Genomic DNA, 115,879 nt, shown 5'->3' with positions numbered 1-115,879 from the left:
AAGATAAATAATAACACATTACTAGATAAATAATTTGATATGGCCATGCACTAAAAGCATCTGTAACTCTCTTAAGCTTCTGAACTGTCAGGGGTTAGCATTCCTTTTTTTTTTTTTTTTTTTTTTTTTTTTAAATCTTAATTGCATTATAAAACCCTGAAAGACACCACAGCAGTGTCAGTTAATATTGAAATGGAAGCCACATATAAAGAAAAAAAAACATAAAGAATCATAAGACAGAAATGCTTAAGACAAGACACCATTAACAAATGTCTTGTCATACACAAAAATGTATGTGTCTGATGAGAAAGGGCACAAGAGAATGAATTATGTAAGTTGTGCACGTACTTACAGGAAAACAGGTGCTTACAAACTTTAAGACAGAAAATCAAGTATAAAATCCTTCAGGTACTATAGTTACTTTGGTGCAGTTTGGATGGACTTCAAGTTAGTAGTTTTGAACGTGTTAGAGTGATAAATAAAATCTTTGGCAGAATGTAAAACTGTGATAGCTTAAAAGAGGAATTCCTTGAGGAAAAATGTGAGATGCAGAACAGATGTTCCACTTTCCAGATGTCTTCAGCAAACCCATGTAGTTTAATTGAAAAGTTGTCCATCCTACATTTTCACAAGGTGAAGGAGACACTTGTTTACTGATGGAAGGAAGTTAACAGTCACTTCTTCTTTTTCAATAAATATTTCATTATATAACTACAAAGACAGACAAATGAAACCTCCAAACACTAGCTAATAGGTCCAAAGCTTAATGGTTCTTTACAAGGCAAAAGACACATGACAGTTCTTTCCCGCATTTTTGTAAAATGATTAAGCATCACCATTCTGAGAAAAGAAAAAAAAATTATTCTGGTAAATTACTTTTGTGACATCGGGAAAAAATAAACTTCTTTGCAGGCATATAATAGTCTCTAATGGCAAGATATTTATTTACAAGTAAATATAAACAGTCAGTTTGGGGTTTAATCCATTCATACTTCATTTCAAAAAAAGCCAGAGAAGAAAGAAAAAAAATGTCATTGTCAGATGACAGTATATCATGTCTAACCTTGATTTGTGACTTTGGAAATTTAAGAAGCAGGTTTTGAGAGGGGCTCTGTTTTCACCCAGTGGGCTGCATCTCTGTAGTCACAAGTGAATTTCTTCAGCCCACATTTTATTTGGGAATGAAGGACTGTAACTCACACCCACAGCAGCGAGCAGGAGGAACTGTGGCTCTGCTTTTGGCAGTTCTGATCCACGTTTTTAAACTTTTTTTGTTTCACATCGGAAGGGAAAATTAGTTTGTTTAGTTTCACTTATTCAATATCATTTAGCTTAATACTGAACCAAATAACTTTTGAGTTGACCAAACATCATTTTGGCTAAAGAAACAGGTATGGTTCTGAGTTTGGTTTGAAGACATGCCGGAACATAAACTGGTCTTGTCATCACAGCTTGTCCCAAAGATCCTAGCAAAATCTTGAAGGAAATCTGACACGACTTAAAAGTTATCCAGGCAATAGAGAGAAACATGATGGAATTCACTCCTTACTGCCTGAAGAACTCCTCATTTGACATTAGTTTCAGCAGTTCTTCATGCAGAGACATGGAGGGGTGACAATGTCAGAGTAGCACACAGACAGCTTAAAGAAGGCAAATGTCAAGTCTTCAGGTGTGCACAGAACTTAGGCTGCCCAGTCCTTGCAACTGCTGCTCTGGCACTTGGCATGCTACTGGAACATGACCTGTTTCAGACTAAATATGCTTGTAAAGATATTTTATCAGCGTGACATTTTTCAACTTTACATATCTTGTGACACTTAGAAAGAACTTTTGAACAAGTGACTCTCATGTTTTTCATAGCTGGATCGATTAATTGATAACCCTGCACTGAGAAGAACCAGGTTTCTCTTTATGGAAATTAACTCTGCATTGCAAAACACAGATAAAAAAGAGTGCACTAGTCATGGCACTCGTGCCAAAGGATTGTGTCAAACTGGTTAGTTGCAAAAGACTTACCAACACCTCATATCTACCAGATTTTTGTGCCTTAGGTGCAACTAGTTGAGAAAGATGGAGAGGAGGACAAGCTTTAATATTCAGATAGTCATAGCTCTGAGGCACTGCCAGCCCTGCCTGTCCCTCTCCACCACTCCAAGGTTCCCCCTACGCTGCCCACAGCCCAGAACTTCATGTCAGCTTGCCATGGCCATCAGCCTCCTGCCCCAAAACCACAGCAGGGGCATTTCGAGCTCCCAGCTGCCCTGCTTTAACCCACATGTTCACATCTTGGCCTGTCTCCAGCCCAGGGAGGTGTTCTATGCTCCTGGCTGTAGTGTGGGTTGAGCTCCAGGTGCCAGAACCTGCAGGGAACTCTCATGGTCCCCAGGGAGTCCCCAGGGAGCCCCTGGCCCTGGCAGCGCCCTGATGGAATGGGAGATAATTTTTTTACAGCTCCAGTCAGATGAGCTGGATTTTCTAACATGCAAAAATCCCACTGGATTTTCCAATAATTTTCCCCGAAGAAAGCTGCAATCCAACTCTAGGTATATGCTTTTGAGGCATCCCTGTGCTGCCTTTTCAACAGTGTGCCCCAGCAGCAGCACAACATCTGCTGCAGCTGGAGCCCCTCCAAGCCCAGTCCTGCTTCTTGCACCCATTCAGATCCTCCTGAACAAGATCATTTTGAGTTTTCTCTGGACTTTTTTTGCAAGTCTTCTTGAACAATCTTGTGTTTAATCGTGTTTGATTAAAACACACAGGGATCTGGAGTCTGCATCAGGATTGAGAACCAGCAATGGAGTTCAGGGGGTTTCTCTGGTCCCCACAGGTGCTTCTGCAAGGGCTGAAGTGTGTCCTAGCTGGAAAACCCTTCACAGCGCTGGTGGCACCAGGGCAGTGTCAGTGTGTTGGTGTGAGGTGACTGCAGAGCCTTATTTCCAGCTTTATTGAAAAGAATGGAACACCTCTCCTATGAGGAAAGTCTGAGAGAATTAGAATTGTTCTGCTTGGAGAAGAGAAGGCTCTGGAGAGACCTTACTGTAGCATTTCAGTAGGGACTGCCAGAGAGCTGGGGAAGGATTATTTACAAGGCGTGATAGAACACGTAGTGATAGAACAAAGAGAAATGGCTTTCAACTGAAAAGGAGGTATGTTTAGATTTAGATATTAGGAAGAAATTCTTTACTGTGACAGTGGTGAGGCACTGGAACAAGTTGCTCAGAGAAAATGGGGATGCTCCATCTCTGGAAGTGTTCAAGGCCAGGTTGGATGGGGCTTAGAGCAACCTGGGATAGTGGAAGACAGCCCTGGGCACAGCAGGGGTATGGAACTAGATGATTTTCAAAGCCCCTTCCAAACCAAAGTATTCTGTGATTTGCAGGAGGAGTGTGGGGCAAGCTGTGAACTGCTGTTCAGTGAAACAAGAGTCCTGTTGACCAGCTGGAAGAAGGTCAAAAAGAAATAATTTTGGTTTTCAGCAAAGATTAACTATGTAAGATATGTGGTGGATTTTCTCATTGTAAAGACAATGAGTCCCAGGAGCATTGTAGGTAAGGGGTAGAGAAATTCTGAGTAACCTCCTTCGTTCAAGACATTCATGAATTATTAGACAAACATCTTTGCCAGTGGCCTAGATACACTTTAGGCCTTTCAGCAAAAAGAAATAGATTAGAATATTTTTTGAATTCCTTAACACAGTAGATTTCTATGATTCCTATTTCTACTACTGCTAGGAGCAAGGTGGTTTTGCACTATAGAGTTAAGAACAATATCTTATCCATATTTCTTGCAAAGCATCCAACCACATGTCTTTTGCAGCATGAGCCTCTGGTAGTTGAAAAAATAGAAGAAAAAAGAACAAAACCGTGTTTTGCTCCTGCCACTGCTAAAAAAAAATGTCTTTGATACCTTTGCATTAAAACAAAACTGTGGAAAGCAAGAGGTTTTGCCACTGGTTACCTGCAGAAAAATAAACAAAACAAAATAAAATCCAGAATGAGAATTTGACTTATTTTTCCATTTAAAAAGAAAGCTAAAAGGAAGAAGGAATCATCTCTTCTAAAAGTGCTAATCCCAGAAGCATTGTAATAGCTGAAAAATATCTTCTTCACATTCTCTATGCAAATAATCCTTATCCACTTTTAGATAATGACATTGGGGTAGAGAAGAATAGATTTCCTTTGGGAACACTTTTATGTCATGTGGCATTCAGTTCCTGAAAACAGCAATTGATCTGTGGGGGTCAAATATACTTAAGATATGATTAATATTACCAGAAATTAGTCCCTCAATAGTCTCTTTTTCAGACACAATACCAATAATCAGCTGGCTTCTTTTCCATGCACACATTGCACATACCATATTGCTGTTACTTTGCAGAGTTTTTTATTTAGCATTTATCCCATTTTTGGATTCACTCTTTTCTTGGTATTATTAGACATAAGCCCATAAAACTAATTTGCACTAGAATCAGTACAATCTACATGGCCCAAGGCCTACAGTTTTAGCAGTATTTTGCTATATTAGTAATGGGTCTCTTGTGAGAGAACTGCTGTGTAGAAATTTTACTGTGCTCATGTGGCAGCTGTTCACCATGTGTTTGAAAGGAACTATCAGGTGTGTTTCTAATTAAAGTGTTTAAAGAATCATCAACAGAAAATGGCAGCCGACAAAATCTAGGTTTTTCCCTACTCTAAGCCAAAGTTTTAGTGAGAGGAATTTATTGCAGAAACAATAGCTGACATTAATAGCAGATTGCTGAAATGTAAGTTTGAGACCCTAATCTGATTTTCTACGAGGACTCTGGCACTTGCTTGTACAGACACAGGAGGAAATGCATAAGACCTTAGAGATGCTGTAACTTCCTGTGGGTTTTTGGTTTTTTCTTCTATGAAAACTGTTCTGCTTAGAATACTTGTATGAAAAAGCATACAGCCTCACATTTGAGGTGTCTTTTTGCAATGACTCAAATGGAAGTCTCTGGGACTGCAGGACCTAGGACTTGTAGTGGGCAGAGTTGGAGATGTAAAAGCATAAAAACTGTTGTATTGTCTGAGACCAGAGGTCCATGAAAACTGCTTGCCTACCTCCAAAAGCAGCTGTTAACAGAAGCTTAGGAAAGATGACAAGAACACCACATGCCTACACTGACGCTTTTCCTCCAAGCACTTACAGGTTCTAGCTGTTTGTAACTTAAGGAATTATTGAGGCATAAAGTGTATCCTCATTCTGATGTACTGTCCTTGTTTGAGTTCTCCCTATGAATGTGTCTAATTGTATTTTAAACTGTTTTATACCTTTGACTTGCATCAGCTACCTGAAACGAGTTTCACAGCTAATTAGGAGTTGTGCTAAATCAAGTGTCTATTCTGGGTTGGACTTAAAAGTTTCTGTCCCCACTGCTGAAATCTTACTTCGAATGTGACTAAAATTTCAAAGTTCAACACTTAAAAAATGAGAACTTCTGTCCATTTCTTCCTTCTGCTGTGACACTCTGGTAATACTGGGCAATTTGAAATTGCACTGTGTGGATGACAGCTATGTGCTTCATCTACATATTAACATTAATGACTTGTCCCTCAAGCATAACCAGAGGCCACGATGAAGTTTGGAGACTGGGTACTGCAAAAGGGTACCTGCAGAAGCCTGAAGACAAACATGCTCAGAACTTATTATTAAGCAGGTTTAACTTAGACTAGACCTTTGCAAGTGAGGCAGATGTGAAATACCAGCATGGTGTGTCCAAGCATTCCACATTGATCGAGGCTACACTCACCATATCAGGCAGGAGGAGGAGATAAGCTAATTGTTTGATCAGGCTTAGCATTGTCAGATACTACTGTGTCAGCAATGCCTGCTTATAAGCAAAAATCATTCCGTATTGTAGATTATAATGTTAGTTCTGGACTAGCCAGCTATGCAAATGGCAAAGAACTGCATCTCAGTTTTTACATCAGAGCAATACATGGTGCCTGCTCTGTGCTGACTAGTCTGACACCCTGGAGGAGATACAGGAATCTCTGAGACACAGGAATTCTTCACCTGCAGTTTATAAAGAGTCATTGGAAAGCCCAGAGTTGATGCGGATCTACTCACTGTTGTGCAGGTAGGGATGAGGGTTGAATAAGGTTTTTCAGATGTATTAGACCATACATTTCAATGTCAGTGCTGGCTAGAAAGAAAATCTTGGCCAAGAGGCACATGGAATGAAACTAAAGAAAAGCCCTCAGGCCATATCTCATCCTCTCCTGGAGACCCTAGCACAAGGAACATTTCAGAAGACACAGATTTTGGTTTGTACAGGTCTTCTTCTTATGCCAACCATTCCCAGATATTTCAGCAGCTAAGAAAAGAAAAGGTAGCAGAGATTTAAAATTACTAAAGAGCCCACTACAGGTTAGGATTTGAGTGGCTGGGGAGCAGCCTTGCTGAAGGGTTCTGGTGCACAACCAAAGCTGAACATGAGTCAGCAGAGCATGGCTGCAGCAACAAAGTCGAACTGGATCCTGGGCTGCAGCCACAGGGGCATTGCTGGCAGTGATGGACTTGTGATCATTCTACTCAGGGTTGGTCAGGTTGTGTCTGAACTGCTGTGTCCAATTCTGGTTACTACACTTCAAGAAAGACAGAAGCAGACTGGAGAGGGTTCAAATGAAGGCTGCAAAGATGATCAAAGGACTGGAGGACCTGCCCCATGAGGAAAGGCTGAAGGAGTTAGATCTTTCATCCACAGAGAAGAGAAGGCTTAGGGAGATCTCATCACAGTATTCTAGTACTTAGAAGACCAATACAAGGAGGATACAGATACAAGAGGCTCCTTCTTCACCAGGAGACAGATGGAGACAAGAGGCAATGGGTACAGGTTGTATTAGGAGACATTTCACCTTGATATAAGAAAGAAATTTTTTACTGGGAGAATAATATCTCAGTGGAACAACCTTACCAGGAAAATGGTTCCCATTACAGAAGGTTTTCAATTTGAGACTAGTCAGGTTGCTAGACAATCTCATTGAGGCTCCCTTTCCCAAGAAAACTTGGGTAACGTGAACTTTTGAGGTCACTTCCAACCTGAGCTGTTCCGTGGTTCTGTGATTCTATGATTTAAATTAGGACAGGCGTACAGTGCAGAAAGGGCCACTGCAAGCTCCAAGATTAGAAGGATCAGACAGTTATGCCATTTTCCCCAGTCTTGCTCCAAGAGGACATCTTGCCCAAGATGCACTGGCCTCCACATTTGTAGCTGGCATTTGGTTGCAGAAGTGCTGCTCTATTTTGAGACAGTGTGTGCAGAGCTGTTACAACTGGGGCAAGCATTAATTGTACAAAAATTTCAAGGAAGGGAACAAAATTTATATCTGAAAGACAAGTGAACTAGTTAATTGAGCTTGTTGGGAAAACAATGTCAGAACAGAGAATTCACTTTCCTTATCATTGACACATTTGCAAAATAGCATCATTTTCTCAGTAATGTCATTCAACAAAGAGGAAAGGAAAGGGAGAGGAGTTGTGAATTTTTTGCAAAATGTTCTTTTGTCACTTGTAGAAACATTCTGAAGTGGTTTTTTCTCTTTCTTTTATTTTTCTTCCCCAAAAGGACTGTTCATTTAATTTTATATTTTATAGTAAAAATATTAAATTTCCACATCTCAAAATGAAGTATCCAGGTCAACCTGACACTAATCCTTTATGAATACCATTCTGCATAGAACTTGTGGCGTAACTGGTGCCATAGCTAATGAGGATGAGTGGGCAGTCTCTTCCCAGATAGAATTCCTGTCTTCTGCAAGTCTCTTCTAATAAACTGTGACTCCATGGGGTCTGGAAGATCATGTTCTTTTTCATTGCACACTTACAAGAATCATTTCCTCAGTGTGGATAACAGCAGCTTGGGGACAAATGATTGCTATACAGTCTCAAGTTATACAGTCTCAAGCTATACAAGATTGCTTGGCCTGACACAACTTCTGAATGATTTCTGAGTTAGTTTCTAGGAGATACTTTTTGCTGCTACTGTTGTCCCCAGCCCGTGTAGCATAGGTACTCATTATTTCTCCGCTCTCTCACAAGGTTTTTAATAGCACAATATGGTTTGGTGGTAAGTTTAGAACTGTACCCATCCTTTTATTACTGGTAGGTATCATGTCTTCTATCACCCTTTCACAATCCACTTATTTTTCTCCTTTGTCTGCTCTAGCTTGTCTCATAGCCGATGCCCTCTTAGAGGCATGTACTGTCATTTTCCAAATGTATGGGCATGGCACCAGCCACAGTGAAAGTCCAGGCTAGCAGAGAAATGCTGTTACATAATTGCCCAATAATTGTAATTATCATCAGAGACAGATGCCTGTTACTAATCATAAAAACATCTAGCCTTCTTTTTCTGCTTTCCTGTTGTGTTCTTATTTTCCTTCTTGCTTTTCTTTAAACGTGTTTTTAATCCGTGGGGTTTTTTTGTTGTGGTTGCTGTTGGGTTTTGTTGTTTGTTTGTTTGTTTGTTTGTTGGGGTTTTTTTCCCCCTTAACAGATACCTTCAAATAACAGGTTCCCTCAATGGAACTCTCCATCTGCATTGGTCCATTAAGAATGCTGACAGCATCTTAATTCCACAGACTGTCATAAGTGAGGTTTAGGCTGCTGGCTGAATGATGTCCATTTCCACAGCATCACAGAAATATTACTGTGTCGAAGTTAAATACAAATGTCCGCTCGTTTGTTCTGCTTTTCCTCATTTCCCGTGCTCTGTGGCAAACTGCATCAGTGTTCCTTCCTGGAGAGAGGCGGCTGCAAGCAAGGAGACGCACTGCTAGCAAGGCCTCAGCTGAGAAACCTCTGCCTGAGCCATCTGCAGCGGGTGTCAGAGGTCACTCACACACAAGGCTGACCATGTCCCCCACGTCACCTCCACAGCCTCAAATCTTCCTTCTGTCCCAGCTCAGCCAGGCTGCCCTAGTTCAAAAGGCCCCTGCAGACAGATGGATGACTCCTACTTCCCTTATTCCCGGTCAGTGAAAGGAAAACTAAGCACTTGGGAGACAGTGGGAGTCTGTCGCTACTCAGCCCTCGCAGACTTCGCTCTGCATGCTCTGTGGTTTTGCTTCATGACCACAAGATGTCTCCTGTAATCCATGGAAATAGCAAAAGGCTGGCAGACAGGCTAAGGAGGTGGACACGTACCAAAAAAAGGGAGCAGCTTCCAGGAAACGCCTGAGAGGAGTTTCCCGATGCATGTCCCATCTCCCACCCGAGAGAAGAGCACCCCGGAGAAAAATTATCAGTTTTGAAAAGAGGAGGAAAATCTGATTAACCTTCTCCTTGAAGCAACATACTAACTGGAACAACTGTAAACATTCACAGTTTATAAGCACCCTATGTGCAAGGAGAGACCAAAAGACTGACAAAGTGCTGAGAAACGGCTGTGAAATACAACGTGCACAGAAAAAAGAGCTTCCTTGAACTGCATTATTTCCAGGGTAGAAGCCTCAAGAACCACCATGAATTTGTTTGGGCAAACATAGCAAGTCTCAGGCTTTACTTTTCGCAGGTTTAGTTTTCAGGCTTGTCCAGTGTTTGTTATTGCCTCAGTCCACAGTGGAGCAGCACTGTGCACAGCCTGCCTTCATTTCCAGGCAGGCCCTCAGCAAGTGGCACGTTTTGGTTAATGCATTTCTTCATCCGTACTCTAATGTCACACTAAAGAGCAGACTTGCCCTTGCACTACCCTGCTTCTAGTTTTGGTTCCCCTTTTAGGAATGTAATTGCCTGTAACATGTAGTGTAACTGGATTTTCCACTTGGAAGTTAGAGCTAGTCAGGATGCTTGAGAATGTATATTTCTAAAACTTTACATTAAAAAATAAGGGAGAAAAACTGTCATGCATTTAGAAATTCAGCACACCGTTAAAAAAACAAAACAAAACAAAACAAAAACAAACAAACAAACAAACAAAAAAAAAAAAAGAAAACCCAAACCACATGACATTTTCTCTATCAATATTTTTTCATCTTGAAGTTTGGGGAATTTTTAAAAAAAATCTTCAGAAACAAATCTTCAGAAATTTCCTGACAAATATCTTTGCCCTCATCAATTATCATTTGCTGGAAGAAACTCATAATGAAATGAGTGCTTATAATTAAAAGTATGTCATATTAAATGATACACTCTTGTAAATATGTCATTTAATTTATCATTTCTAATTGAAATTTGTAAGGCACAAAGGCGGGCAAAACAAAATTAAGTCAAATTAATTGCTTTATTCAGACTGACAGGAGAGCTCCCATGACTTAAGCAAATCACAGAAAAGGAGGAAACCCTGCTCTTGGGATTACCAGCGATGTAGAAGACCAATAGACCTGCACAGACTTCTGAATTAGATTTCCCACCTGAAATCAGTGTCAGGGTGGTTGTCATGGTACTCCCTCAAGCATCAAGCTCTACAGGAAAGGAGCCTTAAGGAATAAACAGATGTTGGGAATGGTGACCTGCAGTCTAACTCCCAAAGGCTGTGTTTAAAAATAGAGCCACTACAGACAGGCAGGAGGCTAACTTGTTACCCCTCCTTCTAGGCCCTGGAACCCAGTATTAGAGCACCCATCCCAGCAACTGGCTTTTTTTTAACTCCACATTTAAAGATGCCGAAGGCTCCCTCTCTTTCATGCACTTGTCTGCTATTTAGCTCTTTCAGAAGAAGCACGTGATAGTTGTAATGATGTATTTGAAGGCAAAAGTGCCTGTTGCAATGAGAAGGGTGTAACTTAACTTCAGTACTTTTTCCATGTTCATTTTTATTAAAGGGTATTCTCTTCCCAACAACATTTTCTCTCATGAGCAACTCCACTAAGGTAGGAGTATAGGATTTACGTCTTGATGAATATAACAAAAAAAAGACTAGTGGAAAATCCTCCTGGGTTTTGAGTAAGGTTTTATAAGAGACCTCAATGATACCAGAGGCTGTTCTGAGGTATAATACATAAACTGACTTGTGGTATTCATGTGAAATTTAATAAATACCTCTAAGGTATATTCTTAAATATTCTAGTATGAAAGATCACTCTGATCACTTTTGTGAATTTCTGTTCTTGAAATATTGATTCAACAATTTTGAAGAGCCACTATGGTTTTCTATAAATACCAAACCAAACTACCCACAAAATTTGTTGTATGAGTGCACAGGTTACTGCATTCCTCTATGCAATATGCATTATGCAATTTATTATTGATGTATGTTACTCCTTATCCATCATGAATAACCTGAGATGAGCTCAGTTGCTTAGACCATGGTGCTGATAACACCAAGGTCGCATATTTGATCCCCATATGGGCCATTCACTCGTTAGACTAGATGATCCTTGTGGGTCCCTTCCAACTCAGAATATTCTGTTATTTTGTCATTGTTTAAAAAGAGATGTAACTAAGAATACGTAGAAAAATGGGTGAATGGTTTGCTTTCAAATTAACTGTGGAAAAGGTATAAATAAATTGGAATTACTACCTTCTGAGTTCTATGATGGTAACTACTGGACTTAATGAGAATTTAAGTGATAGACACCGTCTTTGGTAAAATCAATAACTAGGTCTTGAGCTGAAGTATTCTCACAGTGATACCTCAGTTCCTCAGTTTTCTTAGAGCCAACACATTTAACCACGTATATATGTGTGTGTGTGTGTGTGTATGTGCATTTCCTGTATGGGACACTGAGAACACCAGTTAATGTTTGATTTGTACATACACTTTTTATCTAGGTGTGTTTGTTTTCCTGCTGGTCTTAGCCAGTATACCTGACACCTGAGTAAAACCTTTGAACTCTCAAGTGTCATTTATTGGTGGAGTCAAATGATGTTTACTCAGCACTAGCTCTAACTTTAAACTTATCAAAATTGGCTTTGTCCAACGTAATCTATCCTGTTCTTCCCCAAAAATACAATAGCTGAACTTTCATTAGGAGGCCCCTGCCTCCTTTGACAGAGTCAATATAGCCAGAAGCAAGCACTAACCAAAACAATCTTGAACTAGTCTAATACTTCTCCCCATCTTAGCATCTACACTTACCAGGTTTCTCAAGAAACTAAAGCTCATCATAATCCTACAGGTCTTAGGAGTTCCTGCATTTTCCTGAATTCTTCAGATTCTTTTGAACCAAACTCTTACATTAACCCAACCACAGAGTTGACACATATCGTACCAATCCCCTCCATCACCAGCCCAACCAGTGAGCTAATTTCCCCTACCAGGGTCAGGCAGCCTGACTCAACACATCTCTTCAATCCAGGAGTCATTTGACTTTTCAGCCCTTTTAAACCCTGGATTAGGGTCAAACTTTAACCCTATTTTTAATCAGAACTCAGAGTTTAATCTGCAGTTGTGACTAGCATCATTTTCCCCTGCTACCTCTCTGGATCAGCCCTTCCTATTTGAACCTCTAGCTGCAACTCCAGCCTTCACTGAAAAGACCCACATCCTGTCCTGCCCAGTTACCCTGAAAACTGTCCCCTACCACCCCTAGTCCCCATTCTAACTTTAATGTTCCTGTAGGAATACACAGTAAACATAGATTTTTCAAGCTTTCTTTTGCAAAACACAAATCTTTACCCCAATCCTAACACGAGGCTCAGAACTGAATTTTTTCAGTTCTTCCCTGCCAGCTTCAGCCATGTCTCATTTCTGTGACAGCAAGGAATGAAGAAATTCAACAATATCCTGCAGCTTCTCTGTGGAGAAGGGCTGAGCTTACTGTAGGAAAGAAGCTTGTTTAGGTGTAAGGAGTCGGTGATTTTGGCCCATGATACAAGGCATGATTACCATTAGAACTGAAATTCACCAGCAATGCTGAGGCTAAAGAAGAACGTACATTCCTAGTCCCTGCAAAGTGCATGTTAGGTAAGAGCTTCTGCTGCAAGGAATGAGTGATACCTGTAAGATTTGATAGGCTGCATCTAGCAGAGAATGTTCAATATTCAAGTTAGAATTTCAGAAGAAATGAGCTGAGGGGGATTTTGCTGATTGTTGGGATTTGCAACTAAGTTCCACACAGCTGCTAGCTCACTTCCTCCCAGTGGGCTGGGGGGAGAGAATTGGAGGAGTAAAAGTGAGAAAACTCATAGGTTGAGAAAAAAGACAGTTTCATAGGTAAAGCAAAAGTCTTGCACACAAGCAAAGCAAATCATTCACCATTCCTCATGGGTAGGGAGGTATCTAGCCAACTCCAAGGAAGCCAGGCTATCACACTTAACAGTGACTTAGGAACACGAACTCCATCACTCTGAATGTTCCCCTGCTTCCTTCTTCTTCCCTCAGCTCTATATGCTGAGCATGATGCCGTATGACATAGAATATCCATCTGTACCAGCTGTGTCCCCTCCCAGCTCCTTGTGCACCCCTAGCCTGCTCACTGGTAGGGTGTGAGGAGCAGAAAGTGCCTTGACTCTGATTTAAGCACTGCTCAGTAACAGTTAAGACATCTCTGTGTTATCAACACTGCTTTCAGTACACTTGAAGTGTGGGATAAGGGGCCAGTGCTGGGGATGTGGGGTTGTATCTGCTACAGATTCTCACGATTATAAACTGGGGGATCAGTACTAGGAGCTGGAAATGGCTTTATATTATTCACTAGCCATGCAGGAACTGTTTTACATAGTACTTTGTAATGTAAGTTGTAGATCCTTGGCTTTCAGCAGTTTCTTTTTAAATGAGGCTGAATATACTTCTTTCCCCAACGGAGACTGGGAAATCAGCTGAAGTCATGTAGAGACATGAGGCATGGCTACAGCAGTGAATTCTGGGTATTTGAGCTTAAAAGAAACTTGGATTACAGAGCACTAGGTGATGTGCCAGGATTTCAGCAGGGAGGCAACCTCTGTGGCAGGCACCCAGGGAAACAGGCAGGCTGGTTCAAGAGCAAGGCACTGCAGTGTGGGATTGTAGCCGAAGCGCTCAGAGTGATATAATTAACTTGAAAGGGGGATACAGCTGCGTAAACTTCACATCCATACTTGCTCTAGAGAAGGAGCAAGTTCCTGTGGTTGAAGTGTGCTAAGAGGATTCTTTCTGAGTTTGGTGGCACAAAGTGTGCACACAGAGGTCCAAAAAGCAGCTTTTTCACATGTGAGGATGCTTGTTAATTCTTTTTCCCACCAACCTGTGTGTACTTCCACGGCCTGTGGAAAGACACAACAAAACTATAATGTCAACAATCATGAGGGTACTTGGCCAGTGTCTTTCCCTTTGTGATAGCCCATGGAGATCTAAGTCAGCCAGGCTGTGTGAGCCACCCCCTCTGGAGACCAGCATCCACAGCCGCTCCTCCTGGGTCAGCTGGCACGGTGCTAGGCTTACTACTGCCAGGAATACACAAAGGTCAGCAGACACCCAACAGAGAGAGTAAAATGGGGCTTTACCCTCCTCTGGAGTAAAGTACCGTGTTACTGACTGCAGAAACATGTACCATCCCGGGACACTGAAGGGTTCTTTAAAGCACAGAGCAGAAGTGCAGTGGAGAACCAAGCGGGAATACAAAATTTAAACACTGTGGAACTTCAAAAAGTGCAGAAGTTCTGTCACAGGTAAGACAATGTTAGCATCAGACCAGGACTTCTGAAACTCAGCTTCAGACCATCACCTTGAATTGGGTTACCCTGCCCAAAGGTGTCTATTTCACCGCTCATTGAGACATGGCAGTGCAAGAACATGTTCAGACATAAAAATGCAAATCAACTCACCTCATTAAATTCTACGTAGGGGATAAATACGTACATGCATTTTTTTTTTTTTTTTTTTTTAAAAACTAGCCATTTGCAGAGAGCAAGACAAATTCTTCTATCTTTCTAATTAACACCAAAGCAGACTAGGTTAAGTTCTTTCAGAAAGAGTAGCTGTGCTGTGGCCCATAAAAACCAGTGCTACTTACATTGGGCTTTAATTGATTGGAATACCTTGTGTATTAGAAACAATAATAAAAAAAAAAAAAGGTCAGTATCATTTCTATAAAAATTACTCATGGAAAGTGAGTATAATTTCACAAATACCTTGTTACTTTTGGGGCATTTTTACTCTTTTGTCAGTGAGTGTCTCTGCTTATGAAGGATTCTATGAAGGATACTATGAAGGATATTTTTTAAACCATTTTTCCTTCATTTTATTTTAGTCAGAAAGTCCTTGCATCCACACCAACAGTGAAAAGCAAAAAAAAAGTTTGAGGCTTTTTTTTTCAGGAAAATTATTTCCTGTAAACTTTTTTTTTTTTTTTTTTTTTTTTTTTTTTTTTTTTTTTAACCCTATTACTAAGGTAAATAAAGTATGGTACTCTGTGCCCATATAATGCAGAGTAGGAGGTGAATATGCCAACCTATTTGCTTCAGCAGTTAAAGGAGTTCTGGCTTCCCCTGCCCCTACTCCTCATAGACCAGAGTACAAATGCATTCATGAACTTAAAGGCACTTCTTTTATCCAAAGTGTCCATAGCAGTTGCATGAAAAAAATGACAAGCTGAGATTCACAAGAGTTCGAACTTAAACCTTCTTTGTGCAACCAAACCTACCCCCTCCACAAGAGTACTTGTCTTCAAAAACATGCACCATTTCCATTAGCACATAAAGAGAGATTGACATCTGTATTCATGGATTTGTACAAATAGAGAAAGAATATGAACTGTTTTTCAGGTCTGTGCTGGATGCTTATATTTAATTATTGTCCTTAGACTTATTTGTAAATGTTAAATTTCTATGCACATAGCCATACCAACTGTTTTTCTTGAAAAATTTATTATGACAGCGATTCGCACAAAAGCCACGGGCAGGAAGGTCTCCCAGGGTGCCTTTGAAGGTCTTCCCCACAGAAGTTTGTCTTCAAAGGTTCTCCGAGTTCAGACATTCCAAAGTTGCAGCTTATTCTTTTGAAGTTCTCCAGGAAGCTTTGTTGCTGTGTGGCCTTAGGACACTTTTGCTATTTGTTTTCTTTTGACTGGTTCAGAAAGAAATTAACCAGGTGGTACCATGAAACCAAAATCATCTATTTGGCAGCTTCCACAAGAGGGTGCAGTTGCATTTGCTAAATCCAGAGCCAAACAGTTAATAAACGGATTGCAGCAACAGCTGCCAGGCTGCCTACAGAAATGACTAACGAAACAATTATAGAAAAAAAACCATCAAATGTGGTGAAAGATGAGAAAAATTATATTGAAACACACTGACTGTATTAATAAACAGTACTGTCAGGTGACGTTGAATAAAAAACCTGGCCTTTCAAAACTCCGTGGGATACATTTGTAATTTGTTTTCCTCGAGCCAGTGAAGAGCCACAAGCATCCCCAGGGGAAGCCCCCAGCTATTAAATCCAGTCTTCCATTTGAATTTGACTTCCCAGACATTCCCAGAAACATCATGAAGCAAATAGAGAATTTACTGATTTTACCAGGATAAATCCACAGTGATCCTGGGCCCTTCAGTAGCTCACCCTGAAGTCACTGCATTGAGGTGAAGCTCAGAGTTGTCAGTGGCCATTTTGCATATTGGACTAGCAAAGGTTGATTATTTTACTATAGTTTTTTATTACGAAAGCCCCTAACAGACCTGCTGTAGGGACCAGCATCTCGTTGTGAAAACTGCACACAAAAAAAGAACATTAAAAAATTACACACTCCTGCAAGAACCAGGTGAAAGTTCACATAACTTCACTGACTAAATGATCCATGTGGCAACAGGCATGATGCCAACAATCACCTTCAAATGCCCATCAGGCTTCGTTTGTTGCTCAGCTCTCCTTGCATGTTGGTCCCTTAAACCTGTTCTGCCCAAAGCTCTGCAATGCCCAGCTCTAAGAGCCTTTTATCCCTATGGGACACTTCAGCCTGGCACGAGAGATAAGGTCCAAGTGTGAGTGAAATTTGAGAAGTCATGATAGATATTTAGAGTGTTTGACATGGGCTGGTCTGTTGGTCACTTCTGCTCTTAAACTTGGTGAATCACCTGTTTATACTCAGAAAAGCATGTGATTAACTTGGGTAATAGGGAATAACAGGCTCTGTCTCCTACCCACTCTTGACAAGATGAAGCTTGCCCTGATGTAGAAGAAGCCAGCACAGTTTGTCACATTTAAAGCACAGGTTCCCTTGACAAATAGGCATTGAGACAGCCATCAGTTCTAGCAAGACAGCGAGTCATGGCAACTTTTACAAGGATATAAAATGTCCTGACAGGTTATCCCAACTACCTGTATCCTAAAAATTCAGTAAGAGTATGGCAACCCTTATCTTTCCTGAAAATACTTTGCTGTCATTAAAAAGAGGTTTGTGCCCATTTTTTAAAAACAAATTCAAGAGCATGCCTCTAAACATTCCATAGTGATGAATTTAGCTACATGTTTTTAAAGCTAAAAGTATGTTTTTAAACATACAAATTTTTGCTTGGTGGACTGAGACTTTTTCTAAAAAAAGCAGTGTTCATTTTTTAAAAATGCCCAGTCCTAGCAAAACAGTTGTGAAATCTCAGATGTGATTTTTCATGTCAAAGGCCCAAGCTTTCCACCAGAGTTCTCTCACATTTTTACAGTTCTCAAAGCGACTCTCTAAACATCATATTTCAAATGTGTTGAAACACACCAAGTTATGCTATATGGATTTCATCAGGTTATGTTTGTTGTCCAGGAAATACACTTACCTTCAAATGAAATTCTTATTGCTAGGTTGGTGCAGTCATAAGATTCTCCTGAGAGAACATTTTTAAATGCACTTGGTTTTGGCTTGACTGCTTCCCTCTATTGCTGCTCCAGAATTTTCTGTTCACAGTTTTTAATAGAAAAGTGGTTTCTGTAATACTTTTTCCACAGGAAAAAGTTGGTTGTGTCAAAACAATGTAATGTCCCTTTGGGAAAATAAAAAAAAAGAGTTCAAAATGTTTTGAACTGTCCAAGCAAATCTAAATGTTTGGCTTCAAGATGGTTTGTCATTACTCATCATGAGTTTGTCATAATTTAGGTCCCTCATTTCCCCCCATCATCTGGGGTTCCTGAATGGATTACATTTTCCATCAAGAACAATAATGTCCCTTCTAGCTCTTATGCTGATGCATCAAAGATGTCCAAGCCCATATTTTAAAACCAAAATACTTTGGAACTTTCTGAGTTTGGTTTTTCTTTCCAATTAGAAAACAAAAGGAAAAACGGGGGACAATTTTGAACACACAGTCTGATTTTCAACAGGCTCAATTTGAAGGAAAGAGGACTGGGAAATTCTTGTGCTTTGGAAAATCCCACTTTAACCAAAAGTGAAAGGAAAAATAAGCCAAAGGAAGAAGCATGTGAGTCATACAAATGTAATCCTTAATGTCATATATTTTTCTTTATCTGGTATTTTTATTTTTTCATTTAGTTACACTTTTCTGCATATTATTAACTATTATCTTTTTATTCCATCATTTACAACTTATTCCATGAGAAATTAAATACCAACACACAATGGTAACTGGTTTCAACAAACTGTTTAATGAAATGTATGCAACAAAAGAAACTAGTGGAATATGATGCTACTTAAAAAAAATAAAAGTGCAAATGTTTTAACATTCCCTCCAACATTTTACCGTTATCTGAAACAACAGGATCAATTACTTGCATATTCAAAGTAGTGGGGGGTGGGGACAAGAGGACTGTTTGCCAGCTGCCTTCCTTAGAATAACTCAAAATTTGTACAAATATATGTTGGTAAGACCTCTCCATTCTAAATAAATTTGTCAATTTTATAGCCTGCAGTTCTGAATTCAAGTCATATACTTAGTTCTTCTGAACCTTTATAGCAGTCTTTTTTCTTTTGAAGCATATGAACAGAAAGGTTCTGGGCGGCTGTGACATACCATCACCAGCTCCAGCACTCATGAAGGCAGGCTCAGGTTTGGTTCTGTTCTGCTCCTTTTTTTCTCCTGAAAGCCAGATGCCCGAGAAGCGCGGTAATAAAACATCAGGACAAATCAGGAGCCTGCAGAACAAAAAGAAGAGTAACTCAAAAGTAGTTTTCCTTCTTTATTAATTCCTGTATATTTTTTTCTTTTTGAGCTATGGGTGGAGAAGGCTAGAGCTGCTAACATTTTCCCACAATAGTTACTGCATGGTAGGAGGTCCGTTCCAGCTCTGTATTCCCACCTAATTGCAAAGAAATGCTGGCTTAGCCTTTGAAGCCTCGGAACAGAGTATCTCCAACCTCCTCATCTTGTGAGAAGAAATGCAGATAGAGTTTTTGGAGAACTCACCTTAGATCTACCAAGCCTCTACATGAGAAATGAGACTGTACAGAGGCTTACTTGCCTTTGGGCCAGGTATCGACATACTATTAACACCTACTGCAAAATGCATATCTGCATGGGAGACTTGAGACATTTCAAATGGCTGTGTCCAGTTTGGAAGCAGAGGTGCTGCTCTACAACTTAGTTGGCAAAGTTGCTTCCTTCCAACATGAGAAAGCAGCAGATTCTCATTTTACAAATGTCAGAGCAGTGAGGCAGGCAAATGCCAAGAACAATCTTTACCTAGAAAAAGTGGAAGCTGGGTGGTTACAGGCAATTGAAATCTCTCACACTCAATAACAGCAATTAATAACGAGGAAACGATACAAGCTCTGCTTTTAATAAACTCAGGCTTCTTCCATCTCTTCATGTCTTTTTCAGATGTCAAGAATCAAGCTTTATACAAATGCTGCCCCTGGAGTAGTTGTCACCTCAGCTGGCTCCATGACTCAGTCATTCAGCCCCAAGACAGATTCTCAGAGAAGAATGGAAGAGACTGCCTGCTTCACGGGAACAAAGCAGATAGTGATAAGCAAACCAAAGGAGTGAGGTGAGAGCCACAAAACTCCATGCAGAATCCTGTAACAGTTAAACATCAAGAAAACAGAGCCATCTACTCTTCCCTATTCCCCACTACCACTGCTCTCTCCTCATCTATTAATACAATCACATTGGACTTTCCTAAATCCTGAAATTTCAGCAAATTCAGGTGGTTCTGGCTGTAGGTGGGATAAGAAATCACTGGTGTCCCTATGTTACTACCTTTTTCCTCATGCCAGTGAGCACAACAATGTATGTGTATCATTCCCTAACAAAATTGCATCAACATGTTTTTGGTTTATAGGAAACTATTAGAAGACATAAACTAAGATCATGTTGGCAGAGCTGAAAAACTATAGGAAAAAACTACAGTTGTAGTTACACCAGCAGACCTGAGGGGACTGTAACCTCCACCAGAAGGAATGGTGATGAGAAAATTAAAGTCATGAAAAAAATAGAAATAGAGGGCACAGCAGTTATGCCCACCTCTAATGTGAACAGTCCCATCCTGATCCAAGCTCCATTCCAAGGATCTGTTTGACATCACAGATTGAGGGGATGATTTTGCTCCTGGAACTATTCCCAAAGTAATAAATTTCATCACATTCATCTCTAAATTAAGAAGGAAGCCTTTCTGATCCTCAGGGTTGTGACCAATTATCCTCAAAACATTAGGACAGGAAAACCAACCTGTCACGGAAAATTCAAAAATATCTGTTAAGCATCAAAGTATAAAAAAGGGCACCAACATAGTCCATAGCCTGAGGAATTTGTTCATCTTTTGGGAAAGAGGTAGCTGAGAGGAAAAGATCATACAGAGTCCCAAGTAATGTTTTACTGCTAATGATAGGTGAATAAGATGATTTTTTTTTTTTTTTTTTTTTTTTTTTTTTTTTTTGTAATTCTATTTCACTTCACTTTTTTTATTAAGTCATGTAAAAAAGCACCACAACAGCATGTGTGTCCAACAGTAAAAATTCAAGATGCCCTGGAAAAGGCATTTTGATGCAGAATCCCCTTCCAGTGCTGCACAAATACCATATTAACTTGGATTCTGCAGCTACTAACATTATTAAGCATTACTCCCACAATAATATCTTAGGTAGTCAGTACAAGAAAGACAAAATAAATATAACCATTATGTATATGTGCAAGTCTCTCAAAGTCAGCAGAAATGGCTTCTTTATACTGGCTATCAAATTAGATCAGAAGTCTCTTAAAGACTATGAATGACTCTGGCAGTGATGTCAAAACCAACTCCAGTTCAGGTCAGCTTTATTGCACAAACTTCTTTTCCTCCTACTCGTTTTCCCTTTCCACTCTCCTAAGAGTACATGACCTGCTTTGTGAGGAGGAAGGCATACATTCCAAATCTCGCAGAAGAGCACAGTGGCACAAGTAAACATATCTTTTTTTTTTTTTCTTTTTTTTTTTTAACATGTATGTCTTCACAGGTTTCAGATTTTTCAAATATGAAATTTAAATGAAAAATAAAAAAAGAATGTGTAAAGCCTCCCAATTAAATCCTGCAAGAACCAAAGACACAGGATGTGAAGTTGCTGCTAAAGCAGGTTTGAGTGTTAAGTGTTCATCATATATAGTACTGCCCTTAAAACAAAAGCAGTAGTTATTTTAAGTAACCATAAGCAATACTCATGTGCAATTCAAAGGAGATCGGATATAAAGAGATAAAGATTAGAGTACAGCAATACAGCTTTCATTATACAATGTGATCCAGCGTGTCTGATGTAATTGGATGTGACACAAATGTAAATAGCAACAGGTTTGGGAATACAGGTTTTTCAAAGTCTATCATGCTTTTAAGTATAACTTTTAGTAAGTTCAAAAACAATCTTTGAAACTATGTTTTTCAAAGAGAACCCTCTATATACTTGCTAGAAGTATAATATGCATAAATAATTAGACATGTTATGCAAGACCAAACAGAAGCGCTATTTGAGAAAGAACGGAATATTTAACCACAGAAATGGATGTGGGCACCAAACACAAAGATCTTGGCCATTTGGAGATGCAGATGCATTTTAAGGCAAAATGGTACATCTTAAAATTTTTAAGTTTAACATGAGGCATAAATAGGATATGTGCTTCAGAATAGGAAATAATTACAGATCTACCACAGTGACTTAGCATTCCATTTCCTTACCGAACTACTATACTGGTATGTAATTTGCATTATATCCAAGGAAGATGTTTCACTTTTAAACATCAATGATTTTATTAATAGCTTCTGGAATATTAAATACAAATTAACATGACAAAAACTACCCACTTATTCGACTAATGCTTAGAATATTCAGATTCAAAAGAAAGATATTTGGGATTAAAAAGAAATACTATGTTTTGCTAAACACCATGTTTTAAAAATATTGATCCAAGAGCTTCAAAGTAAGCACGTGACTAATACTAATTCCAAGATTAACTGCTTTTTTGTAATACGATCATACAGTACAATGAGCAAAGGGAACTTTGCACCTGAATTTTCAGAGGTGCTGCTATAAAATACCACTGTTTTCTACACTTTCAAAGAGCAATAGCTAGGATGAGGCCTTGACTACCTCAGTTATTTCTCAAAAGGAGGGCATTAATTTAGGTCCAGAATAATTTTTTATTTCTTTTAAAAGAAATAAAAAAATGTCCATGAACAACTATAATGTTTTTCTATTTATTCTGAATCATTAGAAAGCAATCCCACCAAGTGTTTTCAAGAATGTCTCAATGTTTCCAGGTTAATACCACGTGTCCCAAAGATTAACTTTTGGCATGTATTGTTAAAGCTCTTCAGAGAATCAATTTGTCCATCTCCTTCAATATATCAGGATGCAAGTCCCGTATTACAACTACAAACCACTGAACCCATAACAGTGTTTGAAATATCTTAATCTGCCTTTTTCCATCTCTATTCCTCTGTTGCTCCTTCTTTCTTTCTGCTCTTATACCTGTATACCCCCATATCACCCTAAAAATACTTTACTTGGCATAATGTGTACCTGATCCTATCATACATTTTTGGTTTGTTACATTAAGGATTGTATAACTATAAATGATTACTTACTTTAGAAAGTAATTCAAATATATGAGAAATTTCAAAGATAGTACATGGAGAATGCCTTCCTAAACGTAGGCTATTTGCACAAATCTTCAAGATTAAGTTAACACCCACTAACCACGCAACACAGAGGAGGAGTTAGTGAATGCTGAGTCTGTCTGAAGGGCTGTTTGGGAAACTGTCCAGCAAATGGCTGCAATGAACCCCTACATCAGTAGCTTCTTACAGTATATTCCAGCCATGCTAAAGCATTCGAAGGCAGCTTCTCCCTCCTCCTTCCCAAGCAAGGTCAAAAATATTAATTTAAAGCAAAAGAATAAAAGAGAGGGAGGAAATTCCTAGAAGTGGGCACTGCCCTTGCCTAACTAGCAGCTGAGACTTGTGGTAGTTTCAGCTGATTCAGCCTCCTGAGTGAATACCAAACGGTGTCAGTCCACCTGCACTGCAACACATTTGAGAGCCGACTCAGGCACGGTGGCGGTAAGGGAGCTTTACCCAGGTATCATGTGGCAGACAGGTTGAAGGCTGCTTGGCTGGTAGGCAAAAGGTGGCAATGACACCCCGAGTCCCATCCTGTGCAGGATTAACCAGGCTGAACCACTAACAGTTAATTTGCTTTAAGTCACCTGCTCAACATTTCCTTATAAAAGGCACACTGTGAGGCACACTCAAACTATCAGTGACAAGTGCATGACAATTTAAGAAGCAGCCAATTTTTCCACTGCAATGAAAGCATGTCTAGCCTCCAAGACTCCCAACTCAAACCCTCATCTATTCTGTCACACCCACATGGTGTGAGTCTGAGCTTACTCTCAGCTATGGGACTGGTCAGCTCGTCTTCTCCCCAACTGCTCTGCTATTTTAATCACACTGTGCTTGAAATTAAGCGTGACAGTCTCTGCACTACCGACCGAGTCAATCACTGGTACAGCCCCAGTACTGTCTGTGGCAGCCAATAGCACATATACACGTAAAACAGCAAGTAGAGGAATAGCTCAGCCAGTTAATAGCTCAGCCTTTCAGAAACCTACCAAATCATTCCTTACGTTGGTCTTTAGGAGAGAAAGCAACAGGAGAGGTGTGATGAACTGACAATCCCAACAAACATTTCAGTATCACACAGGCATCGCCAGGTGCCATGAGAAAGGACTACTCTATAATCCCATCCATCAACACCGAACCTGAAACCCAGAAATCAAATTACAGCGACAGCTGGCAAGAGCCAGTATGTCTCTAACTACGAAGCTTTAGCCCAATGCCTAAAAATTTCTTTAGTGAGTCATTTTGAAATGTAACGAAGATGATAACACAACTAGGTCTTGTGTTTTTCAGACATGCATTTTACCATTGTGCCATAAAATTAACCAATCAGCAACACTTGTCTGTGTATACAAAACCCCACAAATGATACTGGAGCTCAAACCTTGTTCTCACTCAAGACTACCATGAGCCCAGTTGGAGCTGTGAAGCTGTGGCACAGCTAGAGCTTCAACGAGTCTGCAAACTGTTAAGTAATCTACTGCCAAGGTCAATTTGTAAAACTCACCATTGTTTTTTAAATTAAAAATCAATTCTGTAAAATGCGAGTTAGATTTCTGACTGAACAGGAAAATATAAACTCCATCACTCTAAGAGGGTTACATGAGAACAATTTAAGGTATTGAGTTCTCCAAATCTAGAACACTTCTGGGTTTTTTTTATTTTGATCACTGTTTAAGTGTATCTACGGTCCTCTAAAAGCAAATACATTCAACTTTATCTGAAATTCAAAAATACAAACGGCTTTACTCTGCAGCCTTTTCTGCAAAATAAACTGGACATCCTGACTCAATTATTTTTCTTAAGAATAAATTATTATTAGGTTATCCTTAGTGATCAATACAATTACTGCCTTATGATCACGCTTTACAGAAAATAAAGCAGGGAGATATGTAAATTTGGCTACTAGAGAGCTGGACACAATAAAAGATAATGCTGAATGAGAACCGCCGATTTGCCCACGTAAATGCCATTAATTTTGGCTCTTTAGGTTCATTTTTTTTCTGTTCTTTCGCTCCTCCCTGCAGTCTGCAGTTCTGAAGGCTAGATGCACCTGAGCCACCTTTTTCCATGAAGCCCTCCTTGACACAAAACCGATTTTTTTATTTCTTAAAATACGAAGCACTGACTTATGGAACCGCGATTAGTGGGAACCCCGTAACGTAAGATTCCCCGGAGTTACGGATGCTTAATTTACGGGCTCGTTGTTTGCTCGGTGTTCGGCACAGGTCTGTTCCGTGCCGTCGCTCTGGGCGCCCCCGAGCTGCCGGCGCGGCTCCCCGCCGGCCGCTGCAGCACCCGCACTGCCGGCGGGCCATCTTGCTTCTGTCTGACCCACAGGCAATCATATGTACCGAGCCTAAGCCGTGGCCCACCTGAAGATGCCTAGGCGAGGAGTTTTAAAAGTTATTTTTGTTCGCTTTTCACGCACCACGCCGAAGGGCTCCGCTGCCGGAATCTTTCGCGTTCAGCTTCTCTGGCAAGAGAGGCTCACCGAGCTGACCCAGCCCGGCACGGCACGGCACGGCACGGCACGGCGGGAGAAGCAGCTCCGCCGGATCTACCCCGACCGGGCTCCCCGCCACCCAAGGCCGGGAGTAGGCGGCCGCGGGGCAGGGCAAGCCCCGGCTCCCTCCCCGCCGCCCCCGCGCCGCCCCGCACGCCTCCACCATGTTGTTTCGGTGCGCAGCGGCGCGGAGGAGGGACCGCCGCCGCCAGCCCGGCTCCGCGGGGGCCGCCCAGCTCCTCCCCGCGGCCTCTGGTTCGGGCGCGGGGGTGCTGCCCCGGCCGGGAGGCGCGGCGATCCCGGCCCGGAGCGCATGGAGGGAAACACGGTGCGGAGGAGGAGCCGCGGTGCCCACCGGAGATCCCGGCCATAGGGGCGGGGAGTCTCCTCCTCCTCCTCCTCCTCCTCCTCCTCCCGCAGCGAGGCTCCAGCTCCCCGCACGCACCGGAGCGCTCGGCTCCCTCCTCCTCGTCCCTCCTCCCTTCCCCTCCTCCCCGCTTCCCTCCCCGGGTCGCCGCGGCTCCGGGAGGAGCGGGGGGGGCCCCCGCTTCCTTCCCTCCCCCCCTCCTTCTCCCACCCGCCACGCCGAGGAGAGGCAGGTGAGGCCCCGGCCGCGTCCCCGCTCCGCCGCCCCACGGGAGCGGCGGCCGCGATGGCGGCGGAGATGGAGGCGCTAGGCCCCGGCCGCCCGCCCCCGGCCTCGCCCCGCCGCCGCGCCCCGGGGGCGGGGGGCGTCCCGCACCCCCGGTCCCTTCTCCTCCGCAGAAACTTTCTCGGCAACTTTCTCCCGGGCCCGAGCCCCTGGCCGCGGGGCCGAGGGGTCGGACGGGCGGGCGGGAGCCGGGCTGGGCTGGGCTGGGCGGGCTGCGTGGAGCGGGCTGCGGGGAGTAAGTTTGTGGGGGAGGGCCCCGTGACCCCCGCTTGGCCCGGTTCCCCCCCGGCCCCTGCCCGCCCGGCTGCCGCGGGCGCTGCGGGGCGGCTGCTCGTCCCCCGCGGTGGCGGCGTTCACCGCCCGGGCTGGTGCTCGGCGTGAGCCGCTCCCGGCGCGGGGCCGGAGGATGTAAAAGGGCAAAATTCAGGAGTCGCCTGTAGGTTGGTCCGCGCGGTTTAATCTTCTATTAATTTTTCTTTTCCCCCGCCCTATTAGTTCTGGTTTTTATCCCATTATAGAGTCTGGGACACGACCGCTTTACATTTCTGAGTCATTAATTTAAATGTTCAATCATCACACTTCATCAAGGCTCCTTGTCTTCCTTACAGTTTAAAAAAAAAAAAAAATATGCTGGACGTACAGGCCTCTGTTCCTGCGGAGTCTGCACATAACTTTCTGCTCTGTGTGGACACACACAGGCTTGATGTGCTTAAAGTTGTGTGCTCAGGCCAGGGGCTAGCGAGACTCCTTCAATATTCAGTATTACAAATATGTGAAGTTTATGATATGGTTATTTATTATATTGATATATGGGGTTCTAGGTGTGTTGTGTGTGCCTTTGGGTATTGTCCACTTGGCAGCGGGAAAACTAGGACAGAAATATTTCTGAAGCTCGTGTTAAGGTGTGTTAGGTGTATGTGCTGGATTTAACCCTAGGCAGAGACTGGTCATTAATTAAAAATTAGATGTTTGTGTTTACGTAAAGTAACAGAACGTTCCAAAAGCAGTTTTGAAACTTGGACCATGTTGACAAAGAAAGTGTATTGGTTTTCACTTAATAATTCATAGACAGCTGAATGATATTTCAGGCAAATTTTGCAAGAGAAATTGATCTTTATTTAGGGGAGCCAGATACAAAAGTTTATTTCAGAGTCTTTTTCTTTCCTGTTTGGAAAGTAAGACCTTGAAGAGGGATAAAATTGCCTTGTCAGTTACCTTTGCAGTACCTCTGTTGGTAGTTAGTACAGTTCAGCCATAATCATGTTTTTGTAGGCTTCACGGAAGAGCGTTTCCTTTCCAAACAACAAGACCTTGCACTTCCACTCTTATTTCTGACGTGTATCTGTACATTGAGTTGTAGGAGGTTCCTACTGAGCACATGCATAGAATGGAGACTATGTGTGTGTTTTGCACAGCCAGGGTGTTGCAATTAATTTCGGGACAAGGTAGCATCTGTAATGGCAACAGAGACAGCAGCAGCATGGGCACTCTGCTTCTGCTGCATTTCAAAGAAAAAGATCCAGTGGTACTAGGTGTGACAGTAGTTAGTAGCAGCAATTGCCAGTAATTAATTATTCCAAGTGCTTTGTTAGCTTGCTTTCTTTAACAGGTGCAGCTCAAATAGAACTATAATCTCTGTGTGCCTTTAGTCTCTCTAATAAGTCTTCTGGCTCTTAGAACATTTCAAATAAATTTGGCAGCAGAGGCTTCCCAGGTGAGCGGTTTCAAAAAAATTTCTCTAAGTAAGGAAGCTAGGTAGAATGGAACTTTTAACCTGCACACCAGAGTTCACAGCAACGCTTACCTCAGGCTGGAAGTTGATGCAGGAAATGGAGCCTTCCTGGTTTTGCCGCTTGCAGAGCTACTGGTCTAGTTTTCAGGAATTATTTAATGTCTGGACCCCAGTACCATACTATCTGGAATGAAACTGGTGAGCCCAAGGTAGCTTTAATCTCTATTTTGTATTATAAAGAGAGATTTTCATGGAAATGTTTGTTACTCAACAACACTTCTTTGGCTGCAAAACGAATGAATGAAATTGAAAATATACTTAAAATGCTGCATTATTTTGAAATAGCTGGAAAAATACTCAATACGTTTTTGTTGTGCTGCATACTGTGTAATGAAATTATTGAAAAACTTCACAATTTGGGGGTTTCTATCAATATTCATTTGACAGAGCAAAGAACTATTCTTCTGCACCAAAGAGATGCTCTTTATTTTGAGCTTCGTGCACTTCTGCAGCTCCTGAAGAATGAAATTGTCACTCTGTTCGTTCTGATAAATCACGGCCATCATGTGACAGCGATGTGAAGGTCTGCGGTGTGGCACATGTGAGATTATGTGGTCAAAGTTTACTTTATGAACAAACTGGCTGCATAGTTTTACTTTTCCATAGAGCTACCTGTGGACAAAAGCTGTGTATTTTCAATAGTTCCTTGTGTTCAGAACATGAAATGCGTTAATGTTAAAAGAAATGCGTTCTTTCATCCATATTCCCTACTCACATCCAACTGTTTTGCTGCATAGTTTGATCGCAGTTTGAGTAAGATACCTTGATGTTAGTTTAAAAATTGGTGTCAGTACTAACGCAAAAATGACTTTAGGAACACATCATTATTCTACTGTATGGCATCAAGCAGCCTTTTTCAGGTAGGACACCTTCCGTGCATGCATACACAGTTTGTGGTTTCTGTGAAGTCCTCCTGAAAGGTTTCAGGCTTCTAGTTCTGAAAGTCCTGTGCCTGTTGATGGAACAGATTGATCCATGAGGGAGAACTGCAGTGTCTCCAGCTACTGTAACAGAATGGGTTAGTTTTTTGGGTCTTGGAGGAACCACCTCCAAATGCAAATAAATAACTCAGTCTCAGGATTTATGCTCTCCGTGAGAGTGCCAATAGGAGGCAGTTTTATAGTGATAGATTTTATGATGTGGTAACCACTATTTTTTATCATTTTCCAGAATACAAACTGCTTTACAGTTGCCATATGGGAACTTCTTTCAATCACTACAGTCCTTGGCTGCATGGATTTGTACCAATGATTAGAGCTGTAGGGTTCCAGATTGTATGACCAGTTGCCAGGTTTTGAAGGTAAACCTGGACGACTTCCCATGTGTATGTTGAGTTTAGTAGGGGAAAAGTAATATTGAAAAGATGGCTGTCAACTAATTGTAGAACAAGTTTAATTTTAGGTTATAAGAGGTCATTCTTACTGCCTTTTGCACTTACGGGGTTTTTTCCTTGATGGTGCCAGTGCATCAAAACAGAGACTGGCACCAAAATAAGTCATTGGAATGAGTAGGACTGCACCCTTAGGTAAAATTAACACGCACGGCTGATTGCAGGATCAGAGATCAAGATGATAATAACTTTAATGCTATAAATTGAGTAAGTAAACACTCTTACTTATGCATGAGTTTTGTTCCCTTTAGATTTAAACACATATTCTTTGAAAATGTAAAGGGTAGCTGGAAATAGGATAGGAAACATTCTCTGTTGTCATTTTGGATAGGCACTGCACAGAGCACTGAGTTTCATGCTGTGTCCTGTAAGTCAGTGGGCCAAAGCCATGCACAGCTGAAATCAAGCCCTCGAGCTGGACTTCTGGCTAGCCCTGGCTTGTATCCGAGCCCCACAGCTCAGTGGGATACTGCTGTAGAGATCATCACTAACTGCATTTAGGGCTGTGTTGACCGAGACTGGGGTTTTGTTTCAATTTTTCTTGACTGTAGTATTAGGTCATGTTATAGGGCATGGTTGAGGAAGTAAAACCTCAGACTGGAATAGGAATAATTTGTATTTTAGCTTCTTAAACACTGTTAGTTGTTGAGTAGGGAATTTGATATCTTTTTTTGCTAACCTGGCTGTATTTTATATTTGTATTTTTGGAAGGCAAGTGCTTTTGTAGTAGTGTTACATGAGACTTTAATAAGTATTAATATTGACTGCACCTGTATCTTAAATGTTTCTGTAAATTTTGAATTCTGATGGTGCTACTGAACATTAAATAATTTGTCTTTTGACTTGTCACTTCAGGGAGATGAAAAACTTCTATGGCTTAAGATGTTTCTGTGGCTTTTTTCACACCAGAAGTCTAGAGAAATCTGAGATAAATAAATGTTCTTCAGAAGTGATGAACCCTTTTAGTTGAAATTTTAGGATTATCTAGACCAGCTTACAAGAGTGAATAACTTTATTTAATTCAGTGAAGTGAGTAAACACGCTTCACTGTGTGAAGTAAATCTTTGTAGATCAGGGCTTTTTAACTTTGTTTTGGAGAAACTTGCTGGAGAATTTTGTGGCATCAATCACACATTTAAACTCAGCCTTCATATTGGAGGAGTTTGATTTGGCAGGGTTAAATTCCTTTGCACATGCCCAAAGCACTCTCTAGTGTTGCAAAACTGAGGCAGTAGTAGTGTTTTATTCATGATGTGAATTATGGAGTATAAATGCAGTCAGGCCTCAGGTGTGCTTCCCAGGACTGACAGCCCCATAGAAAAGAAGGGTCAGAGTGGAGGATGGTGTTGGTGTTCCAAATGTTTGCCCGGAGTTCAGCCAAACATTTTGATGGTGCATGCAAACTTCAGAAATAAAGTGTCTGGGCTAAAGGTTTTGAAATTTTCAACCCTACCTAATGGCCTCACAATTTTAAGAAAAGGCAGGGCTCGTGCGGGTATTTAAAGAGTAATTAGAGGGTGCTATGGATCTCTTGTGTATTGCAATTGTGTAGCATTATAACTGTTTTGGCAGTCAGCCAGCAAAGGGAGACTTAAAACAAATTAATAGTGAGCAATCCAGTTTTAATAAGTTATTTTAAATATGGTTAGATAACAACATTAATATTTATGCCAAAAGTGTGACAAGGGAAAAAACAGATCTCAGTTGTTATGTGTATCTTCTTGCTTTTCAGGAGTATTTTATTGGAAACTAAAATCATGACTGACACTTGTAACCACAGAAGAGTAGAAGAACCTTCCAAAGTCCTTCTCTTTCTTTACATACCCTTCCTGTTTCTGGTTGATTTTTACCAGCTCAGCCTGTTCAACATAAATACTTTATTTTGCCAGTAATATTACCCCAAAGTCCAGAAGCTGCACCAGTAACAGGATGGCCACAAGCTTTCCTAATTCTTAGGCTGCCTTCCTGAGCATCCAGTATTGCCCAGCATTTCAGATGGTGGGGGTCTGTGGTGAACCTCTGGTCTGATTCAGAGGTGTTGGGGTTTGATGGACTTCTGGTCTAATTCATAAAAGCTGGCCTCTCAATAGGCTTAGCTTAACATGTGCCTCACAGAGGAACAACACTTTTAAGGTTTTGGTCTAAGTATGCTCCACTGAAAAATGAATAGCAAATTACTGTCTAGAAAATATTCTTGGTTTTGAAGTGCATATTTATCTGAAACTAGCATTTGTTTGCCAGACTTAGGAAAGAAAACATTATCAAAGCTGAGGTTGAGGGAGGAAATTTAAAAGTAAATACAAAAGTTCTGTATTTCATTGTAAAGTGTTTAAAACAAATCGCTATGATTAGTTATACATCTTTTTAGTGCGCTTGTATCTCCTTTCTTTACCTTGATTTTGATCTGTTTTTCCGGCGGTCTGCAGTTTGAGATAAAAACCTTACATTACTGATTCCCAAACTGAGGTCTTCAGAAGAATATTAACAGAAAAAATATGTAGTGCTTCAGTTAGAAGTTGATCAGACTTCGTCTGTGAGAAACACAGTTAAGTATGACGTTTAGGTCTGAAATCTGTATTAAACAGGGGTCTCCAGACACCTTGAAAATTACAGATCTGCACCAAACCTAGTAGCAAAGTTTGTGTTTTAAAAATCTGTAAAGACGCGGCATTTATATTCATGTGAAGACTAAGCAAGGGTGAGGTGAAATGGGAGGAAAGCTTGTGGTGATAAAAGCAAGTGGTTTGTGTCTTTCTTCCTATACTTCTTGAGCTGAAAACAGAACATACCAGCAGAACATTTTGCATCTCATAGTGTTTTGTTGATGCCTAGTATTTATCATTTGTGACCAGCTCCAGTTGCAGTAGTTCAGTTGAAATACTCCACGTTTCCTTAGAGATGTGAACTTGTAGCGATGCTCTGATGAACCTGGGAACATACTTAGTAATGCATCTTATGACCTCATAGGTGACCTCTCCTAATAGCAAATCCTGCAATATTTCAGTGACAGGTGAATGTGAAAATACAGATTTTTGTCTTCTTTTTCCTAATACAAATTTATGCAAGGCTTAAATAAGTTCTGCAGGGCAAAGACCATTCTCTGCTCTGTGTGATGACCAGCCCAGGTGAGTTGTGTATCATTCTTAAAAGAAGGCTGTCCCTTACTGAATGGGGACAAAAGACTTGTCCTTTTCTGGATGGTTTGGGGTTTTTCATCCTAAATCTGAATAGAGCCTCTCTTTGATGCGCATATTCTTTAACTGAAGCTTACTGAAAGAGCAGTTGTTATAAATCAGACTGCAAGTCTATCTAGGCAAGTATCTGTTGTCTTGATTTTTAAAAATTTTTTTTTTCAATCCATTCCAGATAAATTTTTAATGTCTCAAGTAAAAGTTCTTGGAAGTTTAGTTAGAGGCTAATTTTCAGCGTGGGTTCTTTAAGCAACAGATGACACTTCTCATTCTGCCTGTTCTAAATAAAAAGTATTCGGGTTTTTTTCCAGCAGCAATGTCTTAAAATTTAGGTGTGCTCTCTGGCTTCTGAGACATGTGATACTTCAGCATTTTTGCTGAAGTATGTTCTTAGTTTTTTTCTTTTTGGAATTCTCCCGCCATATATTTTAGAATAGAAGTTGCGTTATAGAATGACAAAGCCCTTAAAGCAAAGAGGGGATGGGTTTGTTTAGCTGATACTGGTGTTAAATATTTGTTTAATGGATGATTAAATGCTATAATAGCATTGGCCACATTAGCTCATCCCTATCTAACTGAAAAGATTCACTGGGGAGAGAAAAAGTATATTAGTCTCACTGTAGACAGCCAAGTTGAATTCTGTTTTCATAGTAAAGTTAAATATTGTATTCAGGAACACTTGGAGCATAGAGCAAAATACTCTTCCTTTTGAAAACAATTACTGATGAAGAAAAGAGAAGGGAAAACAAGGATAATCCCTGACATGTTACTACTAGTCATTTGGGGAAATTTTCTTGACTAACATTTGTTTTCTCAAGCTTGAGAAGAAGGCATTGTATTAAAATTTTGTAGTTGGTGGGGGAAAAAAGGGTTATGTTTTTGTTCGGTGAGTTTTAAGGTTTTTTGTTTGTTTGTTGCTTTTTGTTGTTGTTTTTCTGTGGTTCTAAGTGAGAGAGCAAACTTTTCAGCTTCAGAACACACAAAAATTAAATACTAACTGTGTATGGCTTTAGAGGCTAGGATGCAGTAGTAATATGAGTACCTTTTTTTAACTTTCAAGTACAATTCTGTACTGTATTTTAAGTACAGCTACACACTTAAAGCACAATTCATAAATCATAGTGATTGAGGCTATTTACAGTGATAAGCTTTCAAAATATCTTGCTGAATAATTGCACATTATGTAATTTGCTAAAAATATCAATCTTTTTCATTTTAGGAATTATTTCTTAGCTTGTACACTGTAGAAACCATAGAACTGATTGATTCAGGCTATCCTGATATACGTAAAATGAGACAAGTGTTAGTTTATAGATGAAAAATTATTTCCCTGGAAACGTTTGACTTGTTCTTGCGTAGTAGGTGTATTTAAATATTCCGGAATTCATTTGCATTGGTTATTAAATCTGGGGCTCTTTGATTACCTCCCCTTCCCTTTTGCTTAGGTCTGACATATCATCAGAATACTGTTTAAATCTGGTGCATACGTGGTGATATCATAGCCAAGTTAATACATGACTTACATTAACAAGCATGATACTTTTATTTCGTATGGTTATTTTAAATTACTGTTTTACCTCAGATTTACATTTGGACTTCTTCGTCCTTTTCCCAAAGAAAGAGGTTGATCCTTCCTAGTTGGTAAAATATATTGACTCTACATATTAGGTTTACACTAATCCTGTTAGCTTTTTGCCAGGGGCATGGATTTTCTATGTATATATTTAATGTAACAATAAAGTGTCTTAATAAATCTCTTAAGCTATACACATAATTATTGAAACACTGAAAGTGCAATTTCTATGCAAGACATTTTTATTTCTTCCCTAATTTGTGTTCAATGGCATTTGAATGAAAATTCTAATTGAATTTCATATAAATAACCAGTGTTACATTTTAAAGTACAAGTGAATATGTTGCTTCCTAGATAAGGATATAGAGGGCAATAATTCTGGTGCACACCACATTTTGCTTTAAATCTGATCGATTTATTTACAAAAGAAAATATTAGCTTTAGTTTGTGGATCATTTTTGGTCACCACAACCTCTAAGGTGTTAGAATGGATAGATCTCATACTTCCAAGTTTTTATTTTCTTTGAAAATAGAAACAAAAAAAATCTCTCCTGTCATTTAACCTTGTCTTCCCTGAACGTTTCTAAAATTGTAGTCGATTGGTATCTAAATAACATTGAGGGGTGGAATATTCTTTACACTTGCAACAGCTTATGTTACTTTAGGTATTCGGGTATTCAAATTCTGATTTCAGGTGGTTATGAATTAGCTCTGCCAGTTTGGTTATTTAAATTTGTTTAAAGTTTTGGTGACTAACAGCATAGTTTGAATACTTTTTAAAATTCAGTATAGGTTATCCTAAAAGTAAATCTGTGTAAATTTATAGAAACTTTGGTTAAAAAAATTATTTCTCCACTTTAAATATTAAAGAAATGTCAGCAGAAGGGTAACTTAATATTGTAACTATATATGATGTGTGGTCAGTCAGCATATGACTTAATTTGGCTTCATAGGTCTGTTGTACTCTATTTTTGCTGTTATACCAATAGTTAGAAGTAAACATTGTTTACTGCATTATGTAGAGTACAGTGTAGCCAGGTAACCAGGTAATTTATGTAATGGAATCAGATCATATTTAGGCCAACAGAGTAACCTGCAAAACTTCTGATGCTGTTGATATATCACAGCCTAAGAAGTTCTTGAGGAAACCCTGATTGCTCTAATGGAAAATTGAAAAGTTTGCAAGTGTTAGTGCTGCAGGATTTCTACGTCTTGGAAACCATACCAGTAAACTGTTGCTTCCCTTAAAATATTTCCTAGATTTGCTGGATTTTTACTTTTCCCTTGAGTTTCCCTGAAACCAAAAGCCAAAGCAGATGCAGATGGTACAGTTTTACAGTCAGAATATCTGAATAGGATCATTCTCTTTAAAAATATTGCCATGTAAAATAACTTCTCACATCCTTTAAACTGAAATGGAAATTAGACTTTTTTTTTCCTTTTTAAAAGGTTTGTTTCAAGGTAGCTTGTTTGTCTGGGGCATTTTTTGGCTAATTAGGAACTGGAAAATCTGAACCTGTTTTTATTTGGATATTTTAGTGCTGCTATTCTAGGATGTGATCCTTTTTCACACTGAAGTCAAGTGCAAAATTCCCCTTGACTTCAGGGAGAGCTGGATTAGCTTTGCACAAAAGGACTTAATCGTCCTCTGGGATAAGTGGAGGCAATTCTATTGAAGTAGACTTCATTAGAGTATAAAATGAAGACAAAAAAAGTGTTGCCTGCCTTAACAGGCAGTGAAATTGGATCTATTAGCTCAAACAGCTAGGTTAATTTAGCAGTTGAATCAAAGATTTTTGCCCTTTTTCAATTAGATTGTGGTTATGTTAGTTCATTGCATTGAGCAGTGAATAACGTATCACTTAACCTTGACTGCAAATATTTTACAGAAACTAGAATCCCTTTATGAAGCTCTTTGTGTGGCATAAGAATTATCATGAGAAAACCACTTGGTAAATGTTAAGCAAACTTTTGAGGAGTTTATCCTTAGTTTATCCTTAAACAGATGAAAGAAATTTGTTTAAATTGCTGATTAAGTCTAGGCTTTATCTGACAAGTTGTGTGAGGTTTGGGGAGCCTTGTTTATATTTTCAGCCTCAGGCTAGCATCCAGAGTGGCTTTTGGATAATTCGCTTAGACTGAAAACTGAACTGGATGTTATCCTATGTGTTTGCTGGTGGTGTCTGGAGTAATCCTATTGAGTTCCACGGTAGACAGTAGTGCCTGGGGCATTTTCCGCTAATGCTTTACACAACGGTATCTGTTTTGTGTACGCAAATGATGACAAAATAATATTTTACAAATGAGCTCAAATGTAGTGATTACCTATGTTAATAACTCTGCTATACTTCTTGTAAAATGTATGATTTGCAGTCTTTCGTATCAAGTTTTTCTTCCAGTGCTTCTGGTATCTGTTGGAATCATGAATTAATTCAACTGTCTGTGATTACTATGACCTAAGCACTTTCTGTATGGGTTTCTTGTACTTCCTCTTTTAAATTTCACAAGGGGAACGGGGCTGGGAGTATTATAATCTCCTTAGAATAAGTTAAGAATGAGCCCTTAAATGCTGCCACACGTTTCTTTATTAACGTTCAGAGGTGGTATAAAATCCACTCCCTAGGAAGCTTCGCAGAGCTCTTAGCTGTTGAGCACACATAGCTCTGGGAAAAAACCCCTCCACAAATAACTGTTGATGCAATATTTAGCTGGTGTTAAGGGGTTAAGTAGTAAACTGAAATTCTCTGAAACGCTTGAGATGCTAAATTTACAAAACAAGACGCGAGAACTGTTTTAAGATTAGTCATAGTTAGGAAGCTTATTGAAGCACCGGCATCTTCCTGGATACATCCTGTACTTTTGTGTCTTCAGTCTGCTTCATCTATTCACCGTCCTAACTGCTTTTTGGTTTTTAGAAACTCTTGCTGCAACTTCTTTGTGACTAAGATGCACTGTCAATCAGTCCAGTCCTCCCCATGCCAGCCAACTGCCCCCTTAATGCAGCAATTCACTTGGATGAATAGTGCTCATACTTTAAGGAGACAATTGTCTACCAGAGAGAGTGCCAACTTGATTTAACTTTGTACGGGTGTGAAAGAGTTTTTAAATGGGTTCTGTCAACTAGCATTGGCCCAGAGCATCAGCTGCTTGAAAATTGTTATAATCTGATTGGGATTACATCAAAATTTGTTCAAAATATTTTAGTCAGTCACAGGGCTGCAGAGAGCATTAGTACCCCAGAAGTGGTTGTCAGACAATTGTCTGTGGTCTGTTGGAACTGTAGCGGACGTGTCCTGGCTGAATGTACAACACTGCTTTTAAAATGGGCTCCTTTTTGGCAGTACATTGCTAAATTGGTGAAAGAATACAGGATTTATGTTGTAATCTGCTCTTCCACTTCCATTTATTGCCACAGCGTGTGTTTGAAACACTTAGTTGAATGTATAATACAGTGTAAAACCACAACTGTAGCCTGTCATTACTGTAGTGCCTGCAGAGCTGAGCTGCCATTTAGCCAAGCCAGCTACTTGGATTATCCGTTACCTGGAATTGTTGAAAAGTGGACAGAATTTATGAAAATTGCACCACTTCTTTGCTGACCAAAATTTTTGATGCATTTTTAGTTTTAGTGGAGGTTGAAAGGATGCTTACCTTCTAGGTACACCATCACTTGAGTGCAGGGTTTAGTGCTGTGCTCTCTTTCTCTCTTGATAGTGTAAGGATGGACCTTTCCTAAGCAAAATTTTTGCCCTGGTATTTCTTCACTGCGCTTCTGAAGGGAAGGGAGAGGATGAAAAAAAGTGAGGACAAAAACATGCAGAGAAGATGCTCCCTGAAATTTCTCATGTTTCTTTTTCAGGGAGGCTGGGAAATCTGAGAAAATAAGTTATTCCTGTCAAGAGCCTGACAAAGTGTGGTTATTATTTTAAATGTGTAGAAAGGAAGCTGTTAACAGAATACTCATATTAAAGGAGAGAAAAATTCTTACAGGCATGGTAGTAAGTAGTGAGTATATTTGGGGGCAGGGAGGAGGGTGTTTTCCTTGCTTCTCTGAGGTCATTAGGCCATTACAGCTGCAACAACATTGCTACTAGCTTACATACATTTGTGGAGGAAAAAAAGAAGCATTGTTATTGCAGTGCCTGGCTGGAATAAGTAGTTTGTTAAGCAGTGCTGTGAGATTGTTAGTTGTTTTAGGGACGTCTCCATTAGAAGATGTGCAGCTATTAGTAAGTGTATTGTAGACATCGGAAGAAAAAACAAAAGCTTAGATTGGAGGAGATTGAAAAGAAGAGCTAGAATAACTTTCAAATATGAAAGACAAGATGTTGATTTGGATCTGTCAGTATAGTGAGGAGAAGAAATCATGTTTAACCACTTTGTGTGATGAGATTGGTTGGGTAGATGAGAGAAGAGCAGTGATTGTTGTTTGTCTTGAGTTCAGTGAGGCTTTCGGAATGGTCTCCCATAGCATCCTTGCAAACAAACGGATGAAGTGTATGCCAGGTAGGTGAACAGTGAAAATGGCTGGAAACTGTCTGACTGATGGGCTCAAGGGGTTGGCATCAGTGGCACAACATCACAAGTGGCTCAAAAGCTGATGGCCAGTCACTAGCAGTGCACCCCAGGACTCAGTACCAGAGAAAATCCTGTTTAACACCTTTGTTGTTACTGGCCTGGGGGTCAGAGGTGCACGCTCAGCAAGCTTGCAGGAGGAGCTGATAGACCAAAGAGGGTGGTGCTGATATCCAGAAGGACATTGACAGAGGAATTGTCTGATGGGAACCTCCAGCAGTTCAGTAAAGTAAATTCAGTGATCCTGAGGAGGAACAACTCCAGGCTCCAGTATGTGGTAGGGTCCAATCAGCTGAAAAGAAAGTGCAGAAAAGGACCCAGGGTGGGTGGGGGGTTCTGGTAGGAAAGATGTGAGCCCTCAATGTGCACTTGCAACAAAGAAGGCCAGAAGTGTTCTGGATGCATTAGGAAGAGTTACCAGCAGATCAAGGTGGTGATCCTTTTCCCCTCCTCACCACTGGTAAGGCTACACTTGGAGCGCTGTGTGCTTCTGGGTTCCCTAGTACAAGAGAGACATGGACATCCTGGAGCAAGTCTGACCAAGGGCCATTAAGGGTCTGGAGAATTTCTCTTATGAGGAGAAGCTGAGAAAGCTAGGATTGCTCAGCCTGGAGAAAAGAGTGCTTGGGGGCACCCTATGTGTGTAAATAACCTAATGGGGTGGAATAAAGAGGGGTAGAGTCAGGCTGCTCTCAGTAGTTTCCATTGATAGCATGAAGTAATGGGCGCAAATTGTAATACAGGAAATTCCATTTAAACATCAGAAAAAAGAGAGGTTTTTATGTTAAGGGGAATAGATCGCTGGAACAGGTGGTCCAAAAAATGTTATGGATTCTCCATCCTTGGCAATAACTCAAAAACCAGCTGGACACAGCCCTGAGCAACTTGCTGTCATTGACATGCTTTGAGCAGGGGGGTTGGGGTAGGCATCCTCCAGATGTCCCGTCCAGTTTCAGCTGTTCTGTGATTTTCATTAAATGGTTTAAGAGGGCCAAACCAGTAAGTGTGGCAGTTGAAATGAAACAAAATACAGGTGCTGAAAGGCAGAATATTTTTGTTTGTATTCACAGACAAATTTGTTTGTTTGTTCCTCCCAGCTTTCTTACGACAGCTTGGGAAGAGGGGAGAGAACTCTTTGCAACTGCATTGTTCTCTTGGGTGTCTTAGCTTTCTGCTATTAATATCAAGGCTGTGTATGGCTTTATTGTCAGCTGTGTCCTCTCACTCCTGCAGCAACAGCAGTGAGGCTACTGTTAACTTTCCTGCTGCCCAGAAGACTGAGCAGCACCAGAGGCCTTAAGACAAGGAAAAGTTTTCATCTCATATCTGGAAGAGTGTTTTTTCAACATCTGTAATTAGGATATTTTTTGTTCTCTTCTTAATGCTGTAAATGTAGAATGTGAACACTATGCTTGCTCCAATGGTCTTTTTACCAATCTTGATAGTGTTGGTTTTTTTTATTATTTTCTCTGTACATTTGGCTTAAACTTACTGAATTGATGAATCCATGCTGTTCTTCTGCTGTTATTAGAACTACAAGCTTCTATTAGACTGATACAAAATATGGAGGTGAAAAAGGAGCTGAAACAGTTGCTTTTGGATTTAAACACGCTGTTATGTGTAACTGTAACATCCTGCCAGTAGAAATAATGGTCACAGCATTTGAGTTTGCACCACAGAAAAGCGCTTGTTCAGTTTGTAAGACTAATTTTCAACTCTGTCTTTGGATATGTGAATTAAAAGAGATGAAAGTTGGCACTAGAAGAAAAATGGTGTGAATTTAAACCTGAAACTTAGATGGTGCTTGAAAACTTTGTGTTGTAAAACTTCAACTTTACACGAAGTTGGTGAACCTAAAAATATTTGTGTACATTCTTTTAGTCCTTATCTCAAGTTGCCTGCTTGTTGGTTGTAATTTCCACAGAAGTTCTCAATTCCAGAAAGATGTTAAGTGTTTCACTTCTCTTTGAATGCTGTCTCATTTGCAAATGAATAACTGTGTCTTCACAAGCTCATTTGTGTTTTCTGGTAATTAGGACAGCTATTACATAGTTGAATGGCTACTGCTACACAGGAGCATATATTTATGGAACTATTATTTACAGACTGGAAAGATAAGAGAGACCTTTCGATGCAAATAAATGTTTGTAGTATTACTGTTACAGTATATTTTTATTATGTACTGATCTTCCTACAGACAATGCTTAAACCTTCTGTGGAAATAATGAAAACCGTTTCCTTGTCTTTAGAGAGGCCTGCTTTGCACTAAGGAAGTACAGCTTTCCAAACAGCAAGCAAGCAAGGATCATTGTACTGTAGTCAGTAAGCAACAAATACAACACCTAGTTAAGACGGAAATTAGTGTGCATGTGATCTGTAGTGTCCTAATCTGTATGTGACACTGTTTTTAAAAAAGGCTTCGGGGCAGATCTGGGGAACTACAGATTACTAAGCCTGACATCTGTTCCAAGTAAATCAGTCAAAATAATAGTAATGAAAATAACATGGGTAAACATGATGTATTGAGGAAGCCTGCTGTGAAGGGATGTCATGTTTTGCAAACTCACTGGAGGTTTATTGAAGGCACGTACATGAATAAGCAAGATCTGACAGAAGTAGTTTCCTTGGATGTCCAACCAGCATTTGACAAGGACCCACCAGCAAAGAATTTTGAAGAAACCAAGCAGTCATAAGATAGGAGGAAAGGATTTTATATGGTTAAATTAATGACTAAAATATAAGTGGAAGAGTTGGAATAAATAGAGAGGGACTCCAGGTAACAATTCTCCAGGGTTATGTAAACAGAGTATGTTTGAGTTAATAAGGTGTATACAAGAAAAGTGAGCTCACAGACTTCACTGATGGGTAGCAGATGCAAAGGCAGACCCTAGCATTACACAGGGACCTGACATTGCTCAGCAACCAGACAATGTTAAAAAGGCAGATGAAATTTCCCATAAATTGCTTCATGTATTGTATTTGGAGATGGGGAAGAACAAGCTTGCTTTATCACCTAAAAAGATGAGCTAAAAGCTGACTATTGCCACTAGAAATTATTAGGAAAGAAAGGGAGAATAATGATTATAACTTTTGAGAAATTTAATCATCTTACACAGTTTTGCCCTGCTTACACCTATCCCTGTCATTGCTGTAAAAAGAACATAGTTGAATTTTCAAGGAAGAGAAAATCTGAAACATGGAACAATTTCTGTAAGAGGAGCAGCATGAATTGTTAAGGTAAAAAAGGTGACCAAAAACTGGTGTGACGGCATCCTGTTAAATGTTCGGCAACTAATGGGACAAAAATAGGGAGTGTTTATTCACTGTCTTTTTTTAGTGCATGCACACTAAGAGGTGTCTAATGAAAATAGCAGCTGATGAATTGAAAACAGACAAAAGGAGGTGGTTCCCAACAGAATGTGTAATTAAGCTATAGAATTTCTTGCCTCAGGAATTTAAGGAGTCTAAACATTACATCACTCTAGAGGGAAACTGCTGTTTCGTGGAAGAATCATCAAATACCTACCTATTCTTGTTCAGGAAATCCTGCTTCTGCAAACTGTTGGGGGATCAAGGAATATTCTTGGGAAACACTGCTGTGTATTGATTGTATTGCATGCTCCACTTATGGCTGCTATTAGTTAGAGGTATTTGAATGGATATGGACCTCTGGATCTTGCTTAGTACAGCCGTTACTTTATTTCAAAGCCTGGCCCTTTTATATTTTTATATCTCTGTTGCTAGTTTTCCAGAATGCTTTTAACAGTAGCACTCAAACTTCGGCCCACACTGAGGTGTTAAGATATTTAAGGGGGGGGTTAGGGCCACTGGTTACATATTCTTTGTGAGACCTAGTGTGTGCCACCAAAATATTAAATCTCCAAATATAAAATCTGATCGTGTTCAGACCAAGGGATAGGACTGCAGGTATGTGTCAGTCAATGGCTTAATTTCGTAAGACTTTATCCTCTTACTGGTGCATAGAGCATTTTGGTCATGTAATGGATGTTCTAAGGAAGAGGTGTTTTTGAGTGTGTATGGGTCGAACAAATGCGTGGCCAGGGGTGGCTGTAGGCAGATTATTTCTGCTCTCCCTTCTGACTCCTTGCAGTGATTTTGTGTTGCACTTCCTCCTCCAGACATGCTTATTGTTAAAAATATACTTCTCTGTGTCTCTAATGGCTATTGAAATAATCAAGAGATCTCGCTACTTGTAAATTAAGAGGTATTCTGTGTTGGATGGCAATATTCTGTTTGAGAATCTTCACATTATTTGAAACAAGAGACTGCTATTTAGTATATCTGCCTTGTTCCTTTTATGAAAGGTGGCAGCTCTGCAAATAACAGGTTTTAACTGTTTGGTTCAATCATAATAGATTATATTCATATAGTGGTATATTTTACTGTGTAACTGATTATTAAATCTTTAGTTCCTGCTTTCTGCAGAAACATTTTTGAAGTTTAGGCTGAGGTTAAAGGAATTAGTAGACTTCATAAAATAGTTTCATCCAGTTACACATCATTTTCTGAAGATATAGACTTCCTGTTAGCTTTCCTTATATGGTTGCCTTATTTTAAAATAATTATTTCATATTCAACAGACATCAAGATTTTTTACAAATATCTCAGAAGCATGTGTAATTTTATTTGAAAGGTGTGTTTATTTTTCCATGAACAAACATCTGTCTGTTGTGCAAGGGGGAAATAGTAGGTGCTAATATTTACATACAACTTAAGCTAATTCCAGTTGCTAATTTGTGGCAGTGCTGCTTCTCACCCTGCTGAAGGACAACTTTTCTAGCCTGATTTTTTTGAGTCAGTGGAAGGAGACGATTGTTAGGCATGCCATGCCACTTAAAACTTGTGCATTAGCCGTTAGGAGACAGGTTGGTTAACGCCAGCTTTGGCTGCCTATACATGAGCTGGTTCTGTAAGCTCCTGTTATAGTCAGTGGAGAGAAATAAGCACTTTCACTGCATGATTCATCTCACCCCCAGATGGATGTCTAAATTTGGAAGATGAATTCCACCTGAAGTCCATTACCAAATATAAATGTCATTAGTTTAAACTAGGGAATTATTTTTAAAGGACACTGGCTTGAGTGGCACAGCAATTGAGTAGAAGTCTTTTGCTTTCTTCCATGAATTATGTTTCAGAGGTTTAAAATCAGCACTCTGTAGCCTACTTCATACTTTGTATTCTTTGGAGCTGTTCTGCCTTTACAACAGGTTTGAAAGTTACAAGTCAGATATACAGATATATTCACATTGATTAATTTCTAACTCTGCCAGGCTGTCTGACTCTTCCTGGCAACTGGTTTGATTGCTGGAGTAAGGGGGTGACAACAGAGTTATGTGCCCTGCGCTTCTCATTTTGCTCATCCTTGTTGTCAGAAAAATGTCTTTCCCCTCAGAACTTTCTGCTATATGCTAGGAATACTTAAAAAAAAAAAAAAAAATCAGTGTCCTAAAAATCTCACTGCTCCTCTAAAGGACCCTGTGTCTCTACAGTTGTTATACACAAAGTCTATGTGAGGTGATCCAGCCTTCAAATCTTCAGATACAAAGGGTAGGCACTGGAAATACCGTTTTTGTTTCTGTTTGTCTGGAACAGACACCTGGAATGACTGGTATCCTTTTAAAGTACTTTTCATGCTGTGCCATGCTCACGCACACACACAGCCCCTTCCCCTCCCCCCACCCTTTTTCATTTTTCCTGTTTATCGGTCTTGATTCCTGTCATGGGCAAACGTGCTTCCCCCCCTTCCCCCCCTCCCTTTTGGAAACTCTGCTTTTTATGTCATGATTTGTGGCAACTTTTTCCTCATGATCATGCTGATCAAGTCCTGCCATCGGAGTCTGTCCTACTGCTTGAATCAAAAATAAGAAATTATTACTATTGTGCCACTTTTATTTTTGTATACCATTTATTATACTTATGTTCAGTTATATATCAAGGAGGGTAGAGTTCTATCAGGTCTGTTGGGTTTTAGGGATTTTTTTTTTTGTTTTGCATTGAAATAAGCATTTTTTAGTTCCTACATCAGCCTGAACATTCTAGAAATGTTTGGGGTTAAAAAATAAATCACAAGAGCATTTGAGGTTATGTAAATAATAGAAAACTGTATCCTTTGAACATTTTACTCCACCAGATACAATGGTGGGGAGAGGAGTTCCTCACTAGGACCTATGGGGAAATCAGTGGCTGGAAACTTGGACCCAAAAGGTTATTGGGGTTCCTAACTGGGACAACTGGATGTTGTACAGATATTGTGTGGGCTCCTTACTTGTAGTGACAGGGCTGTAAAGCAATTCTCAACTCTCTTAACAAAAATAGCAAAAGTCAGAAGTTATAGCTGTGTCAAGCTATGGAAAGATATGAGGGCAGGTGAAACATCACTAGCCCTTAGCACTGGCAGAGAGTTTACCAAATAGAACTTACCAGGCACTTTTAGAAAAAAAAAAATCTTCCCTCAAAGAGGGGGCATAAAAAAAACCCATTAGTCTCTACCAGTTAGGAGTGGCTGGGTAATTCTCCCCATTCCTAGCGTGGCAGTTTAATGCTGGGTGTCGCGTGAGCAGAAAATGCATACCTGTCAGTTTGTGTGATAAGGAGCAATTGCTGAGCTCTCCATTTGATGTTGAATAGGACTTTGCTTCAGGACGATATATCCCTTCTTCCTGTTGAGTTACAGCCAGTACTGGGTCGAAATTTGAAGTACTGCTTCCCTGTAGACAGTTCCAAAGGGGTGACTCCCTTCTGTGTATTTCTCCTTTCTTCTTACTATGTATTTGGGGTTTAGTGTTGTGTTGTGCAGATCTTACCTTAGGCCAGTCACCAATGAACTGTGCCATTCCTTTGGTGGCTGCAGGTACAGATATTTAATTCTAATTCTGCTCAGGCTCAGGGTTATCTAACTTAGTACGAGTCTTTATGAATAGCAGTAGATTCTGGTGAGCAGTCCACAGATTGCTCTAAACAGCTGAACCCATTTTTCAGCAGATTCATTTAGGTTTTACTCCAAAAGACAGTGTTCAATGATAGTAATGCATGGCACAATTTTCCTGCTGGAAAGATGACATTTAGAAGTATTAAGTTTATAAAGCTGGTAAGGACTTAAGGAATTTTGGAAGTTTAGGAGCTTAGCAAAGAAATCCCATTTCTGTTGGACAGGGATGACATATAACTTTCGCTCAGGTGTATCTTCCTATTTCAACTTATGAGAAGTAAGAAATAGAAGTTTTTATATATCTGTAAACCATCAGTATAAGAACCAAAACACTGACATGAGTAAGAAAACAATGTAAAAGGACTTAAAATACGTCTCCCTCGCCTTCCAGGAGTGACACAGAACAATGACAAGATTTTTTTCCTTTTTCTTGTTTTATGGTGACATGATAAAATAGCATTATTTTAAATGCTTGTATTTTTATTTTGTTTTCAATAAATGCTTCGGTTTATTGAAATTTTCAGTCAGAGGCTGTCAAATATGCAACAAGGTGTTTTTCATTTAATGTATTTTAATCATGCTGCTTATTTTTGAAGATCAGCTGTTCTATCATTGAAATATCTCTATCAGGCAACATTAATTCTTTTTGAATAATGTAAATTTATTGTTTCCTTGTTGCTTATGACTGAAATCTCTCTGACCTTTGACCAAAATTTTAAAAACTCGTGCGGGTTTCTGAGGAGTAAGTTGTTTGATGTGCATGCTTCTGCTAAATCCCAACATCTGCCCTCCACCCTTCAATTTAACATTTAATTGAAATGGAAACTGTCCTTCCTTCTGGCTGGACTTCTGGAGTCAAAAGAATATTGCTAAAAGCCCTGCTTACTGGTTAGGAACAAGAAAATTTGTTACTAAACAGCAGTTACTTAGCCTTAAAACATACAGTTCTTAAACATACACTGTGTACTCCTGAAAACAAGATACCAGAGTGATTGAGAATGCAAAACGACCAAGGCTTTTACTTACCTGTTTAGCAGAGCATTGCCTGAACTGGTCAATAAAAACTGAAGGGTGTCTTTGTGCTGTGGTGTACCCTTTTGGAAGTTAGCAGTATTTACTTACATGAAATGTGTCAAAATTATTTCCTATTGCTCTTTGATTATTAGTGCTTTGTTTCTCTTCTAAAGGTAACTTTTAGACCTCTAGTTGTTGTTCCAGCATCTCTTCTCTCCTTTACTTGCCCTTCTCTCATCTATTGCTGTTTTATTTGGTATCATGTACCATGGCTAAAACTTAGCAAAATTATCTGTTGTGTTCCCTTTGCCAGTGTTCAGGGAGTCGTGACTGATGATGTGTGTTACATGTTGTTGGCCAGTTCACGCTTGGAACATGCTAAGAGAGAAGGCTCATTGAAGGGGTTGAATATTTTGATCCCTTAAGCAAATGAAACAACATGAATGTAAGGGAAGATAGTATGCTAGCTTTAGAAAGCAAAGAATGATTTTTTTTTTTTTTTTTAATATTAGTAGCAAGTTAATGAAATCACTAGTGCAATGCCCACATTTGGAACAAAACTTTTCTTTTGGAGGCTGAGGATACACCTATTTTGCAGGAACCAGCCCTTGTTTAGGACAAGTGGCTGTAACCTACAAATAAGCTAGTCCTGCTTACAAATACAGGAAGAATGTGAGTGCTTTCCTGTGGTGGTGTGCTTGCTGAGGTGCAGCAGAAATGTCTTTGTCCTGCAGAAGCAGATGAACTTGGAAGGTAGAAGTGCTCTATATGTATTTCATGCATGAAATCCATGCATGTTGCAAAACACAGTGCCGGGTGCGTGCAGAGCAGAGGATGAACAAGGCAATGGAGTGCTGGAGATAATTGTAAAAAAGGCTGGGTAGAGTAATGGTGAGACTCTTACTGTGTCCTGGTGTCTCCACTTTCAGATGAGTGATAGACTTTTGAATTTTTTTTTTCCAGATTTGTCTCACAGCTCCAGGATTGGAGTTATCTGAATTGACAGAGACTCATGCCTGTTTAATACCAAAAAAATCTTATGGTACGTTTAGCAAGAAGAATATGCACCATGCTTTCAGGATGTGGAAATTTCTGTTCAAGAGCAGTGCTGAAAAAGACCTAAGAATCGTAAGGCTGCTGTCAAAATAAATACTAAAGATCTCAACTTGTCCCAGGGAACCACTGTGACTTTCCACAAGGGGAAATGCGAGGGGAAATACTCTTGGATCAGGGAAATCCCCTGTAGCAGTACAGACTGGAAAAGGAATTAATTGAGAGCATCCTTGCAAAGAAGTATGTAGATATTGGTGAATAAAAAATTGGACATGAGATGACCATATCCTGGGCAGCATCAGAAGAAATATGGCCAGTAGGTCAGGGGAGGTGCTTCTGCCCCTCTGCTCTTGTGAAGCCCCACCTGGAGTGCTGCATCCAGCTCTGGGGCCCCTAACAAAAGAACAGTGTTAGAAGTGTTGGACCAGGTCCAGAGGAGGCCACAAAGATATCCAAGGGCTGGGGCACCTCTCCTATGAGGACAGGCTTAGAGAGTTCAGATTGTTCAGTTTGGAGAGGAAGAGTTACTATGGACTTTCAGTATATAAATGGAACATATTAGAAGCACAGAGAGAGACTTTTACCAGAGCCCGTAGTGACAGATCGAGGGGTAGCAGTTTTAAGGTGAAAGACCATAGCTTGGTATCAGACACAAGCAAGAAATATTTCAGGATGATGGCGGTGAGACACTGTAACAAATCACTCGGAGTTGTGGATGTTCGCAGCCAGGTTGCATGGAGCCTGCGCAAGCTGAAAGATATCCCTGCTCAAGGTTTGGGTGGGCTGGAGCTAGATGGTCTTTGAAGATCTTTCCCAATCCAAAACATTCTGTCATTATATGAAAGAAGAATTAAGGAATATCCCCTACCTTGAATGCCATGTGTTCCTAGTGATCACTGTTAATGGGAGTTTCTGAAAAAAACTGAGGGATCTTGGAGAAAATGAGGTGATTGAGTGACTTAAGAGCCACTTGATAGGAGTCTAGTGGGACTGCATGAGTCTTATCAAAGGGGAGGTTTAAGCAAGCTGTGATCTTTCTTACACAGGAAACAGAAACAGGGTAGTGGTAGGGCTTTGAGGCAAAGGTGTTTTCTTGATGTTGGCATTAAATTCAGATGGCATGTGAGGCGTGTACTTTTAGTGGTTGCTGCGTTCAAAATGTAGGGCTTGTCCAGACTGTGGGTGAGCTTTCTCTAACAGCCATTTTGAATGGGTTTGAGCATGTGTGTACATTCAAGACCATAAAAGAAATAACTAATTTAGGGCAGCCCTATGGCCTCTATTGTGCAAGATGCCTGATAAGCTAATTAAGATAATTTCTCCCGGTCTTCTTGCCTATGAACACTATTATATCTGTCAGTAGAGAAACAATAGAACAGCACTAATAATAGCTATTAGGGTAATAATGTTTGTTTAGTTAAAATATCATCCAGCTCTTTCCTTTTCATAAGGGTGTTGTTTAGCAGGTGTCATCTTGTTTGTTTGTCTCATTTTGAATTTCTTTACGGTTTAATTTTACTTTTCACTTTTTTTATGGACCAAGGAAAAACACAAGCTATTGATTAATGAAGAACAATGTACATGTGTTTGTAATTGTTTATACATACTTTCACTTTTTGCTTTAGTCCAAAGGTTGATATTTTCCAGCTGTCTTCTTGAATTCCTGTTGTTCAGCAAGGGCTAATTGTTGGAAGAGGTCTGGGTTATATGGTCCCTGAATAATGGAGCTGCAACATTTTATCAGTAATTGGACTTAAATGCTTCAATTACTCATTTTTCTTAACATGGTAATCATGTCAAGTGTAGTAGGATAAAACAGCATTGAGAAAAAAGGAGAATTTGCTTTCAGCTTAGGGTGATGTTTGGCAAAGAATAGATGTCTGCAAAGAATAGATGTCTGCAAAGCAGGAATGGCCGATGTAAAGTACAGTGTATCGAACACACAGCAAATAAATAATGTCTTAAGTTCCATGAGATATCTTATCAATGACTCTGCGCTATAATTTGAGTGGATATAACATTACAGGGTCTTTCCTTGATTTATCTCTTTAAGTTGCTGCAACTGTTCCTTTCCTTTATATTTCTAAGTTGACTAATGAAGTTGCAAGAGGATTCTTGCTGATATTAAATTCTTCTGTCATCTTAAAGTATGGCCAGCTGACAAGATGAAAATTATTCATAAGAATTTCAATATCTCTGAGTTTCTGGGAGCTTGCAAATGTTGTAGTCCATTTTTCATATGTAGTTCATAGTTGAACGCTGAAAGAAATTGCTTTTTAAATTATCTTTTCAGAACAAAAGTGCAATTTGTTCTTCTACCATGTAAGTTTTATGTTCCTTTTTCTGTATGGCAGATGTCCCTTGGGAAGGTGTTTTGCATGCCTCGTGCTATGATCCCAGCAAGCAATGTTAGTTTCCTTTAGTAGACAAAATTTAAAAGTGGTTGTTTAAATATCTTTTGGATACCTTTTTAAATTATTTTTAATATACTTAAATAGAATGTCTGAAAATTGATTGTATGAAAACAGTCTGTGATACCAGGCATAGGTTAATTGTTTTCCAAATAAAATTCAATGAAAACAAAATATTTCTATTTATAAATTGATTCCTAGCTTCTATCTAAAATATCCTGGATATCTTTGACAAGGTATGACATGCCTTAGATTCTGAAACAATCTATAGGCCAGACTTCTTAAACATACCAAACTTTTTGCTTTTAAGATACTTGTAATTGTGTGCAAGTTAATAGAAATAACCATTACACTCTTAAAAAAACCCTGCAGAATTGTCCTTTTCTGCATTTATTTATTGACCATATACTTAAATGCTCAAGACAATAGAGCAGCAGTAATATTGTCTAGACAATATATTGGTTGTTTTGTCTGTGGTATCATCTGTTGTCAGGGAAAATGTCTGTGTGGTAAGGGCTTGAAATTGTATGGCTAGACAATGTAACTCTAAATTTTAAAAATGGTCTCATGTATATGTATTATATATTTCATCACATAAAACTGCTTTTGCAATTCTGTTATTTTAGTTAATCTCTCCCTTGTGATCTTGACTGCTGGAATAAAGAAAATTAATCCACCAGTGTTATGTATTTTGCATAATCTGCCTTTTCACCCTTTCTGAAAGTGAAAAATATGTTAACTTCACTCATAATCCAGTATACATCCTGAAAACAAACTTTCTTTGTGTAGAAGCTCTATTTGGCTGTTGGTAGAGGTTTTAAAAATTACTTTTGACTATTTAAGTTTGCCGTATTTTCTCTGCTCTGGAAGTTAGAAACAGCTCCCTCTGGATGTTGGTCAGGTACCCCCAGCTAGGCTCTGTGCCTGTTGCGGATGGGTTTGGGGTGTTAGGTATTTTTTGTTTGCTTGGGGTTTTTTCCCACCCAGCAACTCCTTTTGTGCTTTCCATTGTCTTGCACACAAGGTAGGCAGCTTCCAACTGAAGTGGAGATTGCTCCTGTGAGCAGCTGGAAGATGAGGTTGATGGTGGGAATATGCTTTTTCCTATGCTTGAGCAATTTAGATGAGGAAGCCGTGCGCTGGTGTATTAGACTAAGAGTCAGGCTGCTGCATTTGCACTTGCATGATCTTAGTCCTGGCCTTGGTTGTGATACTCACCCCTGTGGGTTTTCCTATGCCTTGCCTAGATCCAAATGTTTCTGGTGATTAAGTCAATGTCATTATAGTAATAAATACTTCTATTTTCTTGGATAAGATTATTCTGACTTAAACCAGTAAGCATAATACAATTCAAGTGAAGACATACTAGAACGTAAATCCTGTGCAGATGTTGCATCAACATAAGTACATTAGTTTAAATTCATAAGCTGGGACATACTTGTAGTTTTCTTCAGGTAGGTGAGTCCTTAGTCTTTGAGTGGAATTTCTGAGCTACAGGTTGGTGGAGGTCAGAGCAGTCTGCATTCATCCTGCTTGTTTCATCTTCCAAGGCATCTCCTGCTGACGGCTCTTTATTAAAAGAGACAGCCTTCTTTTTTATCACAGTGAAGGTAGAACTTCTGGTTAGAGTCAATGGCCACTACTGAAGACAGAATAATAAACTAGGTCTTCTTTGACTAGAAGTGTGTTCAGAATTACAGTAGGCTTGCTTACTTCTACCTCTTGTCTGTAGTTCTTCGCCACTTCCTAGTCTGATTGGAAGAGCCGACTTTTCTTGCATATAACATCTGGTCAAAGAAAACCTACTACCCTAGATAGTAGGTGAAACTCTTGACTATAAATATGCACAAATTTATGAGCATGTATGTTTTACAGAGCCAGCCACATATCATCCATGACATGGTCATTGTCTCCAGTATGCTCTTGGTGCCTTTGCCTGTCTCTAAAGGAAAGACACTTCGGATGTACACAAATCTGTACCTTTACAGATTTAGCTGTCCAGGTACAGAGTGAATGGGAGGAGATCCTACAGGTTTGGCCCAGATAAAGGGAAGAATGTAACTGAGATGAAAAACAGTGTGTTCATGTCCTTCTTAACTTTACCTCACTGATAACCCATAATTCCACTTCTGTTTTTAGAACTTTTCATTGCCATAGTCAATTTTTCCTTTACTTTGCAAGCTAGCATCCAATCAATCTTGCAGCTGGATTGCTGGGACCTGTTGTGCACTGGTATGAGGATTGTACCACCTGCTGGGGCAGTTCCATCTCCTACCTGTTAGTTCCAACAAGGACAGTAGGTGTTTCTTTAGTAGTGAAGCCTTTGTCTGGGAGAATTCAAATTGGAGGGCTGTAAATCCTTAGGCTTCTGCATAGGATGTAGGATGTTCAAAGCCTGATACATCTGGGCAGATCTCCCATGTCTAAGTCATTCAAACCTCAGAGGAAACAAACTTCCATTGAACTTCTTCCATTCCAAAAAAAAAGTCAGGAAATTGGGGAAGGATTGAAGGACCTTGTTTTTTTTAGCAATTTCTGCTTTTCCTTGTTTTTCAGGTAGCATTTTAGAATCTGCTGTTCCTTCAGAGCATGCTTGTTGTGATCTTGTAAGCCAATTAACTGGTTCCTCCAGTAGAAGGATCAGTATATCAATCACTAATTTAAAACAAATTCAAAATTCTGAATCCTGTAAAAATCACAAACCAAAATGTAATATTTCCAATATCTTTTGACTCTGAAATGCAAAACGTCCACCTAAAAAGCATTTTTATACTTCATTGTTTTTTCTCTGTACAGAATCCTATTTGTTACAACGGGTTTGCTAGCTGTACCTTTATTAGAAAGCAATCTGGGGTCTGTTCTGCTGGTGTGAAATCAAAATCATTACTATAGCAGCTGCTGATTTTTTTGTTTAATATGTTTGTATAGTCATGATCAAAGAAGAATTGCGTCTGTACAACCATTAGGATTCAAAAATTCAGATTACCTTAGTAATAAAGAGGATTGTTTTAAATATCTATTTTAGTGTATGGGCAAGCTGAGGTCTAATAGTACTGGTTTATAGTTATTTTTTGGTGTAGAGCTGCACAAAGATGTGTGGTAAACATTGAGATTCAAGTAACATAAATGCTTGTTTCAGTTGGGATTTTTTTAATGCTTTTTCCTTTATCTTCACGTTTTGCTCCTTATTAGATCGTTAATTGCAAGGTCATGTCAGTTGTACTTTAAATGCATAATGATGCAGACTCTCTAAGGCCTCATTACACTAATGTTGCTGCTAATTATAAAAATGAATACAGTGGAACATCTTTCTTTGAAATGTCATGGGTTGTTCATGGTAAAATAAGCAAACCCTGCAATTTATGACAGCTCATAAAAGATAAATTATATCCCATGATAAAAACCGCATAATTTTTAAAAATTGCATGTACTCTGCAAAGAATGCTGGGCAATTCTTTAGTTTACTGTCCTTTATAAACAAAGCAGGTTGTTTTGTAGACAGGAAAGCTCACTCTTGTTTTCACACCAAAGCAGTGACCTGTTAAAGATGGACTGAATTAGCTGGATGTTGTGGTATTGGCTAAAAACTTGTTAGCCTCTTTACTAGTTGTTTTAATTTTTTTCTGTCTATGTCATATCTAATAAATGACTTTTCACAGCTGAAACCAGCTGTTTGGCAGATGCTCTATGCTGTTTGCCCAGTGTACAAAAAGCCAGTATAGGTTCTGTGTCTCCGGTGACATGTGGAATCAGCTCTACACTTGTTTGAGCAAATAGACAGCTGCCAGCTAATGGATCCATTAGCAAACTTCCCACAGAATATCCTGTCTTTATCACTGCATGAAATTTTAATAACTTTAAATCATTACTTTAGTTGAAAGTTAAGAAGACCTTTTTGGAAGACCTTTTTGTAAGGCATTTGTTTCACAGAAGTGAAGGCATGTCTTTTCTTGACAGAAACAATTTATTTGTTATGCTAACACTGAGAAATGAAGCTGCAGTAGCAGTGGAAATCTTCAGGTTTTTTTCATCTTTTTATTAGCCATTTGTGAACCTCAAATTAAATTACTTTTCTATGTTAGGTAGCATGGGGAGTTCCTTTTTAGTTGGAGGAACTTTGTATGTTTTAGGTAGGAAAATATTTGCAGTCTTGCCTTATCCCGAGATTTGATTTGCTTGTTCTTCTAACTTGACTTGCTCTTTGTAGTGAAAAATCACTTCTGTGCTCTCTTTTTAGCTGTATGAACAACTTCAGTAATCAAAAGTAATGAAATCAAAATGCTGCACACTGCTCTTCCCTTAGTGATTTTCCCTTGCGGTACCTCTTAGTTATGATACAGTATCTGGTTATATGAGAGTTTGAAAAGAGAGGAAGTCCCTAGAGCATCTTTCCTTTTCTGGCATATCAAAACTGTTACGTGTGACTGTCACTCCTGGCCTTACCTCGTAGTGAAGTCTCCAGAAGGCGACTGAGACATGCTGTATTGTAATAGAAGAGCAAGATCAGAGGAGTATTCAGTTGGCCCCAAAAGGAAACACACCAGTTTTCTTGGATGTTTTTTTGTTTGGTTGTTTTTGTTTTTCATTTGGTTTCTTTAACAGTGAATGGGTTTTGTTATCAAATGTATTACAGCAAGTGTAACAAACGTGAGGCCCTCCCAGCCCCTGGTCTTCAGGGTTTCAGATGCTAACACCTTGTCCTCAAAGTGCTGATGGGTAGAGTATGGGGAAAAGGGAACACGGTGTTTAGAGGCATTTGTAGGCAGCTTTGCTCTACGGCATGAGGCTGGAACAGTTAGTTTATCCACCTGAGCTGAAATCACCTCTTTTGATGTAAATTTTATCTAATCTTCCTTCATGCCAGTAGGAGGCCTTCCTTGAGACACTCCTGATAATCCTGTGTCCCAAGGAAGCAAGGAGTAACTTCAGTAACTACCAACTGGAAGGAGCAAGACACATTGGATAAACAAGTGGTTTCCTTATGACACCCACCTTCTGGGCTGGATGGACAAGGCTGTAGACCTGTACCCTGAGGAAATTTGTCAGTATGCTAAGATACAATGGCTTTAGGAAAAAAAAAACTTGTTTTTCTTGATCTGGTAGCTCATCCTTAAAGGAAAGCAGAAAAAGGCCGACACAAAGACTTTACTGGCCGCACTTGGCACTCTGATAGAAGAAGGAGTTGGGAAGATAAGAGGGCAGCATTGACTTTCTTGGAGCTCTCATCTTGTCAGTGTTTATTAAGGGTCTTCTTCATTGACTGAGATGTTCGCAGAATATTTCATGACAATCAACTGTTGGTCTTTATACGATTTCTCCAAACGGCGCAAATCCAGTGAGATGCTACTAAAATCTCTTTTGATTTCTACTTCCTGGAGTATTCTCAGTCTTCTGTTAATTTCTTTGAGCATCCTGTTAGCCTTCAACTGTCCTTAGCAGTGATCATTTTAACTTCTGTTTCTACTTGAAAACATTCTAACATAGGTTTGTTTTCATCTAGAAGGCAGAACAAGACAGCGGGCTTGTAGTCCTTGCCTTTCTGAACGTGAGTTCCTGATAGACCTCCAACAAGCTGACTACCACCCTCTCCCACCCGAGACCTGTGGGCACAGTGATCAGAATCAATAGGTGAATGTTTGTTTCAAAGAAAGAGCGAGATGCTGAAGTTAGTTAAGTAGATTGCCTCAGACACCAATCTGGTGTGAAAAATGATCTAACTAGTGGGAAGTCTGTGGCTTGTAAATAAGATACTTTGGGCCAGCATTTCTTTAAATAGATGGACTTCTGCAGTGCAAACAGGAATTTCCCATCTGAATCTATTTCTAAAGAGTTTGGTGCGTCAGAAAGAGAGCTGTTAGCTTTTCATGACAAAAATGTATTCCTTAATACGTTCTTGCTGGCCAGGCAAAGGTTGATATAAATAGTTGTACTTATTTCAGTTACATCCATTTTTTATAACAAATGCCGTACCAGAATACTCAAATCCAACATTGCAGACCAGCTGCTTAGGGATTTTTTTTTCTTTATCTAGTAATTACAAGACTAAACAGCACTAAGTTGTTGGGGGTTTCCCCCCACAGGATGGGTGGTCAGGGTTTTTTTTTTACCACTTGCTCTTGGTTTATGTCATCTTCCCTCTCCTCATGCCTCTAATTCCTCCTCACAAATGCTTATACAGTATTTTACTGCAGTTCACACCTGTATTTTTTGCTTTCAGAAGCTATGGTGTTTGCTTGCTCAATATTGTTTCGCGTTACGCAGTTATAAAAGTAGTTTACGTTTTTGTCTGCTTATTTCTGAATGTCTTTCCCTTTGAAGTGCTGATTGAATCTCTGCTGTTAATCTCTTTAACCTCTGAAAGAAGATTACCTTAACAGTGAAGTGGCTGGGGAGGGGAGAAGCAAGGGGGAGGCTGATTCTGTTTTTCGAGAATGGATTCACATCTTCAGTAAGGGCTTTTCTTTGTGATGCTCAAGCATACCAATAGTGAGTTCTTGCTGCTAGCACAGCCTTAGCGGGTGAGCACGTACGGGTGATGGTAGTTACCGGCCATTTGATCAAATCAGCAATTCCTTGGGCGGAACCCAGCAGTTTTACTGGATTTGGTAAATAGTTTACTATCTTTTTAAAATATTTATTTATTTATTAAATCTTGAGGTCATAGCAGCCTGCTACAAGTTAGGCAAATGCCAGAAGGAAGGAAGAATATTTGTGATGGACATTTGGGCAGATGTCTGTGTACTTCCCTTTTAATCTACTTCATTAACATTAGTAGTGTGCTGGACTTTTGAATTGTGTGCTCAACTTCTAGCCAAAGGCAAGGAATCAGTACTACTAGAAAAGACATTTTTGTAAAGGTGACTGGATTTTATTCAATGCTAGTGGAAAACATTGATTCAAGTTTTTAAAAAATAGTCAAGTAGGCTTCAGAGGAAGACGAGAATTCACTATGGGCAGCCACATGGCCAGAAGAAAGTATTTTGGATTACCATGTCTGTCTGCAATGGTGGAGAAATTAAAAAGATGTGATTATGGATGTATGACTTCTATTGTGAATTAATAACTGGCTTTTCTACTGTAGGTCAGAGAGTGTTTTTTGTAAAGTATTTAGGCACATTTCATTCCTATGCACATATTTGAGCCTTACTCTGTTAATATTAGTTCATAGTTAATAAGTTGGCAATAATAGTATGAGAAGTAAAAATAATTGAAAAGGTATGCTTTGTGATGATTCATTATTCTGTGGAAAACCTCAAATGTGATTTGTAAAAGGGCAGTTATTTGGCTTTGTTGCTGCTTGTTCTTGCATCAGTAATTGTTTTACATTGCAGAATTAGGGGCTGAAATGACGAGGTGAATATACTTAATCTTTTTGAGCATTAACTTTTATAGAGTGTTTTCACTGTCTGTGGACTTTGTTCTTTTTAGGAATTCTGATTTGTGGTTCTTGAGGAAATTACAGTATCCTTACTGTTGTAGCAGTTAGTTATACAGAGGGTATTATTTTCTCTCAACGTGAGTCTATTAAGGCAGTATTTGTTTAGTAAAATTTACTTTGTTCCATATTTCTGTGTCTAATAGTTAACAAGGTAGGAAGGAATTGAGAAGGAAAAAAAGAATTAGACATACATTGGGAAGTACTGTGTTTCCCTAATTGTTAGTTAGGGTCCATGAAATCGTTGTTGTACTTATCAAAATGTGTGATTTTCATGCTTTCAGACTCCTGCTGTTTATTTTTTTAATTGATTCATTAGAGAATGGGGAGCATTTGATTTCCTGTGTACATAGAGGTTTTACTTTTGAAGTTAGAGTAGATTTTTAAACCCCCTCCTGAGAATAATGCAGGAATTTTAATGCCAGACTAGTGCTGCATCTAACAGACACTGCTGTTTTCTTCCTGATTTGTTTCCCAGCTGGGGTAAGCCAGGAAAAGCCTGCTACCAGTTGTCACCACCTGATAAATGGCAGGTGGTGACTTCTTAAGGCTCAGTCGGTGTTAATTGCTGGCGACAGGTCTCCTCTCTGATTCCCTTCAGCAGCAGGTAATAGGTGCCCCCACGGTAAACAGCTCTGGCTCTGTCTGCCAGTACTGGGAGCTGGTGCCAGTCCTGGGCCATCAGGGATATAAATTGTCACCTGTCCGGGCAAGGTTCAGTTTCTAAATCCCTTAGGATATTGTAGTTACTCTATTTTTTTTTTTTTTTTTTTTTTTCAATTTTAGTTACTTTAGAGCATAACCCAATCCTGTGGGTGGGAATATCTGAGGTTTGTTTGTGAGATTATTTGGGGGGCTGGCAATGGATGAAAACTTCTCTTTGTCTGTAAAGATGTCGCCAGTTGGGCAAGACTTCATTGCAGAGATGCTTAAAAAAGAAGGCAGGAATGCCCCAGTGGTTTTCTTTGTATAATTGCTTAGGATTTGCTTCCTATAATTGAGTCTGGATTTGTCACATCTGTTTCCCCCTCCACCCTGCTACAGAAGACTCCGGCATCTTTTCCTCATCTGTTGCCCGATTCCCCCCTTTTTTCTTTGTTACCATTTACAGCCCATCGATAACCAGGATGAAGAATAATCTAAATGTGCTGTTACTATGTGAAGTTATTAGGGAAAATAATTAAGGGTTTCTCTGGTCTGGTTATAGTTTAGATTTTATTCCAGAACACTTCTTCATCAGAGTTTACAAACTCTGCATGGGGTTTAACAGCAATAAATTATCATTTGGTTAACTTTTGGGGAATATTCTATGTTATCTATCAAAAGACATAACATGAAGGTGAGCTCTTTTTTTTTTTTTTTCCCTCTCATTCTCACAGAAGCAATCATGGGGTGCATTAAAAGCAAAGAAGGTAAAGGCCCAGCCATGAAATACAGAACTGAAAATGCTCCAGAACCCGTTATTTCCCATGTCAGTCATTATGGATCAGATTCCAGCCAAGCAACACAGTCACCGTCAATAAAGGGATCAGCAGCTAATTTTAATAGTCATTCCATGACTCCTTTTGGAGGGCCTTCAGGAATGACACCCTTTGGAGGAGCATCGTCTTCATTTTCAGCTGTGCCAAGTACATATCCTAGTACTTTAACAGGTGAGTGTTACATAAAATGATGGTATTATTATTATTATTTATTATTATAGCTGCTTAACAGTCACAGTCAAAAAATACTATGACACCTTGCCACAGAGAAATAAATTGCAAATTTAAAATAAATTGCCTTTTAGAGATTCCTGATTTTCAGTATCTTAACTGCTCAAATAATAATTCAGCCTGTATTCACTAGTGACTGGAGCATGAAGACAATTGGGATCACAGCACAGAGAAATTTAAGACTTACTAAAGACAATAATGGGAATAGTTGATAAAATTACATTAGAAGTTTTAAACTGTTGAAAGGATGCATATGGGATAATGGCTTTAAACTTGGAGAGATGTACAAAATGAAAAACACTTCAGATTCAGGAAATTGATATTTTAAACGGTTTCAAGTCAACTTACTTTTAAGTTATATCAATACAACACTGAATCAATTTATAAAGCTAAACAGGATTTGCATTATATTCTGTGTACTTTGCTATGGGAACAATATGTGTGAAATGAAAGAGCAGAATTCCCATTGGTGGTGGTCATATTAAAACCAAAATGGAAAGTGTAAAAATAGAATTTGCAACGCAGAGATCTTCTTGGTTGATGTGTAGATGTTGATGTATAGCATTTTTAAGAAATATTCACATTTGATGTTATATCAAAATCTTAAAACTTAAAAATATGCTGATTTTGTTCATGTAACTAATTTCATTGTTTTGATGGATATTTTTGAGAGGAAGCTGTGATTTCTTCTTTTTTTTAAGAGACACTAAAAAGACTGACTAATTTATTCTAGAAGCTTTGTACAGACATTTCACAAAGCAGAGTAAATAATTTCTTATTAGTCTATTTCTAGTTTTCCCACAAACCTCTAATGTTGGCACAATTATGGTGCCTAATTATTCCAGGGGCATTTAAAGTCTCTTAAACACAAGAAATTTGAGATCCATGAAAACATATTCTGACTTTGGCATTAAGCAATTCAGGAAACCAAATATGAATTGTCAGGTAATGATCACTGCGTAGTCCTTTTCTTGGGAATACATTAAAAACCAAATAATTAAAATGAACATCTAGCCTGTATCATTTATGAGTCAGCTCTGAATCCCCATTTTGGATGAACATATGCAGAAATTAAGTAAGGGCAGCATTTATTTATTTTCATTAGCTCTGCTGAGGAAAATTTATTGTATTACATCTTCCCCAAGAACCTTGGCATACTACTTCTTACTAGATCTGGTTCTTTGGTCATGTAGGAATCTCCAGCAGTGCATGCAGGGACTCCTGGGCATAACCAGATGTCGGGGATGTAACCCCCCTCTGGGTACCACAAATCCTTTGCTGCAGAGACCAGAAGGGATGTTCTCTTGCCTGTTCCTGCTGGTTGTTAAGCATGTTATGTCTTGAACCAGAGTCAACAAAAGAGATTTCTCATAAAAAGAGAGTCTGATACCTCATCAGTGTGAAATCAGTTATCAGCAGGCAGGCTAATTTGTGTGAATGCTCTCATTGTTTTGCAATTTAAAATGATACTGCATGTGAAATTATTTCTCCTTGTTCTGTAAAACTAGCCCATCCACAAGAAAACCCACACATTTAAATAAATACATACGTAAATAAAATTGCACTGACAGTTGTTTGGTACATTCAGTACTGCTTTTCAGATCAGTCAAAATCGGGTGTTTTTGTGTGTGAGTGAGGTGACAGCCTTCATCTGCTGTAAGCTTTTTGTATTTGTGACCAGTAAAACACTGGATCACATTCTGTCACCCTTTGCTTCACAAGAGAGGAGAATAGATGGGCTTGTCAAACAGGATGTAGGTGTCAGTAGTACTTATCCACTTGATCAGTGATGTGTAACAAGAGGATGATACGGTTGTCATCATGGCCTGTAGTGAGGCTGAAAAGAGTTGAGCCATCTTTTATTCCTCTAGAGCAGAAAAGGAGAAGAAGTCTGAGTTAGTCACACTGCTCCTGTATTACACACTCTCTGTCTTCAGATACTTTGAATTCATAGAATATTGCTGAAATACGGACTTGCCTTCCATGAAGCTGTGCTAGTGCTCTGTAATCCCCATGCTGAACAAGAAGGTAAAGTCTCTCCAAAACCAGTCATAGATTAGAGGGAATACTGACGTAATAAAAGGAAAATTGTTAAGGGATGTCTTGTGGCTACAGATAGTTTGAGCAGCTAAACTAGATCACCTCGCAGTGGTTCACGAAGACAACAGCTGCAAGAGACATGAAATATCGTTTGACAGTATCTTTGTGTAAATCATTCTGTGCTGATGCTGTTCTCTTCAAGTATTTTATTATTCTTTGCTGTGAAAAAATAACTTGTGACTGAGAATAAGAAGAGGTTTTATGGTAGCTGAGGTTTTTCGAGTTTCTTTATATGAAATTAAAAACCTTTGTGATACTGTGACTTGAGAGTATTGATTGTTTCCGTCAAGAAGAACTCTCTGGGGATGGTTTATTTCCATAATACTTGCTTTCTGTTTGTATGAATATGGTTGTGTCCTCACTATTTTCTTGCTCCACATATCATTCTATGTCATCAAAATAATGTAGTAATAAAGAGAAAAATTGGTATAGCTGTTTGGATTTTTAACTTAAGACAGGAGCTGCTAACTTCCAAATAATATTTTCATTAATTTTCAGTTCATAAATCACACTTTTAAAAAAAAACAACCTCAATTACTCTAACCTCCTGTGGGGGTTTTGTTCTGTTTTTCCTAGCGGAACTGTAAATTCATTTCCAGCTGAGGCCCGCTGAGAGACTGTAACCACAGGAAGACTTCAAATCAAATTAAAATATTTAGGTGATTAGGAGCTCTTATGTCAGAAAGTGTACATTGCAAAAGAATATTTCATATAGACTGTCCACACTGTATTATGTATTCTTCCTTTCTGATCACTGTCATGTTAATTGTAAGATCTAAAATTAGATGCAACCTGTTTCTCTTGGTGTACTTTCATGTAAATCCTGGTATGTATATGTGCACGTTAGACATGTAGTATTATACATTTAAAAATATGTTACTGCTTGGACAATGATTAGGCTTCTTAAATGCATTAGACTAGCATTTCTAGGCCTTAAAAATCTTTCTGATTTGTCTGTTTGCGATTTTCTATTTTAACTTTCTTATAGTTATGGTACATGTTTCTTTATTTTTGCTAGTAGCTTGTACATCTCAAACAGCCTGTTCTCTTTTCCCTCTTCTTCTTCCTCTTCCAAGTTTTATAGATTAGTTATTTGAAGCATAGAAAAAGGTTTCCTGTTGGTAAGTGTAGAGACCTTCCTACCACCCACCTCTCTCACATCTGTCCTATTTGGGGGACATGTTCAACAAGAAGTGGGATGGGAAAGCGGATTCCTTAGGGTTGGTGGAGTGCAGCTGATTGTCATGTGACCTGTCTTGGTCCTTGTTCTCTGGAGTAATGCACTGATGGATCATCCTCAGCCAGGGTCTGCTTCACAGGTGAGGAGACTTGGTGGAATCAAAAAAATCATCAGTGCTAAAGCAGAGCAATGTCATTGTCCTTAAGAGAATACTTCTATTTCTGGTTCAGTTCCCTGGGTAGGTCTTGATGTGTAGCCTCAAAAAGTTTGGAATGTATCAGTTATTTATAGCCAAGTGCAACAGGAACTTTTACTTCTGTGAAAATTAGAGGCTGATGGTTCACCACTGTGGTGGTGTAGGTTCTTCCAGAATTGTATTTCTTAACAAGAAGCAAGCTTAATAAAGAAGCTATGGGTTGATTTTTGGTTTTGTTTTTTTTTTTTTTTTACTTATGATGCGTCATGCAGGTTTCTGTATATAAGTGCTGTAATTATTAATGTAGTTCCAGTGGTGCGTCTAGTGGCCTTTTGTGGCGTGGAAGCATATTTTCAGAATGTCTGTTTATAGGCATTGCTCTGTCCTAAGAAATTAGCAGGTTATTGATCTGTCTTCCAAAGTGAGATGCAGCCCAGAGTGTTTTGTTGCTTCCAAATCAAAACTGATTAATTGTTCCATGGACACATCCTTAAATCAAGTGTTGCAACATTACTGCTATATCATACGGGATTTATTTTCTTTTTCCTAAGGTGGTGTTACTGTATTTGTGGCCTTATATGATTATGAAGCTAGAACTACAGATGACCTTTCATTTAAGAAAGGTGAACGGTTCCAGATAATAAATAACACGTAAGTGTTCTCATTCACAGACCTCACTGGGTTTTTTGGAATAATTAGGTCCTTAATTCTTTTGAAAATCTCTGTATCCTATTTCAGTGAAAGGTAGATTGACTCTTTTTTTTTTTTTTAATACAGCAAGCATGGGACTAAAATATATAATACTACTAAGACAATAACTTTTCAGGTTGAGATCAGGGTTTGGGTGCAGATGTAGAACTGTAGCAAGCATGGTAGCCCCAAGCCTCTTCTTGGCTGGGTGACTTCTTCCCCTCCCTGCCCCCAGCAAGGCACAGCCACCCCCTTTGGGGCATCAGAGGTGGGGACAGGTACTGCTCCATCCCAGACTCTGCACCTGGACTTAGCTGATCTGGAGAGGCAGATGAAGACTAGACAACTCAAAAGTTTATTTACACATCTCTGCCATAAAGCATTTTTGTTTTACATTAAAAAAAAAAAAAAAAAAAGCCGCAAATCTTTATAATGTGAAATTCTAATAAGAGGCATTTGTGTTGCTCACAACATGAGATGTATGTAGGTGCAGCACAAACTGTTTTAGAGGCTCTCATAATCACCTAAATTTACCTGCCTTTCATATGTGAGTTCATTACAAGTGCTACGGAATTATGTGTTGTTTATACGTGGAAAGGTAATTGATGTTTCATTGCAGGGAAGGAGACTGGTGGGAAGCAAGATCCATTGCTACGGGGAAGACAGGCTACATCCCAAGCAATTATGTAGCTCCTGCAGACTCCATTCAAGCAGAAGAGTAAGACACTGTATCCTATCAATCTTATGCTACCACAGACTACAAAGTTTATTTTTTTTTTTTTAATTCATTGTACGTAACATTTAAGGGTAAAGTAGGAGAATACTCTTAATGAACGGATAGCAGTGCTACTTGGATTATGTCAAAGGTATAATTATTAGTAAGCTGTCGCTAGAGGACATGAAGAGAAAATCATACATACTCTCTGACTCTTAAGAAGGCTGAAGAACTTTTATTATTTACAAAGACCTTGCTTTTATAGGATTTGAACGATGACCAGGGATTGGAGAACAAGGTTACCACCTCTCCATCCCACTGGCCAGATTAGAAGTCAGTCAGTTGACTCTCATCAGAAAGGAATGTGGAAGACATGAAGTTTACAGTATAGACTGTGAGAATTCAGCTACAGAGCTGTAAACGTCTCACAAAAGCTCACATAATATGACAGCAGTAAGCATGAAGTAGACGTGCATGCAGATGCTTTATGCCTGCTTGCTACATGCGGGGCTAAAGGAGAAAGGATGGGAAAATTCAATAATGATAAAAATCAGAGGACACACTTTGTGTAACAGACAGAGCAAAACAGGATGGGGTTTAGCTAAAGACTTCACACACCATCAGCTCAGGGTTTTTATCCTTGTTTTTGCTTGCCAAACCCTGAGTCAAGATCAGCTACATATTTGCTATGACCTAACCTTACATACTAAGAAAGCATTTGTGCGCACAATTATTGCTGATCTATTAATCTGTAATAACTTTTTGGTGACAAAATTGTTTGATATGCTAAGCATTGCTATGAATTTGGAAAATTATATTGCTTGGTGTACCAATACTTCCTACATTTATTTAGTGACATCCTGGAGTGCTTAGACAATCACGTAATATTACTGTGGAACCCATAGGTTGGAGTAGAGTTTTAGGTTATGCTTGTTCCAAGGGATTGTATTTGTTATACTAGAAATATAAAGTTGCACAGCTCTTGTTTCAATATACAGGCATGGTACTGTCAATCAGCAGTTCCCTGATATGTGATCTGTGCACTTCTCTGTTTGCTACTGCATGTCTGGGAAAAGTGCCTGATTTTCAAGATGTTTGCTGAATCTCAAGCTGAGACTTTAACATGTTGCTGCTGCTCTCACTTGGCTCTTTGCTATTAAAAAATGATTGCATCAAAGATGCTGTTATTTTACACCCTTGAATTTCATCTGTTTTAAAAATAACTAACTTTTGTAACCAGTGCTAATTTTATGATATATCCCCACAGCATTTGGAATAAAGTTCATTTGCTTTAGAGTTTGTTAGCCCTGTGCTTTGATAGTGTTGTAGATTATGCATTGTGACTGCAATTAGAGTTACAAGTGCAAATGTAATACAGAGCCCTAATTTGTTAAGATTTTGTCTCTGTCTCTAAGCCTGGAGGCATTTGTAGCAGAAACTACTTGTGACAGGATCCTTATTATTTGTGTGGGTTTTTTAATGACACCATAATATAAATGTTTAATTGTCTCTAAAAAATAAAGCAATTCAACCCTATATTCTATAGGTAGTGAAATAAAACAACACTTTAAAATATACTTTGTAAATTGTTGTTGTAATCCAGGGAAGAGACATTTTCCTGTGAAGTTATGAACTAGGACTCAAGTTTGCTTCTGTAAGATCATAGGTTACATCCAGATTGTCTCCTATGTGTATACTCTCATATCCATTTCTAACTTTGCACATCTCCTTCAACACTCAAACTGCAAATACAGCAAAATGTAAGAATAAGTTTCAAATTCCCATGTGATTGCACAGGCCATTCTGTTCATGGCCAACAGAGTGATCCCTCTTTATCTACATTTTTTTCCCCAGAAAATGTTTCACCCACAAAGCCATTGTTTTGCAGTAGTTTCCAGTACTGCTTTTCCCGTCAGTCATGAAGCCAAATAAGACGGACGATAAGATAGTGACAGACAAAAATGTTTGAAATTTACACTTTACAGCACTTTTTAACTTCTGAGGCATCTAATAAAAATAACATCTAGTTAGAAATAAGTCTTATTCCAAAGTCTGGGGATTCATATGAAGATGGACCTTAAAATTATCACTGGCTCAGGACAGCTCTGTGTGCAGGCTGTTCAGGATGAGCATGCTATGGGAGTTCTGAAGAAAAAACTCCTTTTGTGAAAGAGCTGAAGACAAGAAAAAATACAAGTCTTTAAAAACATCTGTGTTCTTTTTGGTATCAGAATGATTCAGCAGTTTGGAATGTTACTCGCAGAGAAGTAATTGCACCTATGATAGGGTTATTCCTAAATGATCAGTAGAAAAATGTGCTCTCTCTACTGAGGTAGAGAAAGATGGGAGGCAACAGAAATTGAAACAGGAGAGTTTCCAGCTGAATATAAGAAACCTTTTTATCCTGAAGACAGCCAGGAAGGGGGTTCAGGTTGCCCAGGTTGGTGGTCTGTCCTTCAAGGTTTTCAAGCCTGAAATGGACTACATGCTGAGCAGCTTGGTCTGATGTCACTGCTGACATTGCCTGCAGCAGGAGGCCCGACCAGAGAACTCCAAGGGTCCTTCCAACCTGAATGAACCTGTCATACAAGTATATTTATGCACACTCACTTTGCATTAAATGTCGTTTTCTAACATAAAGCCAAAACTTCTTAAAGAAGGGAGTTTCAGCTGCTGCAGTGTTGAATGTGCTACCAAAGTGTGACATCTGATTCATTTTGGCCTGTAAGCTTAGCCTGAGGAGAGTGTTAAGAGCTGTTAAGAACAGTTGAGGTCCATTGTTAAACCAGGAGAAAGCCATACTATTTGCAGATACAGGCCTCTTTACATGTATGTTGTAATTAATAGAAATAAGAGTCATATAGAAATAGGTCATCTTAATCTTTTGATTATGTGGATGTCATTGCTCTTGTTGAGCTGTATCTGCTGTGGTATTTGCTTATCCAAACAGCCCAGCAACTGTTTTGGAATATTAGCAGTCCAGTCAGTACTTGAGATTTCTAAATCTTTTGATTATGTGAGTATCAAATCATAGGAAGCTTTTATTTACACATTTCCTTTTAAATTTTCTAGGTGGTATTTTGGTAAGATGGGCAGGAAGGATGCAGAAAGGCTACTTTTAAATCCTGGGAACCAGCGTGGTATTTTCTTAGTAAGAGAGAGTGAAACCACTAAAGGTATGTATGTGTCTGTGTATCTCTTCACTCTCCCATTCCCTTCTCTCCCCACCACCAAGGTGAACTTTTTTATGCCTATCCTATGATTTACATGAATGTGCACACCATGTGTACCATGGCAGTTGAGGAGAGACATTAAATACCTTCTAATATTTTTGGTGAAGAACCAGATGTGACTTTTTTCCTAGGTGCTTATTCCCTTTCTATACGTGACTGGGATGAGGTCAGAGGTGATAATGTAAAACACTACAAAATCAGGAAACTTGACAATGGTGGATACTATATCACAACCAGAGCACAATTTGAATCTCTGCAGAAGTTGGTGAAACACTACAGAGGTAAGCCCGTGTTCCAGTGTCCCAGTGTTACCCTGTGCCTACTGTGAGGAAGGATTGTGTACATAGCTTATTGTTAAAATTCACAGCTATAAAATTTCCTCCTGATTGCAACAAAAAGTAAATGGGCTAGTTCTTTTTTCTCAACATTAAGATGTTACATTTGTTACAGTCTTACTCCTGCTTAACTGTGAAGCTGCTAACTATTTTTTCTGTTTTCCAGAACATGCCGATGGGCTGTGTCATAAGCTAACAACTGTATGTCCAACTGTGAAACCACAAACACAGGGACTAGCAAAAGATGCCTGGGAAATTCCTAGAGAATCTTTGAGGCTGGAAGTTAAGTTGGGCCAAGGATGTTTTGGTGAAGTATGGATGGGTAAGAGCTTAATGTGACAAATTTCAGTTGTGAATGTTTTAATAGTATTTTAAGTAAATCAGTATTGGGATCTGAAAATACTATCGTAGGGGAGTGAAGGGGGAAAATACCGGTAATGATCATGCATGTAATGATAAAATTAATATTCACTATAGTTCTAGTTTATGATTATTCTGTTACCTAGGAAAACCGAAGCAAAAAAAAGTTTCAGCAGAAAATCTCTTCACTATTACAGTGGGGAATAAAACCTGATCTGTTTCTCTAGGAACATGGAACGGAACCACAAAAGTAGCAATCAAGACACTAAAACCTGGTACAATGATGCCAGAAGCTTTCCTGCAGGAGGCTCAGATCATGAAGAAACTACGACACGACAAGCTTGTTCCGCTGTACGCAGTCGTTTCTGAGGAACCAATCTACATCGTCACTGAATTCATGACAAAAGGTGTGGGACAGAATAGTTAGAAATACTACATGTAAAAGGTTATTTAAGACCTCTGCAATAAATCAAATGTTTAATTAATGTTAGGTATCAGCTAACTGGAGTATGTGTTAATTTTGATTAAATTAAAATGAGCAGCGCTTGACCTACTTGGAGCAGCTCTGATTTAGATTATGGACAGAGGCATGGATTTTTTGCACATCTGTGTCACCCTTGCTAATCTTCCAAGTACAAGATTGGTGTTGTTTTTTCTCCTTGTTTTTAGTGTGTACTGTCCATCACATTTAAATGGAATGGTATAGCTAGGAATATTATTATGAGATTATGTCTGCCTGTAGACAGGTCATGCTAACAACAAAACATGTTGGGCTTTGGGTTGTTGAGTGTTTTTTTCCCATCAGTGTAATAGTAAATTTTAAAAGGTTGAGTGTTGTTTTTCCCCGGACTCTCTCCTTTATCCCCTTGTTTTCAGTCTTTGATCCTTCTTCCTTTTCTCTGTATCATTTCCCCCTCCCCCTGCTCCTGAAACAGAGATTTAGAGATTTAGGCAGAATGTAGAAATAAACATCGTAAGCATATTAGTGTTAAGAAGCAACAGATTTCCAAGTCAGTTATTCCATTTTTTATAAAATACAGATTTCTCTTCAACTCTTAGAGAAATTTTGCTATCTTCATAAGATACAGAAAAAAGGGAGTGGCTACTTGTGTTCAGTACTGCACCACAAATGTATGGGTTTGTTTTTTTCCTGTTTGGATGGGGTTTTTAAATGGGTGTGTAAGTTAAAAAAGGTTGAAAGGAGCAGAAAATGTAAAAAGTTCCTTCTGCATTTTGTTCCTAAATAATGCCAGACAGCCATGCAAAATCAGTTTTCATTGTTCAGAAATCAGGTTTCAGCAAGGCAGTAAGGGAAAAAAATATTTGTAACTGTCTAAAGAAAAGTGAAGTTTACTACCGGAGCTGGTTACCTTGCAAAAGCAGAAGTAAAGAATTGTAATTTGTCTAAATTATGTATTCAAAATGCGGCTGGAAGCTTCTTTTTGTAGTTTTCCTTTGACAAACTTCTCACATTTTACAAAAATCCCATAGAAGTTCTTTGTTCTAAGCTAGTAGAACAGTTTATTTTTATTTCCTTTTTTACAAGGAAAAGAAGCAGGTACAAACTGCAAAGTATCCAACTGTTTTTTGCAGTGTGGACAGGTTACTAGAGATCAGTGTGAAATCTTTGCTCCTCTTTGGTCCTTTGATCTCATGAACCAAGGTCAGAAAAAGTCTGTGCAAACACACAACAGCAAACAGCAGCAGCAGCGTGGGTCTGGCCTGCCACATTTTTACTTTCACTGTGCAAAAAACACAGCAAGTCATTAATGATGAAGAAATCTAATTCAGAGTTACTGCTATGAATCCACTTCAGGATATGCAGTCAAGTGGTTTCTTTCCCTAGCATGGCCCCACTTGTAATTTTGTTGCTGTAATTCCGACTGTGACAAGAATGATTAGTTCCCCAGCTTCACCAGTTTCTTAGGAAAGAGGTCGTATTCTTACCTCATACGACATAATGCCACCTGTAGGTAAAACTGTTATGTAGAGACAAAGCTTTACTGCACAAGTAAAGGTTGTTGTCTTAGCAGAAGCACAGGTCCTTGGAACTGATTTCAGATGCTGCTCATGTAATGTTCTGGGTACAATGGCATTATATAAATGGGAGAAAATAAGGTATTTTAAAGGATGGAGGATCATTTTCCCCGTAAGAAAGCCACAAAATAAAAGCAACAATTTCAGAATAGTTTCTCTAATATATGATTGGGGCTGGCAGAAAAATGTAAGTAAGGGACAGAGGGGTTTTTTTAGTTCTGTGTTTATAAATCTCACAGTGGAAGAAAGTCCACTGATACTAATGATACGGGAAAAATTCTAATTTATTGCCAAAAACAGCAGTCTGTTTTATTAGTGTTTGGCTATTTGCATGATTGAAGTGGATTCCAAACCACTTGGAATAGAATTGCACTAACTAGTTAACAGTGCAGAGGTAACTGTGGGCATGATCATTGGGTCACATATTCCAGTAAATGATGGATTTTCAAATACAAGTTTCATGAGATAAATGTGTCTATCATGATATCTAAGAAAAAATTCTCGTTTGTCTTTTCAGGTCAAGTTAATGTTTTTGGTTTTTTTCCTTTTCTTTTCCCCCAAAATGTGTCATGTTTTACAGGCAGCTTGCTAGACTTCCTTAAAGAAGGGGAAGGGAAATACTTAAAACTCCCACAGCTGGTTGACATGGCTGCTCAGGTACCGAAAAAACTGTATTTTGTGCTTAGAGAAAAGGTATCAGATAACAACTAAACATAAATATCGAATGCTCTGGCTATTGTATGTTGCCCTGTCTTACCCCTTCTGTTATGGGTTTGTAATTTCTCAGAAAGGAAACAGACTGGTTTGCAATTAGCAGATACTGTATAGCCAGACACACTAATCAAGTGCTCTTGATTGCTATGATATAATTCCTATACTTATACAATGGGAATGGAGCTACAATAATGGGGTGCAGCTTAATGCTTGGGAGAAATTTATATAACCATGAAAAATAACCTTTTATAACATTTTTCTTTTTGAGATTGCGGATGGCATGGCTTACATTGAAAGAATGAACTACATCCACAGGGACCTCCGGGCAGCTAACATCCTTGTAGGAGACAATCTTGTGTGTAAAATAGCAGACTTTGGTTTAGCAAGGTTAATAGAGGACAATGAGTACACTGCAAGACAAGGTAAGGCCAGTAAATTTATTTAATTAATAAGACCGGTTGCCTTTCAATTGCTTAGAATTATTACATTTAGCAGAACATGCCTGTGTATTCTGTATTCGTGGATAAAGATCATGCATGGAAGTGTGCTTTCACAGCTATGTTTAGGTGAGCCCCTCACCTAAGTGTCATCCTAGTAAACTTCCTTTGTTCAGAATTATGTGGCAGTTTCTTGGTATTTTCAAAAAGCATTTTAAATTCTTTTGGGGGAATAAAATGTGCTACAGTTTGAAGAGAGATGAGATTACAGAGAAGTTGTTAATCAGGTTCACTTTTTGAAACATATTTAAGTAAAACTCTTAGATGACTTTAGTGCTTCCAGATATTGTAGCCGATAGTTGCTGTCCTAGTTTGAGAAATATTGAAAGACTATACCACCCTGAATTTTATCAATAAAGCGAAGTATAAAAATGTTTTTAGTGCATTATTCTTTTCAAAATATTTTCAAGTGTAAGCAATTGTGGATGAGCAAGGGTAAATAGATAATCTGTCTTTCCAATGTTTGTAGGAGCTAAATTTCCAATTAAATGGACCGCTCCAGAAGCAGCGTTATATGGTCGGTTTACAATCAAGTCGGATGTGTGGTCATTTGGAATTTTACTGACAGAGCTGGTAACTAAGGGGAGAGTGCCATATCCAGGTAACAGGGAGATTTAATAGATTTTTTTTTCTTTGTTGTATTCTTTGCCTCTGAAGTTACCTTTTGTACTTCCCTTCATTCAGAGCCCGTAGTTGACAAGCAGAGACAAAAACTTAGTCACGCCTCTCTAGTTCCTTTGTTGACAAAGATACTTTGGTTTATTTTCAGATTAAATATTGCGTATTTTGAAGGGTTTTAAGATAATAGCACTTCTAAATGTGACTGACAGTTTATTTCAGATTAGTGGGTATCCTTAGGTTTCCTATCTATCTGTTCCTGCTGTTTCTACTTTTGACATTTTCCCAGGCTACAGAGAGCATCAGTACACTGAACTTGCTAAACCAGTTTTTAAAACTAAACATTTTTCAGCAGATATTTTTCTGGATCTGGAATTTGCAAGGGGATATATGAAGCTTTTTTTTCTTGGCCTGATTTCAAATTAAGTGGTCCTTGAGAGGAACCTAAGCCAGGGAAAAGCTATTTGTGCTTGAGTCTCCTTTCTGAAAGGACAGGTCCAAGGCAGTGGGAAAGGGAGAGAGGGAAACGGGTCAGGTGTTGGGGAATTACCAGTGTACTGAAATAATTTTCAGAAAATTTATTTTATGCAAAATGTAAAAAATTAATTCACAATAAAGCATGTTCATTAAAGATTCTATTCTGGTAGAACCACATGCATTGCAGCTGCAGAGGTTCTTGAAAAACTTTGGGAAACTGTTCTTTGCATAATGTCATTCAGAGCTAATGTGCTTTCCTTTCAGGAATGGTAAATCGAGAAGTTCTGGAACAAGTGGAACGTGGGTACAGGATGCCTTGTCCACAAGGCTGCCCAGAGTCTCTCCACGAGTTAATGAAACTGTGTTGGAAGAAGGACCCTGATGAGAGACCAACATTTGAGTATATACAGTCTTTCTTGGAGGACTACTTTACTGCTACAGAACCACAGTACCAGCCTGGAGACAATTTATAAGCCAACAGTCTCTATAACATGCACAAATCTGCCAAATGTAAAAGACTTGCAAAGAATTCCTGAAGTCTCTAAGGAATCACAGGAAAGAAAATCTTCGCTACTTTGCATGCTCTTAATGGCAAACTGGAATTTCATAACGAGTTGCACAAAACCACTTTTAAAGTGTTATACTCTGATTTACCAATGACATATTTTTATTTTTTTCCTCTTTCCCAACTTATTTTCAGGGTCCAAAGGAAGCTTACTGAAAATATGGGGCAGAAAAAATGAGTGTTGGTGTGAACAATAGCAGAAAAACCAATGTTTCAAATCCTTTATTCTCCCAGTATTTGCTAATCATTCTACTAATGAGGGAATTGTCTGGAATTAGTGATCTTGGGGTAAGGCCTTTTTAAAGCAGAAGAACTTTGTGGGACCAAGCAATTCTGTTCCAGTTCAGTAAAACTCCACGTGTTTAAAACTACATGTGTGTGCCCCCAACCCCGCAAAACAAAAGATGGTACAACTGTATTTGATCTTTAAGCTTCCACTTTCATGGACTTAATTAGGGTAGGCAGGTAAAAAGAGAAATTGGAACAGTGAATGAGAAACTTGATCTAAATGGTAGACCTCAATAGTGAGATTAGAGAGCATACCGCACTGTGTTAATACTTGTATTAATATAACTGGAAAGTAGCATGAGAGATTTTTCCTTTTTTCTTTCTACATAGCTAATTAAGAATAATGACGGTAACTAGAAAATGAGGTAATATTTTATAAAATTGTGTTGATAAAGTATGGTGATATTTGGACTTGAAGCTATGTAATACAATCATGGGGGAAAGCCTTTAATCTTTTAAGCTCCAGTGGAACAGCAAGCTTTTGTATGGGAAGACTACCTGAACAAAGTTCACCAGGAAAGCAAGACTGAAACTGGTAAATGGCCACCTTTTAGTCCTTTTTCAGAGACAGGTTTGGTACCATTGTATGTGGCTTGTAAGTGTTACCAAAGGGGGGTGCCACAAGTGCTATATGTCACTCGTTCAGGGATTTGATTGCACTTTTGCTTTTCTTGACTATTAAGACACACACAGTTGCTCTTCCCACTTCTGCCCTTCCTACAGAATTATTTAACTAAAAATAAATGGAAGAAAAATGTGAAAGTTTAAAAAGTAAAGGGATAAAATATATTTAATATTGTCCAAGTAATGAAATTTGCTGGCATTCAGCCAAATTGACACTACATCTAGATTTATTTTCTTTGGCTATTGACATATCAAGCAATAACGTCATGTCTTTTACTCAACAATTTGCATGAGGCTCTTGAATTTCTGATCAAGTTTATGTACTTTAATTTTGAAGCACTCTTACTTGGTTACCAGCTTGGAATTCATATTATCATTGTAAAGCTATCCAACAAATGAATTCAGAAAAGCTGGTAATATAGTTCTGGTACTAAACTTAACATTCATGGGTTTACACTACATTGAATCCAACTACCAAACAGATCTGTGTAGGAACAGTGCCATCATTTTTCATTTTCCCTCATCATTGCTCATCAACTGTACATCTGTGGTTATCAAATTTTAAAAGGGCTTTCTGTAAGAAAAACAAAAACAAAACAAAAAACACACATACAAAATACTCGAAAAACCCAAAAAGATGATGAAATTTTAATTTTTCTAAATATTTTAGAATTAATAACACAATCATATGAGTTTATGTATTAATACAGTCATAACAAAAAATGCCAGAAATTACACTGGCATTGTATGGATTTTTAAGTATTGAATGGAACAGTTCATTGTAATAACACTTGTATAGTAAAGGAATAAAACACTAACTTAATGAACATGTTCATTGTAAATGGTTGTGTATTATAAAACTTCTCCAAAAGAGTTTGTATGTTTATGAAAATTTATTTGTTTCACCTGAAGACCTTGATGTGGTTCTTACCCTAACAGAGTTTAAAATTCACATTCACACTTTTTATATAAATAGTAATAAGTTTAATTATGTAACTAAGTATTTTTATAAAGTATGGCATTGTTGAACTGTTTTGCAGAATTGGTTCAAAATAAATTTCACCTTGATTGCATCTGCTTATTTGAGGTGGGGGAGGGGAGAAGGTGGGAGGGGGACAAAAGCAGAGTAGCCTTCGTATTGAGGGGAGAGGACGGGAGTAGAGCATTCACGAGGGGGTTTTTGTCCTCTGTAAATTGTACTTCTGTACAGGATTGTGAGTTCCCTGTGCATTATTGCTCTTAAAACAGAGACAGTTTCTAGACTGGTTCACAGGTCCTTGGCAGGAATGGGTTAGAACAATTCTGCCTGGGCTTAAAACAAAGCCCTGTGGTGGACAGACAGACAGACTTGGGATTCTTTTGAGAGCAAGTCCAGTTTGAACTCTCAGCTGGCAGTCAGTGCCATGCTGTAAGGCAAGCACATATCCTCCCTCTTGCTGTCTCTGGGATTAGCAACCACTGTTCACTTCTGTCTAATTTTTCAGGGAATTTTATACATTTGTTCTTGTGATAGCTAGTGTTTTATCTCAACCTCGTTGAATGTTACCTGTCTCAACGACCAGTATAACTCAAAGTGCAGATCCTGGCATGTATATACAGTGCCACTGTAGGTCAAGGAGATAGTACTGTTTGAGTTTCAATAATAACTAACGCAGCACTAAAACCATTCTTCTTACAGAACCTACAAACTGCGAAGTTTACTGTATTTTTAGTATTTCCTGTAATGTAATTGATGTTTTGCTATTTTTAATGAGAACAATCATGTAATTTCTGGTAATCTGTACTCTTCCCTGTTGTCCATCTGAAACTTGTGATTCCCATTCTGCATGCTAGGCCTGCAGACTGTTTCTGTCATGCATTGTTCAAGCTGTAGTATTTTGAGAATACTTTTCATAGTATTTTCGAGTGAACTTCCAAACGTAAACATGTGTACGATCCTACTGTTTAGATAAAGTACATTCCTACTTTAGCATAAAGCATTGTGAAAAGAACCTTATGTGTTCTTATCCTTGCAGCCACTGAAGTGTCATTTCACCAGGCTCGTGAGTGGCCCTTAAAACTGAAAAGTAGCCTTGGAAAGGTTTGGAGGGATTTTTCATAGGTTTAGTGGGGTTATTTTGGTTGGTTGGGGGGTTCTTTTTTTAAAGAAAGCCTTCTAGAGTTTGCTGGTGGGCAGAAACAAGGCAAAATGCTGTCTCACCCACAGTCATCTACAAGACTGTTTATTCTAAAACACATTTTCTGCAACTGGAGTGAGTATAAGTGAGTATAAAGTAAATTTAATGAGCCCCCACTTTTGTTATTTATTTTCAACTGTTCAATAAACTCAGTTGTTAAGTTTTCCTTGAAGATGCTGTAGATGTTTGTATTTGTGACAATGTTCCCCTTAGAGCTACACACTAATGTTGGGTTTAAACCACTGGAGTGCTCAGCATTAGCTAAGCAGTACATTGCAAGCAGAAGACTCAACTCTCTCACAGCTGGCATAAGGAATTTAGGGCTAGATTGGAGCGACTCATCTGGGCACCAGAATCAGGTCTGGCTGGGTAACTGCTTAAATCCAGAATTGATTCACCCAGTAACTATTGCCTTGTGCAGTAGGTACTTGGGCTCTGTGCAAATGTCTGAAGGTGCAGGTGCCTTCACAGACACATATCTTGCTCCCACTTTAGCCTCATTGTAATACAGGAACAAAACTCTTTGACCTTCCGGGCACTGCAGGAGAGTGACTGTCAGTGTGGGACTGGGAGCATCCCCCCAAATATACATCCCTGACAGACACCTTTCCAGGATAGGGTGGGAAGTGTCAGGAGATGGAAATGAGGTGGTTGTATCTATTTTTAATAAAACAGCCTTCAATGTGAAACCTGGGTTCTGATCAAGAATCCTGGCTAGCTGGGTGTCAGCTGTGAGAGATTGTCATGAGATTGTTGAGAGCTGGAAGCAGAACCCACTGCAGAACTTCACCCTCAGCTGCAAACTTTAACATTTCCTCAAGGACCAGATTATTTTCTCTGCACTTTTTCCAAGTGACACTGAGAGAGTGTTAGCTACAGAAACAGCAACAGCTTCCCTGCTTTTTTCTCCCTTAGCATGGGGGAGGAAAAGGGGGAGAGTGAGATGGAAGGATGGAGGCAAGCAGCTGAGGTACCATACTTCATCGCTGGGCAGACGAAGGCAGCCTGAGGGGTGTGGCATGGCAGATGTCATATGTTCTTGTCTCTGTCATATTTTGAAAAGGAGGTAGAAATGTAGGGGAACTGAAGAGCATCTGTTCCCTTGTGCACAGTGGAAATGGAGCAAGGCTAATGCCAAATGCTGCTTCTGTTCTCTCTGGTGGTTCTGGGCAGCTCACCCTGACTGGTTTCTAGCAGAGCCACTTCATGTTGGTTGGGGAGTCCCAAGCATCGTTTTGCTCTCAGAAATTCCTAAGAATGAACCTTGATCACCTCCTAGGGGGAAAAAAAAAAAATATATATATATATATATATATATACTGAGAGCCTGACCAGAGAGTTACTGGCCCCTGGATCCCAAATAGAGGGCATATCAGACTCTGGGAGGTAGCTTAGCATTTGTTCCCTAGTGAATGTATGTGGATGTAAGATTTTGTGTCCATGTATGGGTATGGTGTGCCTAGGAACTTCATGGAGTTCAGACATCACTCTTGAGACCCATGTTCTTCTCTGGTCCTACTTTTTGAGCTTATTTTCCTTGTTAGTTCTGCATCCAAACGTGCTTTGTGTAGGTGGCACATTGATTATATATTTTAACATTCTCTTTAAAGGCACGGGTTTTTGTCAAATTGTAACAACCACTGTCGTTGGAGTATCAAAGTATTTATAGCACTGTTTTTACAGAACATTGTCCATCTTCTCTTAATATTTAATTTACTGTAGGCAAGGAGAAATAATGTTGGCCATTGTGTTGTTTTTGTTTTGTTCCTAAAGAAGACAGGACAGATACCTAGTTAAAGTCAGCAGGGTCTGAGAAACAGACTGGAAATCTGAAAGGGAAACCTGAATACAAGCAGTCTTGATTAATTAGTCATGTACCAACTGGAAAGCTGACTGCTGTGAAAGCATTCCTTTCTTTAATCAAAAAGCTACTGCCAGTAGGAGCACTTCCTTTGTGCCCTGCTGCTAGGTTATTGAGCCTCTAGCTGAGGCTGCTGCTAAGTACCTACTGGGAGATGGGTAGATTGTGCATTTTACCTTTGCCCCTGAAAATCCATCCCAGGCGTGCTAACAATTCACCTTTATTTCCTGCACCTCCACAGGTGCCAGCTGCTGGATTCACCATCCATTCAATACTCCCCCCTCTCATCATCATTTATTCACATTTGGGGTAGCCTTCCAGGGGCTAAATGGCTGCTGATCCTTCTCTTGGCTTCAGTGTTTGGCAGTGCCAGGGGCATATTTGCTGAAGTAAGGAAGGGTAAGGAATCATTTCTGCTCTTACAAAAAAAAAAAAAAAAAAAAAAAAAAAAGATAAATCTCAGTTCAGTATGACTCCTATGATAAAAGTACCATACATGAAGAGAACATCTAATCATTTGACTGCTTCATCATGAGAACAGTGAGGACTCCTCTCTTCAGCAAGTGTAGAAAATCCTACTCAGGGAGATGCTCATGGTGTGCCGTGGAACAGGGAATGACCATGCTAAATTGCCGCCCTGACAGACCAAGTCAGTGATTCTGTTCTTCTGGAGAGTTCCCAGGAAAAGACAAGAGTGTTTGTCAACATTCCTAAGAATGAAAGCTGGTGACTAGATGACTCTAGGTTCCTTACATGCCTCTATGCACCTTTCTATCCTCTCAGTTCTATCCAGGGTGTTCACAAACAATCAGCCTTTACTTCTCCATTTTGGCTGTGCAGTGATAGCATGGACACAGATGAGAATTCACAGGTTGGTGTTTTCTATTTTTGAAGTGGAGGATGCCTGGCAAATTAAGCAGCTTTATAAGAGCAAGGTCAGATCTATACCCCTTTCACCAGAGTTTTGATTTTGTTCTATATTGCCCTCTCCACTTCCAGAATGACTCCGTCTTTCGAAGTGGCTTATGACTATCACAAATGCATATTATTTCCATTGTGCTAAAAGACTAGAAGCACAATAGAAATGATTTCCATATTTACATTTTAGTCTGGTGTTACTTGTTGAAGTGACTGCATCAAAATCTGTCCGTTTCATTTTCTTGACATCTTTATCAAAGAACTGCTGTTTGAAAGGAGAGGATTTCCCCCTGCTCCCCCCCATCAAACTGAACTTCAATCAATTGCTTCAGTGAGTTAAAGGTTATAATGAGCAGATTACAAGTAGGCCAAATATGAGCTCTGGCGCCGCTGTTGTTAGAATGGCCCCAGCCTTTTCAGACTGTACCAAGTGTTCTGAAGAGCAAGTGTGTATATACTTAGCAATAGATACGTCCCTGATTTCAATTGATCAGTAAAGCAGAAGGAATTACACTTTTTGCGACCTGGGGATGACAAAGAGCGTTCAGGCGGATAGTAGGATATATATCCATTATGACAGGTAAGCCTATCTCATGAAAATTCTCTTGATATATTGATGGAATAGCCTGAGCTTCATTTGTTCACTGTTCCAAGACAGACACTGTTACGCCAGGCAATAAACAGAAATCTGATAGGCAGCATTTCTCCCAGGGGTTTCTAAGGCATTTACCATCTTACCCAACAATCCTTATTGCCTAATACATAGCATTTCTCACATACTCTCAAACAAATGAGATCAGTGTCGTTATCTCTGTCATTATCCTTTATCAAGGGAGAGAAGGGATGTTTTGACTCATCCAGGGTCAAGTTGAAGACCATGATCAAGCACCAGCCAGAATCCAGCCATTTGGTAGATTGAACATTTCCTTTCAGATGGACGGACAACTTTTAGCATCACCCACCCTCCTTGACCCCAGGTCTTGAGCTTGGAGAAGAAAAGCTGCAGTAATTTCCCATTATTGCTCACAATGGACACCAGAGATACTCAAAAAAAAAAAATTTAAAAAAAAAAAAAGAGAGAGCAAGGAGAAACTTGCACAAAACCTGTGGGCCCCGCACAGCAATTTGGCTGCCACAAAGCCAGTGTACCAATAATGTCACGCAGAGAGCACAGAGCATGCACGAATCTCTAGCCTGAGATTGGCCCAGGAGGACCTGGGATGCAGCTAGCCACCTTTCAGACAGCCCACACGTGGGTGAGTGCTGGACCTTGGCCTCTGAGAGCAGCAGAGACTGTCAATGGGTTCTGCCTTCCCGGGTCACTGAGCTGCCACAGGTCAAACACACGGCCAGGGGGGCAGGAGGCTTTTGTTAGGCGGTTTGGACAGGACACAGCTTCTGTGACTGTTCCACAGGCACTGCCCAGTGAGCACATTGGTGAGTTCCCCCACGGTTCTCACTGCTCCCTTCTCGTACCTCGGTGTAGGTTCCAGACATCACCGATTTGCAGCAGTGCCCTTTCTAGACTGTAGAATGAGCTCTTCCTTCTGTGCCATTCCAGTCTGTTTCACTGACACTGAAAATATGTCAAAACCCTCTAAGCACTCAGCTGAACACCCACAAAACCTCTGACTTGATGATATCATGCCTTTTCCTCCTTCTACCTGCCTTTGCAATTGTTTCCTACAGAAATGTCTCGGGGGTTTTTTTGTTTTGTTTTTTAATTCACTTAGTATCTGGGAAGTACATACTCAGTTATTTTAAGATTCTTTAGGAACAAACCATTATCTTTTTATGCCTAAGACTGGAGTCTGTGTTTTGTTTGCTATAAGACGCTGAAAACCCTCCCCATTGTCATGGGTGAAATGTGCATAGTACAACCTGCCTAGATACATAGATGACCTCAGGCACTGTAGTACATGATTCATCACCTCCAAGAAAAGTGGGATGGGATGTTGTTCCCACAGTGCAGGTGGGAACAGCAGAGGAACTGAGACACGGGCAAGGAAAACGCCTTAGCCAGAATCACGCAAAGGAGTTCTCACCAAACTGTTTCAGACACGGGTTACTAATATCTGGAGCAAATACCCTAAGCAGGGGAGAACTCACAGAACTGGAATCACTGTCTCTGAACTCTCAAGACTGTTTATTCCATGCTGCTGAAGAAAATGATGGTTGGCACAAGGCTTGTGCTCTGTCCTTTCTCCGACACTCTGCAGTTTGCTGAGGAAGATTGGCATGTGGTTTACCCTGACAAAAACCTTTGCTTGGAATAAATGTTGACATTGAGTAGTGGTATGTGGGACTGAAAAAAAACCAGTTCTGGTGCAGCCCTGATTCCTGGGGACTTGAAACAGCTGGAGCACAACTGCCATTACCTTACTGCCAGAAACAGAATGCCTTATGAGGAAATGAGAACTTGAATATGACTGCAACTACCAAAACAACTCGAGGAGATGCAGCAGTGGCTGGAAAGAGATGGTATGTAAAGGCTGTCTAATTTGGAGAAATGCTGTTTTCCTCACAGGATAATGGCATGTGATGGCCTCAGCCCCCTTACTGGTGTTTCAGACTGCCAGTCCAGGGTGGCTGTTTTCTTCCTCTGTGGAGTGGGAGGTGATACAGAATAACTTTCATCTTGAAAGCCCTTTGTGATTATTAATTTTCTTGAGGAAGGGGTGAGCATCTGGAAACTGGAAATACAAGATGAGACACGGCCACTCAACTAAACTGACAGTGGCCACCCTGGTCTGCACGCAAAGTGAATGGTTCCACGCTGGTGCTTCCAATTCACAGACTGCCTGAAAAGTGTAATTCTCAAAGTACCAGCTGAGGAAAAGGCCCACAGTCTGTCTGTTATAGGCATTTGGATGTAATGAGCAGTAAATTCGGCTGTGCTTGGCAGTCAGATGTGCTGTCAAGGCTTTCTTTATGCAGGTGGTCAATAGAGACATGGGAGAAATTGTCAACAACTTTGAAGGCTTCTCTAGAGAGCTCACCAGCAACAGGCAGCTCTGCTGTAAGACACAGTTTAGGGTGCCATTGTGTAAAGGTATAGTAAAAGGATAGAAAGAAAAGGATGGTAACAAACATCTAAGTTGTGAATTTTCACAAAATAGTTCCATTTGCATTCTTAGAAATTGGGAACATGTGTGGTTCTCAGGAAAGCCAGTGTGAAAGTGACCAGTCAGAATCCCAGGGGGGTATCTGATGCAAGTTGCACATTTCTCCACCTTCCCTTATTTTGTAATTTTTAACAATATGAATGGTTCTTTGGGTTTTTATTTTTTCCCCCAGTATCAGTGACTTTTCCCCTTGCTGTGTTATCAACAGTGCAGTCTTTTAAACCGTGGGGAAAAAAATGTCATTTAACAGAAACTGAGACATCAGTGAGTATCAAACCACCGTGGATGCCACTGAGGGGTCACAGTAGATCGGACCAGAGAAGGACACTGTCCACTGGGCTGTAGCTGCTGCCCTGAAAGCTCTGTGCGCCAAACAAGAGGGACAGGTGGCGCCCATGGGACCTCAGTGGAAGAATGCTCATGAGCTCTGAGAGATTCCCTGCTCCTGGTCACCCTCATTTGCAAGTGGTCTTGATGTTGAAGTAATATATACGTATGATTTGCTTTAAAATACCAAATAAAATATAGTCATCTCTGAGTTCTTGGAGACTCTGCCCATGATTAATTTTTGCAGGATGAAAAATTGTAGCCACTGCACAGCGCTTAGTGGTGGAATTGGTTGGAACATTACAGAGTAATTTTGTGGAACTCTGGCATTTCTGAAAGAAAATTTTTTTGCCGAGTCCTGTTACTTCATATACTCTTCTCTTGATTTCATCTTTCCTACTCGCATATTTTAGTCTGAGATTTTCACCTTTTAGCCGCTTCCCTACTGAATATGCTGTTGATCTGGGAGCCAAATCTTGCATACCTAATATGTTACTATTTATTAAAAATAGCCTCTTTAGGCAGTGGTGTGAGGAGCCATAAAGGCAACCTGGTTAGAAAGGAAAACTAGTGAACAAAAGATAACGTCTGCTCAAAAAAACCCCCAAAAACCTGACATAGAAAGGGCTGCCTGGAACTGTGAGCCTGGGAACCAGCCCTGTGAACTACAGAAAAACATCCTTGAAAAGGGCAGCTGGCCTCTTTGAAGTGCAGCTGAGGTACTGAGAAACTAAAAAGCATACACAGATATCACTGATAAGCACCAAATGAGACTGTAACAACAATTTGTCATGTGAAGGTGGAAAACAGTCTGAAAAAAATATATAGCTTTTTTAGCCAGAGACACTGGGCTAAAAAAAAAGTCTGTGGTATGGATCATTTTGGAAATGGGACTCCACCAGCTCTCTTACTGTCTAGGTCTGTCCTCCTCCCTTTCAGGAAGGGTTGGCCCCCAGGTTATTCCCACCCTTTGAGATGGTTTTGAAGCTTTTGAAATTTGTCTATTTCACTTCATATCAATAGCACAAATACTATTATAAGTAATCATAAAAATATCTGTGTTATACCATTGATAAACAGTAATTTAAAATAGTATGTAACTAATTGGCTGCTGTTGTCATTGGTTGTACCACAGTACTGATTCATGTTATTATTAATTGATACCATGCTGTTGTTTGAAAATATATTTTATTGATGGCAGATATTAATCTGTAATAACTTGATGTATATTCATTCATATTAATTTTATTAACCATAGATATGTTTTCTAATGGCAGTTTTTGTGGTATTTGTGGTAATCCCTAATAAAAGAAATAAATTTAGTGAGCAAAGCTTTCACATCCTCGCGTGTTACAGATTCCCACAAACCCACAGTCATTATCTCTCCACACCTTTTTTAATAACCACTCTACCAATACTGCTTCCATAATGAAACCAGGTTAAAAAGAATGCTCAATCCTTAATGATTTTCAGAAGGAAGTGTCAAAAGTTCTTGCTCTGTGTTGAGAACCACTTTGCTTCGGTGTCAGGAACTAATTTTGTGTGCCATATGTCGGCGTTGATTGCATTTTGCGACACTTATCATAAAGAAAAAAAGCATCCGTTTGTTACGGCATCACCGTGGTTCCAGTTATTTCATTTGTTTTGTTTTCTAGTTTATGTGAATGTTACAGGTCGACATGGTCAGAAAGCCTAAAGGAACTGGGCTCTATTAGAAGAGTACATGTTCTAGCTGCTGTCCAAACTAAAATGGTCTCACAGCTCATTTCAGACAGAAGCTGTGTCACTGGCTGTGTCACTTGCTTTCTGCCCAGAGAAGTCCTTCCCTCCCGCCATAACCTCTTCCAGTGTCTGCTCTCAAGCAGAGATGCAGACTAGCCCCTCTCCTGGGGAAGCTCTGCAGCTTCCCTTTGCCCTCGCTCGTGTCACAGCTGGCAGTGGGGACTGATGGCTACAGCTATAGGAAGCTGTGCACTTAAAGAAGGTGCTTTAATCTGTAGGTCTTTCTTTGGACAAAAAGCTGATTTTCTTTAAGTCTGGATAATTGGGAGTTTGTTTTACTTTGTTTTAATGGCTGGGGGCTTTTTCATAAAGACAACTCCTTGCTGAAAACTACAAACTCGGTAATTTAATTGCCTGTGCTGCCCTTGTCCTCTAGGAAACACTTGGCCTTCATGAATTGATGTTTGCTGAAGTGATCAGTCATTTTGGGGTGAATTCCCTTCACTATTAGGATCTAAAAGATCCTGTTCTAAAATAACTTGGTATTTCCTTTTCTGGGAGCAGGAGGTATGAGAATAGGGATGCTTCTCTGTTTTAATTTGACAGCTAAAATTGTGTGACTTGGCTTTCCTGTTTAATCTTTTACTCCTGCTTGGATAGAGTTTAAAAAGAAGCTGAAAAGGGCTTATTATCAACTACTCACAGCCATGAAATTAGGCAAACTCAGATTTGGCAGTGCAACACAAGATGATGGGAGAGGGGGGTGTGAACGTTTAGAATATCTGCTGTTTCAACTCCCTGCTTCCTCCAGAAAAATGAGGAAAAGACTGGCCATTCCTCAACTGGCTGGCATTACTTAATCTTTTTTTCATCATATTGTTTTATCATGCTATGGGGCTTTTTATTTTATATGTCATGCTTGAAGCAGGCTGCCAAGCATTTGCTATTCTGCATGGAAAACAGATATATTCCTGGTGTGCTACCAGAAGAGGAAGCTTGTGGTAAGTCATCTTTCCTCCATTTTCCTAATCCTGGACTTGTCTCAGCAGTTTTGATGGGAGTAACTCTGTCAGGAACACACCATCAGCCTGTGAGACTGACAGGCTGGAGGAGCAATGATAATGATGAAGTCTGGAGTGTGAGGAGAATTTCATCCAGTTCAGTGTAATTTGATATTCATTCTTGTTCCTCTACATAAAAATCCCCAAATGGTCTGCTTGGGAAAAAAGAAAGGTGTGAGCTTAAATACATCTGTACCTGATGGCAACAGTTCATCTCTTAGAGAGCAGGAAGGGACTGTGGGAGATGAAACCTGTTGTTTGCTGGCATCTTCTTGTGTGTCCCAGGAGTGCAATGCCAAACATCAGCTTTGTGCCACGTTGGTGATGTTTTGCCACCTAACTCTTTTCTTTGGGTTAGCAAGGAGCTTGTGCTGATCTCTGCTTTTTCCAAGGATTTATCTGCTTTGCAGTTCTCTTGCAATAAAATAGCTATGGCGAAGACGGAAGGGCTTATTTGGCCAAATGGATCTATTTGATTAAAATGCCAGGTTTTTGGAAAAATAAAGAAGTAAAAACATCTCCAATCCTTCCGTTTTCCCAAATAACTTTCTTTGATGCATTATTTAACAAAATAATATGCTGCTGACTAAAACACAGCTTGACTTGTAATTATTCTTATCTGCTTCAGAACAGAAAATGTTAGAGTATGGATATCTGGCTTATTCAGTATCCTGTTCCTGGCTGGGCTACTCAGGCTACCAGTTAAAACAGGTTTGAATGTTCAATTGTATAGCAGTACGATTTTAAATAGTATGTGAAGAGGGAAACGATAACAGATGATGATCAATTCTCACTGCTTGCTCCTAAACACTTAGAAATTTTGCTGCACTGACTGAAAATGGATCATTGCAGGTCCATTTGGGGAGGTAAAAAAAGTGGGATTAATACCATTTCAGTAATTTTCCCAGTTAGGCAGAGTGTTTAGGAATGAAGATATATCCACGGAACTAACATAGAAATGGAAATTTCTTTGTTGGTATATTGTGTGTAACAGTGAGTGTACATGGGTACAGCTATTGTTGGTTTATGCAAGGGGCTTATGCACATAGGAATTCTCAGGGGAGTGCTATGAATTAACCCAAAGTATGATCATTAAGAGTGTTAATCAAAGTACATCAAATCTGTGCTTGGATAGCTACATTGAGAAGCACAGTACTCTTAACCCGTGGTAACTTCATGGATAAGAAATGGGGATGTCTTCTTCAGAGTCAACATGGACCTCAAAATTTAATAAATGCTGGTTTAATCTAGAAATTCTGGTTGCCATCACTTTGAGGGATACTCTGGAACTGTTGGCTTCCTTCATAAACAACACCCCTATTGCCAGAGAGAGCTGCATGTGCTTGGCTTTCTGTCTATTGGTGTCAGATCAAATCAATACAGCTGGTATTTGTCTTTCGGAAAATATACACCTTGGTATACCTAGAAATACTGTTGCCAAGTTATGGGAGGTTCATACCTGGATTAGAAAAATTTATGATTTGTTACATTTAGCTGGGCTGAGGAGTTTGGTTCAGCTGTATGTTACTGATATACCTGATCTCGTTTTCTGATGGTTTCTTCTAGCTACTTCTGAGGAAGAAATAAAAAGCTTATTCTAATTACATGTAAATTAATATTATTCTAGATGCAGTGTGGTGGAGTTATTTGAGGATGTATAATTAATTGATGGAACTTTGCTTGCACTTGCACACATAGGCCTTGAGAGAAGGCTGGAAAATAATGTACCGTAAACGCTTGAATCGAGTGTCGCACTTCTGTGTTTTATGCTTTGAAAGGACAAACTGGGCTTAGTCCAACTCTTGCAGGTCTGTGATAGGGGCAGTGATGACTTTGCTTCTGTATCTCACCCAGACACTCCCCCCTTCCACTACTGCATAATGCTGCATTGCAGGAAAACAGGAATGGTGTGGGAAAGCTGAGGGCTGATCACAAGTGAAGATAAACGTGTTTCCGCTGACTTATAAAACGCCATCGCTGTTTTATTTTCAGAGTAGGATGAAGCTTACTCACAAGGGAGGAGAAATAACAAGGAAGATCATTCTGTCAGACAGTGATGCTAAAATTGTAAAATCTAGTTTATGGATTCCAGTTTATGGTCCCATTAATCATTCAGAAGTGATCTATTTCCTGTTCCAAGTGTGCATATATGTTCAAAGTAAAAGTGGATGCTTATCTACAGGATGACATTTACAGACTGAGATCTATACAAGAAATGATTGGCCAGACAAAATAACTGTGAATATCACTTTTTGCTACTATAGTATGTTATTTTCTATTTAAAATCACTAGATTAAATATCTCTTATGTGAATTTATTGACAAATATTGGTTTTTTTCCTTCTTCAGATCCTGAATAATGATATCAACAAATATTGATATATTTCAGCAAACAGCAGTATTGGATATGATCAAAGCAGAGGTATTACTAAGAATTTTATCCTGTATTTCCGTACCAGAGATTTGAGTCTGCAGAGGAACCCCACTACCAGGATTGTCCTCTAGAAGATTTAAAGTGACTTTTGTATCCAGGGAGGCTTTCAGAATAAAGCCTATTAATAATTTTTAACAGACATTTGGCTAAAAATAAGCTGGAAATGAAGTTATTCAAACTAATATATTTGAGTGAAAATGAAAAAGTAGATGGAAGTCAATCATTTTTATTTTGAAATGTTTCTCTGTTGACAGCTATGGGTCAGATTCTTTGCCCCATATGCTCACTGACACACCACAGCTGCTGACCTACTCCAGGTGCTGCAGTGCAGCACAAAGCTTTCATGGAATGTCACAAATCATAGAAAGCTGAACCAGAAACTCTGTCAATATAGGATGGCAAGGACCTGAAGAGCCTGCAGAGGAATTATGATGTAATTTTCAGATGATTCATTTTTTATAGAAAGAAAAATTCTCCCGTGTGGGAGAGAAATGCTGCCTCAAAAACTCATCTTATTTAAACTACTGCACTTTTTTTTTTTTTTTTTTTTTTTCTCAAGAAGCTTTTCTGCTGAGAATTTCAGGCAGCCATGTCCCTGTTTTAGGGTACTTTACTTAAGTGTGTGCTGCCAAAGATATACTCATTCCCACAGAAGACTGCTCTACTTCCTACAGGTCCTGATCTGCTTAGTTTGAACCTAGTCTGGATATTGACAAAGTCATTGCAACTCTGCATAAGTACAGCCAAAAGTACAATACAGACAGAACAGCAACTCCAGCTTTTCATTTGCTTTCTATTTCCTGAATTTCTACCACTTCATAAAAATTCTGCAGTTTGACAGGAAAAATAACTCTCTAGAAACCTTCACTGTATTTGATTCTTATTTTTCTTATCCCAGATGCTGAATGCAAAGCCAAAAATGGGAAATAGAGGAAGCAATAGAGTGGGTCACTGAACCAGCTGAGTTTAAACCCTCATGTATTAAGGAACTTTTCCAGATGAGGATATGCATATCCAGATGGAACGTGTAACTGTTTCAAAGCTTGGAAGTTTAATATTTTATTTCAATAATACTACAGTGACTCCAGTCAGTACTGATGTAATGTTGATACTGTTCCTTCACATATTCAGAGTTCAGTTTGAACTAGTGGTTCAGAATACTATTAAATATATTTGCTACAGGATCTTGATACATATTCTGCACCTGTATTCCCTTAAGTTTAAATAAATAGTTTCTTTCTAAAATAATACGTAAAAGGACCGCGAAGCTTGCATAAGGAAGGCAGCCAACATTTAGTATGAAATGGGAATGGACTTTTTTTTATTATTTTAATGTGTAGTTTCCAGTGAAATAGGAAGTTTGGATCAGAATTTGTGTTCCCAACATGCTATACTTACCACCACTGTTAAAACCTCATACTGTATGTGCATTTCTTTACTGCTCCACATACCCTGTTACATAACTCTTTACATAGCTTGTGGACAAGAGAAAGGAGGAAAAAAAATCAATAGAAAGTTTTATAATGTGTGTTACATTTTCTATGAAACACATAGAAAAAAGTGTGCTGTTTTTCCATCCTTTGTGCTACTGAGTAACTCCACTGGGAAATCAGAAAACCAGAAGCAAGTCTTGAATGTTTATTATTTCCTTGCAGGCCTTAACAGTGCTAGGAATTGGTGCAGCAACCAGAGAACATGTGAGTATATGTATAAGTGCTTTGGGCTTTTTACCTAATTACTGTTTGTTTAATGAATCTACTGCATAACCTTTGGAGCAGGTGCCAAAATTCCTTTACATGAAGTTAAACATTAAAGCTGAAAATTACTTGGTCTCTATTTCAGCTATTCCTTACCAAGGTTGCCTCTCTTCACCTAATTTCTTTGGTTCATTCTTTCACATGCAATTTCTGTGAACAACCCAGAAATATCTGATTTTATTTTCACTATTATTATGACAGTAATCGCTAATATTTCCTATTCCTTCATCAGTGAGAAATATGAAAGAATGCATCCTGTGATTGTGATTGCTCATATGAAGGGTAGAGAAGCAAGGTACAAAGATGAAGTCCATGCTGCTCTGTGGAGCTCTCTGCAGGTCCATGAGAAAGCCTGGATAACGTCTGTGCAGAAGAGCACAGGCTGGACAATGTGTGTAGCTCTGTCTGTAGAGCACTGGAGGGCTGATGAAGCTGATATCCCCTGCAGCCCAAGGATGATTATCCAGCTCCCATTTTCATTTTGCTCTGTGGGTTTGGTGCTGCAGCCAGTGTTTTGCTCAGCATAGCAGTGCATGTGTAGACATGACCCTGCAGTGGCTATATGAAGGAGTGCGGTTTAGAGGGGAGAGGTTCCAGGCTCCTCTAATTGTACCAACTCTATTTATGCTGCTCTAACTCAGCTGTAAATATCAAAATTCCAGGAAATCATGCTCTTAGCAAGCTGCAAGTCATCCTCTCAATGGCACCAATGGCACTTCCAGGGGTGCAGGCAGGCTGGGGAGCCCGGAGCACGACTGGCAGGGCAGGTCTGAGAGAACAGCCAGAACTGAGAAGGCTACCAGACAAGGTTCTGGTGCCGAGACAGCTGTGAGGGCAAGGTGTGTCCCAGCGACAGGGACCAGGGTCGGACAGAGCCCGGGGACTGCCGGCCTGTCCATGGTGATGCAGTCAGCCCAGCTCGAGCGGGGCTCAGCCTGCGGTTCAGGGTCTGGATCAGTGAGGGCCATGGCTCTGCACAGCTGCGATCACACCTGGAGTAGCTCAGGCAGGGGCTGGGGCCATGTCCTGAGCTGAGACGGGTCCGAGGGCAGGGCTGGTGGGGGAGGGCTTCTCATGAGGCTGGGCAGGGCCAGCAAGGCTGCTCCTGCCCCCAGCGCCCTGCCTGGAGCTTCCTCCAAGACAGATGTGTCCTCTCACCCAACAGAGAAGTGGGCTCTGATGGGATTGGCTGAAGGGGGACTTAGCTGCTGTGGGGTGGAGGGGGCTTTTCGGGGGACACTCAACCAGGACAGGGACAGGGATGGTTGGAGCCAGGTGGAGGGCTCAGGCAGACCCTGCATAGCCCCAGAGCCCTGGCAGGTTTATGGGTGGGGGTCAGAGTGGGGGTTCTCAGATGGCCCCTGAAGAGCATCAGGTGCCCCTTGTGAGGGGTTCAGTCAGACTCAGCGTTTGGGCAGGGCCAGTGCAGCGGGAGCGTGTCCTGGTTTTGGCTGGGGTACAGCTCATTCTTTTCACAGTGGCTAGGGAAGGGATACGTTTTGGATTTGTGCTGAACACAGGGTTGGTAACACAGAAATGTATTTGTTATTGCTGAGCAGGGCTTACGCAAAGCCAAGGCCTTTTCTGCCTTCCATACTGCCGTGCTGGCAAGGAAGTTGGGGGTGCCTGGGAGGCTGGGAGGAGACACAGCTGGGACAGGTCACCCAAACTGACCAAAGGGATATTCCAGACCATGTGGTGTCATGCTCAGCATATAAAAGGGGGTGGAAGAAGGAGAGTATTTGGAGTGGTGGTGATTGTTTTTCCAAGTAATTGTTATGTCTGATGAGGCCCTGCTCTCCTGGAGATGGCTGAACGCCTGCCTGCCCATGGGAAGCTGTGAATTCGTGCAGTGTTTTGCCTTGTTTGTGTACACAGCTTTGATTTCCCCTTTAAATTGTCTATCTCTCAAAACCTGAATTTTCCAGCTTTTCCTCTTCCAATTCCACCCCTGGTCCCAATGGTGGGGGAATGAGCGATCGGCTCCTTGGGGCTGGGTTGCTGACAGGGATTAAACCACAACAGAGGGTCAGGGCCCAGTCAGGTTTGTAGGACAAGGTCCTGTGCAGCTACAGGCCTGGCTCTGCGCTGCTGGCTCAGGGCTTGAGGCAGCCTGAGACACCTGGCAGGAAGGATGCCATGGGGGCCTGCTGCTCCCAAGGACTGGGAGCCGTCGGGGAGCCCCATGGGGGCCGCAGGGCAGAGCCCTCCCAGCCAGGCCTGTCCCGCCTCCATTCGGGAGCGGTGAGGCGGCCCCAGCCTGGAGCGCTGGGCACTTCCCTGGGGATGGGGATGAGCAGAGGCCAGCAGCGAGGAGAACCACGGTCAGACACGGCCCAGGGTGTGTCCAGCCAGGCTGGGGTGTGGTTCCACGGCCAGACACGTCCACAGCTGTAACACAGCTGGAGGCAGGTACACCTGCCATGCAAGACAGGCAGAAACTAAGGCCTGTGGGCAGAAAGTGTGAGCCTAGGTGAGACCGGTCATGGTGAGGTCTGTCAGTGCACTCGGTGCCCTGTCTGGCCTTAGGAGGAATTTGTCTGGTACGTTTGCAGCTATTTTAAAAGGGCGAAACCTGTCCTTTCCCCCAAGGAAACTCATTGCTAGCATAGTAGTAAGTCACTGCCATAAGCTATATTTAAATACTTTTTACATTAAATATTTTTAATGAGTTCAAAGACCAGAACTAACTCCCAGATATATCGTAAATAGCGAGGTGTCAGCAGACAGGCTGGTAGTTTTTAGAATACCAGTCTTCAGTTTAAAGTAAATTGGTTTTAATTGCACACATTTTTTTGCCAAGTATTGACATCAAATCTACAGAGTCAAACAATGTGAATTAACAAATCCTCAGTTCTCTGCAGCAACTGGAAACAACAGTGATGACATTAGCATAACTTCTCTGCTGCCAGTTTCTCATGCCAAACCCTGCTATAAACTTTTAATTGTACTTCTCATTCTCAGCTGTTGTCTACCAGTAGATAGGACACTTTATTTACAGAGGGGGGTGTTTTATAATGACTATCTAGTAGGATGGGTTTGAATTATCTATTAGTGTAGCCTTGCTTCACAAATTAAAGGCCAATCCTGAATTTTGGCTTTACTGGATGTTTTATATAACCTTCCTCTTCTTTTCACCATAGCATCTGAGAACCACATAAACATGTAATGTATTTATTCACAGAATTCCCTTGCGAATAAGGGGAATACAGTTATCAGCACTAGAAACAGAGGAAATTAATATGAGGGGCCTGAACTGACAGAACAATTTAGTCAAGCTCCAGACAGGAAATCTGTAGCACAGCTAGAAATTGAATCCTGACTCTTATCCAAGTGGATCTCAGCTACAAGTCAATCTCTCATCTGGCTGGACTGGTCTCCAGGAGGAAGAATGATTTCCTACAGCAGAATCACTGCTATTTTCACTTTAGCTGCCTCAAAATGGGAGTAGCTGCTCATTCACATAGCCAAGCACATCCCAAAACTATGCAGTCCCAAGCATGCTGAATCCTGTCCCCAGAGTGCCTCTAGTTCCTGCCTGTGGACACAATTCGGTGACCAGAGGGGTGAGAGTTGGCTCCCAAAGAAGTCTAAATGCTAAGAAGATTTTAAGGGAGTGTGTGTGAGGCAATTTTCAGGCAGAGCTGCCCAATTAGTTTGTGTGATCATTACATGACAGTCTCACTACAAACTCGGCGTGCCTTTGTGCACGTTAAATCCATGTCTGTGGCCTGGAATGGAGCAGCCATTTTCACTTGGCAGTTCCACTTCACTTTCACTTATGAGATTCAACATCCAGTTAAGTGGCAGTAATTTCCAAACTCAGTGCAGTACAACTATGCCCTCTGACACACATTGACACACATTCAGTGTAATTCAGCTCATTGTGTCAGGTGTAGTGTTCTTGATATTAGTTATAAGCTGATTTTTAATACTGACAACTTCCTTGAAGCTCATCCAAATTCTCATGTGATCTCTCATTTAAATTTAAATAATTTGGATTTATAGAGACACACACAGGAGGGAACTGTACAAATGCTTTTTGTGAGCTGCCAGCAGCTCTTATAATATGTTAATTTGGGAGTCTCCAGGTCTTAACTTTCCATTTTCTCCCTTACACTGCCACAAGAGAGTGATATTTAAACATATTCTACAAGCCAAGGCCTTGAGTTGTCTCCAAACTGACAGCTGCAGGCTGGAAAGTGTGAATGAAATCTTGTCTGTGCTGCTCATGGCCAAAAAGTTCCAGAGAAAGGATCTGCAAAAGGCAGCAGCAATGAGAAAATCTTTCTCTCCCCATCCTTCAAGGCAGTCTGATTGGTTTCTTCAGCTGCCATGACTGTGATTTCTGAGCATGAGCTTGCATGCATTGCTGTAATTTTTGTTGTTTTGCATCATGCACCGAAAGGCTTTGGATGTCTTAGCGTGCAATCATCTCTAGTATGGATTTGGGGGCCTCTGTCAATTAATCCAGCACTTGATAATGTTTGATCACATCCAAGTATCTGAAACGCTTGAAAACAGATTAGTTATATAAAAAAATTCCATTAACGACTGACTGTGGTAATTGCTCTCTTGTTTTCCTTAAGAAACATGTTGCTACAATGGTGGTCACAGTGTGTATTTGTGTCGTTACCCCACAAGTTCACCTTCCTGTGGGCTGCAAAGGGAAGTCAGAAGGGTGGGTTAAACTTCAGGCAGGTGAATGTGAACCATTTGTGGTGTTAATAAAGGCACTTGAAACCTGGGCTGCATTCCATATTCAGACACATGACAGGTGCCAGTCACTATGGTGACAAACTCACCAAGTCAGGCTCATTAGAAGATTTGATTTTGATGGCTGATCAGATGGATGTATGTCTCAAAAATGCAGCTGTTCTCTTCTGACCCGTCATCTACCATAATCAGATAACTAATATTCTTTGTGGTACTGCAGTAAGGCAAATTTTGCAACATACCTTAACATGTCAGACATAATATGAGTCACAAAACTCATCTAAGAAGGTGGAATGTAGAAGTTGATATTTGACCAAAGTGGTAAGAAATTTCATTGCTATATCCAAATTGTTGAATGGCTGGTGGAAAACTGAGAAATGATACAAGGATGCATCTCTTAAAAGTATTGAGCAATGTCCCATGTTTTGTCTAAAACACTGCTCTGAATATTGCCTGCAGTCACAGTAGTCATCTTTGCAGCATGAACAATGTTCATACATTGCAAATCAAAATTCCTTGAGTACCTCCTGTTTAGCACTATGTATTAGAATTCTTTGAATATTCATATTTTTGCATGAAAGCTCCTAGAAGTCTCATACCTACGAATTTTAAAATGTATTTTTACTTTTACTCACAATAAAGTGTGCTGTTGTAATGCTTTTCACATCTTTCTGATCTTTTGAGCACCATAAAACTTCTCAGTCTTCAAGGTACAAGCTTCACTTCAACTGCTACTCATAGTAAATTGCGCTGATAAAGGGAAACAGTGAAGTTGTAACTAATTCCTGTACTAAAAACTAGGAGCTCTTCCAGAGCTATAGACACCGGTCTGCTTATATATGTCCATACACCTAACTCCTCTGTATGAAGTAAATGATTCCCATTCTGAATTCTGCTCTTGGCCAGGTATTCCTGTACTGAATAACCACTGAGACTGCTAATTCCCAGTAGTAAAGCACTGAGACCAACTTCATTTCACATCCTCTCTGGCTACACTTGCTAAAATGCCCTGCAGAATCCACCTTATCTGCAGTGTTACATAAAGTGGTTTCCAGCAAAAGGAACTTTACTTGCTAAGTGTAGGCAGAACTGTTAAGTGACTGTGCAGCTTAATCTGTTTCCCTGTACTTCAGAGGACTGTAGGAACACTCAAGAAATGCATACTTACAAAAGTATGCACACGGTTAAGAAGTGGCTGACGACCTACAGCTGGTACATACCATTAATGAAAAGATAACACCTGGGCCATCTGAACTAGGTGACTTTAGAATATCAGAGTAAGAGAGCCGAGATGAAGTTTATTAGGAGGAGCTTGTGGCAAATCTCTCAGGTGTGGTAACAAGAACACTGCTACAAGCCATGATTTCAGTAATTTGAGAGAAGACCCAAGTGTGCTCAGCTACATGCTGGCTACTGTTTAATGCAGCCTCAGAAAAGGATGAGGTTTGACCATTCCAAGCTTCTCACAGGATCTAAGCTGAAAGAGCACAGTCTGATCATTTCTCTTCAAGAATGATGCACTATATTAAGAACCTTTCTAATAAGCAGCGGTCTCTTTACATTTGGTGTGCTTACAACAGGCGGAGGTTTTTCTTTGTGCAATCTTCTTGTGTTGGGCTAAATGTCAGGAAAAGAGAGCAACTTTTGTGCTACAAAAAAAATTAGTCTGAATATCAGTGATCAGTATAAAGAAAATCAGCACAATGACATACGTAAATGATTTTTATACAAAGTACGTGTTTCAAAGTTATGATCAGTTTGGTTTAAGATTCAACTGTCCTCTTATGCAGGACCGTGAATGAAAGAAGGCTGATTATTAAATTCTTAGAATTATCTGAAATTGTACACTTTTCCAGTATTTACCAGTTCTTCACTTTAAAATTTAATTTAAAAAATTAATATGCATTTTTCCACATGTTCAAATATGTATTGTGTATCCTATGTCTGAATATTAACCATACATCTCTCACAACTAAATTCCTCAGGAGGAATTTTATGATACTGCAGAAGTTACAAGGAGACTTGAAAGCTAAATTCTGCTAGAACTCTGTTCCTAAAAATACTATGATCCCTAGGTTTTACTACTCCAGGCTGCAAAATTGGTCCATATGTTTGTGGGATCTGGTTTTAAATGGTGACAGACAGCTGATTACTAATATTATCTAGTAAACTCTGTTTAACTGCAGCTCTCTTCGATTTATATCAAATTAGTAATTTATGTACGGTTGAGGAATAAAAAAAATTTGCTGCTACAGAAACATTATGCAGAGATTGCATTTCCAGCAAGGTTACATTAAAATCTTCTGCCTTCCTGATGCTTCAGCTGTGAAGACCATGGGAAGTTTGTTTTTCCTTGCCAGATGACGGAGGGTGCCCTCCAAGACACTTTGCTTTCCACCTCTTTTTTACTATTAACTATAAAAAAACCCACACCATAATTAAATATGCATCATGCCTCCCAGAAGATTCTTAAAAAAAAGCTTTATTAAACATACATTCTTTAGAATATATTTAACACATGGTAACTCACACATGGTAACTGAACGGTACCTGAAATGGCCACTGGTAACTGAAACACTGCGTAGAAAAGTAGCTCTCTAACAACTTAAAACTGGGTTAACATCTGCATGGCCTATCAGGAATAATCATCTGACCTGTACAACTACAGGGAAGCAGCACTGAAGGCAAATCTGGTCTGTGACTATTTAACAATAAAGCAAATACCTTTTGAAGTATATAAAAGCCCTACCACTTTGGAAAAACTAAGTATCTTAGGTACATTTCCACATTAATATTTAATGCTGGTTTATAGCATTAGACAGCCATCTCCATTTTAATAGGAGGATGAGGATTATAATCTTCAATCTGGAAGTCTTCTGCCTTGAAGTCGCTGATGTCTTTAATCTCACGAAGAATTCTGAGTTTGGGGAAAGGTCTTGGCTCCCTCTGAAGCTGGAATAAAAGCAAGCTTACTGTATAAAGCTAACACTTCAAAACAGAGACTCTGTGTTCTCAATCTCAAATCAGATTACACTATCTAGTCTTTCCCTTCCCACCAGTAAGATTTATACAATTAAAAAAAAAAAAATTAAGAAAATTCCAATTTAGTAAGGTAGACTCTACCTTAGTATTTGCACAGGGAGTAGTAGGCTAATTTTCAGGTGAATTCCCTGATCATCCTCCAGCAAGTAATTTCAGCTGGCAAATCAGTTCTGGTGGTTACAGATTATATTCCTTCCAGGGTAATTAATTGGAAAATCTGACCCAAATATGCACCAAACATTCTACAGCTTCTCACTTGTAGAATTCAAAATTTACTTCTCTGGGTGGTTTTGAATCATACTAGTAATGAGGACATTCAGTCCAAGCTTTGTCTAATCAAATCAAACACTGATTTTATCCTGCTGCAACAAATCACTTCCTGAAGAAAATGTGGCCTTTCTCAGCCAAACAGTATTACTGATTAACAGTAAATTTTAAGTTATGCTTTTCTGATACATTACAAAGACATTTTATCTTGTGTTATTGGGATTAGGTGGAATTATTTTCAAAGTTAAAAGTACAGATTCTGGATTTTTAACTTGCTTCTAGAGTAGTACACAGATGTACATTTCAATCATTCTTGTATTGCATTTCTGTTTGCAACTCTAACTGAACACATGTTAAGATACTACTACAGTTATTAGGATAGAAATGAGAAAAAAAGCCGCACAAATTAATATCTGCAAAAGGATATTTAAAATATCAAGGTAATTTTGCATTGAATAAGCACTGTGGAAGATAAAATGATAGAGTACAGAATAAGTACTTACCTGGACTTTTAGAGGTTCCACATGGTTCAGATATATGTGAGCGTCCCCTAAGGTGTGTATGAACTCTCCAGGCTGAAAAGAATGAAGAATACATGTGGTATTCAAACAGTCAGGTCCCAACAAAGTAAAACATTACAATGTTTACAGTATTGATTCTCAGCATCTGGCTAGTGTGGAATTGCAGCTTCTGTACTGGATTGTATCCTTGAAAGCTGTGAAGGGCACAAGCATCTCTGACTAATGTGTAATTAATGGAAAATATAATGAAATTTCCACTAGCTTACCAAAAAAATGTATCTTTCAAATCCTGCTATGACAGTAGCTTTGGTAAACGAATGGAGCAATACTGATCTGCTCACTGAGACAGAAACAGGAGCAGCAGTGACATCCAGCTTTTCCACTCCTTACTTCCTACTTCCCTACTCCTACTTACTAGAAGTAAGTTGTACTTACTTCTACTAAGTACAACTCACCAAAGCTGGCTTCAGAACAATTGCCTCATACATTGCTAAACAGCATTGGAGGTGTAAGGCACAGGCAAGCACCCAGCTGGGGTTCGCAAGCTTGCAAGTTCTGTGACTTAGCAGCCCCTGAGCAATTAAATTTAATGTGGGGAAGTTTCATCAGCTCTTTTACCAGCCTCTGACCAATGTCGATCAGCCCTCAGATATGTCACACTGAAAACCACCAAAGCCATGAGAGGAAGTGGCTGAGAGGCAACAGCTGGACATAACTTTAAACTTCACTTTTTTTAGTACCTTGGACTAATTTCTGCAGTTGCTGTGAAGCCTGATTCTTCCTTATTGGCCCATTTTAAGAAGTTCCCCTTCATGTTGCTGGTGGCAGGAGGATTAGGTGCAGCAGGCCTTTCTAGTAAAATTTTTTACATGCCCTAGAGAAAAGGGGGTTTTCCCTTGTACAAGATTGTCATGCATTTCAATTTCTCTGACAAATTGCAAAATACAGCTCTGAAGTCAGGGAAGGAGCTATTTGAGCACATACTACCACTCTATATAATTACCTACCGTAGGAAATCAAAGAAATACACAGTCGAAATTATAGCTGGAAGTTAAGTGGGCAGAATATCCAAATTAGAACCTTGACAGCAACTGCTGAGCTACTGTTCACTTCCAATGAATACATGCCACAAGATCTAATCACTTGTATATTACTCTCCCATGAGGACAAGCACTCAGTTCAGATTTCTAAGATTAGTGAACAGGTCAGTCTTGACACGGTCAAGACCTGAAAGGATCTTCGGCTTGGCCTGAATTTAAAAATTCTTACATTGCCGATTCTAACTGCCCATACAAACCAGAGGCAATTCACATCAAATTCACGGGGCCCTTTCTTCCACATATTTCAGCAAGATTTCAAACAGCATGTTCATTCCAGTTCTTCCCGGATATGACATGAAGAGCCTTTTAGTCCCTCATGTTCTAGTCCCTCATTTCTCAGACCAGAATAAGTAAAATGATCAAACAGCCTACCTTCAGCCCTGTGACATGGGCAATCATGTACGTGAGCAGTGAATAGCTGGCAATATTGAAAGGCACTCCTAGTCCCATGTCTCCAGACCTCTGATAGAGTTGGCAAGACAATTCACCATTTAGAACATAGAACTGGCAAAGGGCATGGCACGGAGGCAGAGCCATCAGGGAAATATCTAGGAATTGAAGTACAGAACGGGGTGGGGGGGAGAACACAGTAACAGCATTAGTGTGTTATGAATGTAGAAAATGCAAAACCTAAACAAGCGTGTAATGAGATACAGTAGGGAGCCAACTGCACTGTCATTCTGTTGCTTTTTCTCTTGTTTATAAGCACCTGCTGCCCAAGCAATTAAGTCCAGGTCATGAAAAACTGTCTCCTGGGTTGTATGACCAGAAAGTCATAAAAAGGTACTCCGCAGAACAGATTTATGCCATAATGTTGCACAGCAGTTTATTTCTACTCACCTTGGTGAGACAGCTGAATTCCCTAGAGGAAGACATTAAGAATAAAATTAAGCATATACCCTAAAGCGAATTCCAACTTCTTCATCTTACTCTCTTCCCACTGTAATGTGCTCGCTGAGATATAAAAGTAATCAATTAAGAAAAAATCAGAAACCAGAAGATGTTTTGAGTGTTTTTCTACACTTAAAAAGTGCCGAAAGTAAAATTACAACTCGGCAAGGAAAACTCTCACCAGATATCTTCTGAGAATGTTTAACCTTGAAAATAACACCAATAGCATGTGGCATACCCTTTCAGACACAACAGCTGGAAAATGCTGTGATTTTTTTGGAACGCAGATCTATCACTGGTGAAGTTAAACATTCTCTTGCAGTAGCTCTTGTTTAGAAGTTGCCCTAGAGAGTGAACGGATATCTATGCATAAACAGACACTATCATTCATATGATACACGTTCATCAAATGAACCCATGTTCAAGGAGAAGATTACAGCAGAAATAATACTTTTCTTCTCTAGTTTTAAGGGTCAAGTTTACAACAGACTACATGGCTAAAAGCCAGACACATTGCTTCAATATAGTTTTTATGGTTTGGGTTTTTTACCTTTTTAAAAGAAGAGTTACTGTCTTTGACTAGACTGCATGTCAAAGACATAACGCTCACTTTAACCTGGAGAGAAAACCTCTGAAGAAATGGTTCATTATTTTTGAGGTCAGAACATGAGGATTAAGTAGAAAGACAATCAAGATTATAAGCCCTGGCCATTTTTACTGCACTCCTGGTAGTTTTATAAACAGTGAACAAGGACACCGAACGGAACTGACTGTTGACACAGGAACAGAACATAATATAACAACATAACGTGCAAGCAATCACTTTACATCAGCTGTTCAATACCTTTGGGATTCCAAGCACACATAATGATTCTTCTGTCATCTGGATTGGTTTTAATCGTTTCAATCACTTTTTGCAACTGATCAACTCCTTGGTTGGAGTAATCTGAGGAAATATAACAAATACGATCTAAACCGGACAGATTCAAGTCATGGTATTTTTTTAACGCTCAGACCATGTCCCACTGAAAAGTGATACCCAAATTACAACACCTGAATATTTTACTGCAACTTTGAAACTAATTAGTAAGTTGGCATCCTCTAAACATAGGTTGTTCTTGGTCTTTCTCAGGATGCTCCAGAGCCTGTAAAATTCTCATCATGATATTTTTGTATGTCTCCCCAACTCTTCTGTGTACTTTGAGTACCTCTAGCACCCACTGAAATAGGACCATTCCTATTTATTCAGTTTTCAACAACTTGACTTTTTCTAAGACCAACTAGAAAGCCTGTATAATCACTAAACCCCAAGAAACAAAAGTTGCAATACAAAAGATCTAGCAGGACATTGCATGATATTTTATCACTCATTACTCACATCATTCATTTTGTAACCTAAATAGGACAAGAGCTGTATTGGAACGGACAAGATATTACCACCTAGTTAGTCACGGTATTTAGACTGATTTGCTTATTGCATTTCTGAATTAAAATGCCTTTCTAGACATTCAGCTTGCATGCTACAGTGCTCCTTTTTATATATTATTAAAAAAAAAAAAAAAAAAGTCCCAGACCAGTGTGCCAGGTGTCAGCATTCTTCACAAACTCAAAAGTAGAAAGTTTTTGACAGATAAATAAATGCATCCATCTAGCACTCTCAAGATCATGTATGAAAACTTAATTTCCATAGCATTTAGGTCCAGAAAGGGACTTTAATTGTGTGTAGCACAGGTTATTCCATTTCACCAAGTGACACTCACAGGCTGAATTTTAAGCTCAATACAAGTTATGTAAGAATTTTTCTGAAATTAACTGAGCATTAGAATGGACTTCAGAATGAAAAAGTCATTAATAAAAAAGTTGTTAATCATTGTTCTGACTCGTGCCAGTGAATCAGCATGGCTGGTAACTACTTTATTCTAATAACTCTTATTGCAGCAACACCAAATTATGGTTACAGGGAGATCCAGGCTGACAAACAAGATAGCAATACACAACTAGCATCTCAGGGAACTCTTTTGCCAGCAATACCATGCCAGAAGCCTTGTCAAATGGTTATGTTAGTTCCTGAAGCTAATTACCTATCCTTTCCTTAAGTAATACAACTTAAGGAAATCTATTTGTAAGGAAAACTATGGGGATTTGCCTTTTTCTTTTTTTCCATGCTATGTCGTGCCTTAGGCTTTTTAAGATGAGAAAAACTTCAGAGGTGTCAGTTCACAATTTGCATCATTTGTATCACCATAAAACTGTATTCTGCTAGTAGCCAACATGCCAATACTAAGTCTAATATCAGTAATTAAGGTGAGCTTCAATTTGAGGCTGTACTGAAAACAAAACAAAACAAAAAAACCCAAAAAACAAGAAACCCCACCTAGATAACCAGTTTAAAAGTCATACCAGATAGTGACAATCTGGTTTTTGACCCCTTTTTATCCTCTAAAGATTTCCTACAATCCTTTCCTTCAGTGACTTGGAAAAGAGGAATCAATATATTTGAGAGTCAGTTTAATAAAGCAGTTCCATTGAAAATACCAACAGCTACTGCATCACATCACAACTTGTCACAGTTGTTCTGTCCACAGCATCATCATCTATGGAAACATCCTACTTTGTTCCCGAGGCAGAATGGAAAAAACTCTCTTCCACTGCCTCCAGTGCATGTAGTGCAGTGACGCCAGTTCTTTCCAGCACAACTATCTCATGGACCCTGCACTGGTATACAGAGATGGCAGCCTGTTATCAAATGGAGCTAGCTCAGGTTTCTGGACTGCAGCACACACACCCTTCCAGCTATCAGCAACCACATCTGCTCTAGGTGAAAGAGTAACAGTGTGTGCCTTATGACTCATCTGTTCTACAAACACCAAACTATAGTATACAAAGCTACATCTTCCAGGATAATTAAAACCGGGTAGGGAAAAAAATGAAAAGTTAAATTAGCTCCCTCAAACACTCTACTCTGGCTATCAGTTTGCTGTGAATGGCTCTTTAAGAACAGCCCATTCCACACAGACTTCTGGAAGTGATGTGTCACAGCTGTCTCACGGAACACTCCAGACTGTATTTGGACGCGATTACCTGTGTGCATATCTTTGTATTCTGCTCCAAAATGCCTCCACTGAAAACCATACACTGGTCCCAAATCACCCTCCTCTCTGGTGCTGAAACCCTGCTTATCCAGGAACTCACGGGACCCATTAGCATCCCAAATCTTCACACCTTTTGCAGAGAGCTCTTTGGCGTTTGTAGAACCCTACAAAACACAGTGAGAAGCCTGCATCCTAATTCCAACACAGAGCACATGATTCAAAACAGTTGTATTAAGCTTTGATAGCCCACAGTATTCTTCCACTCATAACACATAAACAGTGCAATTAATGTAATGGATGAGGTTCTTGCACATGGACAGAACAAAACTTCTGAGCAACATCCTGGGATGGAATTTGAAGTGCCATGCTGCTGCTGTTTAACGCAGGAATCTCACATTTTGTGAATGCACAAACAGCCTCAAGGTCAGCTGTGGAAAATACTTTCATATTTGCAGAGAACAAGATTTTTTTTTTTTTAAGAACTTTACAGATTGATGACAACAGGCTAACAAAAAATGTATGGCCTGGGCACAGTCTTTACCAAGCCACTTATAATAAGCTTAAGGCCTTAAAAATCCTTTTGTTAAAATGACAAAAACCAGGAAATAAACCAAGAAAATGTTAGTGAATCCTGCAAGAGATCCAAATCAGGACACTCAAAAATCCAACACAGAAGTTACGCTGTTTTGGGGAGTGTCTAGTCTTTACCAACTGAAAAAAAAAAAAAAACCAACCAAAAAACCCCAAAACAAATAAACAAACACACACAAAAAACCAAAAAAAACCCCAAAACCAAACGAACAACAAACAAACAAACCCACAAAACAAAGCATTTAAAAAATGAATTTCAGTCCTGCTATCTAGCAAATGGTTATGTAGACTCTCCTATACCAGCACAATATCACAACATATAAAGGAACACTTACATTGTAATGAACTACTGATTGTTGAATTTTATTACACTAGGTACAGCTATTAGCTCTGTTAGATCTCTTTTTTTTGCTACTAAGAAGCCTAGCACTTACATCAGTCTTACTTCACCAGTGGTTTCACACTGCTTGTTTCTGTTCAAATCAAGCTATCTCAGTATTTAAAAGCAGATCATTAAATTGCCTACTATCTATCTCAAATTATCATTTCTGATCAATACACCACGAAAAGAGACTGCATCAGGCCTTATAATCCAAGTGTTCACTATTTCAATTTTTCTCCCTTTAAAAGAAATAGAAGAGCAACTGTTCTGACTGCACTGGTAGCAACAGTCTGCACTAAAATGTAGAAGGTCTTGAAGACAACGCCTTCCATGTGAGGTCACAGTTTTAGGGGGCTGCACTTCTGTCATAGGAACAGAAGCATCTGCAGTTACCCAAATGCCCTTAATCCACTGATCACCAGTTCATTCTGTTAATGCCACTCTCGGGCCCACCACCCACACAGACACCCAAGTACCGAACCTTGATGAACCACAGCAGCTCCTCCAGCACTCCCTTCCAGAACACCCTCTTCGTCGTGAGCAGCGGAAACTGATCTGGAAAAGAGTTCCAGAGTGTCAGTGGGGACCAGCCGTTTGTCAGGGTGAACAGACTTCGGCTTCTCCCCGCATAGAGGGCGATGCCACCACCTGACATTGCGAGGTTGGGGCATGAAGTAAAGAGTTGCGAGAGGATGCCTAACTCCTAGGTCCAGATCCCTCGGGTGGGAAGGAGCGGGACGGCCCCGGCGTGGGAGACCCCCACACTCAGCCCGGCTTGGGGCGGTGCTGCTGGAGCCGCGGCGGGCAGGGGCAGGGGCAGGGAGCAGGGAGCAAGCGCAGGGGGCCGGGGGTCCCGGCGGTGCCCACCTCTCAGGCTGTACCGCGCCTGCATGCCGAACACGGAGATGGTGCCGGTGCCGGTGCGATCCTCCCGCCGGTGGCCGTGCTGCAGGATGTGCCGCACCTGCTGCAGGTACTCCTGCTCGCCGGGCTCCGGGCGGGCGGCGGCGGCGCTCAGCAGCTGCCCGTCGGCGGGCATGGCGGGCGAGCGGCTCTGCGGCAGCGCTGGGCCCCGGCTGCGCGCTGGGCTCCGGCTGCGCGGCTCTCCCGAGCCCGCCAAAACACGGGTTTCCCGCCGAAGCCCGGCTTTCCCGCCAAACGGCGCCGAGGGGCGGGCGGAGCGGCGCCGCCGCCACCTCCTCCCTCGCCCGTCCCCTTCCCTTTCCCCCTCCCCGTCCTCTTCCAGTGCCCGGGGGTCCTCAGCGCCGCCGGAGCCGCGCGCCGCGGTGCCGCGCGGAGCCGTTCCCCCTGAGGCCCGAGCCGGGGCCCCGAGCCATACCGGATCCTTTAGGCTGGGTATTGGGAAGAGTTTCTTCACAGAAAGGTCGATCACGTATCGGAATGGGCTGCCCAGGGTGGTGGTGGAGCCACGGTCCCTGGAGGTGTTTGGGGAAAGACAAGGTGGCGTGTAGTGCCATGGTGTAGTTGACGTGGTGGTGTTCCCTCAAAGGTTGCACCCGATGAGCTCAGAGGTCTTTACGTACTTGATTGTTCGTGCGATTCTGGGATTTCATTCTGTTCTAGGGGCACCATGAGCCCTCTCCAGGCTCATCCTGTGCTGGAAAGTGCTGTTAGCGTTTGTCATCTTTCTCCCTCTCTCTGCAGCCTCAGCCATCCCATTCCGGAGCTGAACAAGACCAAAGCTTTCAGCTGGGCCTGGCAGGCCGCATGCATCTGGCACTGGATCGCCCCCAGCCAGGATATCCCGAGCTGGCTAGAGCCAGCCTTCCTTGTCTCCCCTGGTGTGGTGCCCCTGCAGTGCCATGCCCTGTGCACAGCTCACCTTCCGCATCCAGCAGTGTCACCCTGACCTGCGCTTCTAAAGCCAGGCTCCCGCCATGCCGTGCCATGCCATGCCTTCAGCTTCCTACTTCATATTTTATTGGCACATTTGCTGCTCATTACAAGTAGTACTCATCACTTGGGTTTATTGGGTCTCGTGTTGATCTCAGCTTCTCCCATGTCCCAGTGTGTTGCCATATTGTTAGCCTTCTGGATGTTTACATTTCTATAGTGGAGTTTCTCACACTTGTAACATAAAGTAGTTGTTTTCACTTTCCTCTCTGAGGAGAGACAATTGACTGACTTCTAGTCTGGCCAGCAGGGTGAAGAGGTGGTAACCTTATTCTCCAATCCCTGGTCATTGTCCAGAATCTCTATATACGAGGTCATGTAAGTAAGCTGCCTTCTTTTTGCTCTGGAGTTAGATGTGTATTTCTTTTCGTGTCCCCTAGCGACGCCAGTGTCATTTTGCATCCCGACTGGATGTCTGGTTGCAACTGTTCCCAACATGGGGTCCTCTGAAATTTTTCTAGGTATAATCTCTGCTAGACAGAAGAAACTGATTCTTTGCTGAATATTTCTTCATTGTTATCTCTTGGAAGTCAAGAATTTTGTAAGAGTCACTTGTCTCTGAGATAAAGCCCAGCTTTCTGACAAGTGATGTGTTTACAGGAGTTATGACTCATAACCTCTCATGATTAGGAGTCTGAAATACAGGTATATATGATGGAAATTAAGGAGCACGGAGGACTGTGGATTAGAAAATGCCACCTTTCTTTGCTGCAGGCAGAAAATCTTTTCCACGAATTAAAAGAGTGAAATGGCTTTTTTTTCCTCATATAAATTCATATACTTAACATATATGTATAGAAGTAAAGGGAAACATAAAGTGTAAGTAGGGTGTAGATATTTTTCTCTGTTCTTATCTAATATAGGTGTTTTTGTACACTTTGAAATCAGCACGACTTATTTAGCAGAGCTGCAGTTGGAAATGGTGCCTTTATCTCTGTGCAAAAAATGCTTAGAAAAGCTGTGCATGGCAAATGACACCAAATCACCTAGAGTACTGCTTCTAGCTCAGAGATATATCAGTTCTTAACCTTTATTATAATTTACAAATACCATTGAAAGCTGATGTGTATAATTTAGGGAGAAACAACTTCTTTACTGATAAAGACTGTTGATTAATTAAGAAGTAAAATCCAGAGGCAAACTACTGTTTATAAGAAATGCCAGAGGCAGAAGACTTAGTCATTAGTGCATATTCAGAGAAGTCATTTAATGTACACAATAAGCATCAAAAGCAACTGGAGGAAGAAATTGAATATTTTCATTGCAAAATAATATGCTACATGCAGATGGAAATCTGGCTGATTCAGACTTAGCTGAATGTGCAACATCTGTAGGGATCAGTCTTGAAAAGGCTTAAGAATGAGTTTGAATATGAGTATGCAAATAGAAATTACTTTTATGTTTACAGCTAATTATGTCCTTAAATCTTTGCATAACCGGAGCCATAGCATGTTATCAAAGACTACCTTGCTGTCAACATAAATTACATTTTATTTAAATAAATGAATATTGAAATGGATTTTGTTTGGGGTTTGAGTTTAAAGATTTCTACAGTCTTTGGTTGATAGCTTATATGCCACAGTATTTACTAAGCAACATTTTATTTATATGCAACTATTTTAACCATAGTAATTTCACAGTTATCTGTGTTGAGCATAGGGGTAGTTCAACTAAGGAGCATATACTTTATTTCAGGAAGAAAGAATTCACACTTCTTCTTTCCTAGGAGGAAAAAAAAAGTAAGATTATACGTCTTGGTTTTGAATGGAGAAAAATATGTTAGAAAAATAAGTATATGTGGAATGTACCAGTGTCCTGTTATAGAAACATACATAACATAAAAACCAGACAGAAACTTTTTTTCTCTCTCTCTTTCTGTTCTTACAGATCTGTCCAGTTTTCTTGTAGAGTTTTAACTCTTTTTTATCCATTACGTTTTCATGTACTCTAAGCCTTGTGCAAACTGAATGTAAAATGTGTGTGGTTGTGTAAAATGTGTGATTTTGAAATCAACACCGCTTACTTTTCTCGGGTATGAAATGGCTACACAAGATACGTCCACAGGAAAATCAGACTAAGGTTCAGGCTAAAAATCATCATCAAACTACAGAACTAATTACTGCCATCATTAGGCCCTGAATTAGTATTCCATGATCTGAAAGAGTATTTATCATTTATATCTATATCTGCATATAAATTACACGGAATTTTGAAGGAAAATTGTAGAGAAAGGGTTGCAGCATTTTATTTCATATGTTTATAAATATTAAAATGTAATTTCACCAACATTTACCTAAGCAAAGTACATGGTGAAGTTTATTCTATTATGTCTGAATTCTGCAGCCCACCTCAGCCTCTCTGGTGGGATCAATTTCTTTCACCAGCTCAAAAATTGTGCCTCTGACCTCAAAAGAATAAGCAAGTTTAATACAAAGTGCTGAAATCTTCTTCATCTACTTTGTTAATGTTGAATGCTCTTTCTCTGCCTCCTGAGACTTCTCTTTGTGCGCAGGTTACGCTTCAATTGCTAAGCTGAGGAAATCAGCTATGACCTAAAGAGAAACTATGTCCAAATCTGGTCCTTCTCAGAAGATTTGGGGACACTACAGTGATTAGCTTGAAAGTCTCATGTGTCTTGTGGCTCTGTTCCCCTGGAAGAGACAACTCTGAGAGTCAGAGGCCACTAAAGCTCTGCATCCCTGAGTTTTCTGGGCAGGGAAACACAGGGGAGGGGGGTTTAAAGTTCCATAGCAATGTGATGCCACCTAAAACCATGCCATCTTTCCTGGAGATTCCCTGTGGGACTAATGAATATGAAGCATTTTTCCTCCCTGCCTCTCTGCCTCGTTCTTTCTTCCTTTTTCTGAAATGTCTTAAACAAGGAGAGAGGCTTCTTGTGTGTCCTTTCTACAAAAATGGTTGAAGCCCATGAGCAGGATCTTTCTGTGCATGGTCCTGCGTGTTGAACTGCATCCACTATTAATAAACACTGTTAATCTGAGCAGCATGCTGCTAATGCAGAAATGTAACGGCAAGACAGGTCTCCCAAGTCCTGGTGGTGATTCTCACTTTCCACTCCTTTATCATCAAAATGAATATGAGTATGCTCTCAAACACTACTGAAAATATATTTTAAAAAACCCATAATGAATAGTGGTAATTCCAGTCCATTCATGATGAATGAGCACAAAGACATGGTTTTCGATGCCACACTGGGCTGTGGTTGTGAGGCAATTCTTTTCTGAGGAAATATTTATCATCACATTACCTCATCCCAGCTGTTACTAAAAGATGGAGGGTTTCACAGTTAAATAAGTCAAATCATTTAATATCATCATGTCTGTGTTTTGCAGGCAAGAACATTGAGTGTTTGTGTTTTCCATAATGCTTCTGTTTTTCTCAGTGTGTCCTTTCTTAAAAGGCAGTCTCATATACACCATGACTGAATCTTGTTCCAACTAAGGTTTAGTGCAGTGTAAGCACCTCTTATGAAGGGGTGTGTTCTCTGTGAAAGCAGAAGGAATGAACTTACCACTTAAAAATTCTGCTTATACAATTGGAGTGCTTTCCCAGCTATGTATTCAATGAACTCCGGACTCTTGGGATCTACGTTGGGAGGAACTTTAATGGTGAAAGTTGGTGAAGTCAGAATGTTCACATCTACCACAGTTTCGTCTTTACTGGAGGGATCCCCAGGTACCACCTAAAAGAGATCAGTACTTTAGACAGTGCAAACTGCTGTGTGCTTTCAGTTTTGTTTATATCCACTGTTCCCACTCTCTTTAATAGGGGAAAATAAAATAGGGGAATGTTTTAGACTTGTCTACTTTCTTTAAAGTGTTTTCTTCTGAAAAGACTGTGGGTGTCTGAATTTATGTAGGTGGTGGAAAGAGCTGACATGGCACCGCCAAGACCATATTAAAGAACTGTATGTTAATATTTATACCATGAGCTATATCTATAAAGAGCTTCTGTTCTAATGAGAACTTCTGAGGTGTCCCACTAAGTTCAATGCAACATTTGTGTGATTGAGTTTATTCATTCCTGTGTGTTTTTCTAAATCAGACTTAGTTCTGTAGCTTTATTTCCTAGAACAGCTATCTCGGACTCAGTTGGGAGGGTGTGCCTGTCTCCTGTTCCTCTTTTCCTCATGAGGTTCAGCAAGGCCAAGTGGTATTTTTTGGTGGATTGTACCATCATTTTGTAAAAAGTTCTGCTAGTAATAGTAGTAATTCACTATATATGACTGGATTTCTGAGTGAGAAGAGAGAATAAATTTGTTCCTTGCCCAGGAGAATGGATTGAATTTACCTTGGATGTATCCTTGTGTGTGAGACACAATTAATCATTACGTATTTACTGAAATATTGACCAATGCTGTCAAGAATGTGCTGCTTCCACTGCAAAAATCTGTAAACATCTGCCTTCTTTGAACTTTGGAATATATAAGTATAGACACAGATAGCTAGACATTCATCGATCCAGTATGGATGAGTTAGTGCTGGCGCAGTGCAGTTTATCTGTGAAGGTAATCTGAGGCCAGTCAAAGCTGCTAGTGTCAATTTACTCTTATCAGACAGTGATTCAGGTTAGCCTGTCAGCCATCCATTAGACTATAAGGATTTAGAGGAAAATAGTTTCTAATCTCAGGAGTTTCAGCTCATCGAGGAGCATGAAACAAGCTCACCAAGCATACACAAATTCAAGATGAGTAGGAATGTGGTATTGTAAGCCCAAACATTACACATGTATAAACATCCACAACTCCCAGAAGCATAAGCATGAGCAAAATGCGGGTTAAAGGAAGCAATAGCTCCCTTCAGAAGACAACCCTTACCTTAACTATGTTGAAAATGTTTTCTGGTCCGATGGTCATGTTGGATAACTCAGACACCCACCCAAATCTTTCTTTCATTTTGTTCAACAAGTAGGAAGTGTCCTCTGTGTGATGCCGAACCACCTGGAGAATCTGCTCATACTGCTCCCCTGAGACATTAACCAGCTTAAAGGCTTCATCAAACTTTATGTGCAGCTCAGGAACATTTGGGCAATCTGTTAGAAAAGACAGTGTTATGTCTTGTACTTCATCTTTTCTGTCTGAAGAAATGAAAACTGTAAAAAAAGTCTAACAAGGGGCCATGGTTTGGATGGATCTTTAAATAATGCTGAAAAACAGAGAATAATTTTTACTGACTTATGGTAGATTTAGTTTAGACTCAATGACTAAATGAATGCATTAACCCATTTGTTGCATTAAAGTGATTTACCAAGTTTCTATCATATAGTATAAGATTTATATCATATTTCATGATGATAGATTTTCTGTTAATGCTAAATAAGATCCGGTAAATTTTACATATAGCAACTTCATAGTCTTATACATTATGGGTTTTTTTATTGGCTCATATTCCATCATGATTTTATCCCAGGTATATAGACTACAAGGCAGGGGCTGAGAGAGCAAAGTTGCTTCCACTGTAAGAGAAGATCAGTTTTGAGACCTGATGACTCCAAAGGGAATTGGCTAAGTAGCCACTCTCCATAATATTTGAGAGGTGAAGTCTCTGGTGACTGGGAAAATGTAACTATTTCACTGATTTTTTAAAAAGGGTTGTAAGAAGGACCCTGAGGACTACCACCCTGGCAGCCTCAGCTCTGTGCCTGGAGAGATCATGGAACAGATCCTCCAAGAAGGTCTGCTTAGGCATATGGAAGATAGGGAAATGATTCAGGGCAGCCAGCAGGGCTTCACCAAGAGCAAGTCCTGCCTGACCAACCAGAGGCCTCCTATGATGGAATGATTCCATCAGTGGAGAAGGAAAGGGTTAGAGAAGTCATTTATCTATATTTCTTTAAGACCATTGACACGGTCCACCACAGCATCCTTCCCCCTAAACTGGAGAGATACGGATTTGATGGGTGGACTGTTTGGTGGATGAGGAATTGAGTGGATGGTGATATCCAGAGGGTAGTGGTCAATGGCCTCATGCTCAGATAGACATCACGGACAAGTGGTGTCCCTTAGGAGTCCATACTGGGACCAGTACTGTTTAATGTCTTCATCAGTGACATGGACAGGGGGATCAAGTGCACCCCAGGCAGGTTCACAGAAGACACCAAGCTGAGTGGGTGGTTGACACACCCAGGGGATGGGATGCCATGCAGAGAGACCTGGACAAGCTCATGAAGTGGGCCCAGGTGAACCTCATGAGGTTCAGCAAGACCAAGTGCAAGGTGCTGCACCTGAATTGTGGCAACTCCTGCTATCAGCACAGGCTGGAAGATGAACAGATTGAGAGCAGCCCTGCCAAGAGGGACTAGGGGGTGCTGGTGGATGAATAGCTGGACATGAACTGGCCATGTGTGCTCACAGCCCAGAAAGCCAAACACATCCTGGGCTGCATCAAAAGAATCATGGCCAGCATGGTGAGGGAGGTGATTTTGCCCCCCCACTCTTCTCTTATAAGACCCCTGAAGTGCTTCACCAGGTCTGGACTCCTGTATTGGTTTGGCACTGCCTGGTTTTAGCTAGCAGGGGGGCCACAAAGACAGCTCCTGTGAGAAGCTGCTGGAAGTTTCCCACCATGTCCAGCAGACCCAATCCTTGATGGTTCTGAAGATGGACATGCTGCTGGCCAAAACTGGGCCAGTGAGAGAGGTTGGTAGTGCCTCTGTGATGACATAAGTAAGAAGAAAATCAAAACAAAGTGATGGGGTTTTGCTTCTTGTCAGAGAAGGGGCAGGTGAGAACATGTGAGGGAAACAACATGGAGACAGCAGGGTCAGTGGAGAAGGAGGGGCAGGAGGTGCTCCAGGTGCCAGAGCTGAGATTCCTCTGCAGGTCATGGTGAGACCATGGTGAAGCAGCTGTGCCCCTGCAGCCCATGGGGATCCACAGGGGATACAGAGATCCACCCACAGCCCATGGGGATCCATGGGGGATGCAGAGATCCACCCACAGCTCATGGGGATCCATGGGGAATGCAGAGATCCACCCACAGCCCATGGGGATCCACGTGGGATACAGAGATCCACCCACAGCTCATGGGGATCCACAGGGGATACAGAGATCCACCCACAGCCCACGGGGATCCATGGGGGATGCAGAGATCCACCCACAGCCCACGGGGATCCATGGGGGATGCAGAGATCCACCCACAGCCCGTGGGGATCCATGGGGAATGCAGAGATCCACCCACAGCCTGTGGGGATCCAGAGGGGAATGCAGAGATCCACCCACAGCCCGTGGGGATCCATGGGGAATGCAGAGATCCACCCACAGCCCATGGGGATCCACGGGGGATGCAGAGATCCACCCACAGCCCGTGGGGATCCATGGGGAATGCAGAGATCCACCCACAGCCCACGGGGATCCATGGGGGATGCAGAGATCCACCCACAGCCCGTGGGGATCCATGGGCAATGCAGAGATCCACCCACAGCCCATGGGGATCCACGGGGGATGCAGAGATCCACCCACAGCCCGTGGGGATCCACGGGGGATGCAGAGATCCACCCACAGCCCGTGGGGATCCACGGGGGATGCAGAGATCCACCCACAGCCCGTGGGGATCCACAGGGGATACAGAGATCCACCCACAGCTCATGGGGATCCATGGAGGATGCAGAGATCCACCCACAGCTCATGGGGATCCACGGGGGATACAGAGATCCACCCACAGCCCATGGGGATCCACGGGGGATACAGAGATCCACTCACAGCCCGTGTGGAAGGTGCCCATGCCGGAGCAGTGGATGCCTGGAGGAGGCTGTGAGCCAGTGGAAGTGCTGTGGAAAGAGAAGGCCCTTGCTCCCAGGCTGGAGCAGTCTGTCCTTGGAGGACCGCACCCCGTCGGAAGAGAGCCACGTCACAGCAGTTTTGGGAGGACTGTCTGACCGTGGGGGGAATTCAGGTTGCAGCAGGTGCAGTCTGGCTGCTGCTCGTGAGAATGGACCCATGCTGGAGAAGTTCACGGAGAACTGTCTCCTGTGGGAGGGACCCCACGGCCTCATAGGGGAAGGACTCCTCTCCTGGAGCAGTGGAAGAAAATCTTGGTGATGAACTGGCCAAAATCCCCTGCCCCGTCCCCCACTCTGTTTGTGGGAAGGAGGGAGGGACTAGGGGGAAGAAGGTGTTTTAAGGGCTTGTTTTACTTCTCATTATCCTCCTCTGATTCTGTTAGTAATAAACTCACTTTGAAACCAAAGCTGAGCCTGTTTTGCCCTTGAAATATTTCTCCCATCCTTATCTCACTCACAAAACCTTCATTAACTTTTTTTTCTCTTTCCTCCTTTGCCCAGCTGCAGCAGGGGAGGGTGAGCAAGCGACTCCCGTGGGTGCCTGGCATTGTGCCAGTGTAAAACCACGACAACTCCTCAGCAGAGAAAGGCAAGGACCTGTTGGAGCATGTCCAGAGGAGGGCCACAAAAACTGTTAAAGGGTGAGAGCATCTCTCCTGTTTATTAGGATGGGCTAATAGAGCTGGGGTCATTCAGCCTGGAGAAGAGGGGACTAGGGACATTTATTGTGGCCTTTGCATTTGTGACCATCAGCAACTGGAGGGTGCCTGTAATAATGATGGGGACAAGCTTTTTGTCAGGCCCTGGGGACAAGAGGTAATGATTTGGAATTGAAAGAGGGTGGTTTTAGACTATATATAAGCAAGAATTTTTTTTACAATAAGGGTGGTGAAACACTCAAACAGGTTGCCCAGAGAGCAGGTAGATGTCCCATCATTGGAAACATTCAAGGTCAGGTTCTGTGGGGCTCTGAGCAGCATGATCTAGATGAAGATGTCCCTGCTGGTTTCCAAGGGATTTATCTAGATGACTTGTAAAGGTCCATTTAACCCGAGATTATTCTATTATTCTGTGACAGAGTTTATTACAAGAATGCCTGTATTCCTGTTGAGTTTCAAGACCTAATATTTATCTCACAGTAGCTAAATAGCAGTATGAGACTAGTACCAGCTGCTGCAAATTCAGAACTGAAGATTGCTGGTTTTTTCTTTACTAAAATATGGATTTTAAACAGGAAAAAATTCTATACAGTAATTCCTCTGTAAAAATTCCGTTTCTTTTCTGTCAAAAAACAAACAGTAACAAACTTGTCTTTGTAATACGTGAGTGTCGATAAAAAGGTAAGTGGTCAGATATTCTTTTAAAAGTGTTTCATTGCTCATTAATGTTTGCCACACTGGAGATATTCTGAAGACATTTAGGTTTAAGTATATTCCTTGGATTTTAAAATCTAAATAATTCTGGAAAGACAGATATGTTATGCTGCAATGGGAGTCCTGACAGCAGTTCTAGGTGATCAGTCTGAAGGTTTTTCAGGTGCCCATGGATGGTGCCAACAGAACCCTGCCATCTCCTTATACTGACATGAAGTTCTCTTTTTGTCTTTCACGTCAGTTCTATTTGCAGACAGCGTTCAACAAAAAGTAATTACAGGTTCTTCAGCACTTGCTTTCCTTGCAAGGCGCTGAATGATAGCTGAGGTTACACCTGGTTGTCAGCAGGAGAAGCGACTGTCGGGAGTTTGAGCTTCTCCTCACTTTCTGCTCAGCACTGCTGCACCCAGGCAGGACGGACTGCTGCCTGACATCCTGCTCCTCTGCAGGATGGCAGCTCTAACAAAATACCTATATATTTTGTTATAGGCTGTGGGACATCTCCTTTGGGCATCAGCAGTATGTTAACAACTGAGCTATACTGACACTCTGTGGAGACAGTGGGGAAAGCTAATTGAAATCATCTGGAATGAGGAATGGTTATTGTAGCCTTAGTTACAGTAAAAACTCAGGGACTAAATGTTAATTCCTGTAGAAAATTAAAATCTCAAAATCTATAAGACAGTGATCAATGCATTGCAGAAAGAAAGAAAGAAAGAAAGAAAGAAAGAAAGAAAGAAAGAAAGAAAAGAAAAAAAAAAAAAAAAAAAAAAAAATGGGAAAATAGTTATTTACCATGCAAAAGATTGTCTTGACATTTCTGGCATCTCTCATGAAACTGTGGGCATCCAGAGGAGTTCTCCCGGAGCTCCCTGCACTGAAGTCTCTGGCGCCCTGACACAATTTTTGAAAACATGCCACTTCTGTCAGGATCTAGAATGAAGTCATAGTATTTTTAGACTGCCGTTAAACTTAGAGTCTTTATAAGTACGCATTCATTACCGAGCCTGAGTGCTAGAATATA

The 115,879-nt window shown here is 40.2% G+C and overlaps 3 protein-coding genes across 6 annotated transcripts in view; 1 reads left to right on the top strand and 2 right to left on the bottom strand.

Moving 5' to 3' along the window:
• Positions 1 to 25,668: 25,668 nt before the first annotated feature.
• Positions 25,669 to 76,050, top strand: YES1 (YES proto-oncogene 1, Src family tyrosine kinase). 3 transcript variants are annotated; one of them, XM_040060371.2, is made up of 12 exons: positions 25,669 to 26,008; positions 58,824 to 59,096; positions 63,184 to 63,283; positions 63,942 to 64,040; positions 67,110 to 67,213; positions 67,402 to 67,551; positions 67,772 to 67,927; positions 68,193 to 68,372; positions 70,583 to 70,659; positions 70,985 to 71,138; positions 71,683 to 71,814; positions 72,573 to 76,050. In XM_040060371.2, the coding sequence occupies exons 2-12, from the start codon at positions 58,832 to 58,834 to the stop codon at positions 72,779 to 72,781; spliced, it is 1,626 nt and encodes a 541-aa protein (XP_039916305.1). In that variant the 5' UTR covers positions 25,669 to 26,008; positions 58,824 to 58,831; the 3' UTR covers positions 72,782 to 76,050. The 3 variants fall into 3 exon arrangements, with proteins under 3 accessions (XP_039916305.1, XP_039916314.1, XP_039916324.1); XM_040060380.2 differs by lacking the exon at positions 25,669 to 26,008 and adding an exon at positions 47,509 to 47,587 and having other exon boundaries at positions 72,573 to 74,870; XM_040060390.2 differs by lacking the exon at positions 25,669 to 26,008 and adding an exon at positions 58,251 to 58,274 and having other exon boundaries at positions 72,573 to 74,870.
• A 20,298-nt stretch (positions 76,051 to 96,348) lies between these two features.
• Positions 96,349 to 104,884, bottom strand: TYMS (thymidylate synthetase). 2 transcript variants are annotated; one of them, XM_040066532.1, is made up of 7 exons: positions 104,636 to 104,884; positions 104,250 to 104,323; positions 102,785 to 102,959; positions 100,548 to 100,649; positions 99,185 to 99,360; positions 97,695 to 97,766; positions 96,349 to 96,834 (listed from the first exon to the last, which is right to left on the bottom strand). In XM_040066532.1, exons 1-7 carry the CDS (start codon positions 104,805 to 104,807, stop codon positions 96,697 to 96,699), a joined length of 909 nt encoding a protein of 302 aa, XP_039922466.1. In that variant the 5' UTR covers positions 104,808 to 104,884; the 3' UTR covers positions 96,349 to 96,696. The 2 variants fall into 2 exon arrangements, with proteins under 2 accessions (XP_039922466.1, XP_039922474.1); XM_040066540.2 differs by lacking the exon at positions 104,636 to 104,884 and adding an exon at positions 104,417 to 104,499.
• Positions 104,885 to 106,914: 2,030 nt separating this feature from the next.
• Positions 106,915 to 115,879, bottom strand: part of CLUL1 (clusterin like 1) — a 15,569-nt gene continuing 6,604 nt past the window's right edge. Inside the window, exons 5-8 of the mRNA XM_058422215.1 lie at positions 115,651 to 115,788; positions 110,520 to 110,734; positions 109,215 to 109,385; positions 106,915 to 107,404 (exon numbers count right to left, since the gene is read on the bottom strand). Coding sequence (XP_058278198.1) covers positions 109,218 to 109,385; positions 110,520 to 110,734; positions 115,651 to 115,788 — 521 coding nt within the window. The 3' untranslated portion in view covers positions 106,915 to 107,404; positions 109,215 to 109,217. The remainder of the gene's footprint in view (positions 107,405 to 109,214; positions 109,386 to 110,519; positions 110,735 to 115,650; positions 115,789 to 115,879) is intronic.

The sequence above is a fragment of the Hirundo rustica genome, chromosome 1 (assembly GCF_015227805.2).
Source record: "Hirundo rustica isolate bHirRus1 chromosome 1, bHirRus1.pri.v3, whole genome shotgun sequence".
Taxonomy (NCBI): Eukaryota; Metazoa; Chordata; class Aves; order Passeriformes; family Hirundinidae; genus Hirundo; species Hirundo rustica.
Note: the sequence above shows the minus strand (reverse complement) of the source record. Positions and strands in the feature narration are given on the sequence as shown.

Bases quoted from the DNA above. Each gene is read 5' to 3' on its own strand.
- YES1 (XM_040060371.2), top strand. From the start codon at position 58,832: ATGGGGTGCATTAAAAGCAAAGAAGGTAAAGGCCCAGCCATGAAATAC. The intron at 64,041-67,109 runs GTAAGACACTGT...TAAATTTTCTAG, and splicing joins GACTCCATTCAAGCAGAAGA to GTGGTATTTTGGTAAGATGG. The intron at 67,552-67,771 runs GTAAGCCCGTGT...TCTGTTTTCCAG, and splicing joins GTTGGTGAAACACTACAGAG to AACATGCCGATGGGCTGTGT.
- TYMS (XM_040066532.1), bottom strand. From the start codon at position 104,807: ATGCCCGCCGACGGGCAGCTGCTGAGCGCCGCCGCCGCCCGCCCGGAG. The intron at 104,324-104,635 runs GTGGGCACCGCC...ACTCTTTTCCAG, and splicing joins GGCGCGGTACAGCCTGAGAG to ATCAGTTTCCGCTGCTCACG. The intron at 100,650-102,784 runs GTAATCGCGTCC...ATATTTCCTCAG, and splicing joins ATACAAAGATATGCACACAG to ATTACTCCAACCAAGGAGTT.